A 144,179-nucleotide genomic window follows, 5' to 3' on the forward strand; every position below is an offset into this window, starting at 1 on the left:
AGCCTTTGCCTGGAGTCTCTGCGCGTGTGCAGCTCTGCCACGCGCTGCGTGGTCCTTTTTCTAAACACGCACACAGAGCTCAGGACTGTATTGTGATATTTCTCCCACATGTTTAACACTCGAAACCCGTGCACTAATCCGGCCTCGTTGTCTATGAATACGAGGTCACCGCGAGGGGTTTTCAGGAGATTGTTCGTGTCTCTCTCCATTACACGGGAGTCCCACTGCAGACTAAACAAATTGCTGACGAGCCTGTCAAAGTTTGCCGTCAGGTAGTCTAATACGATCAGGTCTGTCCACTGCATCAGCTCCAGCAGCTCCACCGCTGTCTTGTTCCAGAGCTCCTTGAGCGCAGGATGCAGCCCGCTGCTCTCCTGTCTCAGCGGCGCAGGTGTGATGACCCCTGTCAGGTTGGAGATCCACTGAGTTAGAGAAACCACGGCTCGGTCATTCCACTGTAAACCATCTATCCGCGTCCTCACACTTTCCCATTGCTCACTGTCACTGTCCAGCTGGGACAGTACGAGAGGGGGCAGGTTTGTGATGCCAAGCAAACGTGCAAGGTAATAAGTCAAAGTTTCACCCTGCACCTGGTCCGCGTTTATCCCGTAACGCACACAAGCTTTGGTCCCGTCTGCAAACGTGGCCAGCTGATTGGATATCCTGCCGCATCCCGGCTCCAGCTTCACCACCCGGTACGTCCTCGCTTTCTTTTGCCAAGCCAGAGCATATTCCTCCGTGAATCCCGCAGGAAGGGTATCTTCCAGCCATTCGTTCCAAAATATTCCGTCTTCCAATGGGGACAACTTGACCGGGCCCTCCCGCGGGGCTGACCTCTTGTTATCCCCATTCATATTGTAATCTCGATTTCCTGCAGAGACAGGTTGATTGGTGAGGTTGAGGCGAGTCTTTAGTCTGTCTCCAAAGTGCAGTCTCTGTGCCGCTGGGACAGCAAGCAATGCACGGAAAGTTTTGGCTGAAAGGTCCACTGGGAGAGCTTGGTGAAAGGACCCTGCACCTGGTACTGAGAACCTCCGTTTGTGTCGCTCCAAACGGTCCTCCAGTGCGCTCCAGACGTAGAAAACACTTGCGAGGGCGCACAGGAGGAGCAGAGAAAACAAGTTCGCTGAAAGAACCCTCATGGTGACGGCCACCATTCCTCTTGGCACACAGTACTCCAGCAGATTTTAATAAGATACAGGCAGAAAAAAAATTCTCCGATCCGCAGTTGAGCTGGAGCGGCTTTGTGCGGTGCGCTTTCTGTCCTCTACACGCCCGAAGCCCTGCGGCTCAAAGGCGTACTGGGTAAGATCACAAGGAGAAGAGGGTCTCCGAAACTGTGTGAAGCTCATCTCCCGTCCTGTTCACACGCCTTGTCATATTCCTACTCTATGGGAAAAAAATGAGCGCATTTCGCTTCACCCCGATAGCCGCTATTGGACGTTCTCCGTTACAGTCCACTGGCGTCGTAAGGGCTTTCTGTGCGTGCACGCCACACTCTTTCCCATCTGCCTTTATCTCTCCACCGGGCGCTGGGTGAGTTTGATTTGTGGTGGAGTCGGTTAGCAGAGACACACTAGGCGGTGAGACACGTGACTTTAGTCCCGAGATGGTGGGCGGATCGTGGGAAGGAGGGTTCCAAGAGGAGCGGAGCAAGTGCACCGCTGTGCGTTTTATGTGTTTGTGTGATGTCAGACGATTGTGTGTTATTACAAAAAAGGTAGCCATTATGATAATTGATATCCAGAGTATAAATACTCCGCATTTTAATACATTCGTATTCCGTATGCTGTGCTTGCATCAGCGAGGCAGACAAGAATGGAGTCCAGGCGAGAGAGTTTGCAGACCTCACTCTTTTTGCATAGCACTGTTTTCGAATGTATCTTCTAATTTATGTCCGTTAAGGAGTCATTATGAATAAGAGAAACCACTAAGTCGTGTCATCATATTTTACTTTGTTGTTTTACTTTGTATTTTTCAGCAGATTTCAGATTAAAGTCAAGGCAGTACTGAATTTCAGCTTTAACGCTTTTTTTTGGAGTATCTATATCTACATTGGCCACAAGACTCTTTGTTCCAGAGCATACAAACTAAGCAACAATATATGAACAAATAAACCAAATGATCTGATCACGATTTGATTGCCTCTCTGCCAAGAGCCAGAGTAACACAAAAAGCAGATACTTAAACGAAAAGCCTGGCAAAGGATTCAGTATATTCCAATTTATTGACTCAAGCAGTTTGTTGGGAGCCAAATGCAGTCTCCTTCTTTAAGAACAATGCAATCACAAGTAATAAACAATTTGAGCCTATTTTTTACATTCTGTTTTAATTCAATTGCGCTACAGTTCCCCCAGTTTCTATAACATACAGTTTTAACAATATTCCCTTAAGAGAAGGCCAAGTCCTTATTAGCAGATGAGACTTGCTCAGTTATGCATAGCAGATACAAATACACTATTCCAGTATTTTTAATAATTTCCACTCTTGATGAATATTTAAAAAGAGCACAGTTATTTCAATTTGTGCTGCTAAGCATTTGACCATTCTCCTATGAACACCAAAGGCACACTAAAGTGAACCCCTGCTTGTTTGCTCTTTGTTCATGGTTTTTGTTAAACCAGATGTAACATAAACTCCTTTATACACTTCTCCCTCACTAATATTCTCTCTCATTAACATCCCACTGCAACCTATACCATTCCACTCATGTTTTCACTCTCTGTATCTTGAACCTTGGTTTCCTAATCAAATTAATTGGGTCATTTTTATAGCAACATGCTGGCATGCTAAATCGCCTGAGTCGAAAAGACAGCCACGGACAAGAATACTCAATTACAGCCAGTAAACTTGATGTCCACTAATGTATGCTCGAAATGCCCAGAGCGCTTAAACTCTTATCTCCACTGACATTCATATTATATCATAGCTTGAACAGAGAAATAGTGAATTACAAAATAATAAAATAAATAAATCTAATTTATCTTTTATAATCCTATATAGAAGAAAAACTCCTACAGACAGGCAGGCGAAATGATTCTGATTGGGACATGCTTCTTGTGTGCTTTCATTAACATCAGCAGGATAATTTCCTTTCTGAGAGCATGTTTGATTCTGCATTGCAGCTTGATGGAGCAGTGTGGAGAGAGACTGAAAAACCTCTCGATTCTGTGCAAGCAAAGAGGAAATAATGAATGCAACAGTCTCAATAAATGGTTTGTGTAGCGGTGAGTGGTACGAGGCTGTTTTTTCTGACATGTTGACAAAAGAGTCACTCCTGGTAAAAGTGAGGCTTTTCCACCTGCTGTGTAGAACAAATTAGCCTTTCTTAATTGCATGCCGCCAATTGCTCGAGATTGCAGATAGTTAGGGCACTCAGCAGGTTTGCTAAATATATACAACTTTATAATTACATTGAAAGGGTACCTTGAAGTAGTTTGAAATATCTCTCTCTTTGATCTCCAGTCATAACAATCCTTCACCACCTTGCCACTTCCCTTCAGTTCCACGTGAAAAGTGAGTAACAGCAAGATTTAAGACTTTCAGTGTCTAGACATAGAAAATGAAGAAGGCTTAAGTGCATTGCTGGAATTCTGTCTGATGGCTGTTACTTAAAAGGAGTGTGGACTAACAGTAATGGCTGGCTCTTGGTGTCGCTTTTCCCGAGCACAAGTGTGGGCATGTTCACATATCAAACCTATCTGTTTTCTTGCTATGTGTTATCTGCAGGTCACCTAACCCCTATGTCTCTCTCCTCATTACACCCCCATCCCCCACCCTCTTCCACACACACGCACACACAGACATCCCACTGCTGTCATGCCCCCTGCTGCTGCATTCCTCCCACAGCAGTCCCGGGGGGGCTGTAACTTATGGAAACCTTTTCTCCCCTTGGTCATGGCTGTCCGTAGTCAAGTGCCGCAGTGACACGGGAGAGCTCAGACCGTCTGTCATTCTGTCTGCAGCAACACAGTACACCCATCACTAGTCGCCTGACAACGCCACAGCTGTGATACAATCTCGTGGTGCCTGTGTGGTGCCTGTCTGCCAGCGCAGATGGACGCAGGGAGGGAAAGGAGATATTAAGGGACGGAGACAGTGGAAGAGAGAGTGCAGTGAGCTTCTATCACTTCCCCCGTAGTCTTAGGTTGTTCATGCTGAGTAATAACTCATGGGTCCCTTGACACTTTGTGGCACTCTGTTTCCTGGACTGAATAATGAATGTGCAGGACTTCCATTAGTGTTGAAAGCTACGATTATTTCACTAGGCCTTACAATTACTCATGCTCTGGGATTTGGGGACAGGGCGGAGGAGATCCATGGGGATGAATTTGTGTCTCCTGGTTTATGTATGTGCAGAGATGTCTGCATGTGGATGTATGCTTACAAGTGTTTATTCTAAAGAAGAGAGTGGAGCAGATAATACCAAGGGGATTAGAGGCTCACGTGATTATGTAATGTATATGTATATGTGAGGTGTCAATACTAGCTTTGAATCCAGGAGGAGGCACATTTTTATCTGTTCAAGAAACCCAACATGGTCTTCTCTTTCTCTCCCATCACATTAATATAGAATATTTTTGCAGAGTATTGTAATGAATACTTCAGAGAGACATAACACATTTATTTTATGTACTGGAGACACAGATCTTCTCAGTACTTGGTTCAAGTAATGCTTTGGAATTCTGCATACATTGCCCAAAATTGATTTTATCGTCAGCAGATTATCCTGACTTCAATTAGCCGGCAGATGTTGCTGGTCTTAATTCTCGGCTAGAGTCTTCCCAGAATCATGCCATTTTTAAAAGCAGTTTCACTCGTGGTTTCATTTAGACAGAAGTACAGGGAGTGAGCAGAAACAAGTAGCCTGTGCAGAATCAAACTGAAGCTGTTGCTACAACAAGCGATCCACTGCATTGCTGAACATGGCACACAGCCACCAAACGGCTGCCTTTTTTCCACTATTCACTGCAGTTTCGCTAGCCTGCCTTTGCCAATTTCCTGATACACAGGCCCAAGGTTTTTAAAAGAGTGGTTGGTTGCCATTTGCTAATAATGAATGGGTTATTGTTAATAAATGCTGAATTTATCCAGTAGTCACAGAAGAAAAGATGGTTGGGTTATTCATGTACTGCACCCTCGTCTCCGCCCGGCTTCCATGCAGCAGAAGTTAGAGAGGGGAGATTTGAACGAGCAGAGGAGTGGGCCATTGAAATTCAGCGCTACACAAGGGAGACCCTCTTACAAGAGTGAAATCAGGAGGGGAGGAAGGAGATGTACTGTGGAGCCACTTGATTAAAGAATCAGTGTCCAATCTCCTGGATTACACCCTCTGACCTGCCATGCCAAATCCCCTATTAAATAAGTCAAGAATTGAATTCTTTTTCTTTCCTTTCTGCTAACTGGCTTATTGACTCAAGTGTGCTCAGTGCCTTGTGGTGAGGTCCGCCTTTCAATTGGCTAAAAGGAGGGTTTAGGAACATCTGATCATTATTTACAAAGTCATGACTTTCCAAGCCTTGGTATTTTTTCAGATGAAATGCATGTGATGCTGCGATCTGGTTCCCCTCCCCTCCCCAGTGCTCGAGGGGGTCATATGGTCAGTTAAGATTAGAGATGGAGGTTGAATGTCTTCCTAGCATTTCAGCGAAAAATTTAGCAGCTTCAAATTTAATGGGCAAACAGCGTGAAGTGCTTGCTCTCATATCACACTGGAATGAATCTGCTGCATGTGTGAGGGAAGAGTGCAGCGGTCTAAATGCATCTTCTCTCCTAACTCCTCCCCACCCTCCCAGGATTTCAAACCAGTTTAAAGCAACCACTAATGAAAAACATGGGACCTTTTCAGCATATGGCCCAAGCTTACACAGAGAGAGGAGGGGACACAGTCACATTTAGTTTTAAACTGATGCATCCAGATATGCATATTAACATGATTTATTTCACATCAAAAAAAAGTCCAAATTAAGTTATTGTTTTTCTAGCCTGTACTCCAGATAGAGTACAAACAGTGTTTTCAATTACTTATTTAAGCTCAAATTCAAAGGCTAAAGTCCACAGGACAGTGCAGATCTGTAATGTTATTAATTTACCATATGGAGCACACTGCAAACACACATACACACTTACACAGTAACTATAGCTTGCACATTTATTTCATCTTGTCACTTCAAAATACACATTAGATGTAGCAGCTGGACATTGGGCAGAAAGAAAAATTGCAATATGCTACCAATGTGTGAGGTTGCCACAGATCTGCTGATCACAAACTGCCAGATTCAATGAAGGCACATTAGGCACATACTTTAGTTGAATACAAACCTTGTGGTCAGTAACATCTGAAAAAGCTTCTGTTATTTCAACCTTATGTTTTGCGTTTCCCAGTGGTAGTCTTGTTTTTATGGTTCCTCAGCTGTAGTAATAGTACTGTTGGGGCATTAAGAGAGGGAAAAGGCCAAATACCCAGGCACGAGCTTGACCCCTTTGCATTTTGACCTTTTTTTTTCTACCCATGAGGCTGGTAGTGTTGACAGGACGCTAGTGGGGGAGGGTAGGCAAACAAGCCACATGGAAAAGGCTAGCAGGCAAGTGCTGCAAGGCCAACAAGACTATGGAAAACCTTTCTCAAAGCTGGCTCAGTCCTCTGCTCTAAATTAGCATGCATTATAGGCTGTTTGCAACTTGACTCAAAGGACTGGCTGGTTTTGTGAGACTTTTCACAGCACAGGATGTCTAAATCAGGAATAATCCCTTTACTGTTATCTTGTAATCTTTGTTCTATATTTTTACATGTGCTGCATCAACAAATATTTGGTAGAACTGAAAGAGATGTTAGATAGTTTTTGTAATTTTAAACTACGAAGAGAAGGCTCAAAATGCTGGCAATTTTCTCTGAAGCTGGCTATGGAGTGAAAGCCTGATCATTTATGGCTGTGGCCTTGCAGAGCGAGTCTTTTCCACAGGCCTTGATGCTCAGTGTATTTTACTTGCCTATGCTTCACTGCTGCTGGGAATCACTAATGTAGCTGATAGCACCCACCACTGATAGATTTGTGTCCCTCAGGACAGGTTTGTATCACTGCTGGCTGTCAGCACATACATTATGTGGTTTAAAGAAGAATGATCACTGCTATTAACAACAAAGCAGGCCCAATTGAATAATTTAGCACAGTGGGTATTCACAGTGGCTCGCTGCTGATAAAGAAGTGGAGAACTGATCAAACAGCTCTCACGCAAGGCTTGGAAATAAAAATAAGAAAATAAGATCAGAGTAATTAGTTGAGGTGCCCCGTTCCAGTCCAGTGCCTAGTGCTTACATCCCTCTCGCTCTGACATTTAGTCAAAATTGTGATTCTGCTTTTCTGCCTGCAATGGCAAATCAATATGTTCCATAACAGATGGAAGTAGGAATGATGGGATGTGTTTTCTGTGTAATGCAAAAGCTGATGTTGGTTCTTCTTCTCTCCTTGATCTGGTTTTTGTGATGTTGCTGCAGAAGTTACAATAAAATAAAAAATAAATAAATAGAATAAAACACCCTACATTTCCTGTTAGCCTATTATGGGCTACTTGAGATTGATCTCATCTTCTTGGAGAAGAAATAAATAGATTTGCAGGCTCTGACTCCCTCTAGAGGCCCTGATGATTAACAGCAACACACACATTTTTGTGATGGACATTAATTATTTTGTACTCATATTTATATCAACACACTAACATGCTGTTGCTAAGAATTCAAGTGCTTTAAAAAATATATCAGTTTACTGCTGAGTTCAGTATTGGCTTGGTGTTCTGGGGGGTTTGGCTTACTTTTGCAGCTGCTTCTGTCTTAAAATGTATTCATAAATTAATTTTAAACACTTTTTCAGTGACACAGTGGCATTCTACCAATAAGTTAAGTCTCATCCACACTGGTGACTCAATTTGCACAATTTAGACATCTGAAATGTCCTTTTCTATGGTCATGCTTTGAGATTATTTGCAGCATTTTTGTCAATTTGCTGTCACAGTCACAACCGAGTAAGTGATGAGAAAACAATATATTTGCATCAACATCAGAAGGCTCAGTCAGACCACAGCCGATGTTGCACGCTCTGTGCTTCAGCTGCCTGCACTGTAAGAGCTTAGACATCCGCATGAGCAACACATGATGTAACAGGTCTGTAAGGATAACTTTAGGGAGAAACAGATCCTCAGCTATCAGCAGGGTTTATCAGGATCATGGTGCTTTTTTTGATTAAAGTCTTAAAAGTCTTAAAATATTTTGATCCAAGATCAATGATAGATAAGTGATCTTCTGATATTTTACTCATTTAGATCTAGCCTTTTAACATTATGGAGTTTTCTCTCCAAAGTTTGCAGTGAGAGACAACACATGTGAAGATCAAAGGTCTTTTGAAGTTAAATAGTAGAATGACACCAACAGTTACAAGTGCAGAGGTACGAACGTTAGAAAATAGAAGTGCAATTTCATTTTTTTCAGCAACTTACACACGTTTTCACACTTTTTGTTCTTTGTTAGATTCATTTTTAGATTTTAGATGTGTTAATTATGCCTCATTGTTCTCACAGATCCTTTGTTTTTTTTTAATTGACCAGGCTCTCTCTCTCGCAAGCACAGTCTGTCTCTTTCTGTTATGTCAGTTTTATTACAAATATAATACAGATGCTCCAAATGTGCCTTGCTTTTTATTTAAATAATGGTGGCCTTGAAATCATTTCATATTCTTCATATTTTACTAGGATAATGTGAAATACGTGCAGTAATTTTTTGGAAGATGTGCAAACATAAGTAGAAATACAGTATATACTGAAAACAAAAAACAGTTTGTACAATTCTAACAAGCTTGAAAGTCAATATTTGGTATTGCCACCTTCATTCTTCAACACAGCGAGAACTCTCTGAGTTCAGGCCTGAGGTGTGTTGTTATTTATTTAGGAATAGTTCTGCAGGCTTCTTGATGAATATTCCAAAGCTCTTCCTTGGATACTGGCTGCCTTTGATTCCATTTTCAGTCAAAATCCCACACTTTTTGTACAATGTTGAGGTGCACTTTCTGGGGAAGCCATTATGTGTTTTTCTACCCAGGTATGCAGGTATGTTTGGGATGTCTGTAATGTTAAAAACATATGAAGCTGTTGTCAATCAATCCATGATAGTACTTTTAACTTTTAATAGTACTTTTAATTCCACCAGTTTCATAATTTAATGAATTCTCACAAGATCCCCAACACCAAAATGGTAAAATGGTAAATGGCCTGTATTTGTATAGCGCTTTACTAGTCCCTAAGGACCCCAAAGCGCTTTACACACTCAGTCATCCACCCCTTCACACACACATTCACACACTGGTGATGGCAAGCTACATTGTAGCCACAGCCACCCTAGGGCGCACTGACAGAGGCGAGGCTGCCGGACACTGGCGCCACCGGGCCCTCTGACCACCACCAGTAGGCAACGGGTGAAGTGTCTTGCCCAAGGACACAACGACAGAGACTAGCTGAAATGCTGTCCCAAAATATGACAGAGTCTCCACCATGTTATATAGATACATGCAGACAGTTACTGCTGTGCCTCTCTCTTGATGACCTCCAAATGTATTAATTTGGAGTCAACATGACTGATTTTCAGTCAGGTTTTTCTAGAACTTTGTATAGCTCAGCCCTTTATCCCTGTTCATTCATCTGCATATTCAGTTTTAAGCCTCTGAGTGGAGAATGGAGAGCCTATTGTTCCCCACTCCTCCAGTTTCCGAAGGTTTTTTCTTCTTCTTTTTTAAGGACTTATTTGACACAATTTTTTTTCTTATGTTTTATGTATATAGATTTTTATTTACTAGGTCTTTGGGAATAACATTCATTGTCCAAAAATTCTATTAGATGATTTAACTAAAGAAATCGGAAAAGCTATGAGTTTTTTTATGTTTAGGTTATAGTCTGTTAGTAACATACAATTTAAAATAGTTTATTTTTCTAAGTTGTCTGTTACGTGTAGACACGGCACTAGTTCATCTCCTGAATTACTACATTGTAACTGAACGTACACACTGAATATACACACACTTTTCCCTCGAGTACAAGCATGCTGTGCACTTTCCTGTCTGGCCACACGAGGCCGCTGCACACATGTATCTCAAGAAACTGATTTAAAGAACACAGTTGCTCTTTAAGCTATTGTGCTCCTTATTTATTTATTTATTTATTTATTTTGCAAAGATAAGTACAGAAAAAGAGTGGACATGTCCATACACTACCAGTCAAAGTTTGGGCATGCCTTCTCATTTAATGGTTTTTCTTTATTTTGACTACTTTCTACATTGACAACATCAAATATATGAATATATATATTACTAAATATATGGAATTGTGTAGCAAAAAAAAAAAAAGATAAATAACTCTAAATTGTTTTATATTTTAGATTCCTCAAAGTAGCCACCCTTTGTTTTGTTGACAGCGCTACAAACCCTTGGCCTTCTCTCAATGAGCTTCATGATGTAGTCACCTGATATAGTTTTCACTTGACAGGTGTGCCTGTCAGGGTTCATTTGTGGAATTACTTACCTTCTTAATGGGTTGGGACCATCAGTTGTGTTGTTTAAAGGTCAGGTTGGTACACAGCTGATGGCCCTATTTGACAACTGTTAGAATTCATATTATGTCAAGAACCAATGATCAAAGTAAAGAGAAATGACAGTTCGTTATTACTTTAAGAACTGAAGGTTAGTCAGTCCAGAACATTGCAAAACTGGCTCACATGAGGACTGCCCCAGGAAAGGAAGACAAAGAGTCACCTCTGCTGCTGAGGAAAAATTCATCCGAGTCATCAGCCTCAGAAATCACAAGTTAACAGCACCTCAGATCGGAGCCCAGATAAATGCCACACAGAGTTCCAGTAGCAGACACATCTCTACATCAACTGTTCAGAGGAGACTGTGTGAATCTTGCCTTGATGGTCAAATAGCTGCTAAGAAACCACTAGTAAGGAAAAGCAACAAGCAGAAGAGATTTGTTTGGGCAAAGAAACACAAGGAATGGACATTAGACCAGTGGAAATCTGTGCTTTGGTCTCATAAGTTCAAATTTGAGATCTTTGGTTCCACCTCTTTATGCAATGCAGAAAAGGTGAACAGATGAACTCTACATGCATGGTTTCGCCATGAAACATGGAGGAGGAGGTGTGATGGGGATGCCTTGCTGTTGGGAATTTATTCAAAACTGATAGCACACTGAACCAAGGTGGCTACCACAGTATCCTACAGCAACGTGCCATCCCATCCCATTTGCATTTAGTTGGACAATCATTTATTTTTCAAAAGGACAATGACCCCAAACACACCTCCATGCTGTGTAAGGACTATTTGACCAAGGAGGAGAGTGATGGAGTGCTGTGCCAGATAGACCTGGCCTCCAGAGTCACCTCACCTAAACCCAATCAAGAGCAAAAGGGCCAACAAGTGTTCAGCATCTCTGGGAACTTCTTCAAGACTGTTGAAAAACCATTTCAGGTGATGACCTAATGAAACTCATCGAGCTATGCCAAGAGTGTGCAAAGCAGTAATTAAAGCAAAGGGTGGCTTTTTTGAAGAATCTAAAATATAAAACATGTTTTGAGTTATTTCACACTTTTTGTTTACTACATAATTCCATATGTGTTCATTCTTAGTTTTGATGCCTTCAGTGAAAATCTACAAAGTAAATAGACATGAAAAAAAAAAACATTAAATGAAAAGGTGTGTATATATGTATATTGTATGAAAGAACAATGGCAACAAGAACACTTCTTCTTGTGTATGATTTTGGGAATGGGATGTTGCTAATGGATCCTTTGGGCTAGGTGTTGGAGTGGGTGGGCCCTCTTTGGATCAGGCTTGTTCCAGCACATCAGAAATTTGGTGCATTTGAAAGCCGGGTCAACGCCTTGTGCTCTGTGTCATGTTCTTGGCTGCTTCGGAGCACTTTCTGGGATGTGGCATGGTTCATTAACCTGCCGAAGGAGACTGCTCCCATTAAGGTGTGCTGTTGCTATTGTTTGTGATGTGCTTGGACTGCAACAGTGATTAGGTGGATGAAAGTCATAATTTATGGTTTAATAGTAGAATATCTGTGTGTAAGCACAGAGATAATATTTTTCTCCCTATGCTAAATCTCTTTAAGTGTGCTCTTGCATGATACATGGTAGGTTCATATTTAGCTCAGTGAAAAAAGATACCAACCTGGTCCACTGTTATGATGATGGCTGCGAAGCAACAAACCCGCCCATAAAACATAATGCCAAATTAATACCTCTATAAATACACACGACAGATCAAGTGTTGAGAGTGCATAGCTTCATGTCCATACCTCACCCCCTGACTGGTAGCACCTGTTTCTTTTTCCCAATAAGAGGTTATATTTTATAAAAATCTAAATTCCTCTTGTCAGTTGTTCCATTCCTTATATAAAATCCAAATTATGCCACTGAGAAGATGTTGACATCACGAGCTCCTGTCTGGAGACTCTTCAAGCACTATAACCAATGGAAACCGACAACAAAACACTGAGAGATCAGAAGGAAAAACTGCTCTCTAAGCAGCAAAGCTGGAGAGGAGGTGCTGTTAAATGTTGGGCTGTCTCTTAATGGGTTCTGGGTTGCTGTGGTTCACTTTAAAGTAGCTTAGTGGTTCCAATTGTGGTGTCTCATGCTGACCTCATTCAGCCTCACATTTTGAGTCTGGCCTCTCCTTTCTCTTGCCTCCCCTGTATCTCGCTGACCAAATTATTTCCACCGTAGTGGCATAGACTTGGTGCTCCACTGAGTGCACTGACAGGAAGGGGATAAAAACAGAAACCTTGTTTCCATGGCACACCAAAACAAACTCTCAGCGTGAGACAGTTGTGTGGCTATTATTTAGTGGCAATGACACGACAAAGGTCACTCCAGGGAAACACAGATGAAGGGAAGGAAATGCAGTTGTCTAATGCAAAAGGCAGAGATGTCAGAGAGACTTCAAAATTCCCACTTGGAGCCCAGAATAGATTCCTTCCTTCGGCATGCCAAACTTTCCTTCTTTCTCTCCTTGCATGTCCCTCTGAGATTTCCATTATATGATTTCTTTTAATTTATTTATTTTTCTTTATCCCAGCTCTCCAAGCAGGAGAGCTTTGTCTGCAATTACTGGATAAGCTTCCAGTGCTACTGCCACCAGCTCCGGTTGTTCTTCCCCATTCAATAATTCAGTTGTCACGACATGAAACTATGATCAGAAGAGAGCGTCTTCAGCCTTCCTATAAACTTAACCGGACAGGATTTATGATCTTGAGAGCCATTTAGATGATGGTGCACGGCCCTTTGAGAGACAACTCCCTCTCAGAGCGCAGAAAGACAAGGTGACCTTGTGGAAACCTAGTCAGCTAAAGATTTATTATTAAAAAGAAGCATCTTTGCTTTAGTAATTAAAATGAGGGATGAGGTGATCTGATTGATAGAATTCTGTAAGTTATTAAAAAAAGAGGGGAATAAGGATAATAATAAAAATTAATGCTTAGTATCACACAAGCACACACTATATTCACATAATATAAATCTAATGACATGTAACACATCCCAGGACATGAATGGGCTCAGCCAAAGCCAAAGCTTATTAAGGCTGCACCAGATTTTCCCTTATTTGAGCATATACAGCATCTGGTTTCAAGTTTTTAAATCTTGAATAAATAGTTAAAGATCGAAAGAGTATGTTTAATGCTGCTTTATAAGTAATTACTAGCAGATTTTATATTCTGCTCTGCGTGAGTTAGCACAGAAAGCTGAGGCTTGCAGATACTTTTCATATGCCACAATTTAGATGGTGTTGTTTTCCATTAAAATAAATTGCTTCTTTTAAAAACATCACCAGTACGGCTCAGCTTTGTTCTCGTTCAGTAAAACAAAAAAAATCAACACCCCCCCCCCCCCCCCCCCCCCCCCACATATGGGAACATATGCATATGCTCAGACAGGCATCCACCTTTCCAGCATTCTGTCTATAGATGACTCTAAGTGTGCTGTAATGGTATTAACTTTAATGTAGTTCCTTGCTATTACAAATATCCCACAGATGGATCTTTTGTTCTGGGATTAATAAGATGGAATCCAAGTCTTTGTCATTTACAGACAGAGCAGCTATAGCTGTATAACGTCACTGGGTGGAGACTAAAGAGGGCAGATTTAGAGCTTCATGTAAAGTCGTGTGTAAATGTTGACCTGAAATATGGATTCAAGTAAATCAAAAACAGACCGTGACAATTTGGAGAGTGACTTAAACGCAACAAGTAAGAATGTGTGAGTCAAAGGTATGTTAGATGTGTCTAACATAGCTTGTATGCATTTCAGTCATGGAAAATGCTGAAGTATGAATCAGACTTTGACAGACATTAAAGCACTGAATCTGGTATGACACACATGTAGTTGATCAGATATTAGAGTATTGGCTTTATGGACTTCATGCAAGCAGAGAGTGAAATCAGGAAAATGTACACATAAGCATATATAAATGGGTAGGGCACTTCATTCATTCAAAATGCTAACTAATCCATCCATCCATCCTCTTAGTGATAATATCCATGGGTTACTTTTCACCTATTCTTTAGCTGAATATATATTATATAAAAAAAGGAAATGATCGATAAGTGAAAAGAACAGAAATGGCACTGCTCCTTCACAGCAGCTGTGAAGAGTAGAGTGCTTAACATTAAAAGAGTTCACAAAAAGTTCAGCAAATACATGAGAGTGTATTTTTAAAAGGTCATGTCCTCAAACTGTTCTGCTGCGTTAAGTTACTAAACTGCACCTTATTATTACATTCTACTGGAAAACATTGTCACTAGCTTTGCGTAAAAGCTCCTACTGGCATCTTGGCCTACCTGCGAAGCAGATGGCTTAAATTCCACATACTGAAAGTAAGGTAATGGACATGGCAGGCTGGGACATGATAAGGCCAGACAGTTAATTGTTGGGGGGATGGGAGGGCTGTCTTTGTCCACTGCGTAACCATAGAAATGAAATGTGATGTCATGATTAAATCAGCTCATATTAAAACCACATGTCTCCGTAGTCAGACACCTTCCTAATGTCTGACCTCACGAGAACCCTCAGACCTCAAACACAAGTTAATGCTACTGTTAATAAACCAATTAGACACCAGTCTGAGACTGAACTTTTACAAATAACATTGAACAGATTTAGTAACATAACTGCAGCCAACATGGGAATTCTCGTAATGCCCCCTAGAAAAAGCACCCCCATTACACTGCTTCCTTTATGTACTTGGTAATGAGATTTTTCTATGTGCTGTGGGCATTCATAAACAACAATCACTGTGGAGCTACCTGAGAAAAATGCAGCTCAGAATAAACTTAGGTCATGAGAAATTGTTTACTTTTGTGAAAATGCCTTGACTACAGTAACATGACGGATGGAGCAGGCTTCTGTTTGTCAGGCAGTGTGACCAAAATGAAATTAAACATATCACCTTATCAAATTTTATTTTATTTTATTTTTTACTGAAAGTTTTTCAGTGGTTTCAGACTCCAAAACGTTTATACAGGATATAGCACAGAAGGAAACATTTTAAATGTTTTCTACTGCACTGTAAACCCAAACACTCAGAGTACTTTTAAGTAATGTAACTTTTTAAAAACAGTCTTACCAACTCAATTAGCTTAAGTTTATCTTACATTTTCTTTCATTTGAGTTAGTTCAATTTATTATTTTTGATCAATTTCAAATATTTTGCATATTAAGTACCTACTACTTAAAAAATATTATTACTCATAAACATAAACAATCATAAACAAACATAAAAGATATTTGTCTTTGATCTGATATAACAGCTGACATTATTTAGCTTCTGAGAAAAGCCAACAGAGTAAAAGTAAAATGTTCTTGTCTTTTATCGGTTGCTCACAGGTTGTTGCACTAATATTATGCATAAAGTTTAACAAATTCTTTTTGCTCTTTTTGGTTGATTTTATTTCTTTGTGAAATATTACATAAATAAAATAAAAAAACATTACAAAATCTGCATTATTTTCAAGCTGTAAAAACAATCAACTGGCCTTTAGATTTTTAATTTTGTTCATGTCCAGTCACATATGAAGATCCGCCCTGCACGTGGTTTGATTTTGAAATGTGAGCAAGTGGGATTAAAGACTCATTGAAAAGCCAGAAACACCAGCTGTCAGGTGGCTCAGTCTTCATCACTGTTGACCAATAATGACATCGTTTGTATCACAGTAAATATTCTAATTTTCTTTAGATTTGTCTTTTTTCCAAGCCATTATGGTGAAAAGCAAAGCAAAGCAGTTCTCATTCTCATACGGTTAGCAAACAGTTAATAAGCTAACATGGAATAAGCTAATGAAGCTGCTTCACTAAATTAGCTGACTGAGTTAGCAGCGGTAGCTGAGACAGACTACTAAATCTACTTTGCCACTATCCCTCCTCTGCACATATCTAAACCATCTCAGCCCGTTTACTTGTCACTTGGATTCGGTGGACACAGAACAGGTTACTGTCTAGAACACAGATAATCTGTTACCTACCCATATATAGTTTGTTCTAAAAAACAAAACAAAAAACTACAAAAATACAGAGTTATAACTAAAATAATACACAGCTTTCAAACATAACTCTTGCTGGGTGAGTCTTAAACACACAAAAGTGTTATAATGATTTGCAGAATCAGTATTATTCAGTATTAGACTTGAGTTATTTTCTTTATGTAAAAAAATAGTAATTTAAATACCACATCTAGTGTGTGCTCTTTAGAGAGAGAAGACTGCAGCTGTAGTAGGTCTCTACAATCAAAGCCTTGGGTTTCACATAATAAACTATTATGCATCTGGATAAACAGAAGAGGGGTGGTGGAAGGTGGATAGAAACTGCACTCAGGCAAATACATTTCCTTTTACTCTCTTCTCCTGCTTTCCTCCTTCTGCTACTTTTCCCTCTTCATCCCACTGCCGTTATACTTTTTTCTTCACAAACTATTTCCATTTCAGTCTTTATTCAGTTTTCCTACCAAAGAAATACATAGACTACAGTTTGTGTGCACTCTGTGGTTTAAGCCCTGCTGTTTCAGGAAACTGCCAGAGATATTTGATTCACTTTCTCTGAGTTGTTTGATCTGTGCTCCCCAAGGGCTCTCACATGCAGCTTTCCATGTGGGAAAAGAACAACAAATGAATTAATTCCAGTGTCACATCCAGCAGAAATAAACACACCCACCCAGCAGACCCAAATAGATACAAAATAAAAGCAATGGTAAACAGACACAAAAAATGTTTTCATTGGCTACCTTTCTGTTGTTTTCAAGTGTCAAATAAGGGTATTTGCAACCTGATTTAAATAAAGTTTATTTAAGTAATCCTGTAAAAAACAAATTACAACCTTACTGATTTTATAGGAAGCAAGAGAATAAGTAACAACAAGGTTTTGCTAATCAAATACACTCCATTAATTAAACATCAGCAATTGTGACCACCTCTGTAAAAGTAGAGGTTTTGGCAGTTTGCTGGTCTGGACCATTGAAGTGTGTTAACACAATGTTACAGTCTTACCAGGAGTAGATTTCCTGGCAAATTCACCCCAAGGTCAGACCGTGCAAAGCTCAGAAACTGCAAAAAACCCAAGAACTACATTTCAGACTCCACAGGCATCAATTACTATGTTAAATGTTGAAGTTCATTGTAGTGCAATTAGAAGAAGCCTGAAGAAGTATGCTTTATTTGGAAGGGTGGCTAGAAGGAAGCCTCTTGTCTCTCAAAAGAACATGCAAGCATGGCTTCAGTTTACAAAGTTGAGTTTGAACAAACCACTAAACTTCTGGGACAAAGTCCTTTAACCAGATGAGACAAAAGTAGAGATGCCTGGCTCATCCAAGTAACTTGGGTTAACTCTGAAGAAGGCAGTTCACTTCTAACTGAGGTATATTGTCATTATACTGTGAACCTAACCTGCTCCAGAGTAGGCTCTGTTCCAGATGGGAAATAACCTTCAGTTCTCCAGATAATAGCATCACCATTCCTGTAAGATCTCTTTTGTAAGTATCTGCACCTATACTGTATTTGGATACCTCATATCAAATTTGTATGTACACCAAGCCTATTTTTGAAACCTGTTTTTATATTTAAACTTTACTCTCAAACTGCAGAGGATAGTAAACCTTGATGCTTAAATGTATCCAAAAATAAAGATTTAAAAGCTCTAATCATCGCAGAAATAAACAACGGCGCCAAGAGGGCACTCAGTGATAAAATAAGTAATTCATTAAAATGTTTATTGAACAGGTCTGTACGTTAAATAATCAGATTATTAATTTTCGGTAGCACTAATGTGTCTTTTTGCAACATTGTCGCATTTTGCTCTTTTTTATTTATCTCAATTTTATCATCATCTAACAATGTCTCTGACAGTAGTTGGAGTAGGTGGCACTCAAAGGTATCATTTTGTGTTGAAGAAGAGTCGTATAAACTGTCAGACATTAGACGTTGCTAACACCACCCATTTCATATGAATGCGCAGGGCCAACTTAGCACATTAGTAACGAGCTTGATGTGATTGTTTTTCCTGATTGCTAATGTTAAGGTAAGTGAATCCTGATAACAGAAAGATAACCTGAGTGTCACTGAATTGGTAGTACAGGCCCAGGGAACCTTGTAGTCACTGAGTTGACCATTAACTCTTCTGTATTCCACAGAAACACACCAGCAAATCTGGAGGAGAATTTCTGTAAGAAAAAGTCCAGACCTCAACCTGTGTAAAATGCTGTGGTGGGACATTAAGACAGCTGCACATTAACAAATGTCCACAAACCTTAATAAAAGTAACAATGGAAGTGGAGACAGCTTCGGCAAACAAGCACAGGTGAAGGCAATTAATACAATCAAACACTGGAGGAAGTAAAACTGAATACAAGAGGTGGGATACAAAAGACTATCAAAATAAAACCAGGAGTGAGAATAGCACTAAAGAGGAAATGTAGATGCATAAATTAAAACTAGGGGAACTGACACATGATAAGACTGAAAACACTCAGGAAACAAATGCAAATGGTACTAAAATATAATCAGAATTGAAAACTCAAAATGTTAGGAATAACTGAGAATGTAAAACCAAACAACACATGAAACTAAGAACAGTAGACTCCGAATAATTTCAACAATCAGAAAGTTTAAAGTATGGAATGTGTAACAAGATTTATCCTGCCCAAAAACAGTATTAATATGGGCCCAATATTCCAAACAACATAGAAATGGGATGCTTGTGTTTGGAATATTTAGGGTATTATTGTGTCACAGAAGTGAAATTTCCCTTCAATCACATCCTCACACTCACAATCCCACACTCCCTGTTTTTCCCATTTATTTAGGTGTGATAATAATGACATCAACATTTTTTAAGCCTGAGCCTGAGTGAAGCTGACATCAATTGTAGCACATAACTGATCACTACTTTGTTTGTCACATTTCATGCCACCAGAAAGAGCAAAACACGCTCACTTTCATTCATGAGCAGTGACGTCATCTCCCAAGTGCGGCGAGGGGAGTTTTCAGGAGACCACTGGTAGTGGAACTCCTTGCAAGGCTGGGCTGAAACCTGAAGCCTAAGAGAAGTGAGAGAGGGAAATTGAGGAAGAAAGAAAGTTAAGAGAAAAAGAGAGAGAGAAGAATGGAGGGAGGGGGAGGAATGAAGGGCAGAGAGAAGGTGATGTCAGCTGAGTTCAGAAAGTAAACAGAGTTCCAGACTGAAGCATGCTTTCTGCGGGACGGAGATTGCAGCTGGGGAAAACCTATGGGGGTATCCAAACAATCCCCTGGATCACCATCTTTGTCTTTGGGAAGGGGCACTGGCTTCTCTTCATCTCTGTCTTCATTTCCATCTCCTTGCCCCAAGGGACAGCCTGGCCCTACGGTAAAGAATGGCAATTAATTTACCTTCACCACTCTTCCGTTTTACTCCCTCTCCTATCTCTGTGTTTGGCGCAGCCTCTTGGCTCTTTGTTCTTAAAAAGCCGGCATCAGCACTCTTGCCATCCCCTCTTCCTTTCCGAGTGCAGCGGCGCTCAGCAACATTTGTTGAACAGTGACAGAGAGCAACCCAGTGATTTATACCGTTTTTTTAGGCAAGCAAAGAAAAACACAGCTGATCAGCTTGTGTAATGTTTGTTTTTAAAGTTCTTGTTATGAAATACAGAGGAAGGCACTGTCCTGTGTGGCTTTGTTTATTGTCTCATAAAAAATGGGAAACTCCAGGAGTCTTCATATATTTTCCTTCTCACTGTGGTTGTTGTTTTGTTACTAAATAAAAACAAAACAAAACAAGAGTTGCATGTTGCCACACATTCCTTGTGGTGAAGGGAGACTGTTGCAGTTCTAATAGAGCAGCTGAATCTTGCCAACATTTTCTCCTTTGTGCAAAAGCTTCCCTTTAACGTGTTATCTGAGGGAGTTCTCCTAGAGACTGAGATTTACTCTGCGTGTTTACCCTTGAACTGCTGCAGGAAGACATGAGTCATGTTTGAGACAATCATGCTGACCGTGGTAATGTGTATACCATACGCCGTCTCCAAGGCTCCGAAACCAAACCTCTGCCCTCTGTTTGATTCTTCGTTGCGTGGCTCATGCAGTAAAACACTCCCTTCAATTTGTAATATTGGTAAATGTGGCAAAGGGCTTGGCAGAGTGCAACTGCATTCTGCTGTAGTGATTAAAAGAGTTTCCACTGACTGATTTACCAACTTTGTTGTTGTCAGTCAGCTGAATCATTGTCAGCACGGCCTGTTATATAATCGTGTCTAATCAGCTGATGAGAGATGTTTTCTACTGAGAAACCTAAAATAATTTCAAGATTTTTGCATGCAAGTCCTGTCTTTGTGGTTTGTTTACACTCATGCTCGCATGCGTGCGTGAGTGTATTTTTTATTTTCGCATGTTTTGGCGTTCCCTCTGAATGTTTCTGAATTGTGCAAGGCTTCCTGTTTAGGATCTTCTGCCCACCAAACACCCTCCCCTTACTGTGTGTTAAGCTAAAACATACAACATTTAAGAGCTTCTGAGTACTGGGCAGTAGGACATAATGGTGAAAGCAAGCAGTTGTAAAACTCATATTAGTGTGTGTGTGTGTGTGTGTGTGTGTGTGTAGGGGTGGGGGTGTGGTGGGGGGGATATGGCACAAACTTCAAATTACATGATGAAAAACACTGGCCTCTGGCTTTGGAAAATTAGTGTGACATGTCAGATTCAAGTTTCATAGTTAAATGCTTAAAACAAATGTGCACACCTCAGACTCCATTCACCACAGTTGATGACAGGATTGGGCTATAGTGCACGAGTTGTGCTACAAACTACCAATTACATCATGCTGGAAAAGGTCAAACTACAACAAAACTACCCCAAGGAGTCCAATTTTAGAAAACTATTTAGAAAAAGGAGAATATCCATCTATTCGTAAGTGCGTGTTCAAAACGTGTCACTGTCGGCTATTAAGTGGTTCTTTCTCAGGCTGAGATGGGCAAGTTTGGGGAGCAAATGAGCAACACCCACCCTTTTTGCACATGTACCATACAGTGTGTGTGGTAGTGGTTGCCTGACAACTGTATTGCCTGTGCATGCCTTCACAGCTGTCTGGATAAAAGAATAAAAGCAGTGGGGCTTGTCAGAGAGGGCTAAATTAGATTAGGTAAGTAATGGTCAAATCTTTTTTTGTAGTTGCAGTAAAAAAAAAAAGGACTAACTGTATAGTTATAAATGTCTTTGAACTTTCAGAAAACTACTGTTGATAATAGAATAATAGTGTATTTCTTTGGGGTTGTGGTTTCCAATTATAGGAAAGTTTATTCAAAGCTATTTCCAGAATGACCACTGGGATCAGCACTCCAGGATCAGGATGTATTCAAGGTCACAGCGACCACAGAGCTCCCCAGGGAGTTTCCTTGTTCCATGATAGCTTAATGCATCCAACCTCAAAATACAAAAAAGACAGCTGCTGTGGGCAGTAAGGAAATGAATTACACAGTCACAAATACTGTACATACACATACACTCACAGCTGCTGTAGAAACAACAGTTATTACCGTGTGAAATAAGCTCCATTTTGTCAAGAGGAAACTAACTATTTACTCTAATACTGTCACCCTTAAACACAATCAGCACATTCTATCTTCTTTACATTTTCTCAAATGTTAAACTATTCTATTAAAAAAAACATCTGTCAAAACATGAGAGTAAAGATATACCATGTATAACAGATGTGACTAACCCATATTATTATGCAATGATTTTCCTAAGCATGTCAGATTCATCCTGAAGTTCCCAACTGGTGTCCCGTCTGTATTGTGGTCCTGCTTGGTTTAGAATGAAAACAGAGTGAAGCAAGACTCAAGCTGATAAGAGTTCCAGAGTAGTAAACAAAGGAAAAAAATAGACAGTAATTGGCTTAAATTCCACAGCTAGCATTGTCCCCAGTTGCATCTATGATAGTGTCTTGAGATCAGATTAAATCTTTATTGGATAAGTTATCTGAAACTCTGAAGGCAGCAATTAATTTGTTCATGTCAACGAGAGTATAAAAAAGTGCTGCAAGAAACGCTTTTAATGCAACAAATGCAGATGCTTTTATTTTTAGCTCAAGTCAAAGGAAAATGCTTCCAAAACCATGGAACAGTTTAAGAGCAGATGGGGTTTCTGAGTCACTTGCGAGCCATCAGTGTTGCTGGTTCTGCATTTTAAAATCTGTGAATATATTTTTAATATAAAACATAGAATGAAACTGAACAATATCATCACAGTTATATATTTTCTAAGTGGCAATAATCACAGGTTGTTGAGGATAAGCCTCAGGTAAGTATGCCAGCAGGGCATTAAGTCCAGACGCAAGGTCACAGGAAGGCTTTCTACCCCTGATCTTACTGCTGTCACTGTAAGGATACACATAAATACAGTGAGCAGCAGAGTCAGCTTCCTTGAAAATGCAAAGCACTTGAAAGTGCCATATGACGCATAAAGTTATGACTGTTTATTGTTATAACTATTACTATTTTTATTTCTGTAGCATCGCTAAATGTTGGAGAGTACATTTAAGAGCCTAACATATGGGATGGAAAAGACAAATTAAAATGTCTTTCTATGTCTGCATATCTTCTGTCACAGAAAATGTTAGTTATGCACAGGGAAAATATGTAACAATGTAGAAATGTTCGAAAATACCATAATACATATTTGGCACGCTGGATGAAAATTGTGGAAGGCAGCCTTAAAGCATTCCACAAAAGCAAACCTTGTTTTCAGATAGATTTCTTCTGAGCCTTCCTACCCTCTCTGACAACTACTGTCATCACCTACAGTTTGTGATTAGAGACAAGGGGTAGATAAAATAACCACAGTCTTGGGTTTAATTATAGGGGTCTTTGCATGTTGCAACATTCATTGCTTGTGTTTGTGTAAAACAGCTAGAGGAGACAGGATTATGCAATGGAAGACATTAGTAAAACCCTTCCAAACCTGTTCAGACCTTCCTAAACTGCTGTTAAAAAATAAAAAAACACATTAAATTTTTACTCTTGAGTCTTTGGTTCCCTGCTAAAATGAACAAATTCATCTCAGAGCCATGTAAAAAATAGCTTTGCTAAATGCATCTTAAAGAAAGGACATAGCAGTCCAGAAAAATATCGATGCTTTCCAGCATGTGTCCTACCGCCGTGGGAGATTCCTCGGAGTCATGGTTCAGTGAAAACATAACAGCCTTATCAATAGAGCTGGAGGTCAGCAAACTGAATTCAGTCACAGTGTATAAACACTGAAAACATGGCTGCCCGAGTTTAGTTTCCTCAAGTAGGCACAGAAAGAACACAGCTTATGGAAATCTGGGAACCGATCCTGTCATAAATGCATGCACAGTGATGTCACTGGACTGCTGAGGTGAGAGGGAGTAATGTTTTCCAGACTTGGCTGAAGAAATAAAAAAATATTTTTGTTGTATTCCACTGTAAATGATTGTATTCTTGTGAAAGTGCGCTAAGGGCAGATGACGGACGTTTCTACAGTATATCAAAGGCAAGACAAATGGCAGTGATCCATGTAATGACATTACCAAGACCACTCATAAGTGCTTCTGTGTCTTTTATGTTTATGTCCTGTGAATCAGATTTCATGGTCTTTTTGGCCACTGTCCTTAACATGAAAGCAGAAAAGCTGTCCTGTAAGAGGGAGTGATAGTGTCAGCAACTCTTAATCTACACATGGCAGGCATTAAACTTTGACAAATCCCAGTGTATGAATTTTGTGGTCTGGGTCATATTGTAATCATAACTGAAGTGATTCTTGAAATATAGTTACTTATAGCTTGGATGGAGTCGTGTTATGCAGTAGCAACAGCTGTGAGCCATTGGCTACTGAATGCAGAAGGTTACAGATACTTCTAACATAGCCATTTATTTTCACAGAAGGCTACATAAACAACACAACCAATCACATTGCGGATCTTTTCAGTTGTTTTGATCAAGTGTCTGGGGATCTCCGCTGATTTAAACAACCATAGTTCACAGGAATTAGAGGGTTCTCCTTCTTATGCAGTAAAACAAAAGGATGAACTTTTGTATCGAGAAAGGTGATTCGTTCCAGTTTTTGTTAAAAAACAACAACAAGCATGCAGTAAATGAAAGAAACAATTTGGATTCTTTTTAAGGGCGTTTGAGCAAAAGCTACCCAATAAAACATGCGCAATACCTTTTTGAAAACATTCTTATGAAACAGCAGTTTTCAATTAGAGTATCATAAAGTTGTTTGCTTATTGTGGCTAAAAACATGTCTTTGTGACTGTCCTAATGAGTGTTAAACCCATCGAATTTTGTGGTTCTCACATTTGGTCAAAAGAAATCCACAAACATGTCAGTCTGAGAGGAAAGAAGGAGACTTTTTCTTTTTCCCCCTTTTCTATTTTTTTCTTTTTGTCTCTGGGTGACAGTCCAAGTTAAACAAAGAAGATCACGCATAAACATCAGCTTTGATTTACAAGGACAGTGTTGAAGGGATGGAACTTGGCATTCTTTCCTCAAGAAAGCTTTATTGGTAGCTGGAGTGGTAACACAATCAAAGGACTGATTGAAAATGAGCCCAGTGGCCCAAACATTTTTATTATCTTTGTTTTTAGATCTGTAACAGTTTAAGTAGGCCTCAGAAGACCATGTTCTTTCAGGACTTTTGAACATCCTTTCACTTCTAATACACAAATCCAGCTGAGCCCATATACTAAAACATAAAAGAGTCAAAAAACTGCAATGGCTTTATAAAGATGAAACTCTGTCCTTTAAAAACGTCCGCTGGGATTCCACTGCCCAACCTGCTTTCTGTTTGATTGATATCACCATGTATGCCATATCTCTTCTAGTTGGAGAGGAAGCCAGACCGGTGATGGACAGAGCGACATTTTATGATATCATTAGAGAAAAGAAAGTAGAGACGAGTCTAAACATCTGTGCTTCTTGCCTCTCGACTGCCAGCCACTGAGAGATTAAACACTTGTAGTTGCTTTTGTGTGTCTGTGCACTTAGGTCTGTGTATTAGAGTCCCGGTTTGACATATAAACAGCAATTAGAGCCAGTGTTCAGCTATCACTTTATAAATAAAAAGTCAGTGATTGAGAGCAAAGAAGCTATTATGACTGCAGGCTGGGGAGAGGGCACAAAATGTTGTAGTGACAATGTGCCAAGTTTAAAGTGCAGCTTTGGTTTGTTCTCCACATCTGCCACAAGAGAATTCCCACTTGTCTGTTTCAGCATTTAAATCCACTATTACATAATCATAACCGCTCTAACTCAAAGGTCTTTGAATCAGTGTTTTCCAGTCCAATAAAACGTCACATTTATTAGGTAAAAACTTTACAAAGAAGAAGGCTGTTGTTTACACTGGAGTTAATATATCACTTTCTGATTAATGATTTGGTATTGTTTTCCATGACAGTGATTTAACCATTTTGGCATGTCGTCTGACGTAATAACACACAGTGGTGGTAAACTGCTGAGACTTTTGTGGTTTCCTAAAAAGGAGCGAGAAACCGTGTGACAGTGGAAATAACTAGAGAGACAGTGGCTCAAATAAACACTAAACTGAATCCTTCCAGTAACCCTTTTCTGCTCACATTTTGCAAAAAGGTGAACTATTAATTTTGACTCATCGTCACTGCTAATGAAATGAAGGTTACACAAACAAATTGCTTTTTGCTGAGATATCGTCTTCTTTAGATTACAGGCACTTGTACAACCACTGTCCAGGTCCGGAGTGGAATGTTATGTGCAGAGGATGCTGCGAGTATGATGTGATTCGCTGTAAGTGTCCCCTCCAAGGGACTCCAGTAGGCTATGCAGTACCCTGTTGCCGGAATGCCATCAACGAGTGTGATCCCTGCATTATCCACCCAGGTAAAACCAATGTCATTCTGATTAAATAATACTATGAATCTAATAAAATCTCGAATTATTTCTTTTCACTGAAAGAAGCTGTTAAAACATCGAGCATTGCCTTATAAGTATGCATCTGTTGGAGCGACCTTCGTGAATATCTTGAGTATCTGCCATGTTGTTTGTGCAAGATCAAGTGCTATCTATCATCTGTGCAGCTGTTTGCACTGTAGCATGACAGCGTGACAGAAAGACTGAAAAGAACTTCTGTATTTGTGTGTAAAATAATTTGTTTCCAGGCTAGCTTCACACTGGCTTCTTCTCTTGACTGACTGGCAGAATCCTCTGAAAGCTGACAGGATTCAGGAGTGAATGAGCACACTCAAAGCTTTGATTTGTGAATGAAATCAGACTAGAGCCTTTTGTTTTTTATTCACATAGATGAGTTTGCATTTGCTGCAGCTCCAAATCCTCTTTTTTCCTTACATGCCATTTGCCTGTAGAGGTATGTCATGCCTTTTTTCATAGTTCAAGCATGCAGAGTTTTTCCTTTATGGGGAAGAAAGCAGCTGTTCAGAATTAAATGGATGCCTGTACATTACTTTTTAACTGTTGAACACACACAAAAAGTGTTCCAACCTCAGCGTACGACCATAAATCTCCACATGCACATCCCCGGCCCGTGCGTTGTTAAAATCCATGCCTCCGCTTGGGTCAGATGTTGCTCTTCACAACCCCATGGACGGGACAGCTTCTTAAGTGAAAATCCAGCCTCAAAGAAAACTGTTTCAACAGGTTTTCTCCACATTTCTATTTCAGGAAGCAGCGATATGTTTTCACATTCTATTGCAGTGAAAGAGGACCTTAACGAGTTCAGCAGAGTTGATGCAAAGGGAACATTTTAGGGGTTGGTGGGTTTGTTAAAATTCAACAATACAGCATAAGCCATTCAGATAAAGGCTTCTTTATTCTTACATACAAACACATCTTTGGGAGATAATTAATGTTATTTGCTTTCATTTATCCACCTTTATCTTCTACTTTACTGTAGTTTTGTTTCTGGCTCTCGTCTTTCAGGTTGCAGCATATTTGAGAACTGTAAACGCTGCAACAATGGGACATGGGGCCCCAGGGATGATTTCTTCATTAATGGCAAATACTGCGCAGAATGTCGACCTGGCTGGTCTGGTGGAGACTGCATGAGTAAGTTTTTTCATCCTTCCCATTAACAGATCCTACGGCTTCACTCTAAATCATTTGTTTTACTTTAAGTGAAATGAATACCACGTACTATATGGTTTTTCCATCTCTGCTGATTTATCTCCATCTTGGGAAAGCTGTGCCAACTTGGAATGCAGTCATGCCCAGGAGGTTTTCCATAAGGAGCTAAATGACAAGTCAGGAATCCTATAGAACTATTTAAGATGTTAGTTTTGGACACTGGGTCTAGCTTTTAAATGCAAATATTCTACCAGCGGGCACAACAAACATACATTTAATTAAAAGCAGAAACCTTCCAAAGCTGCTGAATGCCTTTGTTCAACTTGTGTGTGTGTGTGTTGTGATCATCCTTATTTATGTTGCTTGTAGGCTCTCTGCAGTGACTTTGAAAGTCTAAATGCAATTACTGTTGTCTTAATGCTAAGCAAAGCATTTGAAAGTGGCTCTTCAAAACAATAATTAAAGCAACTGAAGTAGCTGCCCAAATCAATATTTTCAAAATTAACTTTCTGTGTTTTCCAGAGTGTGGAGGGGTGATCCATAAACGACAGGGCCACTTGGTCCTGGAGAGCTACCCCAACAATGCTAGGTGTGAGTGGACCATACAGGTGGACAGGCCATTTACTATTGAACTCAGGTAAGATATTAAGATACTTTCCTCTGTAGGTAGTTACTGGTGTTCATTTTCCTCTGTGTTATTTTAGAATAGTTAGTAGTACCTTTGTTATAGAACTATGCAAAAGCCTTAAGCTACTCTTCTTTGTATTTTGTGGCTAAGTTCTTCAGGCTTTCTGATGATCATTTCAATGTTTTCTTTTGACATTGGCTACTTTTTCATTTTTTCGGTCCAGTCACTCGACCTAACTATTTTCAGTTCAATTCAGTTTTTATTTATACAACAACATTCTCCTCAAGGCACTTTACATTGTCCCTATAGACCCTATGATAATACATACAGAGAAAAACCCAACAATCATATGAGAGTGGTGACAGTGGGAAGGAAAAACTCCCTTTTAACAGGAAGAAACCTCCGGCAGAACCAGGCTCAGGGAGGGGCGGGGCCATCTGCTGCGACCATTTGGGGAGAGAGAAGGAAGACAGGATAGAAGACATGCTGCGGAAGAGAGACAGGGATTAATTTTCACAGGAATGTTTTTATGAATCATTCAAGTATAAAAAGGCACCAGATTCGAGAGATGCGTCTGGTGCCTTTCTCAAGTTGTCTGTTATGTGTTTATCTATAACAGACAACTTAGCAAAGAAAACATTTTAAATCGTATCTTATGGCACCTACTAGCAACCTGCTGCAAAAACACACAACTGGTTTATTTAATTGAATATATGAAAAATGTCAAAGATAACACAGTTTTCCAGTCATAAGCTAGAGCTTCTGAACCAACTATAGTTGGTTTAGAAGTTGGTTCATTGAGAATCAACTATGAGATGTTTACAGAAAACCTGGCAAACCTCAGCATGATGCAGTGTGTCCTAAAAAATGAGGAAACTGGACAAGTGGAGGGCAGCAAAAGAAGTGGCAGGCCTAAAAAGAAATCTCTCTGCAGCAGATGAAAAGTATCTGGAAAGTCCATGTCTTAAGGGATAAGAACAAATCCACTAAAGACCAGACACGTGCAACAGAATGTGGAAAACATCTGACTGGCAATTGTTTTGAGCATTTTTCCTAAACAGAATCAATACAGTAAAATCATACCTGGATAAAACACAAAGAAACACTATTAGTCACAGATTGGCCCAGACCTCAATTTTATTGCTGCAATGTGATCATCTTGACAGAGAAAGGTAGCCAACATCAAAAAAATATATATATGAATAAAATAAAAGCTTTCAAGTGTCTTTCAAGAAGCCTGGAGAACTACTCTCATTGTTTTTGCCTTATACACTGTATTTCCTTATACGCTTGTACAAATTTCAATAAATTGCAGCACCTATTTTCCATTTTTCTAGCCACTTAAAGGGTGGCTCGAGACTTTTTCAGATAGGTTGTGATTATATTTTGTGATGGCAGTCTTATTCATCTGAAATAATGACCTGTAAATCCACCGGTGGCCCTGGTTTTAGCTTCACTTCCATAAATACTGTATCTGATAAATATAGTGACATTTTTATCGTGAAGATGCTAATATGTTGATTTTAAGCAGTTAAAATTTGTATGATGTGCCAACATTAGTGCCAAGCACAGTAATACATTTTAAATGAAATTCTTTAGAATTGATGATTGTTGGTGGGTCATAATTACCCTTCCTAGAGACAGCCTGCAGCAGTGCTACAATAATAAATTTAAGGGCTCAAAAGCAAAGGTGTTAAATAGCAAACAACAAAACAAAAAACAATGACCCAGTTATTATGAATAATTTTCAGATTGTCAACAGTAGTGAAGTGCTTCCTACCTGAAAGTCCTTGGAAAACCATCCTACTGTTGCACACCAGCTTGTAAAAAAAATAATTAATATCAATTTAACCATTGATTATAAATACAGAAAAGCTTTGAGTCTGTCAAGTCAAGTCTGATTGGCTCTCAATCCTCAGTTATCTTCATTGTCCATCTGCAGTAAATATTATCAACTGGCCTGGTTAAGTCAAATTTCCACTCAGCTGGAAGATGTATGTTGAGGATTGATGGCAAAGAGTTTGGAGGTTTGGAAACCATAACACCATTTTTTTTGGTAAGATTATGGCCTCTCAGTCCTGTGATAAATTTCTATTTCTGTTATTTTCTCCATTACACATACAGATTTTATGGGCAAGTGTTTGTGCAGGTTTTTAGAAGAACAAAAGCTCCATACAGCTAGGTTCAGACCGAGCATGCAGTTCCTGATGTCTGGGCTTGAAGTGTGTGTGAAAGAGACTTAATGATTGCAAGGATTTTTTTTAAAGCTATGTATGAAGTGCTTCATTAAAATTTACAGCCATGATGCATGTGACAAACTAAAGAGAAGGGCCAAATCCTTCTTGAAGGGCAATATAAGTGCAGCCATTGTCACATTTTAATAACTTTAACCAAAGTGCGTTTCTATTTTTAAACCGACTGTTGGAAAATGTGTTTCTGCCTGACCAACTTAGTAATTTCCTCTCTGAAAAAAACAAACAAACAAAACAGTATGTTGATTTGAAATGGAATGGGTTACACTGTTTATTAGCAATACATCCTGCCTATTACAATAATGAAATGGCACTGATATATGCAAATAATGAGCATTCACAATACACTGAACTTTACTATTTCAAACATTCTTTAGAGGTTTCAAGGCTCACCCAAACCACAAAGTTAATAATAGGCATCTCATTTGATTTGCTTTTGCCTGTATCCGACATGACCTCTAGTGATCCCTTTACTTTAAAATCTTTTTTTAGTTATTATGCATGAACACAAAGATGAAAACACAAAAATAAATTTTAAAACTAGCCTAAAGATAATTCAAAGCAAATGCCACAGTGATTCTACTGTATAAAAATGAACAGGAAGAAATGTAGGCTGTGAGCTCATTGCTGCCTCTGCTGCCTATTGAAGTTCAGGCTCTGGCTGCTGGGCTGGGGTCAGCACGCACTCAGCTTTATCATCAGTCTGGGTTCTTGACTAGCTTTGTGTTAGCATGCTGTCTGTACAGAAGCTCGCAAAGAGCTGAAGTTCTGTTACAATGCAGTTGCTTCTGCCCTGGATGTGGTTTGCACTTTATTTTTGTTGCACTCTGGTCCTGATATCAGCTGACTGTAGCAAAAATGTGCAGGGAGAAAAAAGCATGTTTGGTTGATTTTTCTTCTTTCTATCTGCCGGGCATGCAAATAACTGAAGAAGATTTTTCACACAAGATTGTAACACAAGTAGCAAGATTTGTAACTGTAATGTGATTACTGAATTCAGTACAGCAATGCGTTAAATTACTGTATTTATGAAAAGTTAAATGTAAAACACAGTAATGTGTTACTTTGGAAAACGTTAAATCCAACACTGGCTACAACAAAGCTTTTTAATCTGACTTAGCTGCATCTGACAACAAAAAACAAAACAAAAACAGTTCAGAAATCTAGCTTTCTAAATGCTGTGCTACCTTGTAAATATAAGATTCAGTGAGATGGAAAGGAAAACCATTAAGAACTGTAATTATTTTGTTAACTTTATTCACATCATCAGCATCATGTGGACACAAATAGCATCAAGACAAAAATAATGAATAGCAAATTTTAAGTCTAATGTTGAAGCAAATCCCGACCCTTGATTGGATACGCAGTAGAGAATAGATGGTTGGATAGCCTTGGGTCATTTGTTCTACTCTCTGCCATTTCAATCTGCCACGATTCTTGTATTTGCAGGTTCATGATGCTGAGTCTGGAGTTTCACCATTCTTGTCATTATGACTATGTGGAAGTCCGAGATGGAGACAGTATCCACTCGCGTGTTATCGGTAGATACTGTGGGAATAACAGACCTGCACCAGTTCACAGCTCTGGCAACAGTTTGCATGTTCTCTTTGTTTCTGATGGTTACAAGAATTTTGATGGATTCTTTGCCACTTTCCAAGAGAACTCAGGTAGGTTACATAACAAAGTAATATCTCTTCTACTATAAGAACAGTGCTTTTCTCCTTTGCTTTAAAGTACCCTTGCCAATGTACCATACTTCCCAGCTGCAAATCTTAAGCCCTCTTAAATGAGTCGTCATGAAAGAAAACTATTTTCTTTAAACCTAAAACAAAATCTTGATATTTAGATTGACCTGGAATCTTTGCTTTTGTATAGGGAATAGATAAGAAGTTGTTTATAAACCCTTCATGAACAATGGGGTTCTTTGGAATCACAACAAATACAAACAAGAAAGACGTTTCCATGGTATTTAGTGTCCAGTACCTAATAAAAGCTCCTAATAGTGCATGACTAGCACCTACATTTTCTGGCAAAAGACTTTGTCATGGGTGTTGAGTCTGTTAACAGCCTGTTTACAAACCAAAATGCCCTCACTTCACAGAAATGCCCTCGTTCTCAAGGTCTAGAACTCAAAAACAGACACACACACATGTTACCAATGCCTAAGCCAGATGTAGTAAAAGTAAACAGTGGGCTTTGGAAATGAAGTTTTAATTATTTCAGCTTTGAGTATGATTCCTGGATGTAGCCTGACGTCTGCAGCCACACATTTCAGCTTTCTATGTTTTTATTTTGATAAAGACAGTCTTTCTGTTTGTACCCTAATGTTGTCTGTATGTTCACAGCTTGCAGCTCTTCCCCTTGCCTGCATGATGGGACATGTATCCTAGACAGTTCTTACTCTTACCACTGTGCCTGTCTGGCTGGCTACACAGGCAAGAGGTGTGAAAATGGTGAGTCTGTAACATAATAGGGGACTTTGGTGAGCAAAATACTGATATTTTGGAGAAAATATATTAAAGTTGGAAATTAAAATAAAATGCATGCATGTTTTAATCACAGGAAAGACTAAACCAGTCTATTTTCCATCTTATGAGGCATTGGAAAGACATGCGTCTTAATGTACTGAGGCTTACAAAATCCCTAAATTATTTCAGTAATTTTCATCTGAAAATCGGCACGCCTAGTCACAACAAATTTACAGAGAATTGATTTCTTCCCTGAGGCTTTTCTTTACTGTTGTTGCTGCCCCAAAGCAGGCAGTGATTCATTTTCACAAGGGAGAGGTTTGTGGTCTGGACTGAGATCAGGCCAGCTGCCTGCTACAGTCATACGGTCAGGACTGTCTGTGTTCATATGTGTTGATTTCACGTTTCACTGGAAGAAACAGCAAAACCCAAATGGCCACCTAACACATATAGATGTGCAAAATTAAGCAATTTTCTTCTGTTGACAGATAAATAGGGTAAATGACAAGAAACTAACTGAGGAAAGAAGGCAGCAAGAGGAAGTGGACAAGGAGAAGAAACACAGAATAGGTTTTGTCGAGTGGTTATTGTCAAGACATTTTGTTACTGTACTGCCACTTTATACCACCTAAGTTACCAAACCTTAAGTTGGCCTACAAGGCACTACAAGGTCTTTTAGTTATAGATTTCTGGTGTGTTTTTGTATTCAATACACCTCTTTTAAGATTCTGCAAAAGCAGACTTGGTGAATTCCACATTTTTTCCTTTGGTGTTGTTTTTCAGGGCTACATTCAAGTCCATAAAACTAATGGTGAAACAATTCGACTTATATAACAACAGAGAGTATTTTCCACTGGAGGAGACACCCATTTTTTAAAAAAAAAAAGGCTGTTTGATTTCACACAGCGTGCATTCATCTGTATTCTCACGAGGAATCCTCAGCTGTTAATTTGAATGGAAAAGAGCTGCAGCAACGTTAATGCCTTACATTTTGTGGTGATAATGTAGTCTGTATTTCTGCCTGAGTCAGATGGAGAATTTCAAATATGAACCTGACCTTAGCCATATTTTATGCCTTCTGTAATCACCCTGTCATCTGTCGAAAGCTAAAAACTCATTTGGTACGAGACAGTGTGACACTTTATCATAAAAAACAGGAAATGCTTTCTCTTCTTTTTCTTTTCCCTCTCAGCGTCAGTTGAATTGATCTTTGACAATAATCAGTTTCAGTATGCAGTAAGTAACTCAGTTTCCAGAGAACTTGTGAAAGAAACGATGATTTACTTACAGTACATGTTGTGATGTGTAATATGTTAGCATTCCACTCTAATGACTCCACATTTATTTTGATTTGTCTTTGAAAACATTCATATATAAAAGACATGGGAAAAGAGCAACAATGCACACGGCACCTCTGGGCACTTCATGGTTTTTTATACATATTCAAAAGAGGTCAGCTACAGTTTATTTCTCTACTTTTGGTTTGCCAAGCGCATTCCTTATCCCCTAAAAGACTGAAGGTTGGAAATGCCGTTCAGTTATAAAGATTATAGGGAGGGTTCTTTGGTTTGGAGCTTAAAAACCACAGACAGTGCCTTTCATGGATCTGATCCCACTTAAAGTCAACAACATAACAAATCTCCCAAGACAGCCTCATAGAGATATGATAACTGTTGTCTTAACACATGCTTTGCGAACCCATTCGCAGGCCTTTATCACAACATTTGTGTGCATATGTGCAGCTGTGCTTAATGATTAAGGATTACAGTGCACATGCAGAAGAGTTTTCCCCAGACTGTTTTATTTTTGCAAGAGGTTCTTCTATGGGACAGTTGCACACAGTATTCCATAAACACATTACCAGTCTCTACTATCCGACTTCCTAAAAATCTCTTTTACGGCAGTGGAAAATTGAACATTTTGACTAAAAGGGCTTTTATTGCATCTATTTCTTCCTTATTTACAAGCCATGTGTTAAAGTCATGCTGTTAACTGTTCGCACTTTGCGATGATGAGTGAAATTATTTATTAATGAGTCTCTGAGGTAGCAGGCAGTGCTTTTAAATCTCAGGAAACTTTTGAATTAGAAAAATTGAGTCTTTGCTTTATGGACTACCTGTCTGACCTGTAAATAGATAGGAAAAGAAAGAACTTGCTGAAACTGTTTGTGGGGTCTCAACTGATTGTTGAGGTATGTTTGAGATGCCTCCTATGCGTTGTAATTTTGATGACTGGACATTTAGTTCGGAAAAAGGGAAACTTTGTGTGTATATAAATAAACCCCACATGTCTGTATTTCTCGTCAGTGGTGGGCTGCCGCAGGCCTCCGGTGCCCACCCACGGATCTACAGAGGGTCTGTTTCATCACTCTGGTGCACGCATCACTTTTCGTTGTGACCCTGGGTTTGAGCTGAAGGGGTTTCGTCATGCCATCTGCCTGAGTGACGGAACATGGAGTGCGCCTGCTCCAGACTGTGGTAGGATAATAATACAAATAGGTTTTTTCCCTCTTCAAAATAATTACAATTTCATATCTGGGAAAGTCATACAGTATGCGTGTCTTTAGCTTGCATCTGGATGCCATACATATTGCCTCAAAAATGGTTTAGCTCATGGAAAATAAATATGATTTTTTTTCCTTTCTTCCTTCAGTTCCAGTGGAAAGAGTCTGTGCTCTGCCACCCAAGCCAGCCAATGGGGACCACTTCTTGGTTTATGGGCCCAATGATGTTCTCATCGCCTTACAGTACTTGTGCCACCAGCCATATGAACTCAGTGGGGGCTCTCAGAGAACCTGCCTCCCCAATAACACCTGGAGTGGGACTTCTCCTGTTTGCATTAAAGGTTGGAAAATATGTCTTAATAACTGTAGACTGGAGATGGATGAGTCATTTTGGGGTTTTTTTAATAGTAAGCTGTTAATAGATGAGAGAAAATGACTCAATGCCTTAGAGCTATTCATTGTACAGGCCAATGTACAATGAATAGCTATGACTATGAGCTCTTAATAATCTCTTTTATGTTTTTCTTCACAGTGAATAACACTCTTAATGAAGCAGAAAAGGACAAAGTAAAAGAAAAGGGCAAAGAGACAGATATTTACAGTAACAAAGATAAAAGTAAAACTAAAGAGAAAGAAGAAGAGAACACAACTAGCGAAAACGAAAGTGTTGCCGGAAAAGATGTAAACACTGAGCAGGAGAACACAACAGCAGTCGACGGGGAAGATAAATATAATGGGACCACTCCTGGGAAAACTGTGGTTGAGGGCAGGAATGAAGGAGAGGTAGATGAGAGAAATACTGGCCCAGAGAAGCCATCTGGAGGTGGGGAAGATAAAGTGACTAGCGAAAGCCCAGATAACAGCCTAGATTACATGGTTGAAGAGAAAGAACCAAAACAACCTGAAAAAAAAGAAGACACAAACTTTGACAAGGGAAAGACAGATGTTACAGAGGTCCCTGTGACAAAAGACAAAGGACAGGAAGAAAGTGAAAGAAAAGAAAAACAGGTGAATGGGAAAAGAGATCCTGACAAAGTGGGCCCCAATGACACCAAGCTCAGGACGGTCATATCTGAGGGTGAAAACACAGTGGAAATGCCTGAACTGGAAATGACAAAGAACAACACTGTTTCACATGATACCGAGAGCACAAGTAAAGAAAATAATACCATAGGGTCTCTACCGCCAGGGAGGAAAATAATTCCAACTCGTGTCAACATCACCCTGTACAGAGCCGAAAGTGGGAAACCGAAGGAAAAATCAACAACTGCGAAGGATGAAAAGGAGAAGGATTCAACTGAGAAAACAAAGGAGGTGGAAAGAGAGAAGAAAGAAAAAGAGAAAGAAAGGGAGCGAGAAGACAACCAAAGCTTCACCGGTAAGAGAACCAATGACGACACTATGAATAATTGAGTGAATGATTATCTGCTTTTATTTGGCCTTCACTCTCACCCACTCTCTGTTGTCCAGAAAAAAGCTGCCCAACTCTACCTCGCCTTTACCATGGCTACCACCAGGTGGTGCCAGGTTTGGAGCCTGAAACAGTAGAGTTCAAGTGCAATCAATCTTATGCGCTCAGTGGTGATGACCGACGCACATGCCAGCCGGATGGCACATGGAGTGGCAAACAGCCCCTCTGTGTCAGAGGTACCAGTGCCTGCTTTGCCTTTTTATGGAATTAATTATTAAGATTTTGTTGTTTGGAGATTTGTGAAAAAAATTTTTTTAAGCATATACAAACAGCATTTTTTCTTTCTTTTTTTACTGGACTGGTGTGTAGGTTTCAGACATATTGAAGCATTAGAGGACACTGTAGTGTTTGAGAACAAAATGAACAGTTAATAGATGGTTGTGGATGTTATATCAGTCTATTAAAGTTGTAGATATACAGGCTTGTATGTCAATAATCTGAAAATGCTGAATAAACGCTAATGCTAAATGTTATTAATGAAAGGGTTCTGGCAGTAAAATGATCCATCAGGGCTAGAGCTGTAAATATTAATTAGTTCTTAATAGATTTTGGCCTGGGTGCCCTGTAGCTCTTTGCCAAGAGGTAAGTGGAGAAACTGTCCACTGGCACAGCTTTAATGAATAAATTAAAGAAACAAGCACAGCCAAAGTAGGCCATGTGAAACAGCATGCAAAACATGCCTCTATTAATACAATTTAAAGGCTTTTAGGTGAAAAGCATTTAGAAATGAATTTCTAAGAAGATGGTTTAACATTGTGGGAAAAGCTCCTATTTTATTTTTGGCTAAGTGTTACATATACAGATAGATTCCACATGCATCTTTAGCAGAAAAAATACTGCAACCAGCAGCCGGTTGGCTTGCATGTAGTGTCACTTTTCCGAATTTTTTGTGCATATTTCATATGAATGGGTTTTTTAAACATATTTGTTTATTTGCAGCATGTCGTGAGCCCAAAGTCTCAGAGCTGGTGAAACAAAAAGTTCTGCCCCCTCAGGTACCATCCAGGTATGATTATTAAAACATCATCTTATATAGAATAACTGACAACCAGAAATATATAGTATTGTGTAGGTATGTATGCCATTTAGCTGAAGAATTAATATTAAGGACTCATATAATGCATTTACTACATACCTTTGGCATATTTTCCCCCTCAGAAAGACACCCGTGCACAAGCTCTACTCCTCAGTCATGGGCCAGCAGCCACAGTTGCACAGTCCCACTAAAGCCCCCCTGGTGCTTTCGCAGTTGCCCCAGGGTTTCCATCATCTTTACACACATATAGAATATGAGTGTGCATCTCAGTACTACCACCACTTTGGCAGTCCACGTCGGACTTGCTTGAAGACAGGGAAATGGAGCGGGCGCCATGTCTCCTGTTCACCAGGTGAGGGCAGCAGAGGACCACTAGTTGTCAGACATTTTTAATACAGTGATTTACACCCACATAACAATCCTGTGCAGACATTAAAAATGATGATGTAGTAACTTAGACATAGCGTTTTGATGGCAATTTATATAATGAAGTAATATTTGATGATCATACAAAAGCACCTTCTAAAAGCATTCTTGTCTCTAATTGCTGACATTGATGAAAGCATTTTTGCACAGCCTTTTTACTCCTCAGTGAAAGCTTGCTAAGAAGCTAAGCTCAAATTCATAAGCTGGTATGTACAGCACAGCTGTGACATCGGTGCAATGACAGAATTTTCAATAAAAGACGTCAGATGTAGCACTAATGCCTCTTGTTTCCATAAACAGTTAGAGTGGAGAAGACAGCAAAGTTAAAACACAGCTGATGTAATGTTGCTATCTACACATTATTATTTCATCATATTAAACAGTGAAGATGAGCTGGTTATATTAAATATATATATATGTATCATGCATTATTAAAGTTGTTAATATTTCTAGCTGTTAATTAAATACTGAATATAGTGAATATACGCCTATATAAACAACTTATTATCTTACTATTCAAGATTATTACTCTTTATTTTCTTTACTGCATTCTTAAATTGAATTCCCTCTCTATGGGATATGAGATTTGTACGGTAACAATCACAAAATGGACTGCCCTTTTTTAAAACAACTTTCCTTATTACTAATGTGAAAAAAAGCAATGTTGTGAGCACTGTTAAATAAAACACATCAATAAATACTGGAGGAAGGTTCATTTTTATATGGTGCTATATGGTACTGAGCTAAGAAACAACACCAGATCAATGAATAAAATCCTTGAATAGTCTGCTTCTTTGGTCTGATTTTGTAATTCTGGTGAATTGGTATTAGTGTTTAGTGTTTAAGTGTATACAGACAAGGTACCATTCTATGTTATGTGCAAATTGTGTACTTAAAGATGACGTTTTCTCACTTCTTCTTTCAGGGAGTCACATTTCACATGGCTCTGTAGCCTTTAAGTGTTTTATATTCTGCTCCATCAATGCTACTACTTTAAATAAAAGCAGTCCCACAGCTCAAAATGTTGACTTAACCTCAGTGCAATTTCAATTTCTCCTGTCTTGTTTTTCCTGCTGTCCCGTTGATAATGGTCTCACCTCTCATCCTCTTTGGCAGTGTGTGGGAAGCATCCAACCTTTGACACAGAGAGGCCAGAAGAGGCTCACTGGCCTTGGCTGGCTGCCATCTACCGCCGCTCCACCAAGGGTACAGAGACCAAGGTGACCAAGGCAGACAGCCAGACAGGGTCCCTGAAGAAGGATGGTGGAGCAGGAACTGGCAAACACAATCAGGCTTTTCACTGGCAGCTGGTCTGCAGTGCAGCTCTGGTTAACCAAAGGGTTCTGGTCGTAGCTGCTCACTGTGTGACAGATCTGGGCAAGGTTTTTCCCCTGGACACTGCCACAATAAAGGTGGTTGTGGGGAAGCACTATCGTGATGATGACAGGGAAACCAAAGGTGTTCAACACCTGCGGGTAAGCACTTGGAAGTCTTGTTATTCACACAATCCCTTTTGATAAAACTAAGCATGTCTTTTCTCCTTTCAGGTGGCCTCCATTGTTATTCATCCAAACTATGACCCCAATATTCTTGACTCTGACATTGCTGTGATCAAATTACTGGACAAGGCAAGGATTGGAGAAAAAGTCCTGCCTCTGTGCCTGTCAGAAAACCAGGAAGAAGATTTGACATCAACTCAAGGACTTGTGACGGGCTGGTCTCCAATGCCCGAGTCAAGTTTAGGCCCTGATGAGAAGGCTAGGGTTGGGCTCGTTCACCTTGCTGATGTAGTCCCATGTGAGCAGCAATATGCTCGTAATGGTGTGCCAGTCAGTGTAACAGACAATATGCTGTGTGCCAGCCAAAAGCCCGACTATGGACCATCTAACATATGTCCCTCTGACACTGGGGGAATTCTTGTCCTCCCTGCCCTCTCTGAGAATCAAGTCAATGATAACCGAAAGTCTGGTTATACACAGGCGCAAGGGGAGAGCAAAAGGCTGTGGAGACTCCTGGGACTGGTGAGCTTTGGCTATGACCAAGGGGAGTGTGATCCTGACCTCTACACAGTCTACACACATGTAGCCAGCTTTAAAGACTGGATTGAGAGCAATATGAAATAAACATCTTACAGTCCTCTCCTCTGCTTAATCTCTATTTTAGTGAATTCATTCTGTCTAATCTATTTTTATGCACAAGGGCATTTTCCTACTAAACGCAGAACCAACACTGGACATCACAGTGCTCAAACTGAAGGGGGTGCTAGCACATTAGATGTGCTGATGCATCGGTCCTTTATCTGAAGACTTTAGTGTTCAGGTCTTTCAACCTGAGATTAAACACTTGAAACTGATAAGAAAATCATTCATCTGAGTATTTGACTGTTAATGGTTTAGACTGTAACCTCTGTTATGTATATATGTTGTAATGTACTGAATTATTATATCAATTCAAGTGACTCCAGAGATGTACATATTTTATTGAAAGAGAAAAATCATGACATTTTTATTAAAGGAAAGGTTGGTGTGGTGAAGCTTATGAGACTGGTTATTCTTATCCTTTCACACGGTGTAAAAGTCTTTATGACAAATATATTCCATAGACAGATTCAGGTACATTGAAAAAGCACCTTATATTTGCTTCATGAAGTACACAATGGAATGAATCTGGGTCAGAGCAGCACCATTTTCACAACCATAAACATAACAAGTTATTCACAGATCATTTCCCAAATCAATTACCTCCATTGTGACTTTTCTCCATTATACAACTTCCAAGTGAGTTTGCATAGACAAAAGACCTGCAGCTTATAATGAGTTAGAAAACGGGACAGTAAGCAATGCATTACTGTAGTTTTATTCCATTTATGCACACGGTGAAGCTGGTGAAACACTGCAGTCTTACAGCATAGACAAAAATGACCTGAGCTTTCATTTCCAGCTGGCTGCAATTGCTTTGTGTCATTCCACCCAATATAATGTTTTAGCAAACACGTTTGTGTTTAGTATAACATCTACTTATTACTTTTCAAAAACTATTTGGCCTTTTACAGTTCAACAGGAGATATTAATAATGCAAGGTCACAACTGGAATGCCGAACTGGTGGAATTCCCTTTTTCTCTTCACAGGAACATCTTCTATCAAAGACTTTCTGTTTTCTCTTCAACCATTTACCAAAGCTGAACAACAGCTTAGCAATAGTCCCATGTTTCCCAGAGGACAGTCCTATCCACTTGTGCTGGGAGACCGTCTGTTCACAGGCCCTTGTAAGCTCACAGGGCATCATCAATAGAGACACAGGCAACGTTGAACCATAAGCTGACTGGCCTGGGAACAGAGGTGTAGCTCTGAACAAAGTACTGGGATAATGATGAGAAAATGCTACCATGAGAAAATAGTTTACACTGGAGAGCCGGAGGGGTAAAATACTTAACACCAGACTTAAAGAAAATGTTTAGGTGTTGATCCAGTTTCCCAGTTAGGCTGATGAGCTTTCTGTGCTTGCTTCTCAGCATGAGAGGAAGCCTTTGAGCTGAAAAGGATGCCCACATACTCCACTGTTAGCATTGTTGTCATAACAAAATGGGACTTCTTCTGTAATGTCCAGAAATGTCTTCTGCATTTACAGTTCAAGCTTTGCTCCTCACATTTTTCTCATAGACCTCCCTAGCTCTCAGTCATAAAGCTTATTTGCTGGTACTAAAGGTAAATTTGAAAAATGTTTGTCAATGTTTAAAACAAATCTTGCTAATGTTACACTATTATTAATTAAACCGTAATTTCCACCTGTATTTATGATTTACTCAGTCTAAACTGCAGTGTCCACACACTACAACAGTTACATGTCAGTCAGTGCAAACATTGAACTTCTGTGTTTTTTGTTATTGTATCTGTAACAATAATAGATGCATAAAGATGGAAAGCTGAATTGCGCTTACTTGTCTTATTGACTCAATGTTGCACTTCACAACTTATCATGCTATCTCTATCAAATCTTATTTCAGCTTCAGCCTAAATGGTCAATACAATACTGTGTACAGGGTAGTTAACAAATCATTGTGTTTAAAGCATGATACAAATAAATAAAAATAAATTACTTAAACTGTTCCATAAACTAGCTAATATGTCATTCCTTGAGGTCACACTGAAGTCACAGTCGAGTAATCTTGGGTAACAGATTTGTGCAGAAATATCTGTACGTGAAAACCAAGCAGCTTAAGAAATTCTTAATGTAAGACCCAGACTGAGACAAGTTAAAAGGACAGGGTGGGAAGGCTGAGAGGACAAGAGACATTCAAAGGAAAAAAATTTAATTCCAAGCTCTCGTCCACTTTCCTTTAAGATTTTAAGGACACAACAGTACTCCATCCTGAGATATGCTAAGTTTTCAAATAATAGATTATTAGGAATCACATCACTCATGCAAAAATAATATTTTATGTTGGACTAATTGTGTCATCATTAGCATTTTTCATAGATTTGGCTGAAGCAACATTGGTTCATTCCTTGAGTTAGGAACCTTTTCAATAGTACATTATTGAAGCAGCATGTTTTCATCGTGACAGAGAACGGAAAAAAAGTCAGCAAAAAGGCTCTCTTCAAAAAACTTGGAAACGATTCATATACTTTAAGGAAGTACAAGAAAGCCTGCTTAAGAGAGTTTAGGCTGTGTCAAGAAAAAAATAACCATACCAAATATGACTCGGGATAATCAATTTTTGGGCCATTCCTAATGCTGAGTAAGCCTTTGAGTTTGTTTATTTTCTATAAGGTATATTGCACTCACAATCACACCTATGGACAAGTTAACCTGACATGCATATCTTTGACTAAAGGAGAAACCTTGAATACCTGGAGATAACTGGCAATGCCACACAGATGGGCATTAGCTGGCTAGTGAGTTTAAGCCAGGAATCCCTTACTCTATGCACTGTCATGCCTTCCTACATTACATAGGTATAACTCAAATAAATGGCATTCCTAGAAACCAACAGCCCACAGCTAGTAGAAGTGGGGCTAATTTCAAAAGGAAGAATACCATATTGCAGATAATCTACATGATGCATGTGTGAAAGATTGGTGAGTTTCTTGCGGTAAGCCCCTCGATTGTCAATATCATCAATGGCTCTCCCAAAGAGACAAGCTTCTTATTATTTTTCTCAAAGCTATCACCCTGTCCATACCGCTCATTCTGTTCCTGTCAGCAGTGCTGCTCATCAGACACCCCAGACACATTTTCTTTTCTTGTCTGCTCTCTCTTTTTCATATCTACACAATAGAAGAGATAATACTGATACAGTCTTGGTGTAACTTTGATGGTTTTCTGGTTTACATTGAATTTTCCAGCAGATCCCTCTTTTTGATCTTCAGTTTTCCATAAACTTTTCAATTTGAAGATGTGAAAAGCGAAACATTAAAATTAAGACTACCTGTGTTAAAAATCAAAAATGTATTTCTGTTATTTCCATTCAATTAGTCTTTACTTTTCCACATCCATGGTGGCAAAGCTGCAAATAGAATTTGTAGAGACTAATTAGTGCTGCTCACACAAATGCCTTTCTGTTTCCAAGCTAGTGGGCTGCTGCATACATACCGAAAGGGTCCCTCAACTGAAAACATGCAATCATTGTATTGAGTCATGTGTGCAGAAGTGTGGAGCACTTTTTCAAATCAGTTGAAAAAGTGCTCCACCAACCCCTCATACCTGACAATTCTTGGTCAGCACTCTGCGTTTGGGATTTTTCTTGCATTACGCCACATGCACTTATTTGTTGCTTAACCTCTTAAGCCTCAAGCCTAACTCATCTCCTGCCTTTTCCCCCCGTATCAGGGAGCATTGGGGCTTAAGAGGTTAATAAGCTTTAAATGCAAAGACCATATTTATCTAAATGTACAGTAACTTCAATGATAATTCAGTGTGATCTATCACATGCTGTCAGAGAAACAGTAACCTTAAGCACTGCTTCATCACTATGTCCCCACTCAAACTAGAGTATTCCCTAACAGATCAGCTTAAAGGGGATTTATGGATTTCAAGGGCTTTGAACTGACAGGAAACAGCATGCAAACAGCACTCTCATGAGTCAAATCCCACTCTTTAAAGATCAGTCCATTGATCGCAAACTCATCTCAAAGGTATTTTGTAGCCAGTGAATTTTGAAAGTTCATTGGCTTTGAAAACAAACTTGTTACAAAGCCAGTTTTTGACATCATGTTTGAAATATGCTACTTGTACTTGATCAGGCAAGCCAGACCTATGGAGGGGTGAAAAGCCTTCTCTCATAGAGTCCTGTTGAAGCTGAGCAAAGAAAAAAAAATCTAACCAAAAAAAAAACCCTAAAAATTGTACATGAAAGCAAGAAATCTTGATAAATAAACAGAAAGACAGAGTTTAAGAAAAATCTGTTTTCAAATTCCAGAGTGAGAAAGGTTGCTGTTTGACAGTCCCACAGAATCATTAATAGCCCATGGTCTGGAACACTGTAACTATACGTCTTTATCAGCTACACTGAGGCAAAAACATTAAATTGAGGATGTGTCACGATGCCTTGTGAAAGTAAAATATTGACCTACTTACTTTATATTTCTATAATGTCTTGTCTTTCAATGGAATCAATAGGAGAATTTTATTTTAGCATTTCTGACATTTTAACTCTTTATTCCTTTCAGAAAAAGGTCTCACACCACCTTGCATAATCAAAACATTTAGAAAGGTAGAATTGTTTATGCTGTCTGGGTTAAGTCTGAGATGAGTTATTTAACTTCTTTAACTATGTTGTAACTTTAGAGGTTTATTTTAGCATTGAAAATCAGTGTGGGAGATATCACTTTTACAACACTGTGCCCAAACTGGAATGGTTCATGAATAATTGGAAACTTGACACCTTTGTGGGCTTTAACCTCCTAGGACCTGGCGTCCACATATGTGGACATCACATTTTGGGTTATTTACACCAAAATACTAAATTTTGCTCTACAAGGACCTGATATCCACTTACGAGGACATTATACTGCTACTGTTCTATCAAAATTTTAAACGAATATCTTCATATGTGGCTCTCATTTTTCTTAGAAACAAAAATTAGGTTAAAAAAAATCTGGTAATTCTTTGTTTTTACATTCATCAGGTCCCAATCAGCCCAAATATCAAAGATAAATTAAAAATGCATGCCGTGAAAGAGTTCGGGTCTTAGGAGGTTAAAGCAGTTCAATCAGGTCATCTCAGTATAGAAACAATGTTAGTGAAGGTCACAAATGATATTCGTATGGCCTCTTATCTTTGTGTTTGTCCTGCTAGACCTCAGCACAGCATTCAATACTGTTGATCTTGATTTTTTCTTACAACCATTAGAGCATACCATAGATATTAAAGCTATTACATTGCAGTTGTTTGAATTATATCTGAGACTCAAATTTGTTCATGCAAATGGTGAGTCTTTCTCATATGCTAAGGTTCATTATGGAGTTCCACAGGGTTCCGTGCTAGAACCAGTTCTATTTACATTATACAGGCAGTATGAAGGCGAAATATACATCTTCACTTCTATGCAGATGATACCCAGATTTCATCCATGAAGCCAGATGACACACACTACTTTATATCCATCACCAGAATGAAGGCAGTATTTTTGATTTGGACTTCAGGGTAATCTTAAATGTATTATCCCACTCAGAATTAATGGACTACTTCTTTGCCAACAATTGATCATTGCAGTCATTTTCAAGAGAAAGAAAATGAGAGTTCATCGTGTACTCCATTGTAAAGATTGTATACTTTTTTTTCTCATACTACTACCGTATTAAATTTAATTTTAGCTTTGGGTTGAAGATTCTCTGCGTCATTCTTTGAATCTTACATGAAGCTAAATACTAACTAATAACACCTTCTTCTTACTTTAGACTTAGACTGGATATATATTTCACTTTTCTTTCATTTATCTAATAAATATGCTGCAAGTTAGACCGACAACATATAAAATGTAGTGCAGGTCTAATATAACCTCGAGCCTGTGTAAAAATAGGTAATAAAACCTCACATCACCAATAATGCCATTGGTGTAGATCAGAAAAATCCGCAGATCACCTCATGGCTATCAAAGAATGACTTAATTAGGACACTTTTTGAGGTTAGGTTGGTATTAGTGGGCTTCACTTTAAGGAAATCTAGCTCACTTAACCAATGTCCTTATGAGGAAGGTTTTGCGTGTCCTTGCCGGTAAATCGCGCGCGTGCTCCTATGCATACGTGTGAAAGAAAACTAGAGACTGAGTGGGGTAGAGAGGGTCACAGGGAGACACGGAGAGAAAAAGGGGTACGGTACAGGCTGCATCTTCAGCCAACGAGAGTTGGCATTCCCATGCAGAAGGAACAAAGAGGGGGGAAACGGGTGGAGGTGGGTGGGGGAGTAAAGCGCCGAAGAGTGAGGTGAGGCAGAGCTCATTCAGTGGGATCGTTGAGCTGCGGAGCTCCTCGGATTTTACTAACAGAAAATCCCTGTTTGGTCTGTGAAGCGCTCCTGTCTTGGAACGCGGTGCGCTCTGAATCTCGCGGTGGCAGCCCCTCTCTGAAGCTGATGAAATAAGGTCCTGTACGGGGACAGCACCAAAAACTTTTTTTCGCCGCGATTTGCTGCAAAGGTAAGACAATGATTGGCATTTATTTTAAACATGCAAATAGCATACGTAAACACAAACAGGTTGATTATTAACGAGTGAGTGGCTTTTCTTTGGCGTCACATCCAGTTGGTTGTTCATCACCACAACTTACAGGTAAACATAAGTAATTGCTTTGAGAAACGATTACAGGTGCACCTGATATACATGCTAGTAGGTAAACCATTTCAAAAAGCTAATTGGTTGACAGATTTCCATCTCTCCCCCTTTTCATTAACATTTTTGTTTGTTTGTTTGTTTGTTTGTTTGTTTTTACATTCATATCGCAGCTACTCCAAAGGTAAACTGACAACCTGCAGTGAAAAGTCCCACAAGGCCGACCGTCAACAATAAGCTTGAGCTGCAGATTAAATTGCAGCAGTGAAAAGGGCTAAATATGCTCATATTTCTCTTCGGATCGCGAAAATGCCAAATGTTAAATGAAAGTCGGTTGGACGAGATGTAGATAAACGATGTAAAGAAACATTACAGTGGACGGTTAAAAATAAACCCGGCTTTGCGATGGTCAACACTTTGATACCTAACATTTCTGGACACAATTCTGAGGATGGCCCGTGATTATTCTAATAATAATTATCAGAATCAGAATCAGAATACTTTATTGATCCCTGGGGGAAATTATTTTTTGTTACAGTGCTCCATTTTAAACCAACATTAAGACAAGACAGACAATACGCTAACTAAGAATAGTACAATATATACATATATATACATACATACATACATAAGTCACTTATAAATAAATATTTGGAAAAGAAACATGTGTAGTTGTAGCAGCAAACAGTGTGTTAAGTGGATGCGTTGTACAGGGAGATGGCCACAGGCAGGAATGATTTCCTGTGTCGTTATTATTCTAATTAACTGGCAGCTGAGCCAAAAACAGCACTCTGTGAAGGTGGCTGCCCTTGTTTTCCTTCATCCAAACGCAAAACGATTCCCATTTTATTATTGTTTAGAGAAATTCAGATGGGTTAAGCGCAAATCACATAGAAAAAGTAGATTTTATTGTAAATAGGTGCTGTGACATATTTTTTACAGTTCCATTATAAATTTTGGTTTGACACCAGGTGTAACTGCGTACTAATTAACAAACCGTGTTTTTCTTGTGTGGCCTGTGTAGTGATTCTGAAGAAAAAGCCAACAAGTTGTAGCCTGTGTTGCAGCTTCTTATAAAGTATTTTATTGTGGAAAATCTATTCGTAGCCTCGTAGAGGTGTCATGTGTCGGCAGCCTCTTGCATTTACAAGACGACCATGCATTTGAGTAATATATGAACTCCTCCCTTAAAAAAAAACAAAAAACAAAAAATATCTTATAGCGAGCTGTCGCCTCCCACCCCTTTCCCCCCTTCTTACCTTTGGATACAAACGCCACCCCATCTGAAACCAATCCTTGCAGCACTCTTCCTTATGATATTAAAAGGAATGCACATGGGCGTTGGGGTGTGAGCACACACAAACACACAGTTTTCCAATCGCACTATCAATGTCACCATGGAAACCAATTCTCTTGGCACTCTCAGTTGATCGCCTTCTGCATTAATCTTGGATGGTCTTGAAAACGGTTACAGGGTTGTTTATGGATGCTTCTGTCAAAAGCATGTTGATCAAACCTAGACAGGGTTTGGCGCTTCGCCTGAGTGCAGATAAGTCTATATGTTTGGGTTTAATGGGCATGTTTTCTTCCATCGGTGGGCCTTGTGAGAGGAACTGGCTGTACCATGAGGAGACATGATCGCTGAGGTCTTGACCTTCATTGTAATTGCTACGAGAATCTGTAAAGCAACTGTTCATGCAGCTGATCCATATTGGCAAACTATTGCACTGTGGCATTTTTCTGCCTTGCATGACTGAACCTGTCACACATTCAAGGCAAACCCACACATGCAGCTGGGGGAGGGAGGGGGGATCATTTATATTTGCAAGCATATGTCTTTATCATGTCATGCAGTTTCACACTGTGAAGTGCAGCCATAGCATTTCACATAAATGAAAATTTGCATCCACATCAATGTTTGTATGATGCATATATTTAGCATCCACTTATACAGAAGAAATTAATTACACGTTTTGTAGGCACTGTATCTGTCAGTTCAATTTTGAATCTTCCTTTCCTGCATTTGTTAGGAATTAATTAGGATCAAAAACTAATTATTTCTAGGGTGTTTATGATTTTTTGTTACAAGACAGGAAAAGGAATTTTCTCTCTTTCTGTGCTTTTCAGCTTATAGAAATGGTCAAAGTAACACTGTTGAAAAGACAAATATTGCAACTTTAAAGACAATTTTGCAATGACTATCAAAAATGTAAAATTTTAATAAATATGTTTAAAATATGTTTTAACTCTCGGAAGTTTGGAAGCTCAAAACATGTAACAAAGGAGTTGCCAGTTGTCATGCATGTGCACGCACACACAAAAAACACGCAGTACAGACACACACATGCACATCAAAGTTCCTGCAGCATGGCCAATCTTGCTCTAGAAGTGAAACAAGTCAAAAGTATATTTTGCCAAAGCTGTTATCCTTAACATCTGTCAAGTGCTACTTTAATTAGTGAAGACAACATTCGTTGCCCTCAGGGCAGGACAGATGTTTAGGTTAACACTCACATACACATACACGCTCACATTGTTGTGGAGAAACCGGCTGAAGGCAAATCATGTCAAAAAATCCATGCGTCGATTGACTGATATCTTCTTCAGGGACTATCCTCTTTAGTGCAAATTAAATTCCACCAATCAATCTCAATAGTTTTGAAACTTGATAAAGATCTGTTGTGCTTCAGAATTATTAGAGAAGGAATCCAGTAGATAGATTTTTTTAATGTACTCAGTTGACTGGGAACAGTGGACCAACTAAGCAGTCAGCAGTATTTAGACATGAACTGATTCAAAGAAAATTCAAGCTATGTGGTGGAATAAATAAAAACAAACAAAAACAAACAAACAAACAGGTGAAAAATCACCCACTGAAATCCAAAGCACTTTAGTTTTTGCCAGACAAACTGAGGTTTTACACTGTGAGAAGTGTGAGGTAGAGTGCGAGAGAGTTAACATGTGGGAGTAATAGGAAGATAAAATGCTGGGGAGGACAGAGAGTAATACATAGAAGTCTTTGTTTTTAAATTGATAAATGATGGAGTGGGTGAGCAAGGGAGAAGGTGGGGTTGTTTCCCCTCCTTGAGACCGAGATACATTTTTCAGAGAAAAATGTATCTCGAAGCACTTGTTACCTGTCTGGGGCTGGGCAAGTCAGACCTGTTCTCTTATCTGTTTGGAAAGGCTTGATTGAAGACACTGAGAACAAGTGTGATTTAGAATGGGATGAAAAAGGAGGTGGAGAACGTGATGAGAAATGTGGAAGAATGAAGGAAAACTGATGGTAGATGAAGAAAAAAGAAAGAGAGGAAACAGGTGAACTAGAGACCAGTCCACAGCAGGAGGACATCCACAGAGATGTGTACCTGTGTCCATGTGTGGTTGTGTGTCTCCATTCACCCAGCTTCTCTGTGGTCTGAACGGATAATTGGAGGTGAGCTTCCCTCCCTCCAAGACATCTACAGGAAGCGCTGCCTGAGGAAAGCGGGGTGGATCATCAAGGACTCCAGTCACCCCAGCCATAAACTGTTCAGACTGCTTCCATCAGGAAGGAGGTTCTGCAGCATCCGGTCCCGTACCAGCAGACTGAGAGACAGCTTTTTCCATCAGGCCATCAGACTGCTGAACACGTCATAGACACCTCAGCTTCACTACTGGAACTTCAACATTATGCACTCCACACTGTATATAAATGCCACTTGTTTTGCACATATTCAACTCTGTATATTTTATATATTTTATTATTATTATTATTATTATTATTATTATTATTATTTATTTATTTTTTTACTATTTAATTTGTAAAAATGTGTATACACACACACACACACACACACACACACACACACACACGTAGGAAAATATTTAGTATACACATCCAGAAATGCATACACTATTATATATTGTACATATATTTATTAGTTTCAGGTTGGCCATTCTTGTATTTTGCTCGTTTGTGTTGTTGTGTTTGCACATGTCTGTTGCTTGTGGGGCTCGCACACAAGAATTTCACTCGCATGTGCTGTGCCAGTGTGCCTGCACATGTGATGTGACAATAAAAGTGATTTGATTTGATTTGATTTGATTTGATTTGGTCTCGCTGGCAGTCTGTGGCATCTAGTGCTTGAGTAATCCTCCTGGGAACATTCAAAAGCTGCCAAAGTGCCACCCAGCTCCTCTTTTCACTCTTTACCACCCGTGCTTGTCTATCTCTATCTCTCTATCTCTCTTTTTACACTCATTCAGCACTCCCCCTTTTCTTTCTCTAGCTGTTGCTTTTATTCCAGTCCTTCCAAATTACAGTAATATCACCCAATTTCATTTTTTTACTCAATTTTACTGTATTTGTTTGCCAACTTTTCTCTCGGGGCTTTGAATCGTGATTTGTCTTTTTCTTGTAACTCTATCACAGCTGTGAGTCTTCCCAATATGGGGAAGAAGGTGATTCATCATCTGTTTTTTTTCCTTTCCCTCTTGTAGTTCTGCCTATAGAACCAATGTTTTGGTTCTCAGAGAGCTGGACAGTTAAGCCTTTCCCATGGGATGACCAAACAAAGAGCCCAGCTCCCTTCACTTCTGTATGACTGCACAGGAACACAATCATAGGCATTCACTAGCGGGACTGCTGCTGGGCAGCAAAATGATAGATCTCTGCTGGCCACGAATGAGGCACTTCTTCATTTTTGCAATAAGACACCAATATAAACTGCCCAATTAATCTCTGATGATGTGCAGGAGAAGAAGCAAAACCACCCACGTGGTGCCATTTAAGTTTACAGTTTATCTCATGTAATGTAAATTTTGTCTCAGAATAATATTTTGTACTGCTGGACTAGAATTCTCCTTAATGAGGGTTCTGACAGCAGAGGTAAAGAAAGACACCTTAACTCCATCATACAAAAACAATACAGTGAAAAAAGTTTACATTTATTTAAATATAGTAAAATTAATTGTACAGTATTATTAGAATTTCTGCCATCACAGCGTAAGGCCTCTGTATATGTGCTGGAAAGGTGCTCTATAGGCTACTCATAAACAGCAACAAAGTAAAATGGTGCTACTTTATGTACTTTTTTGTGCTTTGCAGGCTGGTACATTGCCTCATTGCTACACTATTGTGAAATAAAAAAATTGTAATAGTGGCTTATTAAAATTCATATCATGTAATTAGATGTCATTTTAGCCTTCTAGTGTAATTTAGTGCTTGCAATGTTCTTGGCCCTGTGGCCCATTACTAAACTATCTGAATTTTGGGTTTGGTCCCATCTGGTAGACATGGGTCAGAAGTTATTGTTAGATTATCAAGGATGCGTACTGAAAGTCTGCCAGTGCCATCACATTCTGAAAGTTACATAAATACAGATAAGTTTCCTCACATACTGACTTGATCTGCTCTGCCTATTATATGCAAATCTGCAGTTTTCGATTCCTGTTTTGACCTATATTCTGCATCATATTAGATAACTGCTCATAATTAATATTGGAGGTCACCACACTAGCTGGGGGGGGGGGGGGGGGGGTGCGCACATGAGGTTTGAGTCAGCATTTACTGGTACAGCAAAGGCCTCATCCCTCCCACTCGCTTCATCACTGCCACTGTCCTCCTCCTTGCAAAAACTTCAAACCACCCACATCCCATTGGCACCTGCTACACTGCAATTCAGGTCAGCAGGGGGAGTCACAAAATTACTCCAATAGTGATTGGTAAAGGGAAGAAGAGGCAGGATAGATGGGGTCTCATTTTCTTTCTTTTTTTTTTCCTTCCTGGCACCAAAGACCATGCCACTATGAACAATCATCCCATTGTGTGGCGACAAAAGAAACATAATTGAAGCAGATTTAGAGCTCAAAACAAATAAAAGACTTCATCTGAACAGTGATTTATCGTGACAGATTCACACTGATTATCAGATGGAGCTCCTTTTGGTTTATACAACAGCTTTGTTAACTTGATGTCAGATGCCTTTGCATTTTGCAGAAAGTAGCATCCAATCACAAAAATGCTCTACTTTCAATAACAATAATAGAGCTATTCCATTAATCTGTAGATTGAGACTTTCAAAAACAGTTATGTGTAACTAAAAATATGCCAAAGGGCCTTCTAACTGTTAAAATACATTAATAACAAACATTTTTGTTTAACCTGTCTTTAGGTTTAGGAAAAGTCTCTCGTATCCCACTGGATGCTCCTTTTGCTGTTTACATTTGTCTACCTATCATTTCTATGTTTGATACTTGAAATCCATGTTTTGGAAATCAAATCTTACTCAAAGGGGGAAAAACATAAAAATAACACAAAAACAACAAAGAAATTGTTTAATTGCCCATTTCACCCACTACCCCTCCCAGTCTCACCCACCTTCCTCTTCCTTTGCCCCTTTTTACTATTCCACAAATCCTCAATTAAGTGCGTAATGGGCCTCAGAGGCAGGTTTGTGTGCTTCTTTGTTCAGCCTTGGGGGATCGACTGGCATTAATGTTCCTCTTGAGTATGTAAATAGCCTGAGCTGTGGGAGCGCAAAGCAGAGCTGCTACTTGTCTACTTAATCGCAGCGAGCTCCATCACTTTCGGACATTTTAGGGAGCTGAAGCAAGACATGCATGAGAACTTCAGCACTAAATACAATACCCACACTTAGAAGAGTAACCTCAGCACCCATGTCCACCCCCCAATTCTTCCGGAACCCCCCCTTCTTTTTTTTGCTCTCTCTCTCCTGATTCCCTCAGGACCCTTTACTCTCACCCTTTCTACCTAACTCCCCCCCAGACCTGGCAGTGGCCCTCACCCCTCCTACTTACACAACTCCCTGACCAATCCTTCCTCTGCATGTGTGCTGCTCCCCACTGCTCAGCCTATCCCATCTTGACAAGCTCCAGTCGATAGACCCTACAGTCTAGTTTTGTTTACTTCACCCACTTGTCCAGCGGAACACACAACAATTGTGTCCATTGCCTGTTTGTCAGCCCCCTTTTCAGAACTAAGAGAGGAGAAAGAGAGGGTGGGGGGGGGATGAAAAACAAAAATGGAGGCAACAATTAAGTTTTCCCTCCTCCCCATGAACCCTGTGCGAGCGGTTTCCCAGCTCTATATTCTGTGAACTAACTTGGAGGCCTGTAAAGTGGCCCATTATTCTAGTAGGGTTGGCGTGTTCCAAGAGCGGATTGCCTCAATGGCCGATGAGCACAGAGAGGGTTTTGTTAGCAGCGTTTGGCTCACCACATTATGCACTGGTTAATTAGGAGCTCTATCTATCTATCTATCTATCTATCTATCTATCTATCTATCTATCTATCTATCTATCTATCTATCTATCTATCTATCTATCTATCTATCTATCTATCTATCTATCTATCTATCTATCTATCTATCTATCTATCTATCTATCTATCTATCTATCTAGTCTTCTAGATATATAGACATATAACCTGAAATCAACGTCTACCATGTAACATTTATGGATTACACAGACCTGTTGGTACATTCCCACTGACATCTTTGGGAATCCTTGTTTCCTCGTCCTGAAATCCAAAGCAAGTTTACGATCTTCTCGCAGGCTACGATTTTTATGCATGTGGGATTTATGACAGTGGAAAATTGCTGAAAATTATTTTGCCCAGAGCCTATGATAATGATTGACTGCCACTATATGCTGGCTTCAATAATTAGGTTGTGGAAAAAGTCTATGAGAGAGTGCTCACCCTCTACGGCATTCCTTTGCTGCCTGTGACTGAATACATATTTACACAAGTTTGACAAAGTGTGCATGACTTTAAAGGAAAAAAGATGAACCAAAGAGTAGCAGGAGACTCCATGTGGCTTCACGTGTAAAAAGTGTTAGTAGTAAGCAACAGCTAGCTCCTGCTTTTCAGATTCAAAGACATGGCTCTGAAAGAAGAGCGATAGTAAAGTGCTTCTTTATCTTTACTAATTGTAAATTTGTAAAATTCTGTTTATTTCAAAAAATACCTAAAATACTCCAGTTCATGGAACCAGGACCAAAAAAAGCTCAAGATAATCTGCCTTGGCTGAAAATATCCCGTACTGTATCAGTATCTTGTATGTGTGTGAGGAAGAAAAGAAGAGAGAAACTTAGGTAGAGACAGAGACCGATGACAGGAAAACAGATATATGCTGAGACACTGAAAGTGAGCAGCTGACAGCTCGGTCACACTTCCCTGCTCTCCTGATACGCTTCCATATTGCGTCCCTGATGATGTGCATTTTCCTCTGGACACACACAAACATAGAATGTTCTTAGTAGATTATTACATTTTCAACTAATGAGCACATCTTACCGAAATGTGATTTTGCTAAGAACACTGTAACGGCCATGTGTACATACATCTATTTCAAGTTTTATATGCAGATAACATATGGCACATATCCAAGAAGTACAAGCATTTCATTTGGTTGCACAGATACTAGGCACTGGTTTCATTGTTGAAGACAGTTATACCTGCGGTATTATTATCTTACTGTTAGAGGTTAAAATGATTTCCATGCTGTTTTTAAGCAAAATTTAATATAGACTTCTAAAATTTTAACCAGACTTTTCTTGTTATTTAAATGATCCAATTCATATAACATATAAAAATCTACACAAAATATTTGTCTTTAGGACTGAGTCATATGCTAGCGTAGGTACAAAATGTGCACGTGGTATCTTGGCTGAGCTGGATGATGTAATGAGCTGTATGTGTGCAGGCATGCCCTTTCAGGCAACGCTGCAGGGTGGTGTGGGGAAATCAGGGTAATGGCTACTGTTTCAGGCTATGCTCAGTCCCTATAGGCTGCACTGTTTAATTAGAGAGAGAACATCCATCCTCCTTTGTCCTCTTATTGGCAAATCCAGACCCGGACTTTAACCCCCCTCACCCAGCCTTTGATTCATGGAACATGACCAGCAGACGTTTTCATTGTTGACAATGGCATTCCATATTCAAAAACAATTTTACGTGCATCCTGTCATTTTAATTCATTTCAATTTTAGAGTGTGTCAGGTGAGTCTAGTGATGTATGAAACATGATTTGCGCAGTAATCCAATTTCACAGGGCCAGCTGCCTAACACAGATGTCAGCTCGTCATGTGTCCACAGATAACGTGCTAACAAAAAAGCCCCTTGCCTACAGTAAATGTGGAGACATGCTGCTCTTCAAGTGATTACTCTCCCCTTCACCTTTGCTGTTTTCTTATTCGCTTGCCATTCCTTTCCTTTGTCTCCATCCTTACCTCCATCAGTGACGCCCCCCGTTCCCTCGCCCTTCCCCCACTGCATTGTTATGGATCCATCTCGATGTGGCATTCTTGCCATTTAACCCCTCCCCTCTTCCCTGTCATCTGCCTCTCAGCCATGTAGCGGGTACATTATAGCTGTTTGTAGTAGGGGGTGGGGTTGTCCTGCCTTACTGGCTCATTTAATGAGCTCCGGTGGGGATCGGACCAACGGCATGAAAAGCTGTGTGTTGAAAAATGGGATGTTCTGTTAAACAGATGCGCCTCTGCTAATGATAGTGCTGTAGCCTCACTTCATATACAGCATGAACACAGAAACACTCTTAGGAGGCGGGAAATGTGTGTAACCCATCATCTGGGAGGTTTGGAGCGGTAGAGTGAGAGCATCTCAGGTGACTCTTCTTTTTTTGTGAACTTAGAAAAGAGTTGGAGAGTTGGATAGCTTGTAATGAAGGAGCGGTCACTACATAGCTGAAATTTTCACAGTTAAGAGTCTAAGAAGAATGTGAGTCATAAAAACTGAGACTTGGGTTATGAATGTGAGAGGTTTGAGAATAGCTGTTTGATGTTCGGCCTTTTTAAATAATAAAAATCATCCAACATACTCTGGGGTGTCACTACGTGTCCTGTAGCTCCAGCAGTAAAGAGGTTGGGTGAAATAGATACCATCAGACTAAATTCCCTGTCAGATATTATCCAGATGAATTGAAGTCACCTCATTCATTCCTGTGACAACCATGATTCTGCATAATGGGCCGTTAGGACTTAATTACAGTGGGACTTTTTCGCATGTGCGATCTATAGAGACTCCAACACAAGCTTCGGGATTCTCAGAGACTCTCTAATGACTGCCTCATTATGGACACAGAGTTGTGCTAAACAAAAGGAAACCTTAGGGAATGCTCCTTTATGCACTGCCAAGATGGCGATACACTGTGATTTTAAAATATAATGAGAAAAATGGGAAATTTGAAAAGAGAAAATCTGTCTTACAGCTACTGAATACAAGAAATTGAGAATTGTATCTCTCAGGAAGGACATTAATTGAAGAGGAGAGTCATCACTGTATTTGTTGGAAGCACTGAAAGACAAAACTGACAAGCTCCAGTCTGTGAATTCACGTAAAAATATTGGTACAATTATGACAAGTATGACTTTTTTGAGCTCCTTATAGTTTCAGTATGGGCAGTAACACCATGTGACAATCTCAGGGTCAGCTGTGGTAAGTACTTGGTAGTCTGTCAGTATTTGGGAGATCTGTGCTAAGACCGGAGGCTGGGTCACTGACCGTGGTACTGAATAACAGTGCTTAGGCCTACAAAGGCAGGATGCCCATATGTTTTTAAGGATACCCCTGTTATTGTCACCAGATCTGCAGCACTATATTGATAACAACACGCTTTACATTTCTGTTGCTTTTCTCTTATTTGACTGTGAGTAAAACTTCACAATTGCAGAAAAGTTTCCTCAGAATTTCCTTTAGAACACGTCACCTGCTTTCCAGTTAGTGATTAGTGACTTTGATGAATTTCAGCATAAATATATTTTATTCATGTTCACATACATTTACCTTTGTGTCTTTCTTGTGACTATAAGCTCACTGCAGGGTTAAATTTGAATAGGCCTAACACAACTTTTTAAGTGTCCCACTGAGTGACTGTACACCTACTCTCTTAAATTAACAGAATTGAGAAAATTTAGGATCACCAACACTAAAATGGGAATGTCAGAGGTGTAGCATGCTTTGGAAAACAACATTCAGAAACAGCTGAGACACACAAATATGTAAAAAGACGATGTATAAAGATATTATGCAGAAAATACATAATCTTTAAAAATGTTTATTTGTTGGAGAATAGCATACTGACTGTGGAAGGAAAGCACAGTGTCAGTTGTGATTTGGGATTTGATATTTAACACATGCAGTTTTGCATCAGTATTGTTTTATTGGAACTTCCACTGATTACTTTTCCCTCTGTGGACATCTCTATCAATACCTGTCCCTGAACATATTAATCCCAACCATGTAGGGATGCATAATCTAGAGGTGCAGTGTGATAAAGCCTCTCTTTCTTTAGAGTCCTGGAAATTATCTCCCTCTTCTTATGCACAGCACAACCTGGAGTGTTTGCTGAGAGCTTCCTTTTGAGGGGCTGGTGGTGGTCACAGCTCCTAGGCAGCCAGTATGTGTGAGCTCATTTCTTCCCACTGTAATGCAAGTGACTGTGAGGCCCAAAGGGGGCAGATATATCCGGAGCCTGGCCCTGCTCTAGTTGCCTTTATATCACAACATATTGTGATGCACCAATCAAGAGAATGGGGATCGGGCTCCTCGAGAGACCAGTGGGAAACGTGTATAATGGGCCGTCTGTGCTATCACATGGATGATAACAGCCTGAATTTGACCAGTAATCACACAACCAGCCTCTAATGCAAACTTCTTTAGTTATTAGGTAGACATATTTTATGACTGGCACCATATGTCCACACTTACCGCAGTAGCTCAAAAATTATGAAGCAGCACAAAACACCTCATGAAGTTTGTTTAAATTTTTTTTGAATGCATGAATTTGTATTTTCTTTTAGGAGATAAAGATAAAACTTAAATCTTTTGAGCCATACATTCTCTTTATAGGGTGTTTGTGCAGGCAGTGTGTTTGTATGCTATGTATGTGTGTGGCTGTGAGCTTCCTCCTTCCCCTTCATCCTCTTCTCTAAACCACAGAGTGTTGCCAGGACAACCCCTCGTGGTCCTTGCTGCATCGCAGCAGCCCTCAATGCCAGCGCTCAGGGAACCTCCTTGCACTGGGAAGGCTGCATAAAATTGGGATAATCGCCGTCGATTATGGGACACAATGAGCTGCTGCTTCTGAAAGATTCATTCATCCTGGAAAAAGAGACTGTGGAGGGGGGCAAGAGAAAGGGGCGCCTTGGTCCCTCCGCTGCTCTCCCACGGTGGGCACAGGCATGACATCAGTGGCCTGAAAGAACTGGCATTCTGGACATGCCCACTGCACTCCCCTCTTGCTATACCCTTGCACCCCCTCTCATCTGAACCCCCCCCCCTCCTTTTCTTGCTCCTGCCAGTTTGGATGCAGCGCTTGGCCGGACGAGTTGGGGCCACTGCCACTGTTTGCGTGTGAAACAAAGCCCCTCAGAAGGAAGAGAGAGGAAGCAGAGAGCTTCACATGGTACCAGCCAAAAGCGGGGATGGCTGCCTCGGCCTTCCCCTCACAGGCCCCTCTTTTGGCTGAGAAGTGATGGTGCGACCCCAGTACCCCCTTCTCCCCTAGTGTCCCTCTTACTCCCCCTTGTAACCCCTTCTTCTCTGTCCTAGCCCCTTGCTCTCACCCCGAAACTGCACTCTTTTCGCGGGAGAGCCCTTTGAATGAGGATGACATGTTAAGGGATTTAGGATGAGTGATTTCTCATGACACAACCTTTACAGACAGAGATGGCATTCCTCTCGCTTTTGTTGTGTAGCTGGTCATTTGTTTGAAGAGGAAATAGCTTTCCAACACATTTCCCTAATTAGAATAATGTGATACTGCTCAATGCCATGTGAAGTCTCATGCTGCTGGGAGACTAGAGGGAAATCAGCGTGACAGCATCCTCACATGAATCACATAGGTCAATTGTGCTTTGGAGTTCAGTTTGGAGTTTTATTGACTATAGTCAATAAGATAGATAGATAGATAGATAGATAGATAGATAGATAGATAGATAGATAGATAGATAGATAGATAGATAGATAGATAGATTAACCAGTGTATAATGTGGTGAACCACATATCCATCTGGTACTTGGATGTGTCTAGAAGCATGCTCTCTGTGGGGATTACAGTGTTTAGGGGATTTGAAACATAGGCTCTGATACTAGCTCCTCCTTCCATTTCTTCTTCTTAGTTATTTATTTACTTTTAGGTTTGTTGGCTGTGCGTCTGCGTATGATATGTGTGCACGTGTGAGATTCGTGAGTAGCTGGCCGTGGGTGTTGGTGGCAGTGGAGTCAAGGGGTAGGAGGTGGTGGTGGTGGAGGGGGGGTGGGCGGTGGGGGATGTAGCAGACATCAGGATGGGGCCATTCAGGTTGCTGTGTCTGTGACTAAGTCTGTCGTCTGGACTGTGTTGACTCGCTCCTCTCTGGATGCTGCGGAGGAGTTTGTGGACAGCTGAAAGCAGGTTGCCGTCAGCAGAGCAGAGGTGTTTTTAGCCACCGGCTGTACCTGGGATCTTATCTGCTGACATCAGGCAACATATTTGGATGGAGCACTTGCACGCCTGCTAACACTTTCTTGTGCCGACTCCCTCTTAAATACCAAAGACTGGAGATTTGATCCTGGTCAATGTATATAGCACTTACCTCAACTCCCCCAGAAATGAAGTAAGTACTATGTATTTCCATTCATATCATAAATATTTACTCCTTTTACTTTTTTCTCTTTTTTTACTCCAGCCACTTATTGATTTTTAAGTTTTGTTTTTATATATAATGAAAAAAATATAGTTTTATAGTTTTCATTTTATTCACAACTCCAGTAACTCTTCATGGCTTTACAGTCCTGTAATGCAATTAATCTGACTAAGCTCTCAGCCAAGATTAACCGGTTTACAACATGATCCCATTAGTGACTGAGAGGAAGAAGCTGTTTGTGGGTGTGTGGGCTTGTACAGGTCTGAAGGTCTGAAATATGGTTTTGTACTGAACATTTAGTAAAATCTGATTATACTGAAACAAAAGTAACTTTTTAACATTTACACTTCCTGAAACAAGATGCCCAGTCCCATCTGATTGTGGACTTAAGTGTGAAGCTTCTCAGAATTATTTGTTAGGGCACAGTAATTAATTCGAAGCTCATGAAATGTTAATAACAAGAAGGATGTTCCATCCAACAAAATGACTCTATAACACAAAAACACCTTGCTATTTCCTCCTGGTGCAAATTGATAATAAATAATGCAGCTGCTGCAGTGGCTGTAACTCTTAGCTATATTTTTTCACATTCATCCATCACTGGGTCACACAAACCTGCTCTCTCATTTGTCTCTGACTTGGTGAGAGAAGTGTTAATGAGAGGATTATGGCAGAGTATCGCCTGCTTCCTCTCATAGTGCTAAAAATAATGACAGGGAGAGAAAAAGGGGGACATTCAATTAGCAGCACTCATCTCTCCCGTGGAATAGGATTTTTATATAATGGTAATTTTTGAATTTCTGGGGTTTTATGAATTCCTCGAGTTTTTATCTAAAGTATGCAATCACGCCACAATAGAGTGCAATGTGGCTGCTACTTGCCTGCTGTTTGCGTGTATTTTCTGTATTTCACACGTAGAAATTAATAAGAGGAGCTAGGAATCATCCATCTGTGTGCCTGGAAGGTGACCAGGTGGTCTTGTTATAGTCTTTCAACATCACAATGCACACACAATGGGGGAGGTGCGTGTAACTTAGAAAGTGTGTGTTTTATGTGGAATTGTATGCATACACAAAAAACTAAAACCTAAAAAATCATAATAATAACAAGGCTGGCTGTGAGGCTCCTCTCCCAAAACAACCTCTTGATTCAAGCTCTCTGTTGCATTTGGTAAAAGCTTTAGCTTTGACAAAGAAAGAAAAAAAATACTTGACATCATCATTATATCTCCAAATAACATAATCTTCACCACTGAAGCTTCCATTTGTGTTTTTTAGACTGTGAACCCCACGGCAAGGGGGAAGGTGAGGGTCACTTTATTTCATTTTTTCTGTTCTTGGTTGTCCATCACACCAGAATTTGTAATGGGCTCATTGAATAGCAACAAAGTCCATAAGCAGACAAAAGATATATCAAGCCAAGCTAGTTAATTGTGTATATTTTTTCTTTAACTTGATGCTGAGGGATTAGCATAAAGCTATAGTGCCTGTTATTTTCTCTTTTCTTACACATACCTAACTGTCACATAACAGACACAGCTGGCTCCCTTCTCATTAAACAAATGCATTAACACCTCAGTGGGACTACAGAAAGCTACTCAGGGCTGCTCATTATGGAAAATTGTGTTTTATTCAACACAAAGCTGCTCTCAAAGCATTACCTGTGAATGTGAAAACTGAAATGATAACTGAGAGATAGAAAGATCAAGTCTAAACAGATATATTATTTGATAGTTAGGCATTTTTTGTCTCGTACTCTTTTTTTTTCAGTGCAACAACATTGTAAAATTAAGGCTCTGTTTAATCTGTGCATTGTAACAATTCCTGAAAAGTCTACTAACATTTTCCACAATTAATTTTATTTTATCAGAAAAAAGGTTTCATAGTTTCTGCAAAAATCTAACAAAAGTCTGCTCTGAGAAAATTGGGGCTACACAATCACCCTTCAGTAAACTGAGATGAGATACCCCAAAGGACTGTGATTTCAGAAGCAGCAGCTTGTAGTCAGCTTGCTTCTTTTGGAATGCTCTCTTAACCATGAACAAACAGTGTTCGAGTGACAGCTTGGCAACGCTTGAATGCTAAACATTTTTCATCACACAGTGTTTTGATTTGAGCTATAAACAGTTTTCAAAGGCTCCTGTATGTTGTTGTGGAATCAACAGTCTTCTTTCTCACAGTGACTGTCACATGACAGAATATGACCACAGCATGATCACCACAGCATGGTCATCAAAAATGTTCTGTGGTCAAGTGTGTACTTTTCACATTGTCTGACTTGATGGCTTTGATTTTAACAAAAATCACTTGTTCTTTCTTCATATCACAGTGCCAACAGTATGCCTAAACAAGTGGAGGTGAGGATGCACGAGAGTCACCTGGAGCCCATTGAGGCCAGGCCCCAGTCGAAATGTGCCCTAATCTGCTCCAAAATGTTCAAGAACCTTCTTCTCACTCTCACTGTCCTTGGTAAGCCCCCTCACGCTGTTTTTTCTTTCTTTCAATTACTTATTATTATTATTATTATGTTTTGGTTTTGGTTTTTTTTTTATCTCGAGAGCCTAATAAAAAGTAAGGAGGGCTAAACACAGATACTAACTACCACTGAGTTCAGTCTTATGCTAGCTCAATTATATGTGCGGAGGAGATGCCATCTGTGCTCAGACAGAAAGATGACTGAGTGTTCTGAACTTTCCCAATTCTGTGCCACCTGTTGCTATCAAAAGCTGTGCTGTACTGGACATAAAAACAGCCTCTGGTGATGCATGAAAAGTGCTGTCATCTTACCACATGCTGATTAGGGTCCAAAGAAAAAAAGTTTTTAATAAAGGAAGAGATGTAAGGTCTTAAATTAGATTTGTTTAAACTGTAGTTCTTTCTGATGGTTTGTTTTTATGTCGGCTCTCCCAGTCATACAGTCTATAATTACAGGACTCTTTAAACTGTAAATTAAAAAATATGTGTACATTTGACTTATTCAGTTACTGCATTGCACTTGTATGGATGTGGGCTTGTGTGAGCATGCGTACTGTGTACATCCAATGGCACCCGGCTGGACGCTCACAAAGCAAGTGAGCCAGCATGATCATTGATCATCTGTCACTTGGCAGATGAAACCTTGAAAGGGAACTTGCAATTGCTCCAAAGGGAAAGCACAGGAAATCAAGTGCCATCCAAAACCATCGGGTGTGCAGAATCCACTGGATGCTGTTAGACTGGGGGATAGATTAAAGCGCTGAAGACAACTTAGGTTTAAAAAAAAAACAAACAAAAAAAAAACGCTGGAGGCCTTGTGATCAGTTTGTGTTATGAAACAATATATTGGGCTGTGTTATCTTTGGCAGCGGAAGTGCAGCCCCAGGAGGATGTTGGAGTTTTGTCTTGCCTAAGACAGACAGACACAGAGGCCAACCACCAGGCCTGGTAGGCAGGGGAGTGGGGGGTGGGAGCATACAGAGGTCAGCTTTACTTAATGGCAGGAACAGTGTGTGGCAGGAAAAGAGCTGTTGGTTAGAAGAGACATTGTGGCTTTAAGGGTCAACAACGATTTTGTTTGAGAATAGAGGATCTTTCAAATGTCACAATATTCAGGCTATTAAAGAATGGAGATCAGAGGAAAGGTAAGGTTGCACACGCAAAAAAGATAATGTGAAAATAATCCAAGTATCTCAGTGAGACAAAATTTGTGCCTGAGATTAGAGTGAAACATATCTTTTTATCCATCATTTATTGAAGCTTTTGAAAAAATAAAAATTTTAAAAGAGTTTGCTGAGATGACAGATGCTTCACCAGTGAGTCGGACATGCTGCTCCTCCTCTCTGCTTCAAAGGAATCTGATTTTAATCCTCCACGAGCTTTGCTCACTGTCAGCAGGTTTGCATTTTATCTTCACAACCCATTGCCCTCCCTAAGTGTCCAGCAGATCCCTTCTCACCAAACAACTGAAATTATAAGGCTGGAAGCTAAGATGTTACTAAGATGTTAATACGATGTCTTTGACAACAAATCATTTGAGAATTATTTATTTCATAGTTTGAATTGATACTATTTTCAAGTAGCAAATGATTAAAATCATAGCATTTTGTTATAGTTTATTTGCATGTAATATCTGACTTACTTAAAGTTGGCTTGGCTTGGCCACTTTGTTTCTGTATTTCACGTTGTTTCTCTCACACAATTTCATATTTTGGGATTTTACACCTTTTTATTTTTCTTGTTGCACTTCAGGTGTGATCTTGGGGGCTGTATCAGGGATGCTGCTTCGTGTTGCTTCCCCAATCCACCCAGACATTGTCATGGTGATTGCTTTTCCTGGAGACATCCTAATGAGGATGCTGAAGATGTTGATCCTGCCACTCATTATCTCCAGTTTAATCACAGGTGCAGTGTAATTTATCACACTCAAATATATTAGGAATTTTAAGTTCTTGATTTACACCTTTTGCTGCTCTAATACACTAAAATAGACTTGGTGAAAAAGTCATAATGCAATAAGAAAATACCCTTATATAATCTACTAATTGTCTTTGCATAGCACAGCCTTCATGTCTTGCAGCATTGAGTCAACATTTCCATTGGATACGTCCTAGCAATTAACAGGCAAACATGATCTTGCTTGCTTTGGGTGCAGGTCTAGCCGGTCTTGATGCCAAATCTAGCGGTCGCCTGGGCACCAGAGCTATGGTCTACTACATGACAACCACAATTATTGCTGCTATCCTGGGAGTTATCCTGGTGTTAGTCATCCACCCTGGCAACCCCAAACTGAAGGAGAATCTTGGCGAGGGCGAGAAAAATGATGATGTGTCTAGTCTGGATGCCTTCTTTGATCTGATCAGGAACCTTTTCCCAGAGAATCTTGTGCAGGCTTGTTTCCAACAGGTAACAGATTAAAAGGATTTATTCACAGTTTGAAAATCTTTGTGAGATATCTGAACACATGAATGCCATCCCATCACTTGTTAGGGAATATTACATAAAGTCATAGAAAATAAACTTGTGTATTGGGACATGTGTAGGCTTACATTCATAAAGTGTTCGGAAGAGGCTACCAACAGAGAACTACAGGGGTTGATGCCTGATAAACCAAAACAATTGCACACACAATACAAATTTTATTTATATAATGCATAATCAAAACAACAGTTGCCCCAATGCTATTATATTGTAAAGTAAATAGCTTTCAATAATAGAAAGGAAACATAGAAAATTCAAGCAACCCCTCCTCGAGCAAGTGCTTTGGGGACAGTGGGAAGAAAAAACTACCCTTTAACAGGAAGAAGCAGAATCAGGCTCAGGGAGAGGCAGCCATCTGTTGGAAGAGAGCCAGAGATTAATAACTAATTAATTACTAATGGTTAAATGCAGAGTGGTGTATAAACATATAATGAGTGAAAAAGGTTATTGAAGAAGAAACACATCATGGGAATCCCCCAGCAGCCTAGAGCTAGAGGATTCAGGGTCTCCTGATCCAGCCCTAAAAATATACTTTATCAAAATGAGAAGTTTTAAGCCTTATCTTAAAAGAAGAAAAGTGTCTATCTGCTAAATCCAAATTTAGAGCTGATTCCACAGAAGAGGGGCCTGAAAGGTGAAGACTATAACTCTCATTCTACTTTCAAATACTAAAGGAACAACTAGTAGGCTCGCGGTCTAGAGCAAAGTGCTCTAATGTGATGTTATTGTACTATAAGGTCATTAAGATAAGATTATCCAAGACCTTGTACATTATAAGAAAGATATTAAATCTGATTCTAGATTTAACAGAGAGCCAATGAAGAGAAGTCAGTGTAGAAGATATATCTTGCTATATATATATATGTTGCTATATATCTTCCTAGTCCCTGTCAATACTCTTGTTGCAGCATTTTGAATCAACTAAAGGCTTTTTTAGGACATTCGAATAATAACGAACAAATCCAGCCTAGAAGTAATAAATGAATGAACAGTTTTTCAACATCACTTTGAGACATGTTTCTAATTTTAGAGATATGCTTCAAGTGGGAAAAAAAAGTCCTACATAATTGTTTAATATATGCATTGAATATCCTGGTAAAAAACAATTCCAAGAATTGGTGGTCAAGGTAATGCTATCCAGAGTGAGAATTTGCTTACTCTGGATAGCACTATGTCTTTAAGACATACCTGCAGTTTAACTAACTGGTGTGTGTTATGGTGTATGTTCATGGACAGATAAAGTTTAGTATCATCTGTATAGTAGTGAAAATGTTTGCCAATGCCTTCTGATGATACTGCCTAAGGGAAGCATGTATAATGTTAACAGAATTGGTCCTAGCATGGAACCCTGTGGAACTCCATAGTTAACCTTAGTGTGTGAAGAGGACTCTCCATTTACACGAGCAAACTGGAGTCTTTTAGAGAGATCTGATTCAGAACCACTGCAGTGCATTACCTTTAATACCACAAAAGAATTCTTAAAGCAAAATATTTTAAATGTCATTAGCTCATTAATATTTATGCTTAATGCTTAATTTCTTTCAGATTCAGACAGTCACAAAGAAGGTGGAGGTGGTTATTGAGGAGGATGTCAATGCCACCACTATGGAGGGCCTAGTGGCTAACATTACAAAGGAGCCTCAGTACATCATCAAAAAGTCACTGCAGTTCAAAAGTGGCATGAATGTTTTGGGTATGTAAAACTCACTGCAACTGAAAACACAGTAATATAGCTGCAGTATGTGGCCTAGTAACATTAAGCAATATTACGAATGGTGCTAAGCGCTAACATCAGCATGCTAAAATGAAGACAATGATGAAGCTAAGATGCAAATGCTAAGCTGGTAGCAGGTAACAGAACATGTATACATGTTGAGAACATTCATCATCTTAGCCAGCTTAGCCATCACCATCACAGCATTTGCTAACTAGCGCAATACACAGAAATACAGATCGCTGCCTGATGGAAATGTTCTGAATGTTTTGCAGTTGAGACATTTCCATCGAAACCACAATGCAAAGAGAACAAGTCGGGGAATAATCAAAGTCATTTAGATTAATTCCCTCGGCCCCATATTGATTTAATATCATGGAAAATAGATGTTCAGGTATTTCAGATATTCCAGTCATACTCTAGAGTCATGCCTGGGAATCGGTTTTGAATGTTGCAAATATCTGGACAGGCCTATTGGTTTTTAAATGGAAACCCTATCATCTTATAAGAATTCCCTGATGCTGGACACATCTCACCCTTCAGCACTGGTGGCATTCAAAATGTGACACATTTATGATTTTTTGTCACAGGTCTGATTGGTTTCTTTATTGCATTTGGCATCTGCATGGGCAAGATGGGAGAGAAGGCCAGGCTCATGATTGAATTCTTCAATATCCTCAATGAGATTGTGATGAAACTTGTCATCATGATCATGTGGTTAGTGTCACTCAAGATTCCCATTGACTCATTTTAAAACTCATTTAAGTCATTTGAATCAGAAATGACTTAATTTAATGTGTTTGTTGTTCATTCCAAGTTATTTGTCAAGTAACTGTAATGCTTTAAAAGATAAAGGCTTGCTTGTAATAGGAAGATTTTATGAGGGTTAACTAATTTAATATGTTGCTAAATGATTAAACATATACTTTTTCTTCTCATCAGGTACTCTCCTTTTGGTATTGCCTGTTTGATTTGTGGCAAGATCATTTCCATTAAGGATCTGGAGGTCGTGGCTAGGCAGCTGGGCATGTACATGGTGACAGTGATCATTGGCCTCATTATCCACGGAGCAATTTTCCTCCCCAGCATTTACTTCGTTATCACCAGGAAAAACCCCTTCACCTTCTTCCTGGGCATCTTCCAGGCCTGGATTACTGCTCTGGGGACAGCCTCCAGGTTAGCATCAGAATGGAAAAGGAATTGCTGTCTTAATATTTGTGCAAATTATTATACATTTATAATCCAACTTGTTTTGCTTTTCCCTTCCAGTGCTGGTACACTACCTGTCACCTTCCGTTGTCTGGAAGAGAATTTGGGTATTGACAAAAGAGTCACTCGTTTTGTGCTCCCAGTCGGTGCCACCATCAACATGGATGGAACTGCTCTGTATGAGGCTGTGGCTGCCATTTTCATTGCCCAGATGAACGGTGTCAACCTGGACCCTGGTCAAATTATCACTGTCAGGTCAGAAAAAACATGGCTTTGCACTTAATATTTAACATCCCATCCTAGCTTACATATATAGAAATGGAGTCCTACAGAATGGCTGCATATGTGTGCAGTTCTTCCATTGAAGCTATTCTTAGTCACCAAAGTAAGACTTGCAGTTCCCACTGTTTAAATTGTTTAAACTGAGATAAATGCAGCTCCCACAGTTAGATCATTACAATAAAGACAAACTCAGCAGAAGTGTTGTGGCATTTAGTGGTGAGCTGAAAAGAAATTTAGAGTACAGCAAATTAAGCACCCAGAGGAAGCAGCCATATGCCCCAGTCCCTTGTCTCATGCTAAGGAGGAAGCTAAGCAAGAATTACCAGTCACTCGCTGTTTTCATCGCAACAATCTTTCCAAAATACTCTTATAATCCAGTGATCTGCACATAGATGACATTGACTCTGACATTTTTATTGGATATAAATCCATGGACCTTCAAATTAAATATCCAATCTCTCTTTCATCTCTGTGAGCCTCTGTTCATAAAGATGAAGAACCTACTCGGGTGCGCCTCAGCCTAAGCACAGCAGAAACTGAGTGCCTCCTTTTAACTGTGAGATGCAGAGGATGTAATGTTCATTGGTGTTTGGGGAAGTGCATCAGGGTGTGAAGAATGAGGTTAGGCAAGTGGTTTTGGAGAATGTTATTGAGTGCCGCTTTCCCATATCTTCACCCAGTCTGACAGCCACCTTGGCCAGTGTCGGGGCCGCCAGTATTCCCAGTGCTGGCCTGGTGACTATGTTGCTGATCCTAACTGCTGTAGGCCTGCCAACCCAAGATATCAGTCTCCTGGTTGCTGTCGACTGGCTGCTGTGAGTTTGATAAAAGAAAAAATTATATTGTGGTTACACTGTACAAGGTAATTTTGCCTTTGCTTTTGTATTAGGGTTTTTCAAACCCTTTACTAGCATGCAAAGCCATCTTTCATGCTGATTTGTGTCTCATCAGTGATCGATTCAGGACCTCAGTGAACGTGGTGGGTGACTCCTACGGTGCAGGCATCGTGTACCACATGTCGAAGGCAGAGCTGGATGAGCTGGATGCACACACGGCAAAGTCGGACGACATTGAAATGATGACAAAGACCCAGTCTTATTACGATGACATGAAGAACCACCACGAAAATAATTCCAACCAGTGCGTCTTAACCGCTACCGATACCACAACTGCTAGCACCACTGCTAACAATTCTGTTGTAGTAGATGAATGCAAGGTACATTTAATGCTTACAAACATAGAGACCTGTATATAACCCTCTCTCGTGTTGCATGCTCACCCTGCACCTTGCTTGAATCTGTTTGAGTTTTAAGCATTGCGTCTTTGTTTACATCATTGTAAATACACCCGCTGTTATTTTATTTCAGAAGTGAAGCAATGGAACAATAGTTGGATGTATGCATGTGTTCATTTCTCTGGAATAGCAGCTTTGCTGTTGAAAAACAACAACAAAAAATTATAGTTTATGTCAAAATATTATTCAGCATCGGTACATATGAATAAAGGATCAAATTTCTCTCCCTCAACAGCTAGCCTAATCTGATTACTGGAGCCAATTGGGGGTCGGCTCCAGTTCAAAAGGCAGAGCAGGATAATCCTCATTATGACACAGAGGAATTATTTACCAGCCACCTTTATCAAAACTTCAGAATACATGTATTAATAAACACTTTAAAGAAATGTCTTTTGACATAATTTTAAATATTGCTTATGTTCAAATTATTGTCCAGTATGGCGTGTTTTGCTTTTTCTTAGAATACAGCAGATTTTAACTGTTAAATGGGAACATTTCCAAAGGTTTCCCATTTTCTGTAGGATTTTAAGATACAGAAATGAAGTGCTAGAGCTAATTAGCAGTTCATATGTTCCCTACACACCAACTACGAAACTGTCAGTGAGTCATTCCCTACAAGGGTTTTTTTTTTTTTTTTCTTTTGCATTTTGACACCATCTATTTCTGTCCAGTGTGAGAAATATTCTGTGAAATCTAGAGGGGAGAAATCCAATATCTGAATGTATTCCAGTCTTTTAGAATATTATATGTAAGTTCATAATGCTTGTTCTCTGACACACACAGACGGGCGGCAAAGGCCTACTGATGAGCCTATTCATTTATTAAAGGATGAAGGGCGTTACCTAGCAACGCTGGTAATCTGTCGCACAAGCAATCTGCCCATGGCAAAAAGTTATATCCTCCTTTCTCAGACTTGCTTTATTAATGGACACTTACATATGAATGTTAAACAAAACCTTGCTGCTTCCAGTACCTTCCACACCACTTTTCCCTGTTTTCTGTTCTGCTTTGCCTCACATACATTTCTAACCCATTTCAAGTCCAATGAAACGTCGTAGATGCTTGCAGAATAGCTAAAACGTAACTATGCATTCATTTGGTAGTGTTCTTTCCTTTTTTGTGTTATTTGTATATTCTGAATTTAAAATGTATTCATTTGTCTTTTTTTTACTGCCTCTTAAGTTGGTTTTCATCATAAATTTGTGGTCTATTCCCAGGTCATTAAAAGAAACTGTCTAACTCATGTTAGGACTACCACGAGCATGCATGGACATCAGTGGTTTTCCTGCAGTTCCAGTGTTCCTTATTGCAAAATAGCAATTCTGTCTTTGTAGGTTTCAAGTGCTAAAGAGGGCTGTAGTCAACCAAAGAAAATCTCCATTAACTGAAATTGGTTCTACCCTAAAACCTATTCATTGGTCTTGGGGAGAATAATCTTTCTAAATCAGCTCCACTGTACTGAGTGCATTTTGCCTTATTAGCCAAAATTATTTATAGATAAACAAAAATGTTATTAAACAAAACATTGTTTAAATTATTCCAAACTCTTCATTTTGTACTAAAATAAAAACAACAGATTTGCAGTCAACCAGCATATACCAGTGTGCATCCACACAAACCATATTAACTGGTGATCCCAGGACAAAAATGCAAACAAGCAACATGCTCTGACCAATAGGTTTGACACCTCTCCGATTGTAATATAATTCTACTGTATTGATGAAAGTGAAAGATTCATATTTGCTTTGGTCTTGGTGAATATGGTCTGGCTTTGTTGGTCTTACTGCAACTGGCAGATGTTGGTCCCAAACCTTTTGCTTTAATGCACATACCAGTTACAATTTCTAACATGCACATACTTATAGTCTCAAGCATTTAACATGAAAGATGTGTGAAAAATTTAGCCTTAATAAAAATGAATCCACACTGCCGACCTTTTTGACAGGTATTACAGAGCTAATGCTGAGCAAATGTTAAAAAGCTACTCTTTTCAAAGTCTCTATCCAAAGTGATCCTAACTGTAAGTTTTTGCTCCAACCATTAAAAATGAGGGAATAGTATTGGAACGACATTCTCCTTATGAAAGTAACATCAATTAGAAAACTAGTAATTATTTGGTCAGTTAACTAGTTGTTCTGGAGACTACAGCCCTACAAAGCACTATAGCTAAAAGTAGTCAAATTTAAATAAGAATGTTGTATACAACATTTTAGTTTATAGACATCATATAACAATGCAGTAGTTGATCTGATGCATTATAAGCTTTAAGAATGTGGTGTTATTCTAAGGTCTTTTGACCAGAATTTTCTTTTTTTCTTGGATCCACTGTTTAGATCTTCTGCTAACTTCTTACAGGTAACCTCAGCCACTAATGGCTCTGCTGCGGAGTGCACGCTTGTTGAGGTGGAACCATGGAAACATGAATAATGGCAGCACAGAGATCCCCTGCTTCTGGGCTCCACAAGCTTTCCTGTCTGGTGATATACAAGAATGAATGAAAAATCACATGAACAGAACTACTAATTGTTCTTTTTTATGTAGCTTACATTTCTTTTCTTTTTAAAAAAAATTTAGTCCCTATAAAATTTTAACTGTCTATCTGACTGATATATATGATACTAATTCACTTAATTGTGAAATGATAACATAGGCATACCTCACATGTTAGAGCGCAGTTACGTCCTGTATAGCAGACACTTGCACAACATACTTCAAGACTTGGAGGGTGAAGGAAGGGAGGAAAACAATGGTTAGATAAGCTATTCTTAGCAATACATCCTGGTCCCTTATTTGTATGAGGAGCGAAGAAGCGGAGATGCACTGAGTGTCTTACAAGTTTCTTAAAGGTGACACGTTATTATAGTGTCAAAGACAAGTGGGAGTTGGAACATTATTCACGACAGCAATGCAATTTGTAATGAAATCCCCTTCTTTCCATCCCTGTCAGTACTATCACAATGTGTGCACACGGCCACTGCTTTTTGTTTTCATCCCAGCCTCTCATCTAAGAACAAAAGTGTCTCTAAAGTGCTTCTTACTGCAATTATAGTTACCCAATATTACTCAGTATCCCTGTGGACCAGAAAACTGATAAAGGGTTCAGTGAGAACAATAGTGAACAGGAAAAACATGCTGAGCCTCAAAGCACCCAATGGTTTTATTTTTATTTTATTTTGTCTACTGTGTAGAAAGGGGATCTTTTTCTTTGTGTCACGCATTCAGTGATATTTAAAGCTAATTTGTGTGTGTGATAGAGAGAGAGAGTGCTAAGGTCAAAACATGACCAAGTCAATTAAAGGGACCAAACAGGCAGAAAATCAATCAGCTCACAGAGGCCTTTGAACTGTCACCATGACATCCATTTTCTTAAACTATCCATTTATAGCACAACAAGAGATAAAACCTCAAAATCTAAAGCGTTGCCCTAAAATTACAATGTATAGAGTATCGGTTTTCACCAAAAATAGTAATTCTTTAATACCAATGAAAAAGACATTTCAATAGTTTAAAACTAAATGTAAATCTAAATGGCATACCTACATAAAATATTGAATAAAATATATTGAAAATATATATTTTTTAAAGTACAAATCGGGCCAGAATGTGAGTGCAGACAATAATCTTTCCAACTTAAAAAAGAAACTACTTTAAAATAAGTGAGATCAAAAGATACTCAGGCTTGTCATGTTTACTCTTACAGGGAAACATATTTTAATCCTAAAATGTTTACTTGTTTGTAAGACCAGTGTTTCCTTGAGAATGGCCTCTTAAGAGCACAACTTTAAAAGCTTTGTCTATGAAAAATGACAGCAAAAGTCTTTGTCGAAAGAAAGTTATTCTATAATATATGAAAATACAGTGAGCACACATTTATTATTTCAAACTACATTCCAGTGGCTGAGTGAGCCTGTGAACCAGTGTACTAGAAAGCACAGTTATTACTAAACACTGGCATAGCACAAAAGGTGAACAGCTAGAAACGTTTATAAAAAGAAATTGAGAAGGAAGAGCGGCTCGGCTGTCAGATGGATTCTTGGCTTACACGAACAGAGACAGATCCTCTCTGGGAACACCTGCCAGCTTCTTGTTTTAGCCAGATCTAAAAAGGTAAACAATATATTTTTGCCACCAGAGCTTAAGACTGTTTCTACAAACCCTAAATGCTGCAGCTGTTTATCCATAAAGTGGGAAGGTAGTTGATGAAACCAGAATATGAGAACGGACACGCACAGTTATATGCCAGGATGTTCCAGTTATCAGGTAATACACATATAATCATCTCATAGAACTAAATGATTAAAAACACTATATGGCAAATACACAAACAAAGCAGGAATGCTGTCTGTTATCGTTTTCTGGGTGCATGTGTGAGGGAGGTGAAGCTGATGTCAATGTGAATTTGATTTCTTTGCACTGTATTCTTCTCTCCTCGCTTGTTTCTTTTCATCCGTGCTGAATGACCTTGCCTTGAAGGTGTTTGATTCAAACAAATGCCAATTAAAGTAACAGTAGGAAACTTAACACAACATCTAGTGCAGCGCTCTGTCATTTGTCTACTTTTATACATCACGATGAGCGTGCAGCGTTCTGCTCAACATACTGCATAGACTGATGTATATATGCACCATCTTCACACTTTTCTCCAAATGCACACGTAACAAAAATGCAAAAATAAGTAAACAAACAAACACACGGAAGGTCAGTACATTTGTAATTGTTATGAGTGAGTACAGCACTGACACTCTAACCTCTTATGATCTTCACAACACACACAAACACACACATACACATACATATCTTTATATACATATACAGTGAGTAGCCGACAGTGTCACCGATGGGGATTGTGTGTTGGACCAATATTATGTTCAAACTCACGGTTTTAGAAGCATGAATTAAAATAATATGATAATTATTTTTTGCACCACTATCTTAAAAGCATGATGTTTTGAAGTGCCTCCTTGCACTTTGTGTACATATTGTAGGTAACAGATGCTTTTTGTTTGTTTGGGGTTTTTTTTCCAGGGGATGTGGGGGTATCAAAATGGTACGTAGAAATATAGTTTCATTGCTGTGACATTTATAAATGTAATCCTCTAGAGAGAAAAAAATCATCCATGTCACGAGTAAAATTAGATTAGACAAAATGTATAGAGAGGAAAATATGTCATAAATTGCTTGTTCTTTTTTATTCTCTAATACCTGTTAACTAGCTGTTTTAATTAACTGTCACATTCCAGCATATAAATATCTTTTTTTAATCTAATGTAAGTGTTTTGAATGTTTCCTCCATGAAGATATAAGCAGTGTGAATTCATTTTCATTGTACATACATAAATATATAATTGTTCTGTTCAGTGACAATGCAGAATTCTCTGGAAATTATAGTAATCCTGCAAAAAAAAAAAAAAAAAAAAATTCTATTTGCATGAAGAAGAGAAAGAAAAAGACTGAGAAAGAGTGAGATGAGATAAAAATAGGCATGAGGAAGTTTCTGGTTTGATGAGGGGGTCAACACGAGTTATTTGGGTGGGAAATTATTATTATAAAGGTTAGTGATAAGACACAAAAACAGGGGAAAAGGTCATATTTGCTCTGTGTGTAGGACAGTGATGAATCAAACATAGCCTAAGAGTTGATATAAGAGAAAGCTCAAACTTCAATTGTATTCAAATGCCTGTTACAGGATACAGCAACATTCCTCAGGTGACTCATCTAAACACATTTTGTCTTTACAAAGGAAAAAAACTGGTTTAGTCTCAGACATGTTTGTTTACCTGGTGCATTTGAAGACATGGACATCTATATCATTTAGATTCCATGTTAGCATTTCCATAAATCACATCTTCACACATTTGAACTCTGTCATGTCATCAGTCTAGGATGTTTTTAGGAATACTACTTAGTAAGCTGCCTTCACTTGACTTGCCTTTTTACTTTCTGCACAGAAATGATATGCACGCACAAACACCTGGAATCGCTTACCTAAATGGTACTGACTACATGGAAAATAATTGGCACAGCAAAGAGCCAGTATATCTTGAAGCCTGTGCTTTTCTCCTGAAATGTTTTTTTGAAGAAACTCATACACTGAGCTGATAACCTGTTACACTCCTGCCTACAATGTGCTTTGAAGAATTTACTTTTCTAGGCCTTCCCTCTTTGTAAAGCTGTTGTTATCTTGATGTAAAGGCAGAGGTTATGTGTGGGTGAAATTCACTGTTGAGAAAAAAAAATGAATTCTTTTCTCAGTTTATGGTATACATAAAAATCTGTTTCTACATATCAATAAGTGTTGTACCTTTGGTGTACATATACAAATATAACTAATAAATGTTGATTGATAACTAAATTGCAGCTGTTTTGAGACTTTCTTTCTTTCTTTGTTTTACAACAATTTTTGCACAAAAAAGAAATACATGTATGCTATATTGTGTTTAGTTTTTATTAACTAGTTGTTTTAGTGTAGTATTACTGTATAAACATTTCTAGTAGATTTTATCTTTTATTATTTTTGATTAAGAAGGTAAGGGAGAAAACAGACAGTGAAGTATTTACTGCTTGTTTAAGCTACTCTATCCCATTTTGCTATTAATATTGATCGTATTAATCTTCATTAAGGCAACAAACGGTACACATTTTGTTTAGGTGGTGAACTTGCTAAAGAAAAAAAAGGAACGGATTTGTTGACCCCATTATGCATTGTGAACAAACTCCAAAGCGTCATTGCTTCTAAGCTAATGTGGGAATCCATCAGATAGCCTACTGAATTAGCCTCTGGGCAACTGGTGATTCTGTCGGGCTTCCAGTATAACTAGCTGATGTCTGGAGCCAAGATTTCAATTTATGCCAGTTTTTGTCTTCCAGCTGAATACAGATAAATGTGATAAAAGCTAATGAAAAGCTAAATCATTGGCAGAAGATTATTGGTGGCAGTCCCACATTCCAATAGTCTTTATAGACATTAGTTCCATATTGGGTTTTACATAGAGAAATGTTGTATGTTCCTTTATAAGTAAGTCATTGCTTTTGAAAATTGGCCATTAAATAGAGTGACAGTAAATTTCTGTGGCTTTTTTGTTGTTGTTGAAATATAGAGAATTAAACACATTAAATATGACATTTGTGTTGCAGAATGTGGCACAATTCCTCTTTCTGTTCTTAAATATTGGGTGAATTAAAAAAAAGAGAATGCACCTGATTAAGGCTAGAAATGGTTTACTACAAATAAACATAGATTGTATATAAAAGATGAACACTTTCCCCTCTTTTCAATGTTTTTTCTTTTTGCATATTCGTTACATTTACATGATTCAGATCATCAAACAAGTTTTGATATTAGATAAAATATAAGATAACCCAAGTAACTATAAAATGCCATTTATAAATTATAAGTTCATGTCTTCAGGAGGAAAAACTATCCTACCTGGCCCTATGCATAATCAATAATTGCCCCATAACCTAAAAACTCGTGCCACCAACATGAAACTCCAATCAAGTATTTGTGATAACTAGCAAACTTTTTCACATCTTCACCTTTGAACTCTCCCACGGATGCCATTTTTCCACTGCCTTTCTTAAAGTTGACTCATGAATGTTCTTTAGATGTTGTTCTGGATTCTTTTGTGACCTTCAGGATTAGTTGTCTGTTTTGGAGGAATTCTGGTAGGCTGGCCACTCCTGGGAAGGTTCACTAAAGTTTTCTCCATTTGTGGAGAATGCCTCTAATCAGGGTTCCCTGGAGTCCCAGAGCCTTAGAAATTGCTTTGTAACACATTCCAGACTGCTAGATGGGTTATTCCATCTCAATCAGCAAATTTTTAGAACATTTTCTGCTCGACCTTCTCCACTTTGCATAAAAATCATAAAACAAGTTGCTGTGAAATTTTACTTTTCAAGGACTATAAAGATAAAAGCCTGAAATTTTCATTGGCCTGTATCAGTATTTCTAATGGGAAAAGACACTAAAAAATTATTTGCTGGCTGGGTAAATAAAATATGAAAAAAGTAATCAAGTTGTTCTGTCTAGTATTTGAACCTAGACTAATAAAAAGATATTACATGTACAGGTAGGTTTGAATAGTATATTTTTTTTACCCCTTAAAAAAGAAATCATTGTTTAAAAACGACATTTAATATTTACTCAAACTATTTTTGTCTGTTATTAACATTTTCTTTATGATCTAAAACATGCAAGTGTAACAAATATGCAAAAAAAAAAAAAAATGAAATCAGGATGGGGCAAATACTTTATACAACACTGTAAATAGATGAACCACCCCTTGCTAACTATTAAAACTAATTCTGATTCAAGGGCTTCTCCATTATCCATCAGTGTCAGTGAATTAGACAGTGTACTGTGCAATAAATGCATGAAAAAAAAAACAGTAATACTTCTCTGTTGTCATTGTGACTACACTGCTTGCATTTTAATCCAGGAAAGAATCCTTCTCTGCCTTTCAGAATGGCCGTCTTTTTCTCTTTCTGACTTCTGTGTAAACATGTTCTCTCGTCACAGTGCTGGTACCATGGAAACTTCTCTTCCTGTTATGCAGCGCAGTGTAACCACTTGCATTTCCTTTCTGGCTACACCGATCGATTGCTCCCCTTGTCACTACACAAAAAGCAACAGCAATTACAGAGGGAACACCCCATTCCAGCAAATCTGTTTATGTACACATTTATTATTTAATTCAAGACTTTAGAAATTATTTCAATGACATGCGTTATTCTGTCATAAAGCTGGCTACTCTAATACATTTGCTACTTCTCTTCAAAGCAAATCATTTTAGAGAAAAAAGGAGGAATTCACAAACCTAAATCAGTTTACAATTCAAAAAAAGGTTGGCGGACAGGAATTGATCTCGATAGGAAACAATGTATATTTTAGCTTTGAGAAGGTCAGTAGAAAAGAATGCAGCATTTGGTTTACATGTTTGAGCAACTGGCACATCAGGCTTGAGCAAAGCACATAAGTGTCATCATTACAAACCCCTCTCTTGGGAACACATAGACAGTATTGTTGCAGTCTTTTTCTCTTGAAACAACCTTTCACATACAGTACAAGCATATGTTATTATGTGCAATTTGGTTCAGTATACAAAGACAAACACCTGTCACTTGTGTGGCAAATTTGGCATTGGAAATGGTTAATGTGCTATAGATAGAGTCAAATTGTTTCTTTTGTGCTGTCCTTTAGCCCCAATGAATGTACACACTGTGTATATAGTATGGTTACATCTTTACTATGATTCTTCTTATCCTCAGGATAACATCAAAGTATCCTCATATTTGCAACTCAGTATAAATGTACATTATTTTAACTGACTTCAGTGATGCATAAATTTTGGATGCCTTAAATTATGACTGTTGCAAAATCACAATTGTTTCATAATTGCATCCTCAGTGTTTTTTTTTTTTTAGATATAGCTTCTAATTAAATGACCCTTGGAAACCTCCTTAAAACAGGTACTAAACCCTTACTATAAAAAAACAAAACAAAACAAAAACACACATGGAGCTATTGCTAAATCATTTTCAACATACATACTTTATATACAGAGATCAAGAAAAAGCTGCATAAATTAAGGTAGTGACATCCCCAGTTTTCTTGAACATGGAAAATAACTTTTCAGTTCTCAGGAAATGTTTGAAATATACACAAGCCATTAACAATAGCAAAGAAAATAAATTAAATACTTGGGGGGCTGGTGGCTTAACATTGTTGATGTAAGTTAAAGAAGATAAATCAGTTCGCATTGCTGATTTCATCTTTTCCATTTAGGCTGAATTGCAAATTTTGGGATCCATCTTATCTAAAAGAGGTGAACATTATCTAAATTTGCTGTCACTCCTCATGCCCCCTATAAACACTTGCGCCTGTGGCTTTATCATCAATAAAGCATACAAATGTACAAACGCGAAAACTAACAAAAAATACATTTACAACCCCTGAGCAACATTCAGTCTGTGCTACCAGACAAAATGTTGCCCGTAAAAGACATGGTCCTACCTAGAATCAGCTGCTTCAGACCCACTGGAGTACTGAAGCCAAGCCTCAGCTAGACAGTCTCTGTAACACCCTTCAGTGCTTGCCACCAAAAGCAATTTTATCCCCTTGAAAATGGAGCCCCTGCCCCCACCCATCTACTGTCTCGATCATCTCCTCACTTTGACACTCCTCCTCTAACTGACTATCGTCTTCATGCGCTCATCCCTCATGCCAGCTGCTCTTTATCTGTCGACTCTCCCAGAGTGATGACAGTGAACTCCTCTGTGTTGCCGTTCTCCTGGACCTTCTCCTTGCTCATGAGGGTCACCATTTCCTGGTTCTGGGAGCCAGATGCTGCTGCTCCATTGCCTTCACCTGTGTCTTTTGTGATCATCAGGGTTTGCGTCTTGCCGCATAAGCTGCCAAAACACATTTAGATACATATATAATTAATGTCAGTTTTTGCAATGCCTCACTGTATATAGAGGGGTGTTTTACTAGGTCTTAATTGTCAGTCCTATTATGATGGTAATCCAAGTCATACCTTTTTCTCTTGGCGACAGCTGCACATAGAAGAATAATAATGATGACTGCCAAAATCACTAGAATAATAACAATCCAATCTAGAAGGAGACATAAAAGTTAGGATTAAAAGGGGTAAAAATTACTGTCAGTCCAGAGTGTAAATAGGATTGCATAGTATTACATAGCTGCAATGACTCTTTATATGGTATATGTGAAATAATTTGCTTACTTGAGTCACTGCTGCTCGGTGACTTAGGTTTTTCAGTAGAAACTGCCATGCGGCCTTTGCCATCTTTTGGGGGCGCTGATATCAACAAAACAAGAGATATTCAGTTTATATCATCCTAAAATAAACCATTTATTGGCATATAGATGTCTCAAAAATAAATATATCTTAAATATTACCATTCCCATTTAATTTCCTTTTCTCTCTGAGTGGACCAGACTGGTGTGCATTACTAGATACTACAAACTGCAAAAATATCAATAAAGCTGCTTCCCCCTCTGCATTATCTCTCCCAAAGTGTCACTTATAATACTGTTATTAGGCCTTTAATAAAACTTATTTGAGTTAAGGTGTCAGTGCCTTCAGCAAATTAAATTGTACAACTCAAACTAACACAAGGGGGCATCCTAAGTTCTAAAACTTACTTTAGCCATCCCCAGACCTGTTGCATGAGATGTCATCATGGTGCATTATGACAGTATTTTTCTATGTTAAGTTATAAAATTATAAACAATTTGACATTATTGAAATTAAACATTATCATTTTTCATTATTCTATCTTTGGAATATACAAAAATAGAAGAATGTAGGGCAAATAACACATGACCTGAGTTCAGTACAGTCTCTAGGAGAAATCGGCCTTGTATACTATGGCAAAGCATTATACTGTCATTATATTTTATCAGTATAGATTATCAAAATCATGAAGAGTACATCCCAATCCTGAACTGAACTGCATTCATATAAAAATCTCTTTGTTCTGAGTTTTGTGCTGTATGTTTTTCTTACATTTTGTTGTGGAAGAATATTCGTCATTTGTCTCATCCCCAAGAGGAGTTTGCATTTCCTTAGTTGTTGAAACTGTTGTAAACTGTTCCAACTCGTTTGACACCCCCCCTGATCCACTGTCGATTTCTGCAGGACTGGAAGTGGACTGGACTGGAAATGTATCCATACTGATGGTCTCAGTCTCTTCAGTAGTCTCTGCATCAGGACCTTTAAATAAATCCTCTGTAGTATTAAAAGTTGAGAGAGTTGTGTCTGTCTCATTTTCAAGAGCTTGAGGTGTAGTTGTCATCGTTTTAACTGTGGTTGATGTTGGGTTTTCAGGATGCAGGGAGGAATCAGAAAAGAAAGATTCATGCATGGTTTAATGGTTATAACGAAACACAATTTTTACATTTGATAATATACTATATTACTTTGATAATATTGACTATTAATGGACATCAAAAGTAACTTAAAGTGACTTAGCAAGAAGCAAGAAGAATATTCGTTTTGTTTCAAGGATTTCAATTTTCTTTGCTTACAGTTTTTCAAATAATTATGCAATGCTACAAAATGATCTTTCATGTTAATGATATCCCACATTCACACATGTATCCTGCCTCTCATTCTATAGGAGCTGGGATGGTCTCAAGCTCCTTAGTGCCTTTAACTGGATAAGTGGAAAAATTGGTGAATGATTGGATGCTAATGATATATGCCAAAATGTATTGTGACAATTAAAGGCATTCTATTCTATTGTTCTGTTTCACTACATCCCAAAAGTGCTCTATTGGACTGAGATCCGGTGACTGGTGACCTTGTTGCCATGCTTAGGAACCAGATTAAGATGATTAACAACATGCTACGTTATCCTGCTGGAAACAGGCATCAGAAGATCTGTATACTGTGGTCATAAAAGAATGGACATGGGCAGCAAAAACACTCAGGTAGCCTGTGGTGTTTAAATAATATTCAATTGGTACCAAAGGACCCAGAGTGCCAAGAAAATATCAGGGGTGGAACATGGGGTGTTCTTCTGCTTCTGTAGCCCATCTGTTTCTAGGTGAACAGTTGTACCTAATTAAATAGTTCTTGAGTTCATCGTACATTCCAGATACAGATTATCATACAAGGCAATAATGATTTAGCCTTCACCATTATCATTACTAATATGACTTTGGTCATTATACACTATATTGTCAAAAGTATTCACTTGTCTACATACATATGAACTTGAGTGACATCCCACCCTTATTCCATAGGCATGCTTTAAATCTCAGTGCTCTTCTGTCATTCTGCCTTTCAGACTTTGATTAATGCAACCCGCCTCCTCCCAATCTCCTCCTCACCCTGGTCACTCAGAACAACACCTCACCACCTCATTTTCATCTTCATCACCACCAGCTTCAACACTCTGAGGGTTCCTCTCCTAATTCCTTTCACCAATGGGATTCTGCTCTGCTGTGATGGATCATCGGAGGCTAATCACCAAATTTCTTAATTAAATTCTGTATCATAAAAAATGTTCACGTTCACTTTTTGCAAATAACCTCTCCTTATTAAACTATGGATGCCAGATGTATTAAAGCAAGGAGAGAGGGAATGGGTTTACTTTGCTTACCTGGTGGATTTTTGATTTTTTTCAAATCAAATTCTTTGGTGCAGTTCCTCTTTGATCCAGCTGAAAACATCACCAAAAAGCCAAGTTCAATTAAATCTAGACTGAAAATTTACAAGACAATTTGTATGCTATTGTTTGACTGCAGCTGGGTAACAGCTTAATTCATTTTGGTAAAGTTACCATTTTCATCAAAGCAGTAGACATCATATTTCTCATCAGGCTGTACTTTTGGATTTATAATTAAACCAATCATGTTCCCTGCACAATTGTCGTGGCGCTCGTGTCTAAGGATGGCGATGCTCATATTGCTGATCCAGCCGTTCCTAAACAGATACAATAATATTGTTAGTAATATTCTGATATTAAAATGATTGTACATTTGTTAATGGTGGATGCACTCTATCAAATTAAATCATGCTAAAACACATCCCACAACTAATAGAAATGATGGGAAGGTGGTTTCCTCAACTGAAGGATGGTCAATGGTGGTAACTTCTATTTGTGCACATTTTAGCTAAAGGGACACACACACACAAAAAAACAAAAAAACAAGAGGACCCAAAAGCATCACATGATTTAAATTAGGGTCAATATTGCAAAATCAAAACCAAAAATGAAAAAAAAAATCTCCAAAAAGGGGGAATCCGAGAAGGAAGAAAATAAATTTAGCTCGTAACCGTGAATACAAATACACATTTTTAGAAAAATGCTTGTTGATGCACCTGCAGGTTTGCATAGATGCATTATAGGCCTCCTGGACTTCTTCTAGGGTTGCAATGGTGCTCGTCTGTTGCTCACACACTTTTTCAGCCATGTCAAAGTCCAAAGAGTGACGTTCCTTTCCTTCAGCCCGGAAAACTCCAGCAAAGCTGCAGGTTCGGGCAGTCACTACAGGGAGAAACAGAAAAAAAAATTGAATCGGTTTTACTGGTTTGATCTCTATTCACTACACAGGCCACTTGCAGTAACACATAGAGAAGACTTGTTATTTGGGTGAAGGGATTTGGAGAAAATTACAGCAAATCAAACGGAATCGCAATTCAACATGTAGTGATAATAATAATAAACTACTAAGACTAACAATACTTACACTACTGATAATAATGATAATATAATACATACTTATCATGACTAAGGTAGTACAAACAACCACAACTATAGATTTTAGCTTAAGAGTTCACACATCACAATGTATGCTTCCCACGCCTGGAAAGTACACAAAACAAAACAAAAACATCATTAAGTAACCGCTTCGTTAAAAGAACACTTTTTTGGCATAAACATGCTTTATGTCCTTACAGTGAATCCACAAAAAAGTAAGTGTCACAGAGTGCCACACACTATGTGTTCTGTGTCATGTGAGGTAATTTATATAAGTTAGTCTACAGCAAAATGAAGCAAACTTTGTGATGCTGACATGCAAACTAGGGTTAGCAAATGAGCAATGAGCTAACAGAAGTTTGTGTACACATAGCTACTCCTGTCATAGAGCCACAGGTGCACGGTGTACACACACACACACACACACACACACACACACACATACACACACACACACACACACACACACACACACACACACACACACACACACACACACACACACAATGTAACCGTTGGTATTGGCAAAAAATCAATTTTAGAATTTAAGCACCTGGAGATTTTCTTGCTTGTTTAAATTTGTTGCCATGGTAGGTTTCACAATGCCTTAATCACACATCACACAGGAAAATGATGCACATGATTTACTATCTTAACTTCCTGCAGTCAAGTGTGAAAGCGTAAAACTGATCATACTGTTGCTCCTTGTTCCTTCCTTCAGAGCAAATGGGTCTCTTGGAGGAGAAATATGCAATAACCAAAGTTAGCTGATCAGAAACTTGTTGAAATTGTTCCACAAAACTAAAAATGAGACCACACCTTCCTTGTTAGTTGGAGTAAAAAAGTAAAAAGGTAAAAACAGACAAACCAGAAAATCTTCTCTATAGTGAAAATCAGTAAAATACTCTGGATAGACTCTAAAACACTCTTTGGCAACACAAAATGCAACTTTAAAAAATGTCTTTATACAGCAATACAATTCTCCTGCAATCAATACAACATGAAATAAACCAGATCACATTTTAGCTGTAGTACAGGGGTTTCCAACTCCAGGCCTCAAAGCCTGGTGTCCTGCAGGATTTAGATCTCACCCTGGGTCAGGGTGACCCAGGGTGAGATCAAAGATTAGTTCATTACCAGGCCTCTGGAGACCCTAAAGACATGTTGAAGAGCAATTTAGCCATTTAAATTACTGTGTTGGATCAAGGACACATCTAAAACCTGCTGGACAGCGTCCCTTGAGGCCTAGAGTTGAACACCTCTGCTGTACTATGAAAAAATTAATGAAGTTGTTTATTTAGAGGCAGTAAAGAATAATTGTAAGGATTTCTGAGACTTATATTGTAGTATATAAACAGAAAAAGACATACTACCAGGAAATATCTAAGGTACATAAATTCTTCCAAATGTATCGAAAAGCATCATGTGAAACCTCATCAACCATAGCTTGATTATTATTAATTGAAATAAATTAATAATCAATCAAGCTTTATCTTTCATAGTGACGTGAGTGCACAGATTAACAGCATCTCAAACATAATACTTGATGCAGTGCTTAATGTAGCAGCAATAATCATAAATCAGATTCCTATTCTATTTTATGTTTTATCAGTGAAGCAAAATGTGATGTCTGCATCTTCAAATCATTTGGAGTAAACTGCCCATAAGTAGCCTAATGTCAATACGTTCAATGATTAGGGAGTATATCTGCAAACATTAACCAGCATTAAACTATAAAGTTATATAACTCATAAATCATTTTCATTAAAACAACTTGATTCTAAGCCATGCTTGATAAGAGAACATGTTAATCATTCAATTTTTCATGTAACTGTACTGTAAAGAGTTACCAAAAAGACAAATATTAATTTTGCTTTAGTGTAATCTTCCTTTTCTCCATTCCAAACATTGAGATGCATATAAAAATGTTATTTTTAATTTGATAGCATGCTCATCTCCTTGAAATAAAGACAGGAGTCTTATAAACCGCCGGATATGATTAAAAAATAGGTCCACCTACTTTCCACTGGCTGTTATGAGTAAACAGAGCACTAGCAACAAACGGAAGTTGAGATCTCTGCTGTTATAAGCAGTTAGGCAAAAAACAAAAGGCAGTGCAACTTTTATTGCAGAGCAATTTCTGATCTTTGCCCTCGCTAACTCCCTCGCCACCACCACTTTTTTATCTCTCACTTTCACACATATGCACACACACCTGAAAGAACTTCAACGTTTGCTGCCACACTGTGTTTCTCGCAAAAACACACAACTGCCCTGCCCAGAGAGATCAAAGCGGGCATGGCTCTGTGCGATGAAAAAGAGGCTGACATGAATCTTAGAAGTAATCATTAGTATGCAGAGAGAACAGTCATGGGTGTTTTTATACAGCCCAGAAACCTGTTGTGCCAAGGCACTGACTCTCCCAAAGGCTCTATTGTCACCTAATGGAGTTGAAACCAAGGAGACTGAGAAGTCTGTAGATACAAAGCCTAAGAGAAAGAGAGCTTTAGCACAGCTTCTTGCCAAAACCTCCAGCTGCTGTAGAAGTAATTGACAAGCCTGACTCTCAACCCTCACTTTTTTCCTGCTCTCTCTCATTCTGTCTTGTTTTCTTTCATTACTCTCTGCTTGTCTTTTCTAGGGCAGCAATAAAGTACAATTTGCCCCCTGCGCACAGGTGCGCAAACAGACAAGCGCATCACAGACACACGTGCGCAGGAACAGTCACTGATAATTTCTTCTTGGTTTCACGTGGCACGCCATGGAAAACAGGAACACACACACACGGGTTGTGTTTATTTTTATTCTCTTATCCACATTTTCTGAGGTGCACTTTACTGAAAAGGGAAGCAGCAAAGTCGTGCAGTGGTTAGCGCTGGCACTTCACAACAAGAACACTGTGGTTAGCTGGGGGCTTTCTGTGTGGAGTGTACATGTCCAAATTTGTGCACGACAGGTTGATTTGTGATTCTATACTGGCCGTAGTTTTCTTTTGTCAGGCCCGTGACACACTGGCGGTGTGTCCTGAGTTTACCTTTCCTCTCACTCTGTGACAGCTGAGATAGGCTCCAGCCTCCTGTGATCCTAAGTGAGATAAGTAATGAAACCTTGCACATAAAGTATGACTCACAACATTTCTAAAAATATTAATTTATACGTGGGAATTCAATGCTTGAACAGAAAATCAGCTGCACGTGTCCCACAACCACATTAACATTCATTTTATTCATCAGCTATTTGTGAGAGAGGGTCCTTCAGGTCATAGCTCCCACAATGCTCCAGTATCCTACATTCTCACACTAAAGTGAAGTTGCTCTGTAAGCAGATGTGTCTTTCCCTCCATTCGTCACACCAAAAGTCCAATGGGCCAGTGGGACAGGTGAAACACAAGCTCTTATGAAAATATGCCTGTGTGCATGCACACACACAAACACATCAAGGTCACAAGGACTGTTATTATCTGACTTTCACTCTAAACTGTCATTTCCTTTCCCACCTCCAGGCTTCCTGCACCACCTACCCAATTCATTTTCCTTTTCTCAACAAAAATACCATATTTATCAGATTTATCAACTCTGTCAGATGTACTTTCATACCCTTTCACAGCCTTTTTCTAAACTTTAAATCTAAATAAAAAAACAAATAAATAAAGTTGAATAGTAAAGTTAAAAAAGTGGAAGTACCACATTATCTCTTGCAGACGTCCTTTTGATTGGCTGCCAAAGGTATAAACCATCAAACTGATACATTTACAAGAGGAAAGATCAATTTGAAACACATTTTCATGAATACCAACATTTTTATTTTTCATTCAAGAGTTTTACTTGAGCTTTTTTCAAGAGCTTTCTGTTACTCCTGAAAAAAAACAACCTTTGTCTCACATTATGGGAAGTAAGTGGAAGTCACTTCTTAGCTTACAAACTGTATGATGTAACAGGGAAATTCATTTAGCTTCCTCTAAAAGTCAAGAAATAACTGTCATCAGTTATTCTTTTTGTTTTAATGAAATGTTAGCCTAGCTTCACTCAGCAAACAAGAATCACATCAACCTTATTTCCTAATTTTGCAAAGGCATAACTTACTTTATCTCTCAAAATCTCGGATTCGAGTATTATTCACATTTCCATTTCCTGTGTGGTACAAGTTTCAGCTGAACCACAGATTACCAGAACTTTTTCTAAGAAAGCATGCTTGTAACACAGACTTTGATGCATAAAAGAAAGACAAAGAGCAGACGGCACATACTAATAGGAAGGTTGAAACATGCAAAACAGGAAAAAAAAGGTGAGCAACTCTAAAACTTATAACAAACTGTAATGATGCATGGACACGGAAACTCATCCATACCAGAGGTTATATTGGTGGAAGAGACACGTGTCTGGTGGTACTCAGAGCCTACAGATTACAAGCCCTCTTTGTGAGTGCCTGCACTGGAGCTTTGACCATCCTTCACCTCAAAACCTAACACAAGTACGGCAGCAGGGGTTTCTAATCCAAAGAGGCAAATACTCAGCCACAATCCACTTTAGGCCAAGACCATGTACATTATGGAGACTGATCTTGCTCTTTAACAAAGGCTACAGTGTTTCTCTAACTGAGTGCCTTATTGTTTCATTAGGATCAATTATCGATCTTTACCTATTGATAGATATTTACGAATGATCACATATGAAAGATTTCACACACTCTCACCGCTGGATGAATTATTGGAAAGTAGCAATAGATTTGATTCAATTTAAATATGGGTCTTACTGCATCCCTGGCAAAAGGCCATGCAGTTATATATTAATTTAAACTGATCAAATAAATTACATGAACTGCTGGGTAAAAAATTAATATGACAGCCTTTAGGGCATTTGCAGCCGTTACTACGGACTATTTATATTACTTATAAATCTTCACAGAACCATTTCCTGAAGCCACGTAATAACTGTCTTTAAAACTATCTAGATATCTTGTGGATGTCTGGGGTGGTCACTGGTCCACAAGACCTGCTCTCATTTCTGTGCTTGTGGCAAAAAAGATGTTGTCTGGATCAGGATGAGTAGTAACCACTGCAGGACACTTAAGTTTCCAGACACCAATTACTCTGACACTCAGACGCTGAGATACAGACGCAGACACACATGCACGCAGCTACACAATCCACAACGAGTCTTGAGGGGCAAACACATGTTGAAGCACTATGGGGGAAAGTGGATCCACCCCCCTCCTCCTTCCTACATGCACTTGACTTCACATACATGAGCGATTCAGGTAGGTAGACTCATATTTGCCTTTAAATCCGGGTCAAATTCATGGCTTGGTGTTGATTGTTCTCTGGTGCAGTGCCAAAGGCAGTCTCTATGAACAACCTCACCACCAGCTCCTGAGAGAATAAGCCAGACAAGCCCCAGACCTGTTTGATTCTGTACCAGCTTCACCTCCTGAGATATACCGCTCCAAGCAACAAATCCAATCAAAACCTTACACAGAAATAGCATGTGTGACAGAGACAAAGAAAAAAGAGACAGACAGAGAGACATTGCCAGGGTGATTACATCCTTTGTGTTAGAGGATGTAGCATTAAGCGTGGCAGCAAAGAAAAAAAAATCTCCTTCTGCTTCTACTTTAAAGCTAAACTGGTCATCCAAAACCGCGATAAGGTTCACTTGCCAGCGTGCGAACAGAGAGTGAGCAAGAGCGCCTATCTCCTTTGTGTCTATCAGGAGTCTCGGACTGCCAGACTGTCTGTGCTGGTGTTGCTCACACTGTCTCGCCGGCATCTACACATGCATTCTACAAGCAGCAGAGCAGAGTCTCTTTCTTTTAAGTGGTGTCTTTTTCCACAGAGTAATAACAGTGTCTGGTTAAAATCTTTTCAGAAATTCCTGCTGCCTGAGAGACCGGTACAATTTAGGCAAAATAAGAAAAATAAATCCCCATACAAAGCGAAATCCACTGGGAAAAGGCACAATCTCCTCACCTTGAATTTCTGACCTGGAGGAGGCCAGTAATCCCAACATGACCCCCAAGATAAGCGTCCACATCCTGGGCATTGCGATTGCTGATGAGCTGGGTGAGTAGCAGTAAAGGTGTTTAACAGTTCTCCTGTGGTCCCGTCTTCTTTCAGCCAGGAGTGACGGTTGGTGTGTGTGTGTGTGTTTGTGCGTGTGGGTGTGTGTCAGAGTAAAAGAGAGCAAATGAGTAAGAGAACAGAAAAGAGAGACAGAGAGGAAACCTGGTGCTGTGGAGGAGAGTTGCTGTGAGTGTCTGGTAGCTGGTGGAGCTGACTCAGATTTTACCCCAACTTTTCGATTCTCTGCCTGAGAGACCAGTGGCACACCACATAGAAGAGTGATTCATTTGAGCACACACCCTTGTGCCTCTCCCACACTTGCCCCACCCCCCTGCTGCCCCACCTCACACAGACTCCCCCTCTCTTCCTCTCACTTGCTTCCCGTTTCTACAGTTTGCAATGAATAAGATGAACGTCATCTCTTCTTCTGTCTGGCTGCTTATCCTCTCCCTGCTTCCCTACCGCTCCGCTGCCTTGTCTCCTAGCACCCCCCCCCAACTTCCCCTTTTCATGTTCTTGACAGTTTTAAAAGAGCCCATCTGTTTTCTCTTTAATCCTCACTCTATTGTCATCAGATTTTTTTGCTTCCTTTTTTGTCTTGTGCTCCTTTGCACTTTTTCTGTCTCTATGTCTATTTTTTTTTTTGCCTGCGTGACCAATTATAAGAGGTCAAATCCATTTCACAGACACACCTCATCATCAGCTTCAACTTCTTACTGCACCTTTATCTCTCTGTGTGTGTGTCCGACATCTGCCTTGAACATTGCAAACACTTCAAAGATACAGATCCATCAATGGAAATGTGTTCAAGACACAAGTTTATTAAAAATCTGCATACAGAAAGCACCTTGAAACTTTTCACTTTTCATGCAATGGTGCCTGTTAACGCAGAACAATGTGTGGTGCTATCTCAACAACTAGAGGTTTCACTACCATCATGAGAAACCTGTCTCAAATCTATCTTTAGGTTTAACATTTCACTTCATCAGGATGATGGATAAAGCCACCTCAGATTACCGGAATCTCCCCAGTGACACATCTTGTGATTTTGCATGTGATTGCGCAATATCTCAAGTAAACAGTGCGGTGAGAAAGCACAAGTGACTGTCTGTGTTCCCGGGAGTTCCATATCAACCATAAAGTATGTCTAATGGCTCAGCATGGCCAGTACCTCTGTAGTCATGGGAACAGAATTCAAATAATAAGTGACCTGGCCCTTCAGTTGAAAACCGTTATTAGTGCATTACTTTATTACTTTAGCTTTTATATCTTACATCTCAGCATTTTCCCACTCATTTAAATCACAATTTCCCTCACAGTTGACTTGCAGACTCTTTTACATATGCTTTTCAATGTGAAACTCCTTACATGCTTTAGCGGTCCAACACAGGAAGTGTAAGGTTACCATTGCACCAAGGTTAAGTGTCAACAGCTCTAGTAAGGGTGCAAGTAAGCAACAGTTGGCACAGCAGCACGGTGTACTGAGTAAAATGCTCACCAATCATTCCAACGTGCCTGAAATAAAACTCTACATCTTAACCAGCTCATTATTCGTACCGTCATTGTACAAAAAACACAGTCCATTGTAAGCACCTGTGAGTTATTCTCGCATTCGAGAACCATTTAAAGTTTCATCTGAAATACTGACTTGGAGACAGCATTAACTCAAAAGTTAAGAGATTACTAAAGAAGTTCCTAGGAGTTGGCTGACATACCAAAAATGTGAGCATCGTGCCTGAGTAGGGAGATCCCCATTCGGAATTGTCCCATAGTTCAAGTTAAGTGAAAAAGGAGACTGAGGTGCAAAAGAAAACATACAGTAAACATCACTATCACGATCACCCTGTGCTTCGAACCCATAGTTCATGGCCATTCATGTAATAGGTTTTGAAATATCTTTGTAATTGGCAATTAAGCTGAGTGATTAACCAACTGGATGTTGCCATCCCTAGAGTCAAGTGTCCAACATATGCAAAAGCACAGAATACACCAAGGACACACAAATATCTGCTTCAAAGTCTTAATTATAATCTCTAAACGACATCTCATGATTTGGATTAAATGATTTGTATAATCTCATGATTTGTATATGATTAGCATGTAAGAGAAGCATCAGTTGGACTTATTTTTGAGCAATGCTACTGCTACATCTGATGGAGAAAAGCTGAGAACTGAGCCCATCCTTGAATATATATATATATAAATTAAATTATTAAGTTATTAAGTTTTTGCTGCTTATCTATGCAAAAAATAAATAAACAAATGTAACTAGGTATCTGAGTTATTCACACTCCTACATCACAAATATAGCTTACTTCCTGTTTTACTGTTGCCATAGTGACATGACAGTTTATCCTACAAGACAGAATGCAAGTAAACATGTTTGCAATACTAGAAACCATAAAAACCCCTATTTATTTCAACTTCCTTTTTTACACCTCATAACACAGATGCATTTCCTGCCTTTCCTAGTGTGATTAGTATATCTTGCTCTTAACCTTTGACTGGAAATGGGCTATACTGACATTTAAAAAATGAAACATCACTCAAATAATCTGAAAAAGGTCCCCCCCCCCCAAAGAAAGAAAGAAAGAAAGAAAAAGAACAGGAGAAACAATGACAACAAGCTTCTGAAGACCAAATGTTTGTATAGAATGATCAAGAGCTGTCTAGCATGTTTCCTTCTCAGCACAATGTCTGCCCCAGTCTCACAGGAGAAACAACAATGATTTAAACTGAAATGATGATCCACTGCTTTAATGAATAGTTGGGTCAATGAGTAACATTTGCCACGACTGCTGAAGCCTCTCTTAAACAGCTGTACACACACAGTCCCATATAAGCTAGACTGAGCCAAGGAGAGGCTAACTTGGTCAACACTCCAGCACAATGGAATGCACAAAACTCTCAATCACCGTCAGTTTATACAAGTAAAATAAACTTGCTCTTCCTAGTTGAACCCATCGTGTTTAAGAGCTCGTATGAACATGAAAATGGGCTAATGACTAAGTGGGTCATATTTCCCATTCAACCGTGATTTAGGTTGTAAACCCTATTCATAACCACATAGGCTGCAATGATGGCTTGAAAAATAACAAATTGCAGATAACCTTCAAGGGTTATCATGTGGCTATTGCTGGTGTATGGCAGTGAAAAGAAAAGCAAAGAACACAAAGGAACACTGGGGGATACAATATATGAGTAAATCCCTAATTAAACATCAGACTCCTGAGTCACTGATTATAAAAAAAAGGAACTTTCCCATGATGTTAACTAAATGAGATCACACACATACGCTGACACCGTGTTTGGGAATCCTTGTGGTAATTTAGGCTGCATATTGGCAACTCCTTAGAATTCCTTTTAGGCAGCGTGCCTTTTTCCTTTCGACCAGAGCCGTTACTGGAATTTGAGCTAAAAGAGACTGCAAGATGTCCAAATAAGTGCAGAGCAGTGAGACAAACATTCAACATTCACAGTCTAAACATGTGATGAATATGAGTGATGTAAAGTATGTGGTGTAGTGAGGCTGTACAGTATGACGACCACAGGAACTCTTTCTATATTTGTGTGTGTTGTCTCAGCATGATGAAGCTCATCTCCTGGTTGCCTGGAGCTGAACTCTGTCAAATAATAAAAAGCAACTTGCCAATAACTTGCCAATTCTGCAGTCAAAAGGGCCCTTCATCCCTGGTACCACCACTTTGTAATATGTTGAACCAATTTTTGTACAGCTTATTTTGACACTAAGGTTCTGTCGGTCTCATTTATCAATATTGCTTTTATATATTTAGTATTTTCTTAGTTATCCCCTTGAAACTGTTGAATATTTGTACAAATTATCTGCGAGTGACAAAAATAGCAAGTTTGTGTTTTTACCCAATTCTCCCCAAAACAACTATTCTTTGCCTTTGTCTAATAAACTTAATAAAGTTAGGAGGTTGCTAGGACTGTGTCCTCATTGTGTATCTCTGGCCGAGCTCTGCCTCACACTGCAGAGTGTCGAGCTGAGTGAGCTCTCCCAGCATCACGGGACCATGACTGGACCGCTTCAAAAGGCTGGGCTTTGCAACAACAACAAAGCAAGGGCCTTGCTTCTGTTTGGGTGCTGGGACAGCAGAGACCGTGTTTGGATAGTGAGTGTCACAGCATACTGTAAAGCCAAATGGAATGTCCTGTGTCACCTGTACCCTCAGTTTGCATAAAGATAAGCCTCAGTAAGTCTCATTTGAAATGTTTGCAGATATCTCTCGGTTTCTGGGAACGCTACATGTGTTTCCTTTCAGAAGAAAACAAACAGGATGCTTTAAGCTCAGCAGCAACCTTTCGAAAGAAATGACATCAAGTTCTAAATGTGGCATAACTCAGAAAAAAGAAGGGGAAGTATAGAGTAGTAGTGTTACAGCTGGGTTAAGCAAACAAAACGTATCATATTTAAAAGAGGATTGAATAAAGAAGTCCTGGTCGTAAGGGGAAATGGGGAGACCAGAGGAAATCCTGTCAACAATGGTTGAACAAACTTGAGCATGAGATAATGTGGATGAGAGCAACCCTCTTGCCAGCTGCGGTGATTAGCCTGCCTGCTTGTACAATGTAAATCTGCACTGCATGTGGCCCTCCCTATATAAATGACCAGAATAAAGCAGGCAATAGAATAGTGCATTACAGAAGATGTAACCTTAACGGTTTGCTTTAAATCATGGTTTCTGTTAAAAAATTTTTTAAAAAAAAGTCTTAATTTATACTTCCAATAATTATCTATTTCTTGACTTGATGAAGAAATCTACATCTCCAGGATTGAATGGCTTGGGGAAAGAGTGGGATTCAAACTGAAGAGACTGCAGTTCCCCCTATGCCTTTTTTTTCTAATATAAACAAGATCTGGTCCCAATCCCTCATTATATGCAGCTGAAAACCCTCAAACATGGAATTCAGCCATTACAGCTTTTGGACCAACACATTTTTTGGACCAAGTGCCTGAAGGACATCCAAGAGGTGCACACTTGTTCTCTTTGGTCTCCATAGCAACTGCCTCCAGCACTCAGTACCATGCTGTGTGTCCATTGGCCTGACCTACACATATGCCTGAGCCCCTGTATTATCTTCAAGACCCTGAAAACTGTTCAGCAAAACCTTAGTGGGAACAAATCTAATTCTTGCTGTCAATGCAGTTCCCTTATCCAGCTGTTACATATAATAAGATCGTTGGGCAGAGATTGGCGGGGTGGCTATCAGAGGACTAAATGTCAAACTGTGCAAAGAAAGCCAAGGAAATGTCAGACTCTGTTTTGCTGCAGAGCTGATATCTCGAAGTGTGTTGTTCAGCTGCTTTAATTAACAGATCCAGCAGTTGTCAAACTGATCGCAATCTGCAATAGCACGAAGGCCGAACACAGCAAGATTTCCCCTCATTGACATTCAGTTCTGTAACAGTGAGGCACATATAAAAAGATACATCATAACATTATAGTCCAATTTATCAATGCATTCATTCTATACAAATATTTGTATAGATGCTGGTGCTTTTTATGGATCAGTTGTGCTGCATTGGACTTGATATTTAATGATCTGTAAAGGCACATCATCTCTTCTCAGCATACGGGTAAATTGTGCATAGTGATAAATACTCAGCAGTGAGATCAGCACAGACGACATGCAAAACTATTTATATTCATCATCATTCATACATTAAAAAGTAATGGAGATGAAGAATGGGTTCGACTGAGGCTGAAATACTATCAGATGTGGTGATATAGTATTCAGTTCCCTAATAACCTAAATGTAACTGACAAAACTAAATTAGTCAATAGTGTTTGTATATTAGTCCTGCATGTCATTTATTTCTGTTGTTTTACTATTTATGTTTCCTGCACAGTTGGTGTGGAGCACCCACAATTTTATGGTACATGTACAATAATAACAATAGGCCACTCTATTCTAATGTTGACTGTCACGACTAGTACATCTCTGTGAGAATGTTGATGAAAAGTAAAGTTTATATCCACATGCTGAAACAAGAAATGTTAACAACTACCACTTTATCTAATACTCTCTTTGTGCTTAAGTGCATTTTCTGTTGCCTTGGTAACTAATGAAAGGGAGTGTGTGTGCAGAGGTGAGCATAGTGGATAAAACAGTTGGGCTATGCCAACCAACCCCCTGTTCCTAAGTACCCCTTTCTGTGTCTATTTCTCCCTCTCAATCTGATGCCACAGCAACCATAGCACGAAATGTCCTTGCTTGTTATTAGGAAAAGGTTGTAAAGGGCCGGAAGACTTGCAGTGAAGGAAAAATGAGAAAGGAAAGGCTGGTATTAGAGTTTGTGTTCACTGTTCTCCTGAATCCTCCATTAGTTATGCCACGATAGGTGTAGGCTGCTGGGAATCCCCCAGCAGCCTACACCTTGTCGCTATATAAATAAAATTGAATTCCCCCCCCCCTCTGTCTTTAATCCTGGCCATAGCAACATCAAATCAAGTCTGCTTTGGTACCGTTGCAACCTGCCTATTCCACAACTCACCTCGGGTAATTTACATTCAGACTTAAAATCTATCTGAATTCAGCTGAACAGGTGCAAGGCAACCGTTTTTTTTGGGTTTTTTTTTTAACCCTTTCAAGGCTGATAGTGGATAAAATGGAAATCTAACCCACAGTGGATGTTTGAAACCACAGCTTTTTTCCTCCTGCTTTAAAAATATTAGAATATGCTTTTGCATATTTAGGATAAGCTTTGTCTTACTGGTAGTATATAAAGAGACAGCTGTTCTTCCCACGCTTAAAGCAAAGATAAGCATCTGCCATCAGAACCTGACCTGTACACTCAACCCAGCAAATTATCCTAATTGGCTTTTAAAAAATAATTACTATGTAATCTCTTTGGATTCTAATTATACAGAAACACACACTTGTGTAATCCAGTTTGTGAATCTGCTACTTTCTGAAAATCTGGAAAAAACATTAATGACACACACACACAAACATTTTAAGACTGAACAATGTGTTTTATTGGCAACCTTGATTTGTATACAGCTGAATTTGAAGGACTTGTTCTCCAGTGTAGTTGATTTTAAATAAGTTAAAACATATTAATAGGAAAATTAATAATAAATCAATTAGATTCTTACATTTTGTAACAGAAACCATTTTACGTGGGTTTTGCAATCTAAATGGAAATTATACTGCCAGTTGTATTGTTCAGTAATGTATAGCTTTGTTGTAGAAATGTATAGTGAAGTTTTGAGAGAACTATTTGCATGTTTACCAACAGTGACATCGAGCAGATACACTTGACTGCGAAACAGCAGTTGAGCTGGACTTGAAACACTTTATGTACACAACACTAGTGTGGCAGAATAATCTTTTTCTTGGTAATTTGGCACCAAGAATGTTCCTCCACTCTAGCTGAGTCCCCATAACTCCTCCATCACAAAGCCTGGTTGATCATCAGTCAGAAGTAGTCCAAAAAATGAACTTTTAATTATGTACAATTCTAACTCTGTAAGCCTTAATTGGAAACCAACCGTTTAAGAGCTCTCTGGCTGTGAAAACCATGAGCCAGGCTTTGTCATGTAGGTGTTTCTTCCTATATCTATAAAGTGCCTTTTATAAAGCTCTCTCTGTTTGTTTTTTCACACCAGGGCCATGCGTTGTGGTTTTTCTAGGTTGGCTCGAAATTTATCAAGAAACCGTGATGCTAATTCGTCATCCACTAGTCTCCCGTCACTGGACAACGTAATTGTCATCAGCTGCTTGGTGCATAGGGTCTGATCATCCTCACAGAGGTGCAGTTCAGCCCTGGACGTCCCAACAGCAAGGATACATGCCTGAGGCGGGTTAATCACAGCACTGAAGCCACTGATTCCAAACATCCCTAGGTTAGATATACTGTGGGATAAAAAGAGAAAAAGATAGCACGCATATTAGCACGTCAAAGTTAGCTGAAGATAATAAAAGGTCAAGACGATAAATAAAAACTAAGCAGGCATTAGTGGCTATAAAATAAATTTATTTAGGTTAAAAAAAAAAGAAAAAAAAGAAAAAAGAATATTATCACTTTTAATGAATGACTTTTTGTCAACATCTGATAGACAGCTGCTAAAATAAAACGCTAAGCAGTTAAGATTACTACAGAAAAATTCAGCTCAAGAACTGCCCCTAAATATTGTGCAAAAATGACCTGAGGGCTTTCTGATGTTTGCATTAATGGGAGTTCTGGTTCAGGGGAATGGAAAAACTAATAGGTGAAGGATATAGACATAATGTATATCCTCAGGAGGACGAAGAAAGTGGTCTCCGTAGGAATCCATTGCTTCTGCCTGACACAGAAACCCCATTTGTTTCTAAATGACACCATTAATTCTAATGAGTTAAAAAGCCCCCCTCCTTCACACTTCTGCAATTGATGAACAGTAACTGATTGTCTTTGTCGCCCAAGAACACATTCAGCTCAGGCTCACACGAAATGTAGAATATGCATAATATATTGGCTCACTGTGAAACCAGATTTTAATCATAAATGCGGAAATGTATAATGGCTTATTCTTATAACTGAGTTTCAAAGGAACATTGGGGAAATAGTATTAATAGATCACAGGAACCACTTTTTGACACATTACAAAAAAGTATATTGAATAGCAATTAACTGAGACAGCAGTACTAAAAATAAAAAGGAAAACCTGGTAAAAATACTGACTATAATAATGACTTTACCTAAATGAGCCTCCCTGGTATTCCTCAGGAAGCAGTTTCCCATCTCGAGCCTTCTGGGCCAGAGCCTATAAAAACACAAGATGGATATTCTTAAAGAAATAAATACATTTGATGTATAAAATAGATCAAATACACAATAGCCAGAATACATGTGTGATATACACAACAGACTTGGAAATGTAGATAAAACCATAAGCATGTGCAGTACTAATTAACTGTTAGTTATTGTACAGTCTGCAACACAAAATACAGAAAAGAATGTTTTCCTAATAAGGTTCAGCTCCTCACAAATGCAACTAGAAAAATGTGCATTTCCTGCGAAAATGCTGTGTGGATGCCTTAACGCGTAAGACGTCTGCTGAAAAAAGCTGAAAAAGTTAAAAAATTGCAAAAAGTTGTCTGGCGGTGAAGAAACTGAAAATTTTGCAGAAAACAGGTGAAGAAGCAGAATTTTTTTGCTGAAAAGTGGTGAAAAGCAAAAAATGTAGCCCTGAGCAGGATTCGAACCTGGCCCTTTTGGTCTCAAGGTAGCCACTTGTCTCACTAAGGCAAGCTCATTCTCACAAAGAAGAGGTGGAGAGACTGACAATTTTGATGAAATGAGCAGAAGCTGCTGAGAATTGTGCTGATAAGAGGTGAAAAGGCTGAAAATTTTTGCAGCAGAGGTGAATAAGCAGAATTCTGCTGAAAAGAGCAGAAGCTGCTGAGAATTATGCTGATAAGAGGTGAAATGTTTGAAGATTTGGCAGAAAAATATGTCTGTGAAGGTTCTCAGTCATCCAGGTCATCGTAGTCAAAGGAGCTTGCAAAGAAAAGCGTCTGGACTTCTTTAAGTTGCTTGAAGACGTTTCACCTCTCATCCGAGAAGCTTCTTCAGTTCTTCAGTTCTCCACCATTTGACCTTAGAACTGAAGAAGCTTCTCGGATGAGACGTGAAACGTCTTCAAGCAGCTTAAAGAAGTCCAGACGCTTTTCTTTGCAAGCTCCTTTGACAATTTGGCAGAAAAGAGGTAAATCAGTAGAATTTCATCTCATACTCATCTCACTGAGCCAAACTGGTTCTCATATACCTGAAAAAAGGTGAAAAAGCTGAAAATTCTTATTAAAAACAGCAGAAGAGGCCGAGAAAACACTGAACTTTCTGGTGAAAAGAGGCAGAACAACCTGGTTCTGCTCAATTTCAGTCCACCAATCAGAGGTACTGCTTCTGTCTGCTTCATCAGGCTGTGTACTTGTATGTATTTCTGCCATGGAGCGTTAACAAGAATCTGAGATCCATATTAGAAAAGCTGCCAAAATCATAAAATGTTGCCGAATTGTAATAAATTATCAATATGAATTACAGGTCTGTGATAGTGTATTAATTTGTAGTGGAAGAAAACATGTGGACAAGGTGGAATTGAACCCACGACCTTTGGGCTTCAGACCCGTGTCATTACCAACTGCGCCACTGGGAAAGAGCCCGGGGCGCCTGGAAAACAGGGTGATGAGCAGTCAGAATTAGATCGCGGTAAGAGGCGAAAAACGCCGTTTTTTGGAGTTACAAAACGTCGTGTAACTCAATACCTAGGTGGGATAGAAGCATAATTCTTGTACTGGGTGAATCAGCGGACTTTGGTTTACTTTGACTGTGATTTTCATAGCTCTTTGTAACTCCGTCGCGGAGATATGACGAGAGAAGAAACGGATTCATTTTCGGAGTTTGAAAAATGAAAGGAGGACAGATTTCCACCCCTCAAACAAACATAATTTATGGCTCAACGGTAAGATGACTGTAAAAACTGCTTAGACCGTGAGTGTCAGCACTGTCTGAAGATGAATTGGCACAAGCCCCATGTCTTAACTTCGCTTCGTTAAGGAGAAATGACGATTTGAAAATGCCTTCAGTTTCAGTATTTCAGCTCTGAGTTTCACAACCTCCCCATAGACTTTGAATGGGGAGTTTTGAGACCTTGTGTCACTTCGAGGAAAATTGTGAAAAAACCGTAACTCACACAATAATTATAGTGACACTGTCTTAAAGCCAGCAAAAATACCTACATTTTGATGTATAATTTGTGGGGGATGAGTGGAAATTGAGCAAGTAGCAAGAAGTTGTTCAGACATGAAGAGAAAATTCAGAACGGACGAGCACTCACTCTGAGTTAATTGCATAGCAACCATAACAACGCATGTATTTTGTGAAAAATCACAAAGCTGCAACTGAAAACTTAAAGAGGCATTAAATGAAAACGGTAACAGATATGAAAAAGCTGAAACACACAGGAATAGCCCAATCATTTGAGAACGTTTTAAAGTTTGAATGGTGTTTCTATGTGAAAGTATGAGCATGTAGTTAAGTTTCAAAAACAAGAAAGTTTTAGCAGAATTTCTGAAGTTTTCCATTCATTTCAATGGGACAAATTAAAGGAAAAAAGTGTAATATTTTAAATAGTATAATAGCAATAAACACCAAAAGATATAGCCGGAAAGAGCAGAACAGTTTAGAGTTTGAACTGAGAAAATCGGCTGAAAACTGAGGGAGTAGTTAAGGTGCAAAAAACGTACGGAAGCGACAAGAATAAAGGATAAAGAATAAAGAGAAACAGGAACTCAATGCCCTTGAGGGCATCCACACAACTAATGAAAATAATATTAAAATCAATGTCTGACATTGAAAAAAACGAAAAGACAGAATAAAGAAACGCAAATGGAATTCAAAACTGAAATTGCACTTTTAAAATGTTCACCATGGTCCTCACAGAAATAAATTACTATCCTAATGTGCATGGGTAAATTAAAGAAACGGGAATGAAAAGCACCCAGAACTGCAGATGAGGCATCTGGTAATACATTAGTTCAGCTAGGTTATGCGAATCCTTGCTCTCTCACAGCATGAATGCTGTCTGAAAAGCTTGGAGAAAACCCAATATAACTGAGAAACAAAGCGTGAAAAAGGTATTGTTTCTAGTGCAAACACATGGCTCATTCAACCTTCTCAAAGAAGGATGGTGATATCAAGCAGTAAAACATTATAAAAGTACATGCTCCACATTATACCACAGACTGTGTTGAAATAATGAAGAGCTTATTGTTAAAATGTAGCACTGAACTTATCTTCTTCTAAGTTATTGGCTTATTTGAATAGAAATGTTCTTAAAAGGTTAATGGTGGGATATAACCATCACGGAAACTTGAGAGTGACTCACAAGACACAATAGAGTATGGTCGGTACAATTATGATAAGAGCCCTAAGTGCAAAAACAGTCATGTTCCTCTGCATCAAATCAACGGCCAGCAGTGCTCTATTCAGACATTGTGTTAATTTTAATTCGAGACCTATGAAAACCAGCAAATGCACATTTACCTCAAAGCAGCAGCACAAATAAATTGAATAGCTGTGGGTGGTAAAGAGCATTTTGAAGGCTTAGGTGGAGTGACATGTGTGCAGTGTTACTACTCATGCTTTAAAGCAGCTGTTGTGTATGCAAGTATGTTAGTACTGAAACATTCTGATCTGGCATCTGAACAACTGACAAATATTACATTATTTGAACTAAAATAATCAAAATAGGTTAAGACAATCACTATAAAAGTAATACATTGTCTTCTGGGAGTCACAACAAATCATTAGCAATATAATTAGAAAGAACAGAACACTTTGACCACTTTAATTTTAGTTCTCTAAAGAAAAAAAAACAAACGAAAACAATTGTTTTTCAATATAATGAAAAAGGAAGGAACGCAAAAAGGAACAAAAGATAAAAAAGGAACCGTTTGTGATGCAAAAGTGTTTAACAAACATAGCAGCGCTTCTGGTCTGAGCTGGACCACCACGGCAGCCAGTGGAGACAAACTATATAATAATACATGTACATATTTCAAAGCAAGCAGCTATGTGTATTCAATAGGTTGATGAAAAATGTAAAATTGTATTGTGTACACAACTGTTTACACATATTCACCTCTGGTTTTGGTAGTCAAAGTCAAAGTGAAAGTCAACACAAACAGAAGCACCCGATCTTGAGCAATCACATTTGTTGCAAAAACTGATCACATGGGTTTAGGCAGTTACAGTAATAGTATGTCTAAAACCTAATCACACACCCACTGCTAAATCCAACCACCTGCTGACTATCACTGGCATACACAGATATGCACCGTGAATCAAACGTACTTTCACCCCTCTCAAGTTTAAATTAGCACTCTTGCATGAACAAATGCTATTATACTAATACGGTTTCCACCACTGTCACTGCAACAGCTAAGGTTACATGTGCTGACACTGAGCTGTGATGTCGATAATGTGCAAGCAACACTGTGTCATTAGAGCCATAAGTGTTCTAAAAGTCAGCTCTACTTCTTGATTATGGAAAGAGTTTTGCATTTTCAGGTTTTATGACTGGTAGCTGATGAATCCAACATCAATGTGTACAAAGATAAGACAGTCATAAAAACAGGCTCTGAACTTTAGGGAATTTTACATGTCAAACATTATATTTTTTATTATCATCGTCTATTTCAAAGTCATTTATAATTCATCGATTTGTGATGCATGCGTCTTTGATAGAAGTGTGTGGCTCTTTTCATTAAGTATCTTTTTGGTGCTTTACATTTTCAGAGCAACCTTGGAAACAAATTATTGTTCCCAGGTGTTTATGAGAAAGCAAAAAATGAAACAAAAAAAAAAAAAAGACCATTTTTACTTCATATACCATATCTGATCGATCTCTTCTCCAGATATCAAAAATCAAATTCCAAATCTACTGGCCTTTATATTAGATATAAAGTGCTTCTCCTTTTCAGTTGATTAACTTTGTACAACACTTGGGAGATATCAGGTTCATCTGGTTAGTTAGCTCTGCTATCTGCTGACTTGATGCTAACTTAACTTCAAATACTGTTTTAGCCACCACCACTGAGCTGGTGCGTAGGTTGCCCAGAGTGCTAATTTGGACTTTTCCATGCAGTACTTTTTGCTTTGCATTTATTTATTTTTATCAAAGCAAGAAAAGAAGAAATATTCTGTTCAGGAAACATCATCTTCCAAGGGGTTTTCCAAGCTCCAGAGTACACAATGGTCAAAAACCATCTGCCCATGTTCCCAGATTTTGTTTCAGAACTAACCACCACATGGAGAAAACAACGTCTGCACGTGGCACTGCACTCTATGGATTTTGAGATTCTCCGTTTTCTCACTTCCCCCCTATGAGGAATAGAGGAGCTTGTCTTGTGTCTGGTGTGTGTGCTACGTACCTTCACTGACAGCACTCCGAATATGACCAGTTGTTTATTTGCTATGTTAATTCAGCTAGAGGTAAAGGACTGTCTAAACAGGGGTTGCCCCACTGAACCTCCACTGAACCTAGCACCAAAGGTTTGCCTTGTCAGGGAGTGACAGCATAGTCCACCAGGGCAACCTCATGAGCCCTATTTAAGGAGGTTTCTGTGAATGATATTTGTATTGTAGCTAGTAAGTCATTACCACACTCTTGTTCAGATCTATTACTGGTGCTCTGACACTGGTTCAGTGGCTACTCTACAGGGCGTGTACATATACTCCATAATGTATTTGTTGTGATGAGTGAATCAACTCCAAGGAAACACAATGTTATTACTACAACTTCTGTTCCCTGAAGGAATGGAAATGAGGATTGAATGATGCTACTCTGAATTAATTAAGTTCCAGCCAGAATCTGTTAGGGTCCAGTCAAGTCTAAATCTCACATTAACTCATAGCATGTCAGAACAATGATTACACATAGTTGTTTTTTGCCTTCAACTCTTTTATTTTCCAGTTCTTTACCTTAGCATTAGATGAGATCTCCTGGACTCCTTTGTTTGCAGCATCCTTGATGATTGGAGTAATGAGACCTTTGTCTGTCGCCACAGCAATAGAAATATGCACTGAATCAAGTGCACGGGCTCCATCACCAGACCACGTCACATTCACTTCTGGCATTTCCTAGGAAACAGGAGTCAAAGGTCACCTCATGTCCTCATGTTATCAGGGATAAATCAAGACAAAAAGAGATAAGCTCTCTTCAGTTGAGGTGTGTTAAGCTGCTTCCTTATTTCTACAGAGGTTGCTACGGATCCACATATTTGATTTGGCACAGATTTTACACTCACTTACACTCTCACTCTTGATGCAGCCCTCCTACTTTATCTGGGCTTGTGACTGGCACTAGAAGACCATTAGTTTGTGATCCCCTGAGGCTGAATTTGTATCTCCTCCTGCTCTAAACTGGGAATCTTTTGAGTGTTTTTAACAAATACTCATCAGAAGTGGAGCCCCTATAATAAAATATTAGTGGTAATGCAAATGAGCTTGACATTTGAGAGGTACACAAATACATTAGACCAACAGTAAAACACAGTGAATGTGACAGTGCCTGTGTTGCTTTGGTAGCTTTTGCAATCAGAATTAAGATATGAATTCACTATTGTGCCAAACACATTTTGCTTTTTCAAGATTTCCCCTTGTGGGACTAATAAAGGTATCTTATCTTATTAGCTCTATAATCTAAGGAGCTTGGAAAGAAAATCGTCTAGACTTCTTTAAGTTGCTTGAAAATGTTTCACCTTTCATCCGAGAAGCTTCTTCAGTTCTAAGATCAAACGGGTGAGAGTCCCAGATTTAAGCCCCATGGGAGTGTCACCCCAAGAGGGACAATGGACCCCCTAATGATCCTCTACCCAATTACACGAGCCTAAGTGTGAAAACGGGTGTAGGTCACTGTCCGCCAATGTTTTGGGTGAGCTCATTGTGAAACCTGGCCCCACCCTATCATCTGATTTCCTGAGGTCAAATGGCCCAGGATGTGAGTGGGCGTTAAGGCATCTGGGAAGGGATCTCAAAGCTGGATTATAGATGGCAGACAGTTAAGTGTCGTAAGCCACCGCCTCTGTTCAAAGATGGTCGTTCACAGTGGACATAGATGGCTTCTTTCACTCCTCTTTCAAACCATCAGTCTTCTCTGTCCAAAATATGAACATTGGCATCCTTGAAAGGGTGACCTTTGTCCTTTAGATGCAGATGGACAGTCAAGTCTTGTCTCGTGGAGGTGGCTCTGCTATGTTGTGCCAAGCGTTTATGAAGTGGCTGTTTGGTCTCTCCAATATGGAGGTCTGAGCATTCCTCGCTACACTGTACAGCATACAGTACATTGTTAAGTTTCTGTTTAGGTTTGTGTTTAGATGGCAGACACCAACTGTCTGCAATCTACAATCCAGTGTTGAGATCCCTTCCCAGATGCCTTAACGCCCACTCATATCCTGGGTCATCTGACCTCAGGAAATCATATGATAGGGTGGGGCTAGGTTTCACATTGAGCTCACCCAAAACATTGGCTGATTGTGACCTACACCTACCATTTTCACACTTCGGCTCGTGTAATTAGGTAGAGGATCATAAGGGGGTCCATTGTCCCTCTTGGGGTGACACTCCCATGGGGCTTAAATCTGGGACTCTCACCCATTTGTTCTTAGAACTGAAGAAGCTTCTCGGATGAGAGGTGAAACATCTTCAAGCAACTTAAAGAAGTCCAGACGCTTTTCTTTCCAAGCTCCTTAGACTACAATGACCTGGATGACTGAGAACCTGCACAGACATTAGCTCTATAAATTCTCTGTAGGTTCCTTTCGTTGAGGGTTCATCTTTTTATTTCTTCATTTCTATTCGTGTTATTAAAGTTATTACATATTATGTGGCATAGAATATGACAACATCTAAGGCACGACAGGAAGTCATAATAAAAGGATAGAGTGCAAACAGAAGTGCATTTATCACCAATTGGCGCACCTGTAAGAAAAAAAAAACAATCATCTGGAACACAAAAATTCAAAACTGGGTACATAAATCAACATTCTTCTTGTGGGGGGAGTGTGTGTGTGACAGAGAGAGAAAGGGAGAGAGAGTGTCGAGTGGAAGTGTGTAGATGTGTGTGTCTTTGCCATGAAATTTACTTGAAAATGAGGATGGGAAGTGGCAATAATGTGACACAATATTTTATATTAGTATAATAAAATAGTATTTTAGAGTGTAAAATAAGTAAGTCATTATATTCTTATGAAATGTTGCTGGAATAACTACATTACCAGGAGGGCCACATCGTCCACAACGTCCTATGCCTTGCACATATTCTTTAAATCTAACAACACATCTTAGACACATGTGTCCAAATGGTTTATTGAGCACTGGAAGAGATTAAAGTTATGGATAACACTGCAATGTTCTAAAAAATACAGGGTTAGAGATGAACAGATGACCCATCTTTAGCAATTACACACACTGAAGGAACAAATGACAACAAATGAGGAGTACTTACTCTGAGTGTAACAGCTGCTGCCTTGATGATGAAGTCATTAACAGACACTTTAATCTGTTCTGAAAGGACAAAGGAGGATTTATGAGAATAACCTAATCTCTGCTTATTATTATCAGATCTAAGCCAAGCGGAAAGCTGGATAAGCTAAAAACCTATGGTTCCAAATGCCAAGGCACAGTGAAAGTCGAGTATCTTGTACAAGACCTGCAATGTTTCAGTTATCAAAAAACATTCAGTTAAAGAGGGGAAATTCTAAATGAATTAATTTCCATGTAAACAAACTGCAAGTGCATGACATTACACATGCTATTGCATAGGGAAAAATGCAATATATTGTTGTTGTTCACTCCAGCTGATCAGAAGAGGCCCCTCTATGCCAAACTCACTGATGCGAATTTGCTTCATTCCCTGCTTGATGTGTAACACACATTGGGGCAGTCAGGCTTGGCATCAGAGCCAACTTTTACTAGTGGCCAATAATGCAGTACCAGACAGTTCTGAATGCTGTGAGCAGTATGATTAATGAGCTAACCGTGAAATCGCACTGGTCGAGAACAATGAGAGTCCACAAAAACAACCGGTGAGAGAATCCCTCCGTACACACACAACCTTGCTAATAGGTCTGGAATGGCCATCCCATTTCCTCTATCACAGAGACAGGACCCAAAGAGATTTACGGTTTGTTTGACTGTGCTGAAAAGTTGAGCTAAATAAGGCCAATTACGTGACACAGCATTAAACTAAGTGTTTTAAAATTGGAATCTGACATAGTACTCTTACTTAATCAACATGAAAAAATGTCCTGAAGTAGTCACAGGATCCATTTAGAAAATCAAGCCATTAAGGATAGATAGAATGGTTTGTGGTGGAAACTGTCCTTCAAATTACACACCCAAAATTCTGTTTCACAAGCAGTAGCTGTTTGCTCAATAACCGTTGTTAGGGAAGGTTGTGAAGCTGAGGAAGTAATGACCACACTGCTAGTTTCAACCAATGCTTCATTTGATATTAGAATTGCATCAGACTTACAGTATTCAATGTGTATAGTGTGTATTTTTTTAAAAAAAATTATAAGATTGTAACAATCTATCTTCCCTGTGGTATTCACTGCCCCTACATTTACTGTTAAACCCACATTTATTCCTTGGCTTTCAGTTCTGACTACCTTTATTTTGTCATTTCTTACTCAAGTTTTCTCATTTTATACTTCAGTTCTTAAATGTCACTTGATTATTTGAAATGCACAACACTTTGGTCAACGGCTATTGGTTTAAATGTGCTATATAAATAAATTTGACTTGTATTTAGAGGCCTTTAATAGCATTTTTTTAAAATTCAGTAATACTGTCATTTATCACATGGTACACAACAACAGATTAAACATGTTTAAGTATTAATACTATGCTGTAGAAAATTAAGAAATGGCTTTGGTAGACATGGCTCTTTCCTAGATCTCATCAGTAGAAGTCAGCCCTGTGAATCCAACTTCAGCCATTCACAAATCCCCTCTTAAGAATCCATACAGCATGTGCACACTCATCATGCTGAGTAAGTAAAATGTGGCAAGTACACAAAACATGCTTAACAAAAAGCACAGCAAACAGAAATAAAGTTACAAGTTGTGCCCTTTGTCAAGAGGAACTGACTGCAATTCCTTTTTGGATTTAGTTTGTCTAAATTACTTCTCTTTATGATGCCATACTGTCTCTGTGATACTGAGAACAGGGCTCTATTGCAGCCATAGATATACTGCAGGTCTTGCTTGTGGGGTACTGCTTCATGGATAGGCATTTAAACTTCACAATTGGCTAAATCATTTGCCAAGTACAATAATTTACCTGTCCATAAAACAAAAGTCACCACCCCTGTGGAACACAGATGTGTGTATTGATTTGAAACACAGGAACGGACATGAACTACGAGCTGAATGCTTGAATGAAGCGTCACATTAATCTTCTGAAATCCACAACTTCACAGATAAGCTGTCTTACAAATGTACCTGTCAGTATGCATTAAGGGAGATACCACTTGCAGGACAGCAACAGTGTTAATAAAAAGACAAGTTTTTTCATTTCATTGTTTTTACCTTTGGCCAGATCTTTGCGGAGTTGCATGACAGTAGCCATGTCACAGTCGATGGATGCATATGAATGGGGGATGGTGGTCTTTGACTGGGTAAGCCTTTGAGCAATCACACGACGGACATTTGAAGCTGGAACCTCAGTGAAAGTTCCCTGGAGATATGAAGGAGGAAGAAGGGGAGGTAAATAATTCAGTGAAGGATAAAAAAAAAAAAAAGACATTTTGAGAGAGCCAACACTGATATGGTGGACACATCTTCACTGCTGTGTCTGCTAATGACTCCAAAAACCCATGAAATGAATTGACGGCAGCCTTGATAGTTAATGGCTGGTTAAAAAGAATCCTCAATCTTTGAGATGAACAGGCAATACCTTACGGGATACCACTAACTATACCAAATGAAACTGATAAATATCTACAGCAGCAATGTAAAAGTTAACCATGCAGAAATAGTGATTGAGATGAGACAATCCCATTACATCCTCTTAGCCAAAAGCGACAAATCCCCAAATGACTGAATGATATCTGGCAGTTTCTTAGTACGACCCGAAATAGAAACTGCGCCATGTAAGAGTATTTTTGAGAGGATGTGTGAGGAGTGATCACCGGTGCTCCTGGTTTTCCCGGTACAGACAATGGAGGTATGTTTGGTCTGCTTCCTGGAGGTAGAGGACTGGCTGCTGGAGCAGAGATGGGACTTGGAGGAGTTGAGGCTACCACAGATGGCACTGCTTTGGGAGCAGGAGATGCTTTCAGAAGATTCAGTGCATCCCTGTTAAGAAAAAAAAGGGACCATTTTAACATTAAATGTGAGAAAGACACTTTTAGAAGAAAAAAAAACAAAAAAACAAACTACATCCTCGAACCTCCACTGAAGCTGGAAGCACCATATTCAACACCTTTTTGTCCAACAAATACACTATCCTGCCTCTGAACATGACCAAACCATCTCAGCCTTATCTCTTTCTTCTTTCTAAGTATGAAGCCATACTACTGCTCACTGATCATTGCCGCTCCTCTTAGCCTAGCTTCAACAGCAATCCTAGTGATTTTCCATTCACTGAGGCCACCTGGAAGAGTGTCAAAACTGTTTTGGATGCAGGGAAAACCAGACACCTCAAACTAGGCACAATAAACACATTGGACTGGGTCAGAAGTTTGTCAAATACTACTCAGGATAAAACTTTATATAAAATTATCAATATTTATGATTGCACCACATGACAATCCAAATAGACAATGAAAACATGCTTCGTTTGAAGAAAAAAACAAAAAAACAAAAAACATGATTATTTTTCAGCTTTAGTTGACTCAGTCTTTGTTGAACTGCACCTGATTTTCAGTTCCAGCCTGTTAAAGAGATAACAGACATCATTTATTACTTCTAATAACCCTTTTCTTTTTCATTTATCAAATGACCTAATTTTTTTATGTAAAAAACAAATCAAAATATTTTCTTCTTCATGAAAAAGTGCTCCAATGCCATTATCTCTGCCTTGACTGTTATTAACACAATTTCATCTGTGTGAAACAACACTTACATAACTAAAGTTAGTATAAAAATGCATTATTCATCCACATCGTTCTATTTGCCCTACAAGTAACAGTCATCTGGTTTTTGTTTGTGTCAGATTTCTGGAAAGGTAACATTCAGTTTCTTCTGGAGAAAAGGAGTCATGAGAATCGTCCGTTATTCTCAAACACCATCAGCACGGGTAGGATCCGGTGCCAACTGCAGGAAAGCTTATTCAAAACCTTTGGTCTAAGTGGACTTCCCTCTAGCATAGTGAGTCATGGACAGCCTGACTTTAACCAGAAAAAAAAAAACAAAAAACAAAACAAAACACTACATCCATGAACCTCCTCTGGAGTTGGAAGAACCGTTTTCAACACCTTTTGTCCAACATATACACTATCCTGCCTCTGAACATGACCAAACCATCTCAGCCTTATCTCTTTCTTCTTTAAAGGAAGTATGAAGCCATACTGCTGCTCACTGATCATCACCTCTCCTCTTAGCCTAGCTTCAACAACTCTTTCCCATAAACTCACAGTATGGCTCATCAACTTAAAATAAATAAATAAATAAAAATATGCTTGAGTAAATATAAGTAAAAAAAAAAAAAGAAATAAAGTTAAAAGTAAGAGTCATCTGGTTATTGTTTTTGTGAGCTTTTTGGAAAGGTAACATTCAGTTTCTTCTGGAGAAAAGGAGTCATGAGAATCATCCGTTAGTCACAAACACCATCAGCACGGGTAGGATCCGGAGCCAACTGCAGGAAAGCTTATTCAAAACCTTTGGTCTAAGTGGACTTCCCTCTAGCATAGTGAGTCATGAACAGCCAGACTTTAACCATGAAAAAAACACTATCAAATGCTGTATACTAATTATTTTGATGTAACACTGCATTCACATTAAAGAACTGTTTGTATACAACTTGCAAGTCATCCTGCACCAACTTGATACAACATAATAACACAGTCCCTTCATTAAGGCTCATAGTTCACCCTTTAAAGTTAAGGATTACAATCACGCTATCTCGAGGAGTCATTTGAACAAGCAGATGTAAAATGTGGATGTGGAATTGTCACTATGGTAACCCAGGAAATGAAAATTTCCAACATGTGGCTAATGTGCTAAAGCAAGCAAAAGCTAAAGCAATTTATTCAAATAGCATTTCCTTAGACAAGAGTGCCTGGTTTACAAAAGTTAACAAACAGCACGAGAAACTAGAATTAATAAAAACTTAATTCTGAAAAGGACAAACAATAAAATCCATGTAATAACTGAAGGCATTTAAAGGCAGGATGAAAAAAATGTAAATATAGCTTTAAATCAAGTTGCTGTTTTGGGCCTTTTAGTCAAAATTGAATGGTTCCACATTAGTCTCCAGGCCATAGGTCCTGCCACATGCCTTCAGCAGCCCTCCAATTTACAGGCCTTGCAGCTCTGTTTCAAACTGAAAAAAAAAGTCTCAATACGTTTGTTCTGCAAGGCTTTTGTGGGCAATATCAGACAATCAAGACAGCCGATTAAATTGGACAACTTGTGAAACTTGAGGTAATAATATTACCTTAAACACAGAATCTTTACTCTATAATTACATCAATCACTGAGCATGATATGGACATTTTTCTCTAACAGCCTACAGTTTCATAAAGGTTGTAGAGAAAGTGATTGAAGATATTAAAGACTGCTATGCTAAGAACTAAAATGGGAAGAGAAAGGCAATAAAAGAGAGGAGGTACTAAGAAAACCGCTCTGGATAATTTTGATCCTACTAGTAAGAGCTGGAAGGAGCAGGTATCAGGTGTACTTGTTTCTAGCTCTTTAGTTCTAGTTCATCGGATATGTAAGGGGTCTTTTGTCTGGACCAGCTGCCTCTCACCCCTAGCATAGCGCTAGGAATAGCCAAAGCACCACAGCTGCCAATTTGTTCCGTCTGGCACATTCACTCCTCCCTTTCTCTTACCTATAAAAGTATGTGTTTGTGGAGGGAAAGGGGCAGTTTGCAAGTCCCTCAGCTAACCACAAAGGACGACAGAGAGTGTTTATTGATTACAGAGGGCTATCAATTTCAATACCACAAAGTATTATGAAAGTCCCATATAAGAATCAATAAAGCCTTTATGTTCTTGAATAAATTCAAGTCAAGTCAACAGCAACCTGGAGGGGCCACTAAAAGATGACACCGCAGATACCTCTTTTTTTTTTTTTTTTTTTTTTTAAATGTGGCTTTCTGCCATGCCTTTTTCAGACCAACCATTTATATCATTACTGACAGCCAAGGAAAAGGAGCTGTGGAAAGACTAGGAGAAGGTGACCAGAATATTAAAAAGGCACAGAAGCAGCACTCACATGCACGCATGAAAAGACAAGTCTGAACACACTGCAGGGATCATGAATTTAAAATAAACAAACAAAAAGAAATCAATGCTTTTAAATTCAGAGGGAATCAAAATGATGTATTACAAAAAATAAGTGTAGTGTAGTCTGACTAGCGTTTTCTTAATGATTTCAGCTTTAAAAAATAACATCAGTGCAGAAGCACACATTAAACAGCACATTTCCACTACAAAACTCAGAAATAAAACAACAATATTATTAACAATATTATTGTTTAGAATATTGTTTACAATTCAGGGTGTAACAAAAAGGGTGTAGATTTACATCTAGGTGTTAACAAGATCAAAAAGGGGTTAAATTTAAAAGTATAGGCCTCCCAAACTAAAGATACTTCAAATGCACAGCAATGTGAAAGCTTCAGAATTACTGGCTATCCTTTTCACTAATGCAATCAAAATGAACATAAATGATATCTCCCCTGGATTATCACAGGGTTAATATATTCCTGTTGTGAAAATATAGCAAACACAGCTGGTGCTGGTTTTTAATTAGCTGTCACAGCATTGGACGAGTCAATCGTTGTTAATGACAATGGTGATAAAAATGGTGAAAAAGAGCAAAAAATGCATTTGCCTTTACACTTTCTGTTTTAAAGCTCTGCTTTTGATTATTGACCAGTACTTACACAGTACTTTTCTAATCTATTTCAGCACTCAAAGTGCTTTCTTACTATAAGCCTCAATTACCTGTTCACACACAATCACGTTTTTCTAAAAAGTGCGTTTTAAGCTAACATTCACACACTCACGCTTTAATGGATACATCACGGGAAACTCGTGCAGAATATATTGCCAACACACCGACTTTCTGACAGTTACACAACGTGCTCTACGTTCTACGCCACAACTGGCTAGCACTGAAATTGAATGCGAATTTGTGTCTGTTTTTACTCAAGAAAGTACAAAGCTTATGTCAAAGCGATATGAAAACATTTGGTTTTAGTCTCCCTAAATATTTATTCATTTCCTAAATATATACCAAATACTTGGAATATGCCTTTCTGTGATACTGCTCCAACCAAAAAAAGTCACTGATGGGAAGTAAAGGGCTAAAAACATAAGCAAAGAAACCACTTGTTAAACATTTCCTCTAGCTGGTAAATCCCACGACAATGAGTAGGGAAATTGTAAGTCTGGTAAGTCAAACTGGCCGGGCCTCCCAAGCTTTTACTGATATTATCACTAAGTAAACAACATAGTATGCCTCTGTACCAATATTTTGTATCACCCCTGGCAGTGACAGCCTTGCCTGCAGAGTTTTAGTAGATACCAGCTAGGTAATGCCTTAGAAATAAAGCTTTGTATTTGTAGCTTTTTGCTTGTTTGCTTTGATTTTCTGGTTGCTCTTTGAAGAGCACATTGTTCAATAACAGAGGGATGGTTAGCCTTTTAATTTTTAATTAAAAGAGTCCCTCTTCCTTTGATATGTTTTCAGCCTCAGCCTTTCCTTTCTGAGGATCAGCTTAAGTTTCATCAAGTGAATATTCCGCTAAAGCATTCAAGCAAATCTGGAGCCCAGCTGAAGGTTTAAAGAGGAGGTCTCTGAGCAACCACATGAAATACAATTAAAACTGCATCACTAATCGAACAATTTAAAACCTTGAAATGTTGACACACAAAACACCCAGCATGTCTATGCTTATAACCTAGAAAATTAATGTAGATTTGTATTAAAAATACATATCTAAATGTACCTAGTGTAGAACAGCATATCGTACTTGCTTGTTTGTTGTTAAGAAACATTTACATATGATTTTTAGTTTGCGATCAAGATGTACATCTACAGAACGGGATTGCTAAAACAAAACAAGTGCCTAACAGGTTTTCTAGGCTTTCTTGCAGCCTTAAACTCACTTGTTAATAAAATTGGTGACATGTTGAAAACATTTAACGTAAATCACAGTGGTGAAATTATGAGAAGGTTTATCTTATGAGAAAAGAAAAACCCACCCTAGTTCTAGGAGTAATCATTCTTTACAGCATTTAGTTTAAAAGACTTCGTGCATACTTCCCTTACTGTCTAACACATACACACCCTTGAAAGCATATGGTCTGTATTTCTATGGTCACCAGTGTGTCCCAGAGACTGGGTTGCTATGGCAACAGAAGTTTCTTAATGAGATCCCTCAGCAGGGTGTTAGTTGGGTAACGAGAGCATTCAATCAAGTCCCCACTGACAGCAGGTAGCCATTAGATCCTTGTCTGTTTGCCACTTTCTGTTGCATGAAGATTTAAATACCTGATACTTTAAACCATGTTAGAGAAATTTCTCCAACATTACTGTCCACATTGACCTGTTCTTCTAACATCTCCTTCCTTTAGAGATTCTGCAATATTATGGTGACTGATTACCATACCAAACAATCCTTTTTAAGCTGATACACCACTAACAGTGTAAACAAACAGAGTACAGTGCATGCAAAAACTGAGACTGATAATTTTACTTTAAACTCTTGACCTTTCAGACTGACCTGCATATGATTATGTCTAGCATCTGAATCTATAGAGATTTTAGCAAACATAATAATCATTGGCCATCTCAAGGTTTGTGTGCAAACACTCAAACAACCGTAAGTCAAAGATTAAAACATAAGCTATAAGGGTATTATGTGACCTTCAACAAAAATAAGAAAAAAAAAAGTCTTAAATTTGCCACCATAAATAAGCCTGACAGCTTGTTTGCACTTTTTACAACCTCCAGCATAACTGATGCACAGATGTTTATTATTATAGGAAGGTATATATCCCATATGCTTGCCTTAAGCATGATATATCTTGCAAAAAAAAAGAAAAAGACAAAAGAAAGTTAAGCCAGTTAAGTGAAAAAACAAACAAACAAACAAACAAACAAAAAAAAACAATTTGTGTCATTTAGGCACTTACTCCTTTGTGATTATTCCTCTAGGGCCTGTGGGTGTGGCCAGTTTTGGATCCAAACCATGAGTGTCCAGAATGTGTCGTGCTGCTGGGCTCAGACGTAACCTGGAAAAGAAAACGAGAGTGGCAAAACTTTTAGTTTTAAAGACCTCATCTGGTAGCTTCAAGGTAGTTGCAGAGAAACTTCAAATGAGTTTTACATGGGACAGCTTACCCAATACCATGTGGTGACAGTCTAGGGCTGCCACGATTAGTCGACTAGTCACGATTATGTCGACTATTAAAATCGTCGACGACTAATTTAATAGTCGACGCATCGTTTGAAGCTTTGTAAGATCACAAAGGACGCAGGAATGAGTAGTAGGATTTAAGAGTGTAATAACGGACTGAAACAGAAGATGGCAGCACTGCATGTACAAGGATGCCAGCTGCCGTTAAACCCCGAAGAAGAAGAAGCTGTGTCCCAGAATTCATAGCGCAGCCCAGCGCAGTTGTCAACAATGGCGGCAGCTAGTTAGTTTTAACTTTACTCTTATTATTCTTTCTGGGTCACAAAATAAACGTTTAACATATTTTCAGGCGAGAATGTAGCTGTGTAAACCTCAAATATCTGCTCAGTTTATCAAGACACCACATATTTTCAAAAGCGCTCCGACGTTTTCGGAGACGTCTGTTACCCACTAGCTCGTCAGCTAGGCGGGGGCAAGGCTAACTAGAGCCGTGAGAACACCGGACTCCCGGCAAATCGTTTTCAAACCCACCGCCGTCTTTTGCTAGTCAGGTTAAACATATATATATAAGTCACTTAGATAACTTAAAAATGTTATTGTTTGGCTTTCTTTAGTATTTTATTTGTTCCTGAGTAAATCGGTTTGGCTGAGATTAAAGTTATAGTTTTTGCACAGCTAAAACTGTCAAGCAGACAGCTGATTATCAGAAGTGTGAGACGCTGGAGAATATACTCCGGTGTCCTGTTATATTTTAGAAAGCAAGGAGTTTATTAAACTTCACCGAAACAATCTGCAAATTTCATTAAAAATTAATAAACTACCATCTTGTCTTTATTTTTAGTTAGCACAAACACTTCAAGCTGTAAGCTAATGATAGTTATATAAGACCAGTTGCTGCTGGTGCAATAAGCTGTACGCTGTACGTCCAATGGATGATGATCTGATTAGTCGACTAATCGCAAAAATAATCGGTGACTAGTCGACTATCAAAATAATCGTTTGTGGCAGCCCTAGGTGACACTGAACTCCATTGCTTAACTATAAAGACTAGTGTAATTTAACATCTTTCTTCTGACATATCAGTCAATGTTTTTTCGTTTCTAGCACAAAAACATGAACAGATAAAGAAATTTCTCTAACATTTATTACGTCCAGTTATTCATGAGTCCCTGAGCGCGCTCTGCTCAAAAGAGCTGGTTGTTCTGTTTCTGCATACAGACGTGTGCTGCCAACAGGGAATTTGTAGAGTCCCATCTGGTGGATAAACTATGGAAGATCACCAGTAATATGACGACTGAATTGTGTTTTTCCCCATATTTTTTTTTTTACTTTTTACTTGTTCATTTATCAGATTTTGTAAAGGCCAATACTGATGTATCAGCTAATACATAATACCGTTTGGGCTCTATAGACACAGTCAGTTATATGGTTGACTTAACTAGTGCAACAATGTACACGATAACTTTAGTGAAATAAAAAAAAAAAAATCTTCACATCTAAAAATATTTATACTGAAAAAAATAATGCATAAAAAAGTCTTTAACTGTCAATGTTGTTTTCCACTCTAGATCTCCACTCTAGATATATCCATGCTTGACCTTTTGGCCCTGCCACAGTGATGTTACCAAAGTTCAAATCTGAATATGAGAATGTGCTCAGCAAAAAATGTTTGCAAAACAAGTTCCGTTTGTCAGGGAGTGGTTCCTTTGCCTTTTACAACAGTATTTATTGTGTAAATAGGGACATTCTGAAATGTGAACAGAAAAAGATCATCTCATTCAGCATATTACATGGTGGTAGATACTGCAAAATCCAATCCGACCAGCACAATGTGCTCTAAACAAGAAAAGATAACCTCATTCATTCATTCATTCATTATGTATCTTAAGGCTACAGAATCTCTTTATCTACTTTTGATCAAATTGGAGTGCTAAAAACCACAATGGCCTACTGTGTAAGCACATTTAGCGCATGGAAAAACTCGTCATGTAACCAATAGGGGTTAAAAAGGATTGTTCTGTAGAGTGAATAAAGGTCTATGGACTCTACATCAGATTTATTAAACTACATATTTGACAGATGTCATTTGATTAAGCAAAACAAACGAACAAAAAAACAAAAGCATGAAAGTGACACTCACGGTCCTGATGTGACTGGTTTTGGTGCAGAAGGTGGAGAGGGAGCAGAAGAGGTCACAACCAAGGTAGCAACTGCTTTTGTAGCAGGTGTAGCTTCAGATGGAGGTGCAGCATCTGAAGAGGGGATCTCTACTTGTTTCCAGTCCTGCCCTTCCTCCACCATGAGAGCAATGAGAGTGCCAAGGCGCACGTTGCGACTACCCTCTTCCATCTGTAGAGAGAGGGAGGTGTACTAATAAAATTGGTTCAATAATTTCATAATTACAGACTGCTAGAACACAGGTGAAGGGCTATTTTGAAATAGATAAAGGGGAAGGTGAAAGTGGGAAAGTGACATTCATCACTCAACCTGTGGTAACTGAACAGATGAACCTGCCAGGAATTATCAGAGGATCCCTTGAAAATGACGCCACTTTCTCAGTGACAACAACATCTACTGGAATAGGTTCGTCGAGGATGTGTCTTATGCTCTTCAAAGCTGTCAACCATTGATTTACCATGTTCTTATGAAGTAATCCAAATCCAGAGCAAGCTTTTTCCTACTCTCCCGCGCCTGTGTAAGGTGTTGTTCCTCACATATTGATCAGTCTAAATGAAAGGCCAAAGCTTAACATATTGTGCTCAACTACTGCATTGGATCTCATTTCAAACCATATGTCCTTATTGAGCTGCCCCTAAACATGTAGCACAATATGATGAGGAGGACAATCAGGAGGATGAAGAACTACCCATGTTGTTGTACTTAAATATCCAACAAAACCACGGGTAAGTTAAGGGAAAAAAAAATAAAAAAAAATCTGACCAAATGCAAAAAAGAAAGATGAACAATAAATAGTCATTAAAGAAAATTAAAAATTATAATAATTAAATAATGCAATCTATGATCATAATGCCAACATTGTAAACATAATCCACCCCTCTCCTTTAGGCTTGCAAAATCAAAGTAGGATTAACAAAAAAAAGTAATATTAACTCACATCTACTAATCTGCCCCGTATGATAAAACATTAAAGTTTCATTTAAAACAAAGTTTTAAAGGAAAACATAATCCTTAAATGACAGGTTAAAAATGTATTTTATTTTTTTTGGCATTATATAAGTGTGCATTAAGCCTATGCGTGACTTATTCTTCATATTTAGTGACCCCACAGTGCCCTTGCTGGCCAGTGGGAGGTGAAAGATGAGGTAATATGTAAAGAGGTTTTCCAATAAATATGTTGTTCTGCAAATTTCCACAGATATTCATCTTCAATCATGAAAAGGATTTTTCCATGCAAACAAAAACACACAACTTACAATGTGTAGGCTAAATAAAAGAACATAATGTATCAAGACAGAAACACAAATTCATTCATTCATTCATTCATTTGGATAACCCTCCCAAAATTCTTGTGTGTGTAACAGATTGAAACTGTTCTAGGAAACACACCAGCAAGATTTGCAGTCTAGTACAACAGTTCTGTGGTAGTTGGCTATGGCTTGGTTAATGCTGTTTTGTAGCCAGTCCACCAACTCCCCTATGTCAACCAACAAAAATAATTTCTTAAGTGATAGTAAATGCTGCTTAATATTTCTTTCAATTTTACATTATGCAGAAGCACACAACCAGCACTGCTGATCGCATTCAAGTGCTAATAATCAGTAAGTGTTACAGTGTATCATGTGCACGCACACACATAAAATACTACCATTGCCAAAGCACTTAAGTGGATCTTTGAAGTAAAAATCACATGCCATGTTCACAGCAGGCATTATAGATATTTGCATAAACAGGTGCTTCGTGCACTGCGGTGGTGTGGCACTCAACACTGCCATCAAATAGTTACGGAACACCAAAACCTATGGGAAGTGCAAATTATGTTTCTAACCTCATCTACATAAAGTTAAGGTAACCGAAAAAAATCCATCTCCACTGGAAGCAAGTTAAATTCTAAATCTTTGCTGCTTTTATATCCTCATGTCATCTTTATGACCCACAAATCTCTGCAATCAAAGAAATACTGCTGTTGTGACTTATTAAAGAAATGGTATGGAAAGTTGCAGTGGTCAGGCGTGGACAGTTATTTTGTGGCTAATTTTTCTATTACACATATTTGGAGGCATACATATATTTTTTATTTCAGACCACATTTGGGAATAACCATATTTAATAAATCACTTTGTATAACTCATACGTCCCAGGTGGAAAATTTATTGCAATCTGCACCATTATTTGAAGCTTAAAGAGCCTGTCAGGTAAGTCATTTGAATCTAATGCGACTGTGACAGTTTCTACTAGTAGAGATTGCATAATTGCCACAGGGAGGTTTCCCACAGCTGTGAGAGTGCACTCACATGTATACGTTTTATCCCCAATATCACAAATCAAGTTTTATTATCCAGGCTATTTTTCTTCGTTTTAGTTACTTCTCTTTTGCATGGCACCTGTGTAAAAAACAAAGTAGGCTATCTGCGAAAAAAGTGAAGCACGTGGCAATAATGTCTACAGCTTACAATGGTGCAGCAATTTAGGATTTTGCAGACACTCACTATTCTTACTGCCCAGTGAAAGAAGGTATAAATTTTACATAGAGCCCTTAAGAGACCTCTCATGAAACCTTCAGCACGGCTAAAGATATTACAAAACCAGACCATTTATGAGGCTTAACGTTCAACATAATATTTTTATACAACAATACAAGCCCTTTGAGACTTTCAACAGCTTATTGACAATAATCTCAAAATAACAGTTGTTAGATGCTATACCTGTACAACGTTTTACATACGTTACCTGATAACAACCATTTCAGGTCTGTTTTTAAATTGTTATAGTCTATACTGGCATACACAGTGTACAGAAGAAGATGAACACAAAGCTCAGAAGGACCCTCTGATTATACAGTGTATGAGCAGTTTACTTGGAAAAGGAACACAAAAATAACAGAGAAAATGAGACAGTTTTGTTTAGTTAGTAAGGCAAGGTTTGCTCCTGATCAATAGAGCATGATAGATAATGTAAAAAGAGGATGGCAGTTATATCTTTGACTTATCAAACAGACTGACAGTCGAATTTAAGCTCTTTCACATAAAATCACACATGTGGAGGGGTGATAAATGACAAACTTGACAGGTTAGCGCTGCAGAATGTTTGGACATCCTTATCAATTCATTGATTCATGAATCTTCCTCTAAATCTTTCCTGCAATTTACTTTTGGTCTTAATCACCAACTAATCAACTTTTAAATACCATCTGTCACCTTTTAATTAATTTCTAGACAAGGCCTCTTTTATTTCAATTTGCTGAACACAGGGGACCAACATGAATTTATCTTCAAAAATATTTGTTAGTTCACGAGTCGATGGGTCATTGTACGCTTGACTAAGTTTAGGATTGAAGTGCGAGGGTCAGGGTAGAGCAAAGCAGTAAGCGCTTAATAAGATGCAGTAATCCACGGTGCTAGTGTTCAATATCATAACACGAGCAGGATCCATGACTGATGGCTGGAAATTGGTAGTGTGCCATAGCAGTACTTGACCCCCATAAATAAACCCTGTGGTGCACAAGTTTCATGTCTGCTTTAGTCTGTACAGGATTGCACCAGCTGCAGGTAATTATTGTAGTCTATATATTAGAAACCCACTGTGTGTTTGGAGAGCCACAATTACACTTCTAAGGTGTTAATGCACTCTGACCCTGACAAAGTGCCATATTGTTTTGGCACTTTAAGACCAAAACACAAAACTCTGAAATGGCGCCAAAGTCTGCTGGTTTTTCCAATACACATGTTCTTTGTCACAGACCGAGAGAACGAAAGCTTGGGGGCTTATCTAATGCAGACCATCATTCTCCTCCAGCTAAAGCCCCTACCCCCAATTCTTCGATGGTTGCTATGGAAACTACATCCCCACAGTGGCTAAGACAAGGATGGAGTAAGTGAATGTGAAAAAGTGCAACCAAATGAAAACATAAATATATTTCTAACTAAAAAAAATTAGTGTATCGTATACTCTGAATTGTCAGTATATCTGTGTATATATTTGTGAGTACATCTGCTTGCGAGAACTGGCTGCATATTTGTTTTTGTTGTGGTTTCAAATACATTGCCTAATTGAACCCTCTTGCTCCCAGGCGTCATTACAACTTGAGCATGTCCAAAATTACATAGCCAGAGAACATGTTGTATAATAATTACATAAGGCACTCTTTATGACATGAAAGAATATTTTGGCTTTTGTGCATTTACAGGAACATACACAGAAAATACCCAACCACTATTCCTAATTTTTTTTTTTTTTTTAAATTAAGGCAAATCTTGCTGAAATTATAAGGAAATTACCTCAGATTCCCCTTGCACAAATTCATTAAATCACAAATATGTATTAATAAAGCAATAGAGATAAAATATTTTCATCATTCTTAGAGAAAAAAAAAAAACATGTGGTGTAGTACTGATGAAAGACAACTGATTGCTTGGTCTTTGACAGCCTATTAAAAATTCATACAGCTACCAGACTTGGGGGATGGAAAGAAAGAAATATTTGTCAGTAAAGTGTCTGTGAAGGTTCTCAGTCACCTTGTCAAAGCTTTGCTGTCACTGGAAAGAGGAAGCTATTTAACAAGCACAGCCAATTAGCAAAATCAATGAAGGAGCCTTGAAAGATGATGATATCCTGCGTTATTTAAATGATTCCGTAACATAACATTAAGAACTGCACACACATCTAAACACATCCTCAGACCTTCCACTTAATAACTTATCTAAGAAAAAAGTACCCAAGGCCCAAGGATGCCTGCTCTTTGTAAATAAATTCACATTTCTATTAATCTCTGTCAGAACAGCACCATGTGCGTTTTTGCTCACTCACCAATATCTTCGCCAAGACGCCGTCATCATTAGATTCCATGGTAACCACAGCCTTGTCAGTCTCAATCTCGCAAAGGGCATCACCTGCTGCAACTGCCTCACCTGAAGATGTAAACAAACACATCTGAGAACTTTCAGATAATAAATTAAAATAAATACTTGTTTGGTATTTCAACACCAAATTTTATATTTTCTGGGAGTGTTTCGGACCTTTGTGGAAGTGCAGCTTATTCATTCTATCATGAATGCATGAGTCACAATCATCAGTAGCACTTTGAATCGCACTTTATACACAAAGAGAACAAATTTGTTGCATAAAGATGAAGGAATTCCACTGAAAGAACAAAAAGGTTATGCAAAAAAAGTTTATCCTCCAGCTTACATATCAAATAAAAGAACCAATCAATGTTTCATGGGAAAGAATGTGAGATCTGAAAATGCAGCAAGTCTGATAGAAGGCAAGATCGTTGGCTATCCCAGTAGGTTCTCACTAGTCCACTTCATGAAAGAGCTGGAATACATTATCATCTGATTTGCAAAGAAGTAGGATAGCAATTAGGAACCACTGGTTCTGTAATGCTCAGATACTTAAGAAATTCAAATTTTTTGCACCTTAAATGGTATTTCAGTCAAGACAGAAATAAATTGTTGTTGTCAGTTCTTTGGAAACTGAGTGAATCTTCTTATTGGCTGTGTGATAACAGGAAGTGGTAGGAACAGATAAGGTTTATAAAACGTAGTTCATTTTTGTGTTGCGCTATGGTTTCCTAAAGGCTGGGGCCTGAAAAAGGGTTACCCAAATTTGATATCTGGTCACATTTTAATCAGCTGTGAGATGATAGATAATATGGCAATGTAGCAAATTTTGAAAACAGGATGCCTAAAAAAATATTTTGCAAAATTGCAAATAATTTTCTAAATGTATAGGATTTATTACAGGTAGGATGAGGTGTAGGAAGAAAAAAAACAAACAAAAATAAAACAGGGTAGGTTAAGGTGGAAAGAAATGGGGGAAAGGTTGGAAGAGCAGAGGGAGTATTGATTTTGGAAGCCCCTGAGAGTTAATGCAGATTGGATTGGTATGAGGTTTTAACACCACATGACCCCTGGGGTGAGGTGCAATGTGTAGAAATAAAGATTAAAAAAGGTGACCCTGGACATTTTCACCTTTGCTCTACTCGAGTGCAATGGACATGATGACAAAACTAGCCTTGTGCCTTGCTGAAGAATTCATCTACCACCATTCAAGTTTCAGCATGTTTTTTTCAGGACATTATGATGTCATAGTCAATGTGACCTTTTAAATATAAATGTAATCGCCTAATCATTTACCCTCTTAAACACTGTGTACTGTCATAATTGGGACTTTATTCTAGGAGTTATGAACAGAGTGAGTGTGATCCTCAATCATCAAAATCTAATTAGTTGATCTGTCTAATCAAGCAAACATCTATGCCAAGTCCACCGAAATTTAAACCTTTTCACTGGCTACAATGGTATATAGAAAGATAAGCTTAAAATCTATTAACAACAACCAGGACTGTCAGTGATGCAGAGGCAACAAAGTACACAAATCCAGCTTATCCAATTTCTCAAATTTATATAGGTTTAGTGTAGCATGGTGCTGCACTGGTTAGCACTGTTTTGAATGGCTGGCTTTGAATCCTTCAAAATCCAAATATTGACTTTCAAGCTTGTTAGAATTGTACAAATATAGCACACCTCATATAGAGTTTTTGGAGACGTCTACATCACTGTTATTTCTGCACACTACTGTAAACAATATAGTAGACACGGTTTTAATGTTGTGGCTCACTTAAGAATACCTGTAAAAATAAATTCCCCTAAATTGAATCTTCTCACTACTGTTTCAATGTTTTGCTGAAAAAAAAAAAAGATAAAGGATTCATTTGACCCTTTCAGGTGGATCCTGTTCAAATACCAGTTCAAGCAGCAGTTGATTAATTGAACATATTATCTTATGCAAATTGAGTGCTTTTAATCAGTCTCCCATAAACTCATTTTTAAAAAGCAAGAAAGTAGTAGTGTAGATATATTTTTCTCAAATAATTCATCTGTTTTTTCCCCACCTTTCTCACTCACTCACACACAAACAAACTCAAATCTAACCTCAAGTCACAGCACATAGCAACACAGCAGAGAAGCCAATCAGAATTCAGCATCTGGCCTCTTGATAAATGAGTGTGCGACTAAGGATCCTGGCTATGCAGTTGCTAAACAGTGACTGATAATGACTGCCATGGTCCTTGAGCCAATTAGCCACCAGAGGCCCTCAGGTGACCCATTTCTCAGGCCTCTCTCTGTTACTTTAAGAACTGGAAACCAACTGAGCACTACAGGGGAGGATATTACAAGTACAAGAAAAGTGAAGCATCTATCCCTTTGGATAACATATTAAAACGCAAAGAGGTTTAAAATCTGACAAAGAAGCTCAGTACAAATGTGTGATGAGTGTCTGTTAAATTTTCTAATAAAGTCTTCTGTCAACGTGCTTTCTTTACCTTCCTTCTTCAGCCATTTGACTATGTTTCCCTCTTCCATGGTAGGAGAGAGTGCGGGCATCTGCACTTTGAGTGGACTGACGCCTAGAGGAGAGAAAGAAAATAACATATGATTTTCGACAGCACATAATGTCAAGGGTTTCATTAGGTTTAAATTTAAAACAAAAATCCCCCCTTTCTTTCAGAATAGGAAAAAAATTAGCCCTTCCAGTAAGGTTTTGCAATTTCATCTAAAATATTTGAATGTCAAAATGCATCAAGTAACATGCTCAGAAGTAGCACTGAATAGTTCGAATAAAGCCCTTGGGGGTCCGTATGTTCAACTTGCAGCAGAGCACAAGAGACAGCGGTACCATGAAAATGTTGCCATGTCACTTATACAACTGTGCTCCTGGATGACACCACACCAGAAGATGCAAAGGCATTTGTATCATTGTGGTCCCCAACTGTCACCATCTGTAGTCACACAGAAGGCCAGAGTTCACACTAGAGCTTCAGGCTGCCAGAAGAAAACATAAATCCAAGATAACAGCTTTACTACATATGGTAGTAAAGCTGAAAGCAACAAAAATAAGGTTTAGAGCTCAAACACGGTACAACTTAAAATGAATAGCCCTTTGTTTTACACATTCTTTATGTTTACTGAACAACACACATATTACAGTCATTTATAATAGAATTTTTTAATGCATGATACATATTTTAAAAAAGTTTCTGTTAGCAGTAAACAACATTAACCCAAACAGGTAAAAGAAAAAAAAAAAAAAAAAGCCCTTTCCATTTGACGCCACACTTTAAATTAATCTTACATAATAAAAGTCAGGCAGCCAAGTTAGTCAGTTATATAACTATAAATCTATATACATTTAATTTAAAAGAGAAATGAAAAATGTAAATAATTTGGGGATTCAATTATTCAAATTCTTGGTGTGTTAGTTTTTATTTATTGTAACATGGCCTTTGTTTCATGTTGCATGGTCTCTGGCCAAACTGTGTGCTGCTGCCACCTGCTGTATGTTCAGCAGTGGTGCAAAACTTCAGTGTGTAAGTCAAAGGAGCTTGCAAAGAAAAGCGTCTGGACTTCTTTAAGTTACTTGAAGACGTTTCACCTCTCATCCGAGAAGCTTCTTCAGTTCTAAGGTCAAATGGTGGAGAGTCCCACATATAAGCCTAGTGGGAGTTTCCCCCCACAGAGGGACAAAAGGACCCCCTGATGATCCTCTAATTGCCTGAGCCAAGGTGTGAAACTGGGTGTGGGTCCCAATCAGCCAGAGTTTCGGGTGAGTTCATTGTGAAACCTGGCCCCACCTTATCATGCGAATTCCTGAGGTCAGATGGCCCTGGATGAGAGTGGGCGTTAAGGCGTCTGGGAAGGGATCTCAAAACTGGATTATAGATGGCAGAGAGTTGGTGTCGTAAACCACCGCCTCTGTTCAAAGATGGTCGCTCACAGTGGACATAGATGGCTTCTTTCACTCCTCTTTCAAACCATCTGTCCTCTCTGTCCAAAATGTGAACATTGGCATCCTCGAAAGAGTGTCCTTTATCCTTAAGATGCAGATGGACTGCTGAGTCTTGTCCTGAGAACCTTCACAGACATATTCAGTGTGTAAGGAAGAGCTTGATGCACGCTCAATTATCCAGGTATGGTAAGTAAATCTCCAAAGGTTGATTCTATTCATCGGGACGTCCAGATGAACAGAATCAACCTTCAGAGATGTGTAAGGAAGAGTTGTGTATTTATATGGCATGCGTGTTGTTTCAGTACTCAAAAACAGAAAATCTGTCTGTTTACATTTTATCTTCTTCATGCTTAAAGTCCCAAAACATTTACTGGGCAGTTTTATTTCTGAATGAGATTCATTGACAAAGAATGACATCTGTGTAACTTTTCAAATTCATATACTCACACTGGATTTGGGACTGAACATTTTATTTTAATTACTGACATGTTTACATGTCACAATGGAAAAAAAAAAAAATTAAGCGCAGGAATCATGGGCATATGGGCATATCATGGGCACAACAAGTTCCACCAGAACAGCTTCAGTGCATCTCTTCAAATCTGCAAATAGTGAAGTACCAGTGCCCTAAAGCGCCATCATCCTGGAGGAGCTAGTTTAAGGTTTCTCAATAAGATCCCTTTAAATAAAGTTCTGATTAGGGCTGCACGATTTTGCATAAAATGAGAATCACGATTTTTTGGCTTAGAATTGAGATCACGATTCTCTCACGATTTTCTTTTCCAGTATAAATATTTATTGCACTTATTAACTGCACATCGACTTCGTAACAGTTGAGACTGAACATAAAAACAATAAATAAACATAAAAACAAGAAATGTCTCACGTTTTGTTGTTGCCGCAAAATGTTGTACTGCTTGAAATTCCGTCTCCACCGTTGCTCGACACTGCGTGTACAGAGCAGGTAGTGCAACAATAGAAAAATAGTTGCAGGACGGCACTGTGTAGCGTTTGTCTAGGGTGTTGATCATTTTCCTAAATCCCTCGTTTTGCACAGTGTTGATGGGAGCCATATCTTTGGTCAGGTGATAAGTGATAGCCTCCGTAATTTCTTTGAGTTCGATGTGTATAGGAAAGCGCTGTATAAGGTTCCCGTCATTGGTGTTTGGGTGGTTGACCGGAACGGATTTTCTCCTGTCACTTTCTCGTCATCCCTGACGTGCTCTCAGTTGTTTTTTCCCTGCTAATTTTAGCATCACATGGCACGGCTTCTGTATCACGTGGTATAAGGCTCCGCCCTTGTCATTTGTTGAGCAGGAAGAGTGAGCGCTTGTTTTCATGCAGAGTACGTCCCGGATCAAAATGCGGTACAATCGTCGTCGTCTTATTTTTTTTATTTTTATTTTTTTTTTAAATCGTTGTCATTTGGAAATGAGATCGCACATAAGTATGAATCGAGATCGCGATTTTCTAACGATTAATCGTGCAGCCCTAGTTCTGATACACCGCATTTACACTCTTGGAACTTTTTGGAGCCCTCTTTTGTCACACCAACCGTCTGCATCTTCTCCTTCACTACATCCTCTGTGGTCTTTCCTCTTTTCCTCCTGCCAAGCAGCTCCATATTCAAGACCTTTTGCCGAACATATCCATGATTCTTTCTTTGAACATATCCAAACCCTCTCAGTCTCGCCTCTTTAACTTAAAGCGCTCAATCTGGGCTCTGATATACTGAGTGTTAATCTTGTCCATTCTTTGCACTCCCAATGGAAATCTTAGCATCTCCAAATCTGCTTCCTGTCTTTTAGTCAGTGTCACTGTCTCCAGACCTTAAATCACAGCAGGTCTGGCTGCCATCATGTAAACCTTGCCTTTCACTCTTTCTACTATCACATCTGACACTCAACTCCACCCTGCCCACACTCTCTTCACCTCTCTTATACACTGTTCATTGCTTTTGTTGTTTGACCTACGTGTTTAAACTCATCTACTATCACTCTTTCTCCTCCTTGCCGCTTCAGTGTTAGCACTTTTTGGAGCTAATACTCTTTTTTTTTTTTTAACATTTAATGATTCTGCTACAAATGTGACAGCTTTGATGACGCAAGTTCGTTTACAGGGAGAGAAACCAGACTGGTTGGAGACATGCAAGATAATCCAAGTGATTTAGAAAGCGGCATTAGCAGCTTTCCATACCGTTAACTGCAAAAAATAACCATTACATTTTTCGCTTAACACTCATGCCAACCCTCTGATTTACCAACACTCCTACTATTTGTCATGCCCTGACAAAACGAGAGCAAAGTAACGTTGCACCATTAAAGGGTAGTGACGATTGCAAATGCCAGCGATTGTCAGCACAGAAAGGGCAACAGCCATTTACCTGGTAAACTGTCAACACTTACCGAGTACCCATGGCGACTGAAAGAAGTGTCTGACTTGGTCTTGCCATTGGTGTGTCGACCTTAAACATTTATTAAAATTATTCAGTCTGAGGCCAAATAACATTCCCTGACGACCCAAACGCAAGGAGGCCGCCATGTTATCGTCCTCCGTCGGCAAGACGTGTCCATACAGATGCCTGACGACAAAAAAGGAGGGGGTGGGGTGAAGAAGGACAGAGCCGTTTTCTGCCATAAAATCCGTATTTTTAAAAGAAAAACATGAAGCACAGAATAATCTTTAAACGCAAACACTGGACTAATGAAAAAAAAAGTTTACCCCGGTGATAAATGTATTATAAGCTCGTGTAGACATTAACGATCAGGCAACAAGAGTCTTACCTACATTGGTCCTTCAAGTGCCTTTAAAATGTAGTTCTGTCGCTTTTAAATAGACTCAGTGAACTACTGCCCTCTGCTGTGAAGGTACTTTGTTAAAGGATGAAAAGGGTCGATGCTCGTGCTGAACTGCTGTTGTTGTTCGTACTATATCGAAGAGAAGAGATATGTACGCAGAGCCAGACTTTGAGAAGAACAAATTCTTTCCCGTTACCACAACAAAACCATTTATTAATTTATCTATAAAAGCAAGTGTTGTCATTATTGAAGAGTGTGCTGTTGGTTATGTATTTCTCTCTGTAACTCAGAGACTTTTAGACAAGAATGTTTGTAATGAATGCATTGTAAATTGCACACATATTACCAACATACATTCAAAGATACATAAGGACATATAATTCAAAATGTGTCTTTATCCATTTTTATTCTGCTTATTCAAGATTCGAGATCCCTTTTTTTGTCACACAGATAGTTATACAAGTATAACACGCAGTGAAACCTGATATGCTCCACAGAAGTAAGTAAAGTAGGTAGATATATACAAAGAGGACATTACGTGCAATAAGTGAGTGAATTACATACAAGTTAAATAGAATAAAACAATCTGGAAATTTACAATTTTAAAATTTGGGCATGTACATTGTGTGAGTGTGGTGTTAAAGTTGTGCTGCAAAGAAGTCAGAAGGATCAGGCATGATATGGGAATGTTTGTTTTTTGTCCTTGACACAGCTGTTCGCATACCAGGACATGATGTTCTGTGTGAGGATGCTCTCCACAGCGCCTATATAGAAAGTCCTGAGGATCTCTGGAGAGACCCTGAACTTCCTCAGTTGTCGTAGGTGGTACAGGCGCTGCCTAGCCTTTTTGTACTGGACCTGAATGTGGGCAGACCATGTCAGATCTGAGGGGTTGTGGACACAGAGGTACTTGAAGGACTGTATGTCACGATCCTGGGTCTTATGACCCAGTGTTTTGAGTTTTAGTTTATTTTGATGTTTATAGTATATGGTTAAGCTCATTAGTTTTTCTATTTAATTTGTTATTAGATTCCCCTTGTGTCTTCCAACCCCTGTTAAGTCTCCCTTGCCCTTCATGTGTTTCATGTCTGTGTCTTACGTTGTCAAGTTCAGGTTGTCATGTCTGCGTCTCATTATGTTTCCTGTTTTATTTTGAAGTGGTCCTGTGTTCCTATGTTCAATGTTTTTAGTTTTACTGTCCCCTTGTGACGTGGTTATGTTCATGTGTGTCAGCTGTTTCCCCATGTGTTTCCGTTTCCCTCATTATCCTCCTGTGTGTATTTAGTCCGTGTGTCTTCAGTCATTCCTTGTCAGGTCGTCTGTTGTTCACGCCATGTTCTCCATGCCATGTTTCTAGGTTTCATGTCCAGGTTTTTCCATGTTGTTTGTTTAGTTCTCCCAGTTTAGGTTAATGTTAGTTTTATTTCTGTTTGCCTTGCCCTTTATTTGTACCTTTTCTGCCAGCCTCATTAAACGGCTCGCTTTTTGTTGATACTCAAGTTTTGATCCAAGTTCCTTGGTGTCTGCATTTTGGGTCCACTCTTCACAATACATACAGTCTGCTTCTGCCAGACTGTAACAGAACAACCTGACCATGTTGGACCCAGCAGACATTTACTTCAGTAACTTTGTTGAATTTAAAATTCGTGTCACGCAACTTCGAGGACTCTGGATTATTTCCTGCGCAGGGAAGCAGGAGGAAGAGAAGGACTCCATTTGGGCCCAACCAGCTCAGATAGCAATGGCCAACCCAGGTTTTATGGACTACTTGCCTGTAGACTCTAAGAACTTTGTTTTTGCCACAATTGAGAAAGCCCCGGAGGTGAGCACAAGTGACACCATCGTCTCAGAACAGGACAATGTTTTAAGGGACTCCCTAGTTTCTGTATCTGTCCCTAGTGAACTATCTAAGGATGTGTATGATGTGACTGGTGAGAACGTTACAGATAACAAGGTGCCATCCACCATATTTAAACTGGCTAAACTACTTGGACTTACTGCCTCAGAGCTAATGGATCAAGTTAAGTTTTGTCTTCCACGGCCATTCATGTTTGAATCAGCTCACCATGGTGTGTGGGTTTTTTGTGTCGATATCCACTGAAACTGTTCATGTGACACCTCAAAAGACTGTTTTTCTGAGCCTGCATCCATGACTCCTGTCCCTGCTCCCAGGCCAGCTGAGGTTCTGCTAGTGAGCCCGTCCAGCCTTTTTCCTTGTGTTCAGGAAGCTCAGGAGAATTGGATCAGTTACCTTGTTGTCCGCCATTACTACAACCTCTACTTCAGTCATTAGCTCAGTCTCTAGCTCTGTCAGCTCTGCTACCTGCTCAGTTTTCAGCTTCAGCTTTGCCGTCGCCTGGTCCAGCTTCGGCTTCGCCGTGTCCAGCTTCAGCCTGGTCCAGCAAATTGCATTTAAAAAAAACAAACAAAAAAAAACTGTTGCACAAATATTATATAGCCTAGGATTGATCTGTTTAGTATATTTCACAGTTTTGACTGAATGGAAACATTTATGATTACACCAGAGTTTACGAAACTAACTTTTTGAAAACAACAGATTTTTGTAAAATGAAACCTGTCTAAAAAGAAAACAAGCCCAGAAAATGAGTAACTGTCAGATCCATCCGGAACTTTATTGTCATCTGTCATCAATCTCAGTTGTGCTGCTGATAACGAACTGTGTCCAAGACAGTATCATGAGTATTCTGGGGAAAAAAGAAAATACCAGTGTGGACATTTGATCCTGCAGTCTTTATTTTAATTTGATTTTTAAATGAAATGTAAAGATGGACACTCTTATTTAGCTGCTTTGGGTTTGCAGCAGTGGTAGAGCTGGTTTATATGCTTTTAATATTTTGATGTTCTAATTATTTTTGAACTTTGTTTTCACCTTTTATGCAAAAAATGTACACTTGACACTGACATTCTACCTGATTTTTTTTTTTTTTTTTTTTTTTTTTTTTTTGGGTTGAAACAAGGAAATTACAGCTTTAGTAATTGTCAAATGCAGACAAGGAAATCAACAGTAATGGGAACTCCAAAATCTTCAAAGGAAATTGGCTCCGTAACATACTGGAAACAAATAATTTGTGCATTTTCATGAATACTTCCTCATGTTTTTGGTTACAGCAAAAAATATGAACAAAGGTCATTTCTGAATTATTTTTTGTTTAATGCAAATGCAGAAGAAAAACCAAAATACTTTCTTCGTTCTTCACAAGTACTTTAAATGCTACTTTCCTTACCTATCATAAGACTATGATCTAGTGTGTCATTTTGTAATGGGTAATAAAATGCTAGATTGACCTCCCCATAACCCCAAAAAGCAAAGCTGCATCAGTAACAGAGCACTAATCTGTCCAACTCAGTGTTGGATTGGACGCCTCACAGGTCCATTTGAGTATGAGACAAAAATGATAAGGGGCCCAGATAAGCTGAGCCAGTGTATCCACTGAGAGAACACAATAGCCCCACTTATTGGCATGGGATGCAGACATAAAATCACATCTTGCTGTCTTCATGCCCATGCTTAGGCTATCTTTTATCACTTCCCTGTTCTTTCTCTTGCATCTATCTGATTGAATTAATGCTCTCCCTTTTTAAATAATAAAATACCCTTTGCTTGGTTTATTCAAATCAGAAAATCATTTTGTAACTATAAGAGATAAAGGTACTCGTGGGGAGGTATTGCATATGCTTTTTGGCCAAACAAAGGCAGCCATTGTCTAATAAATCAGAACAAGGAGGCCACTAGATAATTCTACCCCACGTAGAGTTTGTTGTCATCTTCCTAGACAATTGTCTGGACTGTTCTTATTATAATAGCATGTCTGTAAAAAAACAAAAAACTCACAAGAATTCAAAGTGCTAAAGTGAGGCACATGGATTAAATATCTCCTCAGGTGCAAATGTATTTTTTCTTCCTTCCCAGATCTATTACAACCGGTTTGGGTGCATGTTTGCATGAATGCTTTCGTTACCAGCACTCGATAACTTAGAATCAAGTCCTGTAAATACATGTCACGCTGGTTTAACGGTGCTCTCTTGAATTCGTCAGATATGCTGTCTTGTCATATGTGCAGCTTGCTTCTGGGAGCCATTTCGGTCACATACAGCACTATTCGTGTCACAGTATCAGAAGTATGTAAAGCTATGATTTGTGATCACTGGGCAGTGGTCTGTTAGGAAAATCATGCTCATGTTTGCAGAGGTTACGTGAGTCTAACATTTGCATAACTGCTCAATCATCTTCAGTGACTCACATCAAAGTTTTGTCTTATCACAGCTCACAGCAGTGATATAATATGCTTAATATTATTACAAAGTCAAACTAAGGCTAAATGTGAGCTGTTGATGTATTCCTGTGCTTCTGGTCATTACATTCATTAATTTCTCGATTCATCTCTTTGTAATACAGTATATCAGCGTTCATGTGCAATGAGCCTTAGTTTGCCTTAAACCACTCACTGGTATGGTATCATGGGCAAATGCAGTAATGGTTACATAATACACAATTCAATATCTGCCTTGGTGTTTGCTTGACAGTTGGACTTTTCGCCATGAGTATCCAAAGCATTAGTTTTGTTAGTTAATTTTGAAATTTTCTTGTCACATAAACAGCACAGATTAATTTCATTATCATTTCTTTCTTCTTTAATTATATGTGTCTTATTTGTTAGAAGTAAATTTTAGGAAGTTCACAACGGATGCTACGACACAAAGCTGCTTTTAGAAAAATTATGTTAACTGATTTTGACACTTGATTTTAGACTTTTTTTTTTTAACCATAGTTGACATTTTCCATTTTTCTTTTACTATTTAAGGATCATGTACAATCTAACTTTATATACATCGAGCCTTAAATACAACTAGGTTTGATTTTGTATACATTTCAAATGTATGTATGGATCGTAACAAGATCAGCTCCAGAGAAACTATAGAGTGTGATTTGTTGATAATAGCTCTGAAAAGAAACAATGGGATTTGATGAATAAACACTTCAGTTTGAATTACATTACTTCATGTAATACAACAATCGGACAATCACTAGCTATTATTTCAGTCCAATCAGGAAGATTCTGTTTGTACCACTTTACATTAATTCATTCACCCATCCTTGAAACGCCTCTACTCAGATGTTTTTTCACCAATAAGGAGTGTTCTGTTTAGCTTTCATGCATTCCATCAGTTCTGATCACAACCTATTGACAATTATGCTTTAAGAACAGGCCATGTTTTGTCTTTCAGTGTACAACATGCAATTATTGCCTTATGATGCATACGTATGAGACAGAATAGTGACTAAACTGAAAACAATGCAGTGCGGCGCAGTGCGAAAGTGCAAAAGATAACGACTGAACGTGGTGTCAGTCATCAATATGTAAAGAAGGCTTGCATAAGCCAGATAAATCAAATTTGAAGATTAGCAATGGATTTGCTTGCAAATGCAAGTCAAAGAAGGCAGTCTTTTACTGGCACTGCCTTTATCTTGCTGGCCATCAAGGCCCTCTCATTTGTCTGCTGCCTGCAGGAACCAGCTTGGCAGCTACAGCACACAGTGACAAACAATTAACTGTGTGGCATTTCACACTGTCATGATAAAGCAGTAACTATCTTTAAGTGCATGGCTTTTCAGAGTCAAGCTTGTAACAGATTTAGTGGGAACAAGGCTTTCACTTGTGGATCTAAACAGCACTCTGTAGCTCATCAATATTGTTCAAGTTTGGGCAAGAATAGCTGCAGTTTGCAGGTTCACTCTGGCTTCCCAAAGACATGCTCGTTTGCTGGTGATTCTAAATTGGCCGTAGGTGTGAATGCTAGTGTGATTGTCCAGAGTATCTGCTCTCGCCTAATGACAGCTGGGACCGGCTCCAGTCCCTGACACCCTGAACTGAATAAGCAGTTTAAAAAAAATGGATGGATGGATTTCAGTTTCTTAATTTACATTCAGATCTTACACATGGAATTCATGAAAATAAAGAGTTTTATAAAATAAAAACAGTTACAAGCTTTATTTGTAATATCAACAAACATTTACACACTTTCTGGACAGTTCAATGGATGTAAAGTATGAAATAGTACAAACCATATTGTCACATTGTAAATATTTCTAGTTCATCACTAGTTTATGTATTCAGTGCTGTGCTTTGGCCTTATTATTTTCTTACTATTGGTTTTTTTTTTTTTTTTTGGTTGGTTGGTTGGTTTTTAAGCAGTGAACAATCATCCTTTCGTAAGTACACTTCACAGTATCAGTGTCAAAACACGCTACATACATTTCTTTGCCACATGTATTTTGAATGTGTTATCGACATGTGCTCTTTTGGTACTTGGAAAAAGTATCTGTTTGAAAAGAAACATCTGAAAACTCTTTAAAAAATTGGTTATTATAATTTTTTCATCTTTTTAAAGCAAGATTTTAAGGTTTGACTGCTATTAAGGCACAGTAAAGAATATTTCAGTGCAGTATCACAACATAGTTATAAATTGAAAAAAAAAAAAAACAGGAAGAAAAACAGTTTAGACATCATCAAAAACAGTCAATGCAAACTATAATAAAGCATTAAGCACACAACACCAAATAAAACATAAATTAATGAAACCGTCACTTGTCCGACTCTCTCCACCCTCTTGCATTTCTTCCAAACTTATAAACCAGCCTGCGGCCATCTACTCGTTCTAGGATTTCTCTTTTGTAGTAATATCTGTAAGACAGAACGGACAAATCAAGTAATTTTAGATTATGAAAAACACATGTATAAAAAAAGTCTTGCATATTTCACTTAGTTGGATTGACTGAATTAAGTAAAGTTTTACTGCTGTTTGTGTTTCACTCCACTTTCCCCCAGTCAGTTCAAAATAATCCGCAGTACTTTCTGATGACTTTTGCATTTCAACTGACAGTTGAAATGCAAAAGATTCTTTGCGTTCTTATCTGCCATTTGCTGGAAATGCCAGGAAACTTACTGACAATTCAGGTTCTATCACATCACAGTTTACAGGTTACTTGTTCTTAACTTTCTGTTTAGAAAAAGACTGGCAACTTCATACATATACTCGCTTGTGCTACTTTAGCTTTGTGCTTGCATTTCAGACAGAGTTTAAATTCTTGCACCCCATTAATTTAAAAAAATAACTCCTACACCAGTTTGTTCACACCTATTTACGCATTTAATATTCTCCATAACCTATTTAGAATTCAGCAGTCTACAGTATTGTGTCATTCTTTCATCAAATCAACTAACAGAACAAAGAGGTACTAAAAAGAAAACAACCTGTCGTTAAGGTAAGAGTCAAAACAGGTGCAACATCAGTTACACAAAGAGATGAATTAATGCATCAAATAGAAGCACAAAGTACACGTTTTCATCTTTATTCATGGTCATTCAAACAAAAGTTATTGTTTTCTGTTGCTGACAGCACCAATCTGAGAAAAACAACATCCCAACGTCTTAATCGTGATTGTGTGTTCATGGTATGCAAACATAAGGTTTATATTTTAATAAATAATGTAAGAGAGCTGTGAGGGGTTGTACCTCATTGCACGGCTTAGTTTCTCGTAAGTCATGCTGCTGTTATTTTTCTTCTTGCCCCATAATTGTGCCACTGCCTCTGACTTCAGGAAACGAAAAATACCCTCTGTCCGATCCTCCCACTTGATCAGTCCTGGGTTTCGCTCTGGATTCAGTAGAATGTCCCTGATAAACTCCCACAAATGGGTCCCCCTTGGGTCTTTGGTAAAAACAACAAAAGAGTAGATAGTGGTTGTTTAATAAACATCAAAATTACATAAAAGCCATTAGTTTAAAAAGATTTTTTCTATTACTTACTGTGTTTTTTGACTGGATGTGGACGGGTGAAAGATCGTTTGATGTCTGGGAAAGAGATTATTCATTGTGAAACATAATTTTCAGTTACACAGTTTGTTGCTCTCTATATAGTACAAATAAATCTTCACCTGGACTAGGAGCCCTGGGAGAGGCAACAGGTGCAAGGGGGTGAACCGAGGGGTCATAGATTTCTAAATAAAAAAGAAGTCAGGTCAATATTTTTTGTCTGCGATGAATAAAACTTGAATAGACAATAGCAGAAATATCACAGCAGTACCTCCAGGTGGATAGCTGACATCTGGAAATGGACAAGAGAAGTCTACTGTGAAAGAAATAGGTAGGAGGCAGGCTTAATTAGGGCAATAACACAATGAGTACAATGAACAGGAAAATGTATTCATTATAATGCTGATGTTTGTGTTTTTGGCTAACATTTTGTGTGAAGGACTCTTACATTCAGGTTTGCTTTCCATTTGCCCTATATCCACGTGGTACTGGCCTGTGCAGAGATAAAGACGGAAAAATAAATGAAATAAGATAAGATAAGATAAGATAACCTTTATTAGTCCCACACGTGGGAAATTTGTTATATAATATAAATATAAGCATAAACTGCAAATTAATATTTAAGTCAGTACATTCACTATTTTCAAAATGGCTGGTATTGAGGGATTGGTCAACAAATTACTTTCTGCACTCCTCTCTCCCATTTCCCGGCTGTCTCAGTAGAAATGGGAAAAGCAACAGTGAAGCACCGACACACCTTTTTTGATCAAAAAAAGTAGTAACATCAGAAATGTATTCTAAATTCCAATAACCACCAATGACTTCAAACTCATATAGCAATAACACCCTGTGATCACAATCAGTGTGAGAACAATATTTGATGTATTAAAATGTGACACCTTATCTCAAGAAACTGAGCAGGTTTCTTACAGTTGGTTACAACAATAGCAGAACTGTTCTCTTGGTTCAGTTTACTTCGAAATTCTTTTTAACCTCAGGGTTAAACCTGTTGTGCAAGATCTATTGGTGCTACTCTTGAAAAGGTATTGGCTTTATTTGCTAGATAAAATATAGTCTGCTTGTGTAATTTACATAAATTTGTATTATTTTCTTTTCTTATTTAGCCACATGCTATACATACAGTTGCAACAGGTATAAGCCAAAAAATGAAGTATTAGGCCTAAGAAACAAAAAAGGCAAAGAAAAAAGAAAAACCTTTTGACTTTGTTTAAAAGCTCTAATTAAAAAACAATGGACGATCCAATTCTCAGCTTGTTTCTCAGCTTCACACCCCCTCTGTGCTTTGTTAGGAAACCCATTCTAGCAAGAGCAAACAACAAATCCATCATCTCCTTGGCTCTAAGCAATCCTTTGCCCCTCTACAGCAGCATGCTGTGCGACCCCCTGACCAGCTCTGCGATCCGTTCTCAACAACTCATCATCAAGACCTCGTTCCAGACACAACTCGGATCACCCAGCTTCTTTTTTATTGGCACTAATCATCTTCCTTTGCTGCCCCTTAAACCTCTCTCCCAGAGTTTTTAGACGTACCGCTCCACTTGAGCTCTGTGATGCTGTGGAAGAGAATGGGTCCCACGCTGCCAGCTGCACGGATGAAGTCCTGGTAGCTTAGGCTGCAAAGCTGATGGCCATCGATGTCAAAGTTTTGGAATGGGATGCTGGAGGCATCAATTTGGTGCATGTCCATAATTTGCTGCAGCCATTCCCACACTTGGTACTTACTCCAGAACTGAGGCTGGGACTCATGAGGCCACAGACGGCTCGTGTAACCAGCCATCACCAATGAACCTGCAGGCACAGACATAATTGCTCTTTTCTTAGACTTAACAGTGACTTCATTTAGTTTCATTGTAAAGGTGTATCTGATGAGGGAAGCATGACTCCCACAAGCAAAGGTATTTGTCAACAATTAAATAGCAAATTCATTTACTGTAACACTATTTCTCAGCTGGGTATGTCTAATTCAAGCCTTGTGTTTCAGAGCTCTGGGCTCTCCAGGTGAACAATACATTAGCTGCTAATTGTTGAATTATTTACATTTTGAATTGCAGCTTTGTAACCATTGAGTGAACTGGAGTCTTCAGAATATAAGAGTAGGAATAAAAATACAGTAGGCCTCATTCTGATTGTGTCAGTGTGTGCAATAATCCTCACCATCAGGATAGGGGTTAGCAGGGCCCCAGGCACTGGTCACCTGGCTGTCGAGGGTTGTGGATGTAGTTACACTCATACTGCTACTTCTATGCTCAGATGTACCATGGCCCAGGGGCTGAGGCAGGAGGGTAGTACTTTACTGTATAGACAGAGTCAAAAATAATCTGTCACTCATGTATGCACACATACTCGCATAGATAAAGGTAAAGAAAATTGAGCTTTTGACCTCGATGATGACATTCCATATTAAAAGATTATGTATACATCTCATGCATGACTGAATCTACTTTATTTACGCACAACAGATTCACAGGATGTCAGCACAGACGCTGTCCTCTTTACATTGCATCAAAGCTAAAGTAACGTGCTAATAATGCAGACAGCAAATGCTGCAGCTGCTGCTTCACATATCTGATGTAGCAGTATTCAGTGTATTCGAGCTAACTGCCATCTGGAAAGTAGCTGCTCTGGAAATGTTTTCCCTTATTTTTACATTCTTCTTGCTGTTATTGTGGTAACCACAGGTGTCAGAATTTCAGCAAAAAAAATCAAACACAGGTCTGATTGTTTGTTACCATCAAAGTGTGGTCACAAACTTATTCCGTGTCAGCACAGGTGGCAGGTTGGGCATGTTGTGTACTCGTTATGAAGAAAGGGTCTGTTGGGTTTTGTATTTTAATCAAGGTCTAATCTATTTGTTTTTACCCAGCTTAAAACATGAATTTTATTTGTTCTTCAGTGGTGTAATCATATTTTTGGTTTGCTTGTAGCATCATCCTTGAAGAAGTAAAGTAGCAGAAGACTAACAGAAAGGTACACTCCGCTTAATCATTAGATGCACTTAAAGTACAGCAGCTTATGTCGCCATTGAGTTGATGTTTATTAGCGTAATATCGACTCACTGAGGATTCGTTATTCACAGGTGCAGTTACTTTTGAAGGGTGAGCTGTTCACATATAAAAAATAAATAAAGACATGTTTCAAATGTAACCACAAGTATATTTGCATTCCATGTAAATAAAGTCAGTGTGAATTTCAGCACCTCCACTGTTTTGGTAGCACAAGTGTTGCATGTGCACAATAGCTTAGTCATATCTTCGATGGTCCAATGCCAGCATCTGGTTTTCTGTTACTGTTGCACTGAAATTCCCCTTGAATGCTCAGAACATAAGGCAGACATAGAAATCCAAACGTCCAGCTAATACTGCTGTTGTTAAAAGAAATAAAGTGTTGTCTGTATATGTAAAGTTTTGGGACGATCATTTATTATTTTTCTTAAAATCTTCTTTAAATCTGTATCTGCCCAAAATGACAAGAAGAGCTGCTTAGGTGTGAGTGCTGTTATTCTAAATTTTTCTGACTTACTACATGATAATGAAACTATGAAAGGCTAGCAGATGAGATACCCGTTTTAAATGGCTACACATTAAACAGTGTAATACACAGTACTCTGACCGTTCCATAGAAAAACTTGGCTGCAGTTTTATGGTAGGTTATAAACAAAATAGCTCCAAGCCATGTCACACATTTCTTCAGTAAACACTGAGTCGCCAGTATAACACATCTGCATACAGTTAGAGAAATTTATCACTTTAAAGACCTAGCAAAACAGTTTTATAGCAAACAAAAGCCAAGATTTATGAATTCGATTTCTACAGAAGATAAGGTATACATTCGTCAAATCAAAGCAGAACATCTCATCAGCTGCCAATCAGCCCAAATCTCTTATGTGTTTATCTTCAATCTATGAGTACTACGAGTGCCAAGCACGTATCTTAACAAGAGAGTAGTTTCTGCAACAGAAAGTTGTTTCTGTCAATACAACGCGCACGCAGCAATTCAAGTCACAGTCATGAATCAATATGCTGTCGGCCAAGTCACAGAGAACAATCATTGCACTGGATATGTCATGATGCAAGGACACAAGCAGCAGTTGAAGAATAAGTTAACATGAACATTTTGTCTGCTCTTGACAAGACTGGCTGCTTTCCCTTTAAGTCAGAGCTAAAGCCTTGTGGTAGCACTGAAACATAACTGAAAGTAACTTGGTGGACTTTTAAAAATCTTATTTGTCTTTATTCTTAATTTTGCATTTAATTTTTATTTAAGTTAACTTCAAAGAGGAACCTCTTAAAGTTTAAGTTTTGTGAATTACACAATACAGCTTTCAGTGTCTTTAAAATTGACGATGTCCTGTATGACTGAAACAAATAATGTAGCCAATGCATAGCTAAAAATTACAGTAACAAGAGACAAACTGTGAAATGAAAATACCACATGCACAGCCAACCTGACTAAAACAAGGTAAAACATCAGCATATTAAAGCATATTGAGAATTCTTATTAGGATTTTGTACACTTAGTACACTTTGAGCCTTCGGGTTAATTATACTGCAACCAGTCATTAGTGCTGATTATCCAGAACCAGTGTGACAGCCTACCAGAGCAGTAGAATGGAGTCTGACCAGACCTGTTAGAGGTCTCGCGAAGATCCGCTTTCAGCAGTCTCCTGAGATTCCGACACCGTAGTTTACTAGAGTGTAAAGTCAGATAAGGTGAGTCCTTTTGCTAACGAAAGCTTAGAATTAACAGAAGCATGTAGAAACTGCAGGTGCTGCCCCACCACAATGGGTTTTTTATCCTGTTAACTTCCTTATCCCACTCCAATTGGCTACCTGTTCATGCTCATACCAGATAGGTATTTGCATAATGCACACCCACACACAGAAACATAAAACAGATCCACACACACACCTGACAAAACTTTTTATTATCTCTGTTGGCAGCATTTCCTCTCACGGAGTCAAGCACACAAACGCAAGCTCACTCACGCAGTTTAGCTTACACTTATGAGGAAACATATACACAGATACACATACAATAGACCACAAAGTTTAAATCCTCAAAGTTCATGTGGTTTCTTAAAATAGCGTTTAACCTTAGAGAAACTTCCCTCTGTGCTATTATGCAGGAAAACAGTTGCTTGCTTTATTTCATCATGATGAACGAGGTGCTGACAGTTTGGTAGGAGGGCCTGAGAGAATGTGTTCCTTTTACTCTTTTAAAGTTGCTGGAACTGACAAAGAAACATTAGTAACTGTGTGCCTGAAAAGACTGTAATAAAATGGGGTTATGGGGGTTAGACGTTTATAAATGTCTACAATTTTACACTGTGGCCTCTTTCACCTTTGAATTTGCATATTAAATTTGTCTCTGAGTGATGATCACTATTAGGGTGAGCTTGTTTCAGACTGACTCAGAGCAATGCGGGGCTTCACCATGTTGCAATCACATCCAACTTTGATCGTCTAGTAAACATACTAGCTAACAACATGCAGGGATCCACAGGTGTCTGAGTAAAGAGTGACAAATGCCAATTAGTTCCGGTATGTGTCCCAAAAATTCCAGTCAGTATCACAGCACTGTGACAACAGTGAGCCTCTTTAATTTATGTGAATTATTTGCCAGTATGCTCCCTGCAGGTATTATGTATTTCCCTGTTGCAACATTTACAAAATTTCCTTTTGAAAAATGTGTCAAACAAGACTTAACTAAAAATGTGAAATACTGTTAGATGGAAAGCGTAAAATCTTGTGTCTAATTGAATGAGCCCTTGTACACTAGGAGAATGTATGGCAGTGGATCTGTTTGGTGTTTTCAAATTCCTCAAAACATGTTTGTCCTGTTTAGCTATTTTTTCCACTTGACATCAAA

The 144,179-nt window shown here is 38.8% G+C and overlaps 6 protein-coding genes across 11 annotated transcripts in view; 2 read left to right on the top strand and 4 right to left on the bottom strand.

Moving 5' to 3' along the window:
• The window catches only part of fjx1 (four-jointed box kinase 1), a 4,633-nt gene extending 3,079 nt beyond the window's left edge, over window positions 1–1,554 (bottom strand). The window contains exon 1 of the mRNA XM_085281761.1: window positions 1–1,554. This exon is cut by the window's left edge and continues 3,079 nt beyond it. Coding sequence (XP_085137887.1) covers window positions 1–1,157 — 1,157 coding nt within the window. The 5' untranslated portion in view covers window positions 1,158–1,554.
• An 18,055-nt stretch (window positions 1,555–19,609) lies between these two features.
• Window positions 19,610–42,046, top strand: pamr1b (peptidase domain containing associated with muscle regeneration 1b). Its single transcript, XM_085281762.1, has 14 exons — window positions 19,610–19,930; window positions 26,256–26,432; window positions 27,489–27,614; window positions 28,155–28,269; window positions 31,962–32,179; window positions 32,858–32,965; window positions 35,287–35,457; window positions 35,633–35,824; window positions 36,016–36,861; window positions 36,954–37,130; window positions 37,894–37,960; window positions 38,113–38,342; window positions 39,533–39,891; window positions 39,964–42,046. Exons 1-14 carry the CDS (start codon window positions 19,771–19,773, stop codon window positions 40,537–40,539), a joined length of 3,522 nt encoding a protein of 1,173 aa, XP_085137888.1. The 5' UTR covers window positions 19,610–19,770; the 3' UTR covers window positions 40,540–42,046.
• Window positions 42,047–46,829: 4,783 nt separating this feature from the next.
• Window positions 46,830–76,638, top strand: LOC146569448 (excitatory amino acid transporter 2-like). Of its 4 annotated transcripts, XM_085281765.1 has the most exons (11): window positions 60,502–60,802; window positions 63,161–63,300; window positions 65,059–65,211; window positions 65,462–65,712; window positions 67,333–67,480; window positions 68,092–68,218; window positions 68,444–68,677; window positions 68,771–68,965; window positions 69,673–69,807; window positions 69,944–70,208; window positions 72,642–76,638. In XM_085281765.1, exons 1-11 carry the CDS (start codon window positions 60,765–60,767, stop codon window positions 72,711–72,713), a joined length of 1,758 nt encoding a protein of 585 aa, XP_085137891.1. In that variant the 5' UTR covers window positions 60,502–60,764; the 3' UTR covers window positions 72,714–76,638. The 4 variants fall into 4 exon arrangements, with proteins under 4 accessions (XP_085137890.1, XP_085137889.1, XP_085137891.1 ...); XM_085281764.1 differs by lacking the exon at window positions 60,502–60,802 and adding an exon at window positions 46,830–47,052 and having other exon boundaries at window positions 68,444–68,965; XM_085281763.1 differs by having other exon boundaries at window positions 60,499–60,802; window positions 68,444–68,965.
• Window positions 76,639–78,950: 2,312 nt separating this feature from the next.
• cd44b (CD44 molecule (IN blood group) b) lies at window positions 78,951–90,851 on the bottom strand. Its single transcript, XM_085281767.1, has 8 exons — window positions 90,484–90,851; window positions 84,140–84,305; window positions 83,598–83,740; window positions 83,418–83,477; window positions 81,818–82,114; window positions 81,032–81,106; window positions 80,822–80,900; window positions 78,951–80,696 (listed from the first exon to the last, which is right to left on the bottom strand). The coding sequence occupies exons 1-8, from the start codon at window positions 90,554–90,556 to the stop codon at window positions 80,504–80,506; spliced, it is 1,086 nt and encodes a 361-aa protein (XP_085137893.1). The 5' UTR covers window positions 90,557–90,851; the 3' UTR covers window positions 78,951–80,503.
• Window positions 90,852–97,556: 6,705 nt separating this feature from the next.
• pdhx (pyruvate dehydrogenase complex component X) lies at window positions 97,557–130,232 on the bottom strand. Its single transcript, XM_085281768.1, has 11 exons — window positions 130,063–130,232; window positions 126,195–126,278; window positions 123,674–123,774; window positions 118,830–119,038; window positions 116,466–116,564; window positions 110,283–110,448; window positions 109,681–109,828; window positions 107,595–107,653; window positions 105,071–105,229; window positions 99,286–99,350; window positions 97,557–98,460 (listed from the first exon to the last, which is right to left on the bottom strand). The coding sequence occupies exons 1-11, from the start codon at window positions 130,196–130,198 to the stop codon at window positions 98,205–98,207; spliced, it is 1,482 nt and encodes a 493-aa protein (XP_085137894.1). The 5' UTR covers window positions 130,199–130,232; the 3' UTR covers window positions 97,557–98,204.
• Window positions 130,233–136,437: 6,205 nt separating this feature from the next.
• On the bottom strand, window positions 136,438–143,059 carry ehf (ets homologous factor). 3 transcript variants are annotated; one of them, XM_085281082.1, is made up of 9 exons: window positions 142,907–143,059; window positions 140,466–140,604; window positions 139,842–140,099; window positions 138,739–138,783; window positions 138,562–138,582; window positions 138,413–138,475; window positions 138,285–138,329; window positions 137,991–138,186; window positions 136,438–137,159 (listed from the first exon to the last, which is right to left on the bottom strand). In XM_085281082.1, the coding sequence occupies exons 2-9, from the start codon at window positions 140,539–140,541 to the stop codon at window positions 137,060–137,062; spliced, it is 804 nt and encodes a 267-aa protein (XP_085137208.1). In that variant the 5' UTR covers window positions 140,542–140,604; window positions 142,907–143,059; the 3' UTR covers window positions 136,438–137,059. The 3 variants fall into 3 exon arrangements, with proteins under 3 accessions (XP_085137208.1, XP_085137207.1, XP_085137206.1); XM_085281081.1 differs by having other exon boundaries at window positions 138,562–138,603; XM_085281080.1 differs by having other exon boundaries at window positions 138,562–138,606.
• Between the last annotated feature and the right edge of the window lie 1,120 nt (window positions 143,060–144,179).

Source organism: Mchenga conophoros, linkage group LG7, assembly GCF_057382185.1.
Source record: "Mchenga conophoros isolate Kocher_MC1m ecotype Shallow Benthic linkage group LG7, M_conophoros_male_GT1.1, whole genome shotgun sequence".
NCBI lineage: Eukaryota > Metazoa > Chordata > Actinopteri > Cichliformes > Cichlidae > Mchenga > Mchenga conophoros.

Excerpts from the sequence above, each read along its gene's own strand:
- pamr1b (XM_085281762.1), top strand. The coding sequence starts at position 19,771 with ATGCTTTCTGCGGGACGGAGATTGCAGCTGGGGAAAACCTATGGGGGT. Across the intron at positions 36,862-36,953 it reads AGACAACCAAAGCTTCACCG|AAAAAAGCTGCCCAACTCTA; the intron begins GTAAGAGAACCA and ends TCTGTTGTCCAG. Across the intron at positions 37,131-37,893 it reads ACAGCCCCTCTGTGTCAGAG|CATGTCGTGAGCCCAAAGTC; the intron begins GTACCAGTGCCT and ends GTTTATTTGCAG.
- LOC146569448 (XM_085281763.1), top strand. The coding sequence starts at position 60,765 with ATGTATATAGCACTTACCTCAACTCCCCCAGAAATGAA. Across the intron at positions 65,212-65,461 it reads TATCTCCAGTTTAATCACAG|GTCTAGCCGGTCTTGATGCC; the intron begins GTGCAGTGTAAT and ends CTTTGGGTGCAG. Across the intron at positions 68,966-69,672 it reads GGTCAAATTATCACTGTCAG|TCTGACAGCCACCTTGGCCA; the intron begins GTCAGAAAAAAC and ends ATCTTCACCCAG.
- cd44b (XM_085281767.1), bottom strand. The coding sequence starts at position 90,556 with ATGCCCAGGATGTGGACGCTTATCTTGGGGGTCATGTTGGGATTACTG. Across the intron at positions 81,107-81,817 it reads ATATTCTTCCACAACAAAAT|CGCCCCCAAAAGATGGCAAA; the intron begins GTAAGAAAAACA and ends TGTTGATATCAG. Across the intron at positions 80,901-81,031 it reads ACCGAGCAGCAGTGACTCAA|ATTGGATTGTTATTATTCTA; the intron begins GTAAGCAAATTA and ends GTCTCCTTCTAG.
- pdhx (XM_085281768.1), bottom strand. The coding sequence starts at position 130,198 with ATGGCGGCCTCCTTGCGTTTGGGTCGTCAGGGAATGTTATTTGGCCTC. Across the intron at positions 126,279-130,062 it reads TCAGTCGCCATGGGTACTCG|GCGTCAGTCCACTCAAAGTG; the intron begins GTAAGTGTTGAC and ends TCTCTCCTCTAG. Across the intron at positions 107,654-109,680 it reads CCGCAAAGATCTGGCCAAAG|AACAGATTAAAGTGTCTGTT; the intron begins GTAAAAACAATG and ends TTGTCCTTTCAG.
- ehf (XM_085281080.1), bottom strand. The coding sequence starts at position 140,541 with ATGAGTGTAACTACATCCACAACCCTCGACAGCCAGGTGACCAGTGCC. Across the intron at positions 140,100-140,465 it reads TGCTAACCCCTATCCTGATG|GTTCATTGGTGATGGCTGGT; the intron begins GTGAGGATTATT and ends CTGTGCCTGCAG. Across the intron at positions 138,330-138,412 it reads TCCCAGGGCTCCTAGTCCAG|ACATCAAACGATCTTTCACC; the intron begins GTGAAGATTTAT and ends TCTCTTTCCCAG.